At 43.1% G+C, this 144,179-nt stretch overlaps 3 protein-coding genes and 1 long non-coding RNA gene across 7 annotated transcripts in view; 3 read left to right on the top strand and 1 right to left on the bottom strand.

The window, feature by feature from the left end:
* Window positions 1-11,417, bottom strand: part of ACKR5 (atypical chemokine receptor 5) — a 12,604-nt gene extending 1,187 nt beyond the window's left edge. The window contains exons 1-2 of the mRNA XM_089681018.1: window positions 11,250-11,417; window positions 1-1,506 (exon numbers count right to left, since the gene is read on the bottom strand). The exon at window positions 1-1,506 is cut by the window's left edge and continues 1,187 nt beyond it. Of these exons, the coding sequence (XP_089537144.1) occupies window positions 361-1,485 (1,125 nt within the window). The 5' untranslated portion in view covers window positions 1,486-1,506; window positions 11,250-11,417 and the 3' untranslated portion in view covers window positions 1-360. The remainder of the gene's footprint in view (window positions 1,507-11,249) is intronic.
* Window positions 11,418-20,998: 9,581 nt separating this feature from the next.
* On the top strand, window positions 20,999-25,969 carry LOC149473379 (uncharacterized). The gene is made up of 2 exons (XR_016313360.1): window positions 20,999-21,142; window positions 22,798-25,969. It is a non-coding gene; the product is annotated as an uncharacterized LOC149473379 (long non-coding RNA).
* A 26,757-nt stretch (window positions 25,970-52,726) lies between these two features.
* On the top strand, window positions 52,727-85,614 carry LOC149473378 (retinol dehydrogenase 16-like). Its single transcript, XM_089681010.1, has 4 exons — window positions 52,727-53,146; window positions 56,246-56,504; window positions 71,805-71,968; window positions 84,963-85,614. The coding sequence occupies exons 1-4, from the start codon at window positions 52,831-52,833 to the stop codon at window positions 85,175-85,177; spliced, it is 954 nt and encodes a 317-aa protein (XP_089537136.1). The 5' UTR covers window positions 52,727-52,830; the 3' UTR covers window positions 85,178-85,614.
* A 1,467-nt stretch (window positions 85,615-87,081) lies between these two features.
* Window positions 87,082-143,304, top strand: LOC149473377 (retinol dehydrogenase 16-like). 4 transcript variants are annotated; one of them, XM_089680992.1, is made up of 6 exons: window positions 87,082-87,188; window positions 90,193-90,353; window positions 113,067-113,332; window positions 126,272-126,530; window positions 139,347-139,510; window positions 142,039-143,304. In XM_089680992.1, exons 2-6 carry the CDS (start codon window positions 90,313-90,315, stop codon window positions 142,272-142,274), a joined length of 966 nt encoding a protein of 321 aa, XP_089537118.1. In that variant the 5' UTR covers window positions 87,082-87,188; window positions 90,193-90,312; the 3' UTR covers window positions 142,275-143,304. The 4 variants fall into 4 exon arrangements, with proteins under 4 accessions (XP_089537118.1, XP_089537110.1, XP_089537106.1 ...); XM_089680984.1 differs by lacking the exon at window positions 87,082-87,188 and having other exon boundaries at window positions 89,850-90,353; XM_089680980.1 differs by lacking the exon at window positions 87,082-87,188 and having other exon boundaries at window positions 89,853-90,353; window positions 113,005-113,332.
* The last annotated feature ends 875 nt before the right edge of the window (window positions 143,305-144,179 follow it).

The raw sequence follows: 144,179 nt of genomic DNA, 5'->3' as shown, positions 1-144,179 counted from the left end.
GAAATACAGGCACTCTCTTAAAGGATGGATGGTGGACAGAACATAGCCTTGAAGTCAGGTACATTGAGCTTTTAGTATTTAAGTTACTTGTGATGCCTGCTCCTTGACTAATACCTTTAAAAGAACATCTACTGTAAAATGTAGGCTGGGAAATGCTAGTTACATGAATCATGGTCAAAAAGCTAGCAGCAAGCAAAATCAGAGTAATGGCAATATTGAAGCCACTGGAACAGTAAGGCTGGCAAGCAAAATAGGATTTTCAGGAGAGGTCAGCAAGGTTATCCTCCATATATTTCTCTCAATACAAGTTTCCATAGCAAGACTAAAATGGCTGGTGAGTTCACATTGAGTGAAAAAAAATTAAATTTTTAATTCTGGAATATTGTTGCAAGGAATGTCAGGCAGTGTTCCTGGTTCTTTTGTTATTATAACTGAATGATCAGTAACAGACGTGGAATGTTCTGGAGCATTGTCACCAGCCCTTTTCTCCTTTGGAATGTACTTAACAACGGCATTAATGAATTTGCCCTTGAAATCCTTGCTGAGGAAATTATAAAGAACTGGATTAGCCACACAGTGAAACAATGAAGTACAGTCAATTATTTCATAGAAAAAATAAAGAATATGTGCAAAGCGGCAGTTGACAAAGATGTAGGACCCGTGAAGTGTCAGTATTATTACGGTGGCATGATAAGGCAGCCAGCTAAGTAGGAACGTCAATATGTAGGCATAAATAAGCCGACAGTGTCTTTGGCTTTCTGGTCTTCCAGATTTCTTAATGTGATAGGCAGTCATCAGATTATAAATGAGGATTACAACAAAAGGGATCAGGAATCCAAGGACTGTGGTCATAAGAGTAACCGCAAGAGCCCATTCATCATAGGACTCAAAAGGTGCCATAAACATGCACACAGGGTCTGAAGTATCCACCAATTGCATGTGGATAACATCTGGTATGGGAAAAATGACAGAAATCACCCAGATACCAATACAAAGACCTTTTCTGATCTTTTGCTGGTTTTGACGCCAGAACACTGAAGACGATGTTAGAGTCAAGTAGCGGTCCACACTTAAAGCAGTAAGAAAGTATATACTGCTGAACATGTTGGCAAAATAGAAATAATGTGTAAATCGGCACAAAAATCCACCCCAGAGCCATGTGTATTCCAGAAGCGCCTCCAGCATCCAGAAGGGCAAGGAAAGAACCACTCCAAGGTCTGCCACTGCCATATTTAAAATATAGAGATTAATGGAGCTCTTGCTGCTTCTTGATTGCCAGTTTACCCATATCACTAGTAAGTTTCCAACCAGACCAAAAACAAATGTAAGTAGATACAAAATAAAGAGAAAGATCTGTTTGACACCTTCGTCTAAATCAACCTCGCAGAGAGAGAACGAATTGTTGAGATAGTACATAAGCTCTGTCCAGTTGTGGATATCTTCATAATGCTCATCTGACTCCAAACTTCCAATCTCTTCAGCCATTTCAAATTAAAGTAAGGACTTCTGAAATAGAAAGTAAAATAATTATGAAATCCTTGATAATTTAATAAGGTTATGCCCACAAGAGCATAGAATGCCAGAATGTGTGTTGTCTGTCTAGAGCGGATAGGACTTTTTTTTTTCATATTTATCTAAACTGCGTAAACAGCACAATAATTTGATGAAATACACTGTAGACTATCTCAGTGAATCAAAGCTTAACTCTAGCTAAAAGTTAAATAGAGAATTGAGATACAATTATGGAAGCTATTTTAACTACAAAATAATTTGTAAGAGCACAGCCAGATTTGTGACCCAATACTGCATTTAAGCAGTAAAGCCAAGTCAACTACCTGCCCCAATCCTGAAAGTGGAAAATGAACGGCAACAGCAGACTTAGAAGTCTCTCTGCTCTCTCCTGTTTGCGTGTTTCTTGATCAGCACAGGGTATTACATGGGGCTGATTTAAAGACATATTCAGGTACTTACACCACTCACATTTAAAGGTAAATTACATTGTTGTCTTTCAATAAATGCAAAACTTTTTTTTTTTTAATCAAGCTAGGATTTAGTTTTAATGGCTACAACATAATTATGCAAATGAACAAATAATAATCTACTATTACATACAGTATATGTTTTTCCATACTACATATATAACCATTAATATTTTCTGAAACTACAATATAAAGAATAAACCGTCACAAATTAGATTTACAGTAAAGAACAAAGTAGCACAAAATAAACTGACAGGGCCCAGGAGTCCTTTTTTTTTAATCTTAAAAAAAACTTTTGACTGTCCAGTTATTTAAAAATATAACTTCAGTGAAAGAAGTTTGTTACATTCCATATTTTTCAGCCACTTATACATGCAAGGGGTTATTGAGGCTAAAATCGCACATAGGATTATAAAAAAAAATGAAAGTGAAAAAAAGCTTCTATAGGTCACTGTAGTTACGCTCAGTCACTTTGACATCAGGGGACCAGGATTATTTGCTACCTCTGAAGCTATGGATGTTACTAAGAAGAAAAATGGAAAATACGATTGTAATCCATCAATATAAACTGTAGAATAAAGACTGAAACTAGTGTTGTACTCAACACTATAAATATTAAAATTACCCTACATTATACAAAATTTACAAAAAAAAACAGATCTCCCATTTTTAGTATGTGATTCAATGTATGTATTGTCCCTTTTTATTTCAAATTTATGTATGATAATGGAATTTCTGAATATATTTCTATAGCATTCAGGACTACAAGTTCCCCATAGTTTCAGTCTTTGTATTGATGAATTATGCATTTTCTTTAGAGGAATGCACCACATTTATAATTTAGAACATTAAATATTTGTAAGTGTGGCAAGAGTAATTTTTCCATTTTTTTACAATATGGCTTTAAGTAAAGTTTTGACTTCAAATGAATGTATTCTGTTTCAAGTGTGCAGCCATTCTTCTCATGTACTTGAAGAGTCGGAAGCAATATCTTGACAATACATTATAATGTAACTAAAGCTGTTATGTCAAAAAAACACACCTGGTAGGCTGCGCCTTTTGGCTTTTCTAGGTAATATAAAGAGGTAGATAAGCTAATTGATCAAACTTTTTCCAACCCATTTGATGTACACATGGCTTGTAAATATTTATTATTATTTTAATTATTACACAGTATGGCAACAGTGTGCACAACGCTTTACAATATAAATGGACATAGTACAATTACAATACAGTTCAATACAAAAGGATTAGGAGGGTCCTGATCATGGATTTTACAATCTAAAGGGATTATACTGTTTTTCAGGGGCCATACCCTGCCCAGTTGTGATATGAACAATATCCCTATTAGACAAAATAGAGAGGAGGCCTGATTGAGACTTGTGGGTGGCACATAAATTCATCTTTACTTACTAATTCAAACATTATCTTTCAAATGCTTAACATTGAAACAGGGGTGGACTGACAACTCATGGGGCCCCTGGGCAATAGGGGATCATGGGGCCCCTGTGTCCTTGCCCAAACTCAAAAAAGCCTATGAAAAAGGTACCAGGGGCATCTCATGGGGCCCCCTACTGACCCTGGGCCCTCGGGCAGTGTCCGAGTTTCCAAATGGTCAGTCCGCCCCTGCATTGAAACCTTCTATTCTAATTAATAAAACTGGGGATTACAGTTTACTGTGTTTATGATTCACCATTAAAGCTTATCTAAACCCAAGAAAACAATGTAATTTATATCAGCTTACTAGTCCTTAGATGTAGTGGCTGCATTTGGCTTTTTTCCTTAATTTTTATCTGGCGATCCTGTGAGTAACACATTTCCTGTCCTAGGTCAACAATGCTCACTTAACATTCTGTATCTGTAGCAGTGCATCATTTTCTCCTTAACCACTTGCTGTCCGCTGGCCATATATAAACAACCTGGACTTCAAGTGGTTAAAGCAAGCCTGAAACTGTGAGCTTGGCACCATTTTTTCAAGCAGTTCTTGGCTTTTCAGTAAAAGCTATTTAGAGGAGCCCGACAATTTTTACACTACTGAGGTCTTAGCACATCTTCTTTCTTCACCATGCCACCACCTGCCCACCCAGGACCATGTGAAACAATGAACTCTGGCAGTGCTCAGCTCTGAGCATTTTTGGGGTTCAGCGCTGTCAAACTCTGGGCTTCAAAGCTGCAGTGGAGGACAGGGGAGTCATAAATTTCCTGGTGCCTCCATAAAAAGAATCTGTCACTTGTCCATGCTATCTAGTAGGGGGTTAGTTAGCCCCTTTATGACAGCAAATAAAGTTATATAAAAAAAGTGTTTAAAAAAAAAAAATTGAAAGTAACCCCTTTGCCGGGCCCTACATACAAATGCACAATGTTCAACTGTAAATTGGTGACCTATCAAAGCTCTTAAAGGGTCTACCATGGGCGGTTTTTGTACTGGTAGGTTTTAAAGCATTTGATGCCCTTTCATGGTCTTTAAATATTGGCCAATTTTTGAAATCTCAGGACCGTTTGCAAAGGTTTGAAAATTTTGTTAGTCCAATAAATGTTTGATTTGCAAAATATTGGACATAAAATTTCCCTCAACAAATCCTAGACTTTGTTTTGCAATACACCCAGTCATCTTCAGAAAAAAGTACAGGGAATTTTTTGTTTTGTTTTTTTTCTTTTTTTACTCGGCAAATTACCTTCCTTGTTTGTGTATCCAATAAACAATACAGTTCCAGATATGTACAAATTACCCATAAAAAGGTGACCTGATTGATTTGCACCATCCAGATCTTGGATCGGCAGGGTATAGTCAATACAAAATGTACTTTTACCATGAATAGTATACTATTTTAGAACCCAATGAATCTCAATGAATTGGAAATCTAAAATGATCACGCAATTTCCAAAAACTTTGAATACCAGTGATTGGCAGGGGGTCCTCTACCCTAATCTCAATAAGAATTTCCATAATTTGCCTTGGTTAACTTGTTTTTAAAATCCCTTTTATGGGTAAATCTGGAATACTCTTTAATTGATCCACATGTCTTGAAGGTTCTCATGTAAAGCACCTGAAGATTACCTTTGTGCAGCTACTTCAATAATTTTCCACTCCCTATCTTCATGCCAATCATTATGCCTACCAGTGTAAACACAATCTAGCTCTAACGCCACAATAAATTTGAGAGCTTCTCGTCGATTGGAAGTATTTACATAACCTAATTAAGTTATATCTAAACTATAATGCTGGATACACACGTAGAATTTTATTATGTTCCACCCAGTTTGCTGAGCAAAAAAAACAGAGGTTGCGTACTAACTAAGCAATGTTAGTGTGGCGATCTTCCCCACTGAGCTATTTTGTTCTGACAGAAGGACTGCCCCCGCCAAAACACACTGATCAGCACTCACAGCCATTGGCTGCGAGCACTGATCGGATGTTTGTTTTTCAGCATGCTCATTTAACAGAAGCAAGTTGTGAAGCTGCATACAAGGGACAAAGGTCGGTCGCTTCCTGCTGAACCCACCACTTTTGGACTATTTATGGTCTATTTATTTTACCCAGCATAAGTGAGATGAGGGACATCGATCGATTTCAACCAGCCTGTCTTTTTTTTTTTTTTCTTTTTTTTTTTTTTCATCTGGTCACTGTCAGTGGCTATAACCACCAGCAATGAGCCTTCCCCACTGGCAGAACACAATAGCACTGTGTGAGGGATTCTCCCATCAATGTTTACTGTGTTGATGCTGGAATAAAGCAACTTTCTTTCCTTCAATCCATGTATTGCCTTACCATGTTATCCAACTATTACTAAAATGCACAACAAAGCAAATGGGGAACAAATGGGCAGAAACTGGAGTCAATGTCCATGACTGAATTGTAAGACATTGCCTAAAGGAAATGGGATTTACGTACAGAAAAGCCAAACGAAAACCATCATTAACACCTAAACAGAAAAAAACAAGGTTACAGTGGGCTAAAGAAATGCAATCATAGACTGTGGATGACTGGATGAAAGTGATATTCAGTGATGAATCACAAAGCTGCACTGGGCAGGGTGATGATGCTGGAACTTTTGTTTGGTGCCGTTCTAATGAAATGTATAAAGATGACTGCCAAAGAAAACATGCAAATTTCCGCAATCATTGATGATATGGGGTTGCATGTTAGGTAAAGGTACGGGGAGATGACAGTCATTAAATCTTCAGTAAATGCACAAGTATACATTGAGATTTTGGACACTTCTTATTCCATCAATTGAAAGGATGTTTGGTGATGATGACATAATTTTTCAGGATGATAATGCATCTTGCCATAGGGCAAAAGCTGTGAAAACTTTCCATCAAAGACATATGGGGGTTTATTTACTAAAGCTGGAGAGTCCAAAATCTGACTCCCTTCTGCATAGAAACCAATCAGCTTCTAACCTCAGCTTTTTCAATGAAGCTTTGGCAATGAAACCTGGAAGCTGATTGGTTTCTATGCTGAAGGGAGTCTGATTTTGGAGACTCCAGCTTTAGTACATAAACCCCATAATGTCAATGGCATGGCTTGCAAATAGTCCGAACCTAAATCCAATTGAAAATCTATGGTGGGAATAAAAGAAAATGGTCCATGACAAGGCTCCAACCTGCAAAGCTGATCTGGTAACTGCAATAAGAGAAAGTTGGAGCTGGATTGGTGAAGAATACTGTTTGTCGACAATTAAATCTATGCTCCAGAGCATTCAAGCTGTTATAAAAGCCAGAGGTGGTGCAACAAAGTACTAGTGGTGTACTGTAGTGTTTTTTGCATGATTCAATATTTTCCTCAGAATTGAGTGATTCCATATTTTTTTCCTCTGCTTGATCTGCAAAAACAGTTGCTTCTTAAAGCCAGAAGGTTGGAATGTTACATGAAAATAGTTTTGAGGCATGTCTGTGATTTAGTTTTTTTTCTACACAATTAAACAATTGAACATTTTCTAACAGTGGTGATTCCATACTTTTGCCAGGGGTTGTATAACACACATAACACATCCTTTTCTGTCAGTCTTTTGTCTCATACAGACAGACAGATATGGCAAAGAACAATACTTCACCTTTTATTTTTTTTTCCTCAGTAAGGTGTGTCGGGATTATTGAAGATCCAGTATCCAGGCATTTTAAAAAAAAAAAGAATTCTAAAATCCACGTGTGTACAAACTTCTTGTACAACAACCGTTGCACATTATTACATATTTAAACAGCAGTTTTCTGTGCCTCTAAAGGTGTTCATACATGTCACACAGATTAAAAATGACTGTGCTGCAATCAAGTGAGTCTCAGGTTATAGCTTTAAAGATCCTTGCAAGATGGACATGTTGGATTTAAGAGATTTTCTTTTTTAATATATGCATTTTCTCATTCATTGTATTTTGATACATATGTGATAACCATACTGTATTTTTTAAAAAGCAGCAATTGAAAAGTATTTTTACAGCTAACTTGACTTTTTGACCTAGACACTTCTAAATGATGGAAACTGACTGCTGGAAAACGTAGATTAAAAAAAGTCTGTTTAGCTGCGTTTGCATACCACGCTTATGCACGTTTATGAGCATTTGCATTTAGAAGCTTTTTTTAAGATAACCTCAGGAGACCTTCCAAAATGCCCAGAAAGCACTGAAAAACAGTAAAATATTAACTATTTCAGCCATTTTGAGAGAAATAGAGAGAGCAGAAGCAGAGAGAGCAGTATTTGTTGAGATTAGCTGTCTTTTTTTTTGTGGTGTTTGGATGTGCTATGTCATTTCTGTGCAGAAATGATTGCATCAGTGTCTAACATATTTTTTTTCATGCAAAACCTCAAAGTATGGTGCAACGGGTCCATTTGAGTACCTGGAAAACACTTTGCATGCATTTTTCATGATGAAAAAAGCTCTGGACAGCATCTGGAAATGGAAGAGTTAAAACAAATGTTCAAAAGCAAACTCCTATAAAGCGTTTGAAACGCTGATAAAATCTGTTGAACGCACGTTTTCTGCGTTCAAAAAAACGACTGTAAGCTCAACTGCCTGTAAAAGACTGTAAACGATGTGTACAGAAACACATAGGACAACATTAGGGTGAGTTCAGGGGCTGCTGAAAAAACCGCTGAACAGCTCCTAAACGTGAGTTTATCAGCTGCAGTGTACATGGAGCCTTACTCACAAAAACAATCTACAGATGTAATGCTAAAGTAAAAGGTCACAATATATTTAAATACTTGGTATGTAAATGTTCCTCTACAGAAAGCTTTCATCAACATATATGTTTCTAGCCTACTACAGTGCTTGAAGAGCAATTAATTAACTCAGCTGAGGATCGACATGTGTATAGTGTAATAAATGGTTTTGTGATTTATTATTATATCTCAGTCCGTGACCAACTCCACGCTAATGTCAGATTCACCATTCTTGATTATATGCACGTGTATTGGCACAGTTATTGGACTCAAAAGTAGATTTGGAACTTTCTGTGCTAACACAGAATGAAAGAAGCGGCTGTCAGAAGACAATTTGGTCTGATCATCTTCAATAATAGTATTTTTATAGAAACCTACACCAGTATTTCAGGACAAAGGTGAAAGTGGGTCTAGTGGGTTTGCGTTGTGTTTTTTATCTTAAAAATCCCAACTGGACTTTTAAAGTATAAGCCCCTATGGTAGATCAGCCTAGGTACTCCTCTTTATAATAGATTTGCTCAACTCCTTGCAAATTATTATAAACAGTATAAAAAGTGTAGGTTCACTCAAATTTGATAGTCCAGGTTTTTATGAAGCTTCTGATTTGAACCATCAGTAACTATTGAAAATGACTGGTGACCGTTTAAAATACATGGTGCTGACGCATAAACTGAAAAAGTCTGCTAGTATTGTCATCAGTATTCATGTGTAGCATTTAAGTCAGCCCCTCCTCTGTGTAAATACCATTACTATAGATAAAGGATGTAAAACATTCCATAGGTAGAAAAAAAAGTTACCCAAATTTCAAAAGGAAGATAAAAAACATTTCCTGTTGTTTGATATCTGTTCAGTACTTAGAGGGTTATTTTTACAAACATTCCACAGTGAGAGGTCAGACCCTCTAACTGAGCTTTATGGAGTGCAAGGGAAATGTTAGGAAGTATTTAACAAGAGAGAAGTGTAGACCCATTCTACAAAACACCAGTTATACAAAAACAATTGTTTTTATATACTGTAGTTGTAGCATTCATGGTAGTATATGTCATGCCTAACAGCTATGTAAGGTTTGTAGCTCTATCGACAAATGTTTTTGTTGTAATGAGTGAGTGCTGTATTCATTCAAGTCTGATACCCCAGGAGGATAATCTGTGGATTTCCAGCTGTTGTATAACAAATACTGTGACCCTCCAGAATGTAACAACTAAACTGATCAGTGTTAGTGCCTAGACTATCAAATAACTACCCATCCACCTACTTTGTCTTAAGAATTAAAGTGTAAGAACATTTATAATATGCAAGTACATGTTTGCATTGGGCAAAGTACATTTCAAAGCCTATTTAAGTAGAAACTGTATTACATATAGCCAATTACATACAGTATGTGGGTTATTTGATTTTTTTTCAATTCTGCCCTGTGTTTCTGTTCCTTTTTTTATCAGTGCAGATCTATTAGTCTACTCTGGCTAATCAAAAACATGGCTATATAGCAAACTGATTTATCTCTGTAGTTAAAGAATATCTAAACCGAAACACAAAGTTGTAATATATAGCAGCTTAGATGAGGTGGCTGCATGTTTTCCATTATTTCAGGGTTTTTTCCCTTCATTATCACCTGGTGACTCTGTAAGTAACACTCTTCCTGTCCTAGGGAGACAACGCTATCTTATCGCACAGTACCTGTTGAAGAGCAGTGTTGTCACCCTAGGCTGCAATACTCAATTTGGACTACACACACCTATACATAGAAGGTAGTTGATAACATTGCTGGACCTGTTGCATGCTTGTTCCATGCTAACCTGTTGCATGCTTGTTCTGGGTTAGTAACACAAAGTATGGACACTAGAGACTGCCAGGTAACCAGCATGTTTCACAAAAGGGTCAGCAATGGCAGCCTGTATGCCAACCAATTTTATTTCATGCAGGTATTTATATAGCTCTGAAAATTTGCAGATTATACAGCCCCCGTCCTCATGTAGCTTACATTCTAAGGTCCCTGTCTCACATGCATGCATACACACACTAAGGCCAAATTACACAGGATCCAATTAACCTACCAGCATGTTTTTGAAGTATGAGAAGCAACCTACACAAGCACAAGGAGAAGATGCAAACTCCAAGCCAATAGTGTCCTGACCAGAATTTGAACCCGGGGACCCAAGTGCTGCAAAGCACAAGAGCTGGCCACTCATGAATATTTTAGAATTCATTTGCATTTGTCTGACTTCATCACAGTAAATTCCAATTGGATGCTACGAATTGCTACACTTAATAGTAAGGACTTGATATTGCATAAGGTAAGTATATAAGTATAAAACATAAAGGTTTAAATTCATATAGTTCAGATCGTAGTAAGTAAAATGCATAATTGTTGATTGTTTGTACCTTTTGTTTGTTTTTTTGCTGTTTTTTTTTCTTTATATATATATATACATATATATATATATTATTTTTATTCCTATTTTCAATATCTTCTTTTCACAATAAAACAAAAGGAATACAGTATACAAGATCTCGATACATAGAAACCAGGCAAAAGACAAAAACCCGCAAATGAATGGCAGATCAATCAAATAACGAAAGGGAATGTTCTCAACAAGGCACATATGCAGAGAAGAGCTTGTCAATTACAAGTGAGACACATTATGTTCATACATATATAATGTTCAGACATATATACATATATGGGAGAGAGTCAAGTTCAAAACTGGAGAGCTTGGCTCCATCTTTTTCTTTAAATTAATCCTTAGAAACGTTTTTTCTAGAGATGCAAAGTGTTTAATTTACTATGTATGTTACAAAATATATAGATAGGTGGCTAGATTGTTACTTTTGCACATTTTGCAGTTTTCTGTAATTTATTAAAGGTATCCTTTAATAAATTATGACCCCAGCCAAAAACCCAGTGCTATTCTTGATACAGGTATACAGTTTAGTAACTTGAGCATTAAAACATGTGTACCACTTTCAACATGAAAAGTCCAATGTTATTTGTGCAGAAGCAGCATAACGTTCCACCAAGGAATATTCTATGTTAATAGCAGAGTCTGAATTTCAATTCTTGTAGTCTGTGCGCTGGGCACAGTTAGAATATCATAGAAAGGCTTTCTTACCTGCAGATATGCTGTTGGAATTGCCTGCAATCTAGTGGATTTCTTTCCCAGCTGTTAGTGGAGATTCTCTGCTGCAAGTGACATGAGCTATTTTACACTTGATAGTAGCCTTCGCTTTCAGGAAATGATCCTGTATATCCTGAAGCTGCAATCATTGCTGTGGCTCTTGCTGCCCAGGATATCCTCTTATGCAAACTCAAACACCTAAGATTCTGCAAGCTCCTAAGTGGATCGGTCCCTTTGTCCTGAGAGGCATGAATGCAGCAAAGAGGAATCTCTAAATAAATAAGTCTTTCTTTCTCCCATGGCGCACATAAAAATACAGGGGTTATTTTCATTCTTTCTATAGCTTACGCGTGTGATTAACACATTGGCTTGAGTTTTCATGCTGTGAGAATTACTGTATGGTGCAGTGCAAATATTTTACTAGATATTTCAAAGCACATTCAAATTGATCCACAAGACAGGGGTTAAGCAGAGTTTGCAGATCATAAACATTGTGTATTTTTTTGAGGGGTCATGCCTGAATTCTGAACTTCCCTTGCATTAAAGGTCTAAACACAAAGACTTATTTACATGACTACATGAATGAAAGCTGACATTATGGCACAAGGATGCAATCTATACTTTAATGGGAATAATCATTTTGGAATTCCCCTGTGGTGTACTGAATGCTGGATAGTGACAATAGCAATAGAATAAATAGATAATACCATAATAAATTCTAGTAGTCCTAAGGTAATATTGCTGACTATTAGGTGAGTGGGGAAACTAGTAGTAAACATGTTTATGCTATGAAGACCACAATGAGTGAGTGGGTTGACCATGTTGGATAGAGAGAATATGCATATTTTAGCATCTTTTTAATACCTGTCAGACAGCATAATCTGGCTAATCATATGGAACAGTGCTGAAATAAAGCCTAAAGTGGAACTTCACTCTGTCAGCCAACACTGACTATTTTGAATCCTTATGCTGATAGCATTAGTAAATAGATAGGAAATTATATCATATTTACTTGTTTGAACTTTTTTTTTTTTTTTACATATGTTTAGTTATCTTTAGTTTACCTAGGCAAATGATGTTATACATCTCAGGAGTCTTCAGGAGGGGAGGAAGAGTTGTATCTAAACATACCCTCCTTTGCCTGCATGCCTGAGGTAACAGCAGATGGATTCCAGGAAGTAAATGTTATGCAAATCATCTGCTCTTACTCAAGATGGCCACGGCCAGAAATACTAGGGGGTGTTTTTCAATGTGATTTTAAATATTAAAAAATGAATTAAATAGTGTTTTTGGTTTGTGGTGCTCAGGTACAGTGTAGTTCCATTTTAATAACAACCTACAAGAAACTAGGATCAGCTCTCCACTATTCTGTGTTTAAAACATCAGCCATGTAATATCCAGCCATCATAATTGTTAATCTTTGCTTGTAGTTGATTAAGTGTTGTTCATCTTCCTGTTGATTGTCATATTGTCATGTCGATAAATACCGTACATTGAACTTGATATTGGTTCTGATCCTCTATGTCCTGAAGATAGTTGGATGGTCATCTTTCAGGATAGTTGGGAATAGTCTTAAAGGCCTTTATTTAATACTGTGGAATATGTATCCTATAAATTTGATTTGGTTTAAACCCCCATTTGCCAGTCAGAGGTTAGTACATTATAGGGGTTGTTCTGACAAGTTCAAGGACTTCTAATTGTCTAAGTAAATTCAGATTGAAGGCTAAAGTTTTTGAAAATGGCAAATAACTTTCAAAGTGGGTCTAGAATTATTTTAGCTGTTTGAAATATAATGAATAAGGAACTGTTTATCAGATGCCAGAATTTTTTACTGCGGACCGTGGTCCTACCCAACAGTCACTACATTACTAGTGTGTATTAACCATCACTTTAACAGTGTTTTGTATTATGCAAAAGTCTGTACTTCAACAACATATGTTTTATGAATCTGAATACATTTTGCTTTTTCCTTTTATTTTAATAGATTATTTAGAAGTTTCTTGACCAAACCATGCTATTCTAGTGTGTATATTCACATTCTCCCATGGATTCATTTCATTTTTACTAAGCACAAGGTCACATTTTGTACCCAAATAGCCCCTAAGGGGCATTAGGGCAAATCCTCCAAAGTAATTGTGATAGGTGCGTGGTCTGACCATGCCATACTTTCTGCAGTAGAGGCTGAAATATTTTTAAGGGTCCACTTGTTTATGAGAAACATCAGTTCTGGAGTATGAAGTATGTAGTGCATAGTAAAACATGTAATCTCATTCTGTATTATAGTGACACCTCCAAATCTCAAACCATTCATTCTGGACAGTTGGGGATGGGTAGCATTTTCGCAGAGCCGTAGTAAATCCAGGAGCATTATTTGGGATTAAATTGAACTCCTCACCCCAACAAAGTACTTTTATTGATGTTACAAATTTTGATTACATTTTTGAAAAAATTGATCTATTTCACATTGGGCATGTACAGTGGGGATCGAAAGTTTGGGCACCCCAGCTAAAAATTTGTATTAATGTGCATAAAGAAGCCAAGGAAAGATGGAAAAATCTCCAAAAGGCATCAAATTACAGATTAGACATTCTTATAATATGTCAACAAAAGTTAGATTTTATTTCCATCATTTACACTTTCAAAATAACAGAAAACAAAAAAATGGCATCTGCAAAAGTTTGGGCACCCAGCAGAGTTAATATCTTGTACTGCCCCCTTTGGCAAGTATCACAGCTTGTAAACGCTTTTTGTAGCCAGCCAAGAGTCTTTCAATTCTTGTTTGAGGTATCTTTGCCTATTCTTCCTTACAAAAGTCTTCCAGTTCTTTGAGATTTCTGGGCTGTCTGTCACGCACTGCTCTTTTAAGGTCTATCCATAGATTTTCAATTATGTTGAGGTCAGGAGATTGTGAAGGCCATGGCAAAACCTTCAGTTTACGCCTCTTGATGTAATCCCCCGTGGATTTCGAGGTGTGTTTGGGATCATTATCCATTTGTAGAAGCCATCCTCTCTTTAACTTCAGCTTTTTCACAGATGGCATCAAGTTACCATCCAAAATTTGCTGAAATTTTATTGAATCCATTTTTCCTTCTACTCGTGAGATGTTCCCTGTGCCACTGGCTGCAACACAACCCCAAAGCATGATTGATCCAACCCCATGCTTAACAGTTGGATAGAGGTTCTTTTCATTAAATTCTGTGCCCCTTCTTCTCCAAACGTACCTTTGCTCATTCCGGCCAAAAAGTTCAATTTTAACCTCATCGGTCCACAGAACTTGTTTCCAAAATGCATCAGGCTTGTCTATATGTTCATTTGCAAACTTCAAACGATGATTTTTGTGGTGAGGATGTAGAAGAGGTTTTCTACTGATGACTCTTCCATGAAGACCATATTTGTACAAGTATCTCTTTATAGTGGAATAGTGTACCACAACTCCACTGTCTGCCAGATCTTTCTGGAGGGATTGTGCAGTCAAACGCGGGTTTTGAATTGTTTTTCTCACAATCCTGCGAGCTGTTCTGTCTGATATTTTTCTTGGTCTTCCAGATCTTGCTTTAACTTCCACTATTCCTGATGACTGCCATTTCTTAATTACATTCCGAACAGAGGATATTGACATCTGAAAACGCTTTGCTATCTTCTTATAGCCTTCTCCAGCTTTGTGAGCGTCAACTATTTTCAGTTTCAGTTTTCTAGACAACTGCTTAGAAGAACCCATGGTGCTGATTGTTGGGGCAAGGTCAGATGAGTCTGGGCATTTAAAACCTTTGAGATTGACATCATCTGGTCTTCCCAGACGATGATTGAGAACAATCCATGACACTGGCAGGTCTCAGCTTGGCAAAGGGGGCAGTGCATGCTATAAATTCTGCAGGGTGCCCAAACTTTTGCAGACGCCTTTTTTTGTTTTCTGTTATTTTGAAAGTGTAAATGATGGAAATAAAATCTAACTTTTGTTGATATATTATAAGAATGTCTAATCTGTAATTTGATGCCTTTTGGAGATTTTTCCATCTTTCCTTGGCTTCTTCATGCACATTAATACACATTTTTAGCTGGGGTGCCCAAACTTTCGATCCCCACTGTAAGTGTAAGAGGTACATTATTCATTTACAAAATAAGACTGTTTGAATCCTGTATAAAATCTAAATCTAAAGGCAGGGTGTCCTTCATGGATATCAGGGATTTTACATGTTTTCTTAGTGGACCTGGCAGCAAAGGTATATGGAATCTTTTTGTGTTGAAATGTTGGGTTTATGGCTGGCAAAATGTGTCTCTTGAGCAAATAAAATGTCACGCTTAAGGAAGTGTGGCCAACAACAAGCCAAGGTTCAGATCAGGAATTCAGCAGAGCGTAGTCAGGAGAAAGCTGGGTCAGCAAAAGGTAGTTTGGTAACAAGGAATCAGAAACACAGGAGCACATGTAACAGGGTAACTGAAGATCATCCAGCAATTTGTCAGTCACCAATCCTTCATTTAAATAGGATGCTTGGTGCCAGTTCCAAGATTGGGCATGCATCATGAGCCTGTGCGTGTATACATTTGCTTTATACACGTCCGTATGTAGATGAGCTGACGTATGGGCCCACACAGTTACTGGCAGGAATTTATTGTCTGCGCACTAGCGCATGTGCACTTCTGTTAGCATCCTGACACACTTACTACCCTGACCCCACACTGTCCTATATATACTGTACTTAAAAATTTAAATGGCATTCCCCTTGTAGAATCATTCTCATTTCAATGAATTCCCAAACGTTAATTAAAGTACGTTCTCGATCTACAATGGTTTGCTGGACACACAGTAGAAAAGGTGTTCAAGGAAAGATTTTTTAAATGTTGGCAACTATGCCTGTAAAATAAAACTAAAACATTTTGGCTGTCTTAATCTGAATTTTATATCACGTACTGCAGTCAGGTTCTGAAAGTTTCCTGTAGATGCTTCTGAAAAGAATGAAAGTGACTTTGAGGTAGGAAATGGCTTAAAGCTGACCTTCAGCCAAAAAAGAGAAATGCAGCTCATCTTCTTTCCCTCAGCCTTTAATACATTTGCAGCCTTTTTTGGGGCAGGTACTTTTTTTGACAGCTATCCGCTGCTACTAACTCAATTAACATCTAGGCAAGAATGACTTGGCCCGTTCCCCCTGGCCTTCTTCAGCCTCCTGGGACATGTCACACATCACTGCAGTGCTGTGCCTTCCTAAAAGGCAGCAGCTTCAGTATTTGTAACTGCTGACTTTTTACATTTTTTAGATCACAAGTAAAATGTATCTTTACCAACCCTATTCCCAAGTTTGTCTTCATTTAGTTCTCTTCCCCTCCCAGTTCTGTCTTTGTCTGCTGAGAGTGATACTGATATTATTCAATAGGATTGGATTTACAATTACAGCCCAGAGCTCCCATAGTCTATTTAATTTTCCAGAGACAAAGGGGAAACTTTTCAGATCTATCAGGCTGGGCACTAGGTCTAGGTGGTGTTTTGTACTTGTAATCTGACTCAGACATCACCATGAATAAATATCTAAAATAATGCACACAATATTGTCACGGATCGCAAGATCGCCGCCACCAGCATGCGACAATCTCACGATCGCAACGTCCAATATGTCCAGACCGCGGCGTCAGACCCCAGACCTTCTCACCAAACTCGTGACCGAAGGACTAGCCAATCTAACACCGCGATGTGATGTGTGTAACAATGCCACACCCAGCTGCACCCTGCACAACGATTTTCCAGCTAATGGACAACTGATCGATGTGCCATCAGCCTGAGCGATTGTTACTGGGTCGGGGTAATTACGCAACTAACCCCTTCACACTGCCACCACCTCCTTTTTGTACAGAGAAAAAGGAAACTCGCGTTATCAGTTATACCACTATAATGATTGAAATAATCGTCTGTATAAAACGGTCATAACACAGGTCTTTTATACAGAGGGTTAAACAAACCGTAGCGTCTCTTTAAAGGCAGGGATTCGTAAATTGCAATTAAAAGCTACAGAAACAGTTGAACACTTTCAGAAAAGAAGATTTATTACTAAAAGGTCAAACGGTGCAATAACAATATTTACAGAAAAAAGATGTAACTAAGATATATATATATATATATATATATATATATATATATACACACACACTAAGAACCAACCATAGCACAGCAAAGAGATATCAGAGAGAAAGTGAAGAGTTAAAGTACTTGCCAAAGCCCTGGGTCAGCAGATCCAAGTTGCAGAGCAGAAGCGGGATTTGATCTCCATATGTTACGATGGAAAGATAGGAGATGTCTTCAACTTACTCTTTAGGCCTGCTAGCCTGTTTTTTAAAGTCCCCCAGCAGGGGGGTGGCTCTGAGTAACTGACCAATACTCTGTTTAGGGAGGGGTTGGCAGGCGGAACCCAAAATTAGAACCAGCATCTCTCCTAATTCATATTCTGGCCTATAACTTCCCAGCTGCACAAGCGACAATCTCTCCGCAGGTATTTTATTATGCAGATAAGTCTAAGGATCATGTAGATATGAATTATGAAATTGTACGTTACACAGTGTACGAGTTCTATGTTTTGGCTCCCCTGATGATCTGAGGTGGACGGGTGACCCATCAAAATGGCGCATTGGCCATCTGACGAGGTGCCTGGTTTTTATGTAAGTCTTCCATATTTCAAGATATGAATCATAGGGGAAAAACTGATTTTACCAGAAGTTACCTGATCCTGCCACCTACGCTGAGCTAGGTTTTATGAGGTTAGAATTCTTTCAATTCCTGGGAGAGCTGCCTTACCTCCTTATGAGGCGTGAGATGTTACAGCTTCTGAGACAGTGAGTCTCCAATTCTCTTAGGACAGGGGAGTTACCCTGGCCTAGGTGAGAGAGGCTACACTTTCACAGACTGCTAGGCACCTAACTAGGTGCCTTGGCCTGTCAGTGACCCATAACCAGCCACATCTGTCACTGTGCCTCTCAGAAAGGGAGGGGGGAGGGAAGGAGAAGGATAAGGAGGAAGATGGAGATGCCTACAAAATGGTTGCACTGCATCCATCTCTGAGGCGCAAAGTTGCGACAAATATGATTTAAATTGGTATTTTGCACACAAGCATATATAAACAGCATTTATAGGGTTGCCAGAAGCATCCAAGATCTTTAAAGGCTAAGTTTAACATTTTACAAAAAATGAAAAGGTGAGCTAACTGCAAATATCCTCGCCACCCCTGTGGACCCTACTACATATAGCAGCTGTGAGCCCCTATGCTGCCAGTGTAGCATCTCAAACACTGCAATACAGGCAGTCGTGGATCTGGAGGACTGGAATGGGGCCTGGTTGCTTTTAGCTAAATGTTCATTTAATATGACCACACTGGAGGCCGCATACAAAAAATTGTTTCATTGGTATTGGGTTCCGGTTCGTTTGGCCCAGGCGAACCCTGCCTGCAGTGATCGATGCTTTTGGGGTTGTGGCCATCGTGGTGGTGCACATCTGATGGTCATGCCCGAGACTTCTTCGTTTTTGGTTTTGTGAGTGTGGCCTCCTTTTCACCTTGTTCCATCTCTTTGTACGCCGGGATGCTCAGTATGCTTTGCTTCATTGTCCCTTACCGAGCCTCTTGGCTCATCAGCAGAAGTTGGCTTCCTATTTGTTTTTGTTGTCTACTGGAACAATTGCTCAGGCCTGGAAGAGCCTGTTTGTCCCTCTTCAGGTGGTGCGGAACAATATGACCACTATGATGCTCAATGAACAGATGTCAAATATCTTCAACGACTCCCAATGTAAATTCTTGAAAATATGGGAGCCGTGGTTGCAATATGCCTTTCCCACGCTCCCCCCGGCTAGTGTGGGGATGTGGTGATGTTCGGTATTGGTGTTCTTGAATCCCTGCTCTTGGTTTGGTTATCTTTTTTTCTTTTGTACTCCTCCTTCCTTTTCTTTTTTTTGTTTGTTTTTGGTGTGGCAGTGGATAGCTGCCTTTAGTTTGAGTTACTATTGGTGTTATACTAATGTTTTGTTATTTAAGTGCCATTGATAGCCCCTGCGTGGACGCACCTTTTGCTCTGTTGGTGTTAGAGCACTGTTTTTTCTAATTTTCTAATTTTTTATGTGCAATTAATAGCCCCTGCGTTGGCGCACCTTTTGCTCTGTTGGTGTTAGAGCACTGTTTTTTCTAATTTTCTAATTTTTATGTGCAATTGATAGCCCCTGTGTGGGTGTGATTTGTTGATCCTGTGTTAAACTGTTAAAAAGTAATAAAAACCATTGAAATACAAACACTGCAATACACAGCCCTGGAGTCAGCACCCATAGAAATGCTTGCAAAGGCATGCATTGATTGTTCAGCACAGCCACATGACTGTGCTGACCAATCAGAAGCAAAGCTGAGATTTCTTCTTCTGGTAAGGTGTCACAGAAGAAAGAAGCACTTCCCAATGGTCAGCGTGGTCATGTGGTTGTGCATTTTTATGGATAAACACTCTGGGACTGTGCATTGTGGTGTATGGACAGCTAAACTGGCAGCACAGAGCATCAGGGTCATTATGTACAGTCTGGAGGAGTGGCCAGGAAATTTGCAATTTCATATTTTGTGAAAAGGTGAACCTACCATTGAACTAGAGCAGGGGTGCTCACTGTTTTGTAGAGCGAGGACCGCTTAAGTGATTTGGTAACCAATCGTGGGTCACAATGAACTATGGGGTTTTACCACCCCCCCCCCCCCCCACACACACACAGCAAATGTAAACCAGCCCTTACTGTCCTGAATCCCCTACAAGGCTGCTTTCACAATGATGCATTGTGATTTACCCACATTGTGGATGCAGTGCAGTGCAGTGCTGCTGCGGCTTTCCTGCAGGTTAGCTGCACTGAGCCGTAGACTTCTATTACATATTATGAGTGTGCTGCACTTTCTGAAAGCACACCAAAACTCCTGCATTCAGAAATTTTGGAGTGTTTTCAAAAAGCACGCCAAACCTGCAGGATATAATAGATGGCTATGGCTCAGTGCTGCTAACCTGCAGGAAAGCCTCAGGTGCATTGTGCTGCACTGCTAGAACGGTCCTAGGTGAAGTGCACTTTGTATCACCCTACTTAGGACAGGAGCTGGGGCTACAGAGGAAGCATCATCTTATGTAGCTCCTGCTCCCTCCACGGTTGCCTGATTAATATGCTGCCTGCTCCTTGCAATTTGATGCTCTGGGATTGCGGGTTTGCAACCAGTTGATCGCGTTCTGGGCTTGCCGACCTGCTGTCCCAGAGCATGGGCATGCGCTTCCCTGGTTTGAGGTCACAGGTCACATCAGAGGCTTCCGTGGGCTTTGGATTGAGTACCCCTGAGCTAGAGTTTAGCCTTCTTCATGAATAATGCCTTTATATGCTGATATCAGAGGCCTCTGTGTCCTTATCAACATTATAGTGTATTAGATAAACAACTATGTAAAAAGGTACTCGTTATTATATTTTAAAACTATTTTGTTCTTTTGTATTGTGTAGAATTTTTTTCATACTTGTTAGGCTAAAAAAAATGGCAGTTTCTAGCACATTTTAGTCTTTTATTTACAGTCAAGCTATCAATTGGGTTTTCTTTACCCTATTATTCATAAAAATAATTCAAATAAATTTGTTGGATAGATATACTTCTGTGTCTCGTGGTGGTTGATGTAATGTTAGCTGTTTACAGCACATACATTTTACAACTGTGGCTTAAATAAATCAGCTTGAAAGCAATTTTTCTTTTCAACGTTCACAGGTTATGTTGACAGAAAGTAATAGCAGAGGCTGAAATGATGAAAGAAGAAAATGTGATTCTGGAACACCAACACCATAACAAGGATGAAAGAAGGAAGCATTGATGTACAATACTATGTGGCATACCATGATATACCACAGGAAGGCGTGTCTGGGGGTAAGTGTGGAATGTTCCTTAGCAAAGTGGAATTGAAAGAGGTCAGAGAGCAGAAGTAAAACCATAAGAGTAGCAAACAATTCCTGGAAGCTTCACTTTTAAGAAATTGCTGGGAAGGAGGTACACAGGAAGAAGAAATATCAATGAGACAAGGAAACAGCCAGCAAAGATATAATACTTCCGGAAAGGATACCATTCAGCACTGACCCCAAAAAAGCACAAATCTGCTGAGTAAGGGAGATGAAGGATTTGTTAAGAGCTTATGACTAAAGAACATGTGGGGTCCACAGAAAGCCAGTAATTGTTCACAGGATTTCTTAGTCCTGCCTTTGAGTAAAACATTAAGAAGAATAAAAGAATGGGCACTGTGTAAAGTGAACCTCAATCTATCAATTTTTTCATTCCCTTTTGGAACCAAATAAAACCCATCAAAAAAAGTCCCCCCCCCCAAAAAAAAAAGGATGTCCTTTATGCTGGGCCGGTGGTCCTGAGTGCAGATATTCGCCCATTCAGACCTCAGAGTGGGGTCTGCAGTCAGTGGCACATGCTGGATGGTATGTATCTTTCAGTTCTCTGTTCTACCCTGAAATTGCAGTGCTTGGCAGAGGAAAATCCTCAACAATCATCAACTTTTGTGACTCCAGGATGTCAGTGTGACTGGATACAGAGAGCTGCAAAGGATGTTAATGGTAGTGATGAGCCGAATGTTTGTTCAAGCAGGGTTTGGCAAATATGACTGAAGTTAAGGTGCTGAATCTGGACCCCATTGAAGTCAATGAAAACAGAAGGTTCTGGCCATTTTCTAGTTTAATAGGTAAGGAATTGTTTTGGAGAACATGTACCAAAACAAAAAAAAAATTCAAAATGTATTTTGTCTAGGAGCATTGCTTTTTAACTCCTTCATGACGAAGATAAAACATCGTAAAGTTTGAACACTATTTTTTTTTTTATATACCTTGTTTTTTTCAGGATAAAGTGGGCTTTCCTTTGGCAGTAAATAGAAATAGAAATCTCTTGATTTCTTTTATTATCAAAGGAAAACTGACACAAAATAGTAAAACTAAACTTTTTTTTTAACTTTAGATGTTTAGTCTTGCTATTACCATTACCTACTGCTAAAAACAACCCAAAATAAATTCTTCTGATGATTGCAGCAGTACCGCAGTGTATGTTATCTGTTGTTTGTATCCATAGCAGGGCCCAGAAACAATAGTGTGCTTTTTGCTTTTCTAAAATTCACTGACGCACAATTTTGTTTAAATTTTTCTGCTAGCAAAAGATTACATTTTTTTTTCTCCATTCAAGAGGAGAATGTGCAGTGGCTGATCGTTGTGATACCCAATCGGAGGTTGTCACAATGATCAGGAGATTGGGAACCAGGCCTCCCAGGTCCTGAGCGTGTACATACAGTGAGTGTATGTGTGTGTGTATATATATATATATATATATATATATATATATATATATATTCAGTGCTCAGCGTGAATGAGAACACCCCTTTTGGAAAGTAAGATTTTATTCAATATCTCAACACAAGAACAATTTACAAAATTTTTACAAAACTGATTGTTGTAGAACATTTGTTTAGCTCATTACATGAAAGTAAGGTTAATAATATAACTTGGATTACAATATCTTCATTTTACTTAAATTAGGTGATGCAAAAATGAATACACCCCACAACAAAAACTACTACATCTAGTATTTTGTATGACCTCCATGATTTGTAAAGAAGTCTTCTAGGCATGGAATGAACAAGTTTGCGACATATTGCAACATCTATCTTTTTCCATTCTTCAAGAACGACCTCTTTTAGAGCCTGGATGCTGGATGGAGAGTGATGCTCAACTTGTCTCTTCAGAATTCCACATAGGTGTTAAATTGAGTTCATAACAGGAGACATAATTGGCCACTGAATCACTTTCACCTTGTTCTTCTTCAGAAATGCAACAGTGGCCTTAGATGTGTGTTTTGTATCATTGTCATGTTGGAAAAGTGCACGATGATCAAGGACACAGAGTGATGGTAGCATCTTTTCTTTCAATATAGAGCAGTGCATCTGTGAATTCATAATACCATCAATGAAATGCAGCTCCCCGACATCAGCAGCATTCATGTAGTCCCAAAGAAGGTCACTGCCACCACCATGTTTCACTGTAGGCACCATGCATTTTTCTTTTACACTTTTTACCTTTGCGACGCCATTTAGTTTTGAAGCCATCAGTTCCAAAAACATTTATCTTGGTCTCATCACTCCAGAGTACAGAGTCCCAGTAGTTGTCTTCTTTTCCAGCATGGACCCTGGCAGAATCTAGGTGGGCTTTTTTATGCATGGGCTTTAGAAGAGGCTTCCTTCGTGAATGACACCCATGCATGCCATTCCTCTGCAGTGTACGTCATATTGTGTCATGGGAAACAATCACCCCAGATTGGCTTTCTACTTCTTTAGCTAACTGCAGTGAACTTGCATGGCGATTTTCTTCAACCCTTCTCATCAGAAGATGCTCCTGCCAAGGTGTTAACTTCTCTGGATGGCCTGGATATCTCTCTGAGGTGGTGTAGTTCCATCTTTGTTAAATTTTTGTATCACTTTTTCTACAGTATTCTGACTGATAAGTTAAGCTTTGCTGATCTTCTTGTAGCTTTCATCTTTCTTGTGTAAATAAATAATTTTCTTTCTCAGGCCTTGTAACATTCCTCTTCCGTGTGGTGCCTTTGCTGACCGCATGGGAAGGGATTTTCTTCGAGTAATACCCTTTTATAAACAACTGTCTGCTGGACACCCGTTTAATGAATAATTAGACTCACCTGTAGTTGAATTCTTGTTAACCTCTTTCCTATCCTCGCCCTATAGCAGATATACTGCTACGGGGCAGCAAGGCTGCGCAAAGTCACGTATATGGATGTCCGATGTCAATCACCGGGTCCCGGCCGGCGATTCTCCACCGGCACCCAGTGATCACTGAGTAACACTGACAGGAGAGAGACCTGTGTGTAAATACTGGTCTCTCTACTGCCAGCAAGAACATGCTGCTGTGTATTTCTCTGCACAGCAGAGAAATACACAGCAGCATGTTTCCCAAGTAAAACACATACAGAACATGTTGTAAAACACAGCACATAGTTAACCCTTTTATCACCCCATATGTTTACCCCTTCCTTCCCACTGTCAGTACAGTGTCAGTACTTTTTAATAGCACTGATCACTGTATTCGTGTCATTGGGATGTTAGTGGCAGTTAGTCAGTTCCCATCCAGTGTTAGAATGCCCACCGCAGTCACGAAGTCCCACTATAAGTCGCTGATCACTGCCATTACTAGTATAAAAAAAAATTCCAGTATATATACCACCATTTGTAGACCTATAACTTTCACGTAAACCACTTAATTTACATGTATTTGGATTTTTTTTTAGCAAAGACATGTAGCAGAATAAATTTTTTCCTAAATTTATGAAAACATTAGATTTTTTTTTACTGGGTATGTTTGTGTATGTACGTATGTAGATATACACATACAGTTCCATGGATAGAAACCCACTTCCATGAGGTTGCATATTTGTGTACAATCAGTTGGAAGGGGTTAATAATGCTTTAAGTGAAACATTAAAAGTGCAAAACGTTTTAGAATAATATGCTTGTGGATGCCCTGATCCTGCCTGGGAAATGGTACATCTGTGCAATATGCACAACCTTCTACAGCAAAACTAGCATTTACAAAAAAAAACTTGAACAATTTAACTTGTTACTGGCAAAATGATAGCAGTTGGGGATTCCCTTTATCTATTCCTTAACCAAAAAGCCAACAACATGGCTTGAAGTCCCCCTCAAAATCTAGATCCTTATCTGAGCATGCAGTCTGGCAGGCCAGGAGAGGGGAGGGTCATGACCCCCGCATTCTTCTGAACCATACCAAGCCACATGTCCTCAACATGCAGGGGTACCAATACTGATGAGGGCAAGGGCCTCTTCCTCACACTCCTGGGGAGCGTGGGAAACTTATTGGAAGCTGGAAGCCCCCTTTAACAAAAGGAGGGCCCCCAGATATCTCCTAACCCACTTAAATAAATACTGCTACTCATTCACAAGGAATAGTAAACGGTAAAAAAAAATTTTTTTCAAGTCCTTTAGACAAAAAAGAAATTGTCCCACGATGTACATCCATAATTATTCACATCTCCCAGCAATGTAGATCCACGTCACTCATGGTGCCCTATGCCCACTGACAGGAGAAAATGCAGCCTGCTGACACAGGTCAAATCCTATGGTTTTACTCCCACTGAATGACAGGTCTGGTGGATGACAGCTGATATATAAAAAGGGTCGGGGTCTCCCAGGCATGTAAATGACCACATATGGACATGATCATATACTGTATCAATGATGTCATGGGCATCCCAGCGATGAGAGGAGCTGCATTTTTACAGAGGAGCAGTCATCTTCTTTATTTCATAAAGTAGTCCTTTATATACAATTTCTTGTTTTTAGCATATGTATGTAAAAGGGTACATTGCAATAAATCATGTTATCTAAGACCACATATACATTTTACTATGCCCACCAATCACAAACACATTTGTGTGGTTCACTTTCATGAGACCATGGGAAACTGTCCATAAACGTCTTGTTGGTTGTGCTTGCCTCTCAGTTTTTAGCCCTCTCCTGCGGTGAGAGTAATAAAAAAATTTGCAGAGGTGTTTTTTTAGCAGGCTTTATACCCGAAGTTGAGTCTGTCATTAAATAGTGCATTTTTAATTCATGACATATCCCTGATGATCCATTTGTTACAGTATGTGCATAGAATAACATAAATAAACCAATTGACTCCATGTTCGCACCAGCTTCAAGTTGTTTTATTTTCTTTTTCTCTCTCCCTCTCCCCCATTATTGACAGTTTCCCTCGAGAAGAAAGCTGTGTACCCCTTTCTTTTTTCCTCTCAGTTCTGTTACTATTTCCCTCCATTCCGGCATATCCCATCGGACACAATATGCTTGCCCTCTATCTGTATCTAAAAGTAAAGAAAAGATGGGTAGCACCATACTGTTGCACATTTCGCCACATTGTATACGACCCAATATTTTGCCCATTCAATTACTCTTTTTATATCCAATTACTTTTTATATAAACGCTGATTGTCATCTTCTTTCTTTCTTTGCACTTTGGCTTACGTTGTACATGATGGCTTTTGTCCTTAACCGTTTCAATACCGTGCAATTTTACACCTTCCTGCCCAGGCCATTTTTCAGGTTTCAGTGATCTCACACTTTGAATGACAATTGCGCGGTCATACAACACTGTACCCAAACTAAAATTTTATAATTTTCTTCACACAACTAGAGCTTTCTTTTGGTGGTATTTAATCACCGCTGGGGTTTTTATTTTTTGCTAAATTAACAAAAAAAGACCAAAAATTTTGAAAAAAAAACACATTTTTCTTTGTTTCTGTTATAAAAGTTTACAAATAAATAATTGTTCTTCATAAATTTAGGCCAAGATGTATTCTGCTACATGTCTTTGGTGAAAATAACCCAAATTAGGATGTATTATTTAGTTTGTAGGAAAGTTATAGAGTTCACAAACTATGGTATAGATCTGAATATTGATAAATCCTGAAGTACTGACGGCCAATCTAATTTCTTGAGGTCCAAGAATGTCAGAATAGTACAGATATCCCCAAATGACCCCTTTTTGCAGAGTAGACAGTCTGACGTACTTCATAAGAGGCATGACGAGTTTTTTGAAGTTGTATTTTTTTTGTCATAATTTTTCCGAAAATGAAAAAAATTATTTTCACTATTTTTTTTTTTACATACTGTCACCAGTGCAGTACAGCGTCATCATATAACTGGCATGGCGGTGAACAGGGACACTGACTGGTGACAGTATGAAAAAAAAATAATAATTTTTTAAAAAATTTTTATTATATTTAATTTTTTATTACATTTATTTTTATTTTTTTTAAGATTTTTTTTCATATTTTACTATGACCAAAATAGTACAATGTTACCATAGTAACATTGTACTACTTTGGGGAAGTGATCAGTATTTGTTTTTTTTTTTTTTACACAATTTGCTTATAGCAAAGAATTACTTTGCTATAAGCAAGCATTTACCTGAATGAAATCGACTCATTCAGCTTTTTTCTTTTTTTTTTTTTTTTGTGCTTAGCTGTGATTTGGTCACAGCTAATCACATGACATGTGCATGTGATTAGCTGTGACCATTCACAGCTAGGCACTAGTATACAATGGATGGCATCATGAATGAAGCCATCCATGTATACAACTGTCATGTGACCTGCTGTGATTGGTCACAGCAGGTCACATGGTACCAGCAACGGGAGCCGGTACTCGGATCTGTCATCGGCCGTGTCCGAGGTGCACGGCTGACGGCAGATCGCACTGCTGCGCCGCTCTGCACTAGCGCAAACGGCGCATTTGCGGGAGCACGCCAAATGGCATGTACCCGGAATGGAGGAGCACATCTGAAGCCGCCAAACGGCCATTGGCCGGGCGGCTAATGGTTAACAGATGTGAATTTAATGTGCTGGTTTGTTATTATGCAAACCCTTTAAAATAAAGAATTAAAAAAAAAAAGTCATTGTTGGAAACAGCACATTGGAGGCTAGGGTTTAAAAAAAGTTTTTTTGGTTTTTTTTTTTTGTTTGTTTTTTTATTTGTCTGTGACATTAACTCACAGTTGCACTTATACCTTATCAGGCAGGGTATGGGATTTCAATTGAAACCAAAGCAGTTTGCAGAGTGCAAGGCCCATGTGCTCAAAGAGTTGACAAGGCAGCAATCGGTCACACTTTGAGTGAGCTCCGACCCTGCCATTAGAGCTGAAGTGTTAAGGTCAAGGTACATACAGCTAAAAAGGCAAATACAAATTATTTTATAAGTAAGAATGCATAGCTAGAATATAATATACGAGTAAAATCCTCCCACTCTAGAATAACGTTTCTCAGCCTTTTTTTTTTTTCAGTTACAGAACCCTTTAAAAGTTTGAAAAATCTTGAGGCACCCAAGTCTAAAATGTAAAAAAAAAGCCAAAACATTACTTAGAAATGGGGAAACTATGGGAAACTATGCACACAACTGCCTAGATAAAATTTAGGTTCATATCAGAAGCCCCCCTTCACATTGGAAGCCCCCCTCACATCAAAGCCTTATCTTTTGGTACCATAAGCAGAGCAGAGGGCGGGTGGTGGATCAGGTCTGGAGGAGGTGGACTTCCTTCTTCTCTTGAATATTAGGGATGGCCTTACTTACCATTTGCCCTACATTCGTTTTATGTGTTGCCATGTTGAAAGTAGAATGACCGCCAACACCATAGCAACAAATAACACTTGGCCCTAGAGCATCACTGGTTGTTCAGGTGCTGGTGGACAGTCTACCAACACTATGACAACTCATGATGCTGATCCAGGGCAAACTGGGTTCTGTGCTTACAGCACCTGGTTAAACAACACTAGTCTAGAATATATGACTCAGAACCTAGTGGATCAAGTGACCATGGATTTAGGTCATTTTAAATGGGGTTTATATGATGTTTTTTAAAGTCACATAGTGATTAATTTTCTACTCTAATCCTACCTGTTGCTGCTACAATCAAGTACAATGACATGATTGCATAACATACAGTGACACACTTGACCCCCCACAGCTTAGGTCAAGACAAAGAACTTGTTAATTAACCTCTGACACATAGATTTATCACCTTTTCAAACTATACTTAAAACAAGATTGCATCTTATCAAACATACTAATGAGTAAAGAAAACGTAAGCAATCAGTGAAAGAAAAATATTATACAAACATAAATATAGTGCAAACCCTTGTTTAAGGCCTTGGGAAGATATACATTTTCCTTTCAATTTCAAGGAATGTACCCTATAACATTTTCCTGAAATATGGTTAATGACTGCTTTCCTGTTAAAGGCTCATAGACTATTGTAATATACTTTGCAAGTGTTCATCAGGATAACAAATAACTGTGCAGCCCATGGTCAAACTAAACAGACTTTCTCTTGTTTTTGAACTTTGCACATTAATTCTTTTTTTTTTTTTCCTCTAGTGTTTCTTGGCAGGGCAGGAGAGGTGGGGATTTCCAAGTTTTAAATCTCCATGCCAGATATTTAACCCATTCCACAGATGTATTTGTAAATACTTATTTTGCAGTTTTTTGCACTCTTGTAATTTAACTCTAGTATATAAAACAACTCATATGGCATGCATACCCCAGAGAGTTGGTGGTGGCATTTCTAAGTGACTGACACCAAGTGCACATTTGATAGGTGTCCCTCAGATCAGGAAGTGAAGGGAAATATCCCCAGTGAAGACAAAGGTAGCAACACAGAATTCACAATGCTATAGAAAAGATATCATTCTTTGTTAGCCATGTACCTTTAATTTTTTTAAATCTCATTGGATTACATTAAAAATAACTAGCGCTTTTTATGAAGATCCTTATCCTGATATGTTGGCTTCATGAACGGAACCTAAATACATATTTAATGTTGTTCTTGTGATGGGTGTCAGAAGAAAAATCTAAAATTTAACTTTGGCTTATCTGTGGCAAAAAAATCACAGCATAAATAAGTACGCTAAATGATTCCCATGACATCAAGAAAAGAGAGAAATATTCTATAGCTGTCAGGTGTTTTCATTTTTATAGATCAGAGGTATTGAATTAAAATCTACATAGGTCTGGTCAGTAATATCTTTCAGTAGATGTTCAAATCTCAGGTTTGCGCTATGACTCAGATCCTTCACATCACAGTCCCCCTTCACATAACAGTCCCCCACCTTTGCATCAAACCTCCATGCACATTACAGCACTTCTTCCCATCACAATCAACCCTACACATCATGGTCCTTCCTTCACATCAGTGTTTGTGTCCTCAGCCCCTTTACTTCACATCCCCCTCCCAATCCCCTCAACAATAGTGTCCTCTTTCCCCTTTACATCACATCTCCATCCCTTCACATTAGTGTCCTCAGACACCTTTACATCACATTCCCCTCCTCAACCCTTCACATTAGTGTCCTCAGACGCCTTTACATCACATCACCATCCCTTCACATCAGTGTCCTCAGACACCTTTACATCACATTCCCCTCCTCAACCCTTCACATCATTGTCCTCAGCCCCTTTACATCACATCCCTCTCCCCATCCCTTCACATCAGCGTCCTCAGCCCCTTTACATCACATCCTCCTCCCCATCCCTTCACATCAGCATCCTCAGCTCCTTTACATCACATCCCCCTCCCCATCCCTTCACATCAGCATCCTCAGCCCCTTTACATCACATTCCCCTCCCCATCCCTTCACATCAGCATCCTCAGCTCCTTTACATCACATCCCCCTCCCCATCCCTTCACATCAGCGTCCTAACCCCTCTTTACATCACATCCCCCTCCCCATCCCTTCACATCAGCTTCCTCTAGCCCCTTTATGACACATCCCCCTCCCCATCCCTTCACATCAGTGTCCTCAGCTGCCTTTACATCACATTCCCCTCCCCACCCCTTCACATCAGTGTCCTGAGCCACCTTTACATCACATTCCCCAACCCATCTCTTCACATCAGTGTCCTCACCACCTTTACATCACATCCCTCTCCCCATCCCTTCACATCAGTGTCCTCAGCCCCTTTACATCACATCCCTCTCCCCATCCCTTCACATCAGTGTCCTCAGACCCTTTTACATCACATCTCCCTCTCCATCACTTCTACACCAGTGTTCTCAGCCACCTTTAAATAACATCCCTCTCCCCATCCCTTCACATCAGTGTCCTCAGCCCCTTTACATCACGTCCCCCTCCTTATCCCTTCACATCAGTGTCCTCAGCCACCTTTACATCACATCTCATCCCTTCACATCAGTGTCCTCAGCCACCTTTACATCACATCTCATCCCTTCACATCAGTGTCCTCAGCCACCTTTACATCACATCTCATCTCATCCCTTCACATCAGTGTCCTCAGCCACCTTTACATCACATCTCATCCCTTCACATCAGTGTCCTCAGCCACCTTTACATCACATCTCATCCCTTCACATCAGTATTCCTCAGCCACCTTTACATCACATCCCCCTCCTCATCCCTTCACATCAGTGTCCTCAGCACCCTTTACATCACATCTCCCTCTCCATCCCTTTACACCAGTGTCCTGAGCCACCTTTACATCACATCTCCCCCCCCCATCCCTTCACATCAGTGTCCACAGCTGCCTTTACATCACATCCCCATCCCTTCACATCAGTGTCCTCAGCCCCCTTTACATCACATCTCCCTCTCCATCCCTTTTACACCAGTGTCCTTAGCCACCTTACATCACACCCCCCTCCACATCCCTTCACATCAGTGTTCTCAGCCCCCTTTACATCACATCCCCCTCCCCATCCCTTCACATCAGTATTCTCAGCCCCCTTTACATCACATCCCCCTCCCCATATCTTCACATCAGTGTCCTCAGGCCCCTTTACATCACATCCCCCTCCCCATCTCTTCACATCAGTGTTCTCAGCCCCCTTTACATCACATCCCTCTCCCCATCCCTTCACATCTGCGTCCTCAGCCACCTTTACATCACATCCCCCTCCCCATCCCTTCACATCAGTGTCCTCAGCCACCTTTACATCACATCCTGCTCCCCATCCCTTCACATCAGCGTCCTCAGCCCCCATTACATCACATCCCCCTCCCCATCCCTTCACAATAGTGTCCTCTACCCCTTTACATCACAGCCTCCTCCCCTCCGCTCGCCATCTCTTCACATCAGTGTCTTCTGCCCCCTTTACATCACATCCCTCTCACATCCCTTCACATCAGTGTACTCAGCCGCCTTTACATCAGCATACCTGCTTGTTAATGTAAAAAGTTAGATAACTCCCACCCTCCATCCAGACCAGCTGCCCCAGCAGCAGCTGGGGTGGGGGGTAGAAAACCCAGGCTGCTGAGTATTGATTTGTATAGGACTGTCGCTTCATTCAGACTGTGGTCTGCCATTTAGTGATGCCTGTAACTTTTAACAGACCATGGACTTACAAAGATGAAATTGATGATACCAATTTGTAGAAAATGTTTGAAACAACCAAAAAGTAGGCATGTGCAGTTCGTTTTCTTCTGAATTAAAATTCAGACAAATTTTTCATTTTTTCTCCAAATTTCCGAATTACAATGGTAACGAATCCAAAATAACGAAATTAAATTTGGACAAAATTTGAATCAAATACAAAAATAATAGAATAGAACATAAAATAATAGAATAGAAAATAATACTGTATAATAGGAAAACTGTAGAATACAATATAATAGGATAGTTTAGAATAGAAAAGAAAAAACAATAGAATAAAATAGAAAAAAATATAACGGTCTTCCAAAACCCAAATTTAGAATAGAATAAAAGAATAGAATAGTATTAAATATAACTGTGTTCCAAAATTCGAATTTCAAATAGAATAAATTTGAATTTGATTAGAAGAATAGAAAAAACCCTAAGAAAATAAAACAGAATATAACTGTCTTCCGAAATTCGAATTTTGAATGGAATAAATTTTAATAGAATAGATTGGAATAGAAAAGAGAATGGAATAGAAAAAAAACATAGACTAGAATTCAAAAGAATAGAATAAAATAGAATAAAATGTCATTATAATATAACTGTCTTCCAAAATATGAATTTTAAATAGAATAAATAAGAATAGAAAAGAATATAAAAAATAATAAAATCGAATCTAACTGTGTTCCGAAATTTGAAGTTCAAATAGAATTCTAATTTGAATAGGTTAAAATAGAAAAGAATAGAATAGAACATAAAAGAAAAGAATAGATTAGAATAGAAAGGAATAGAATTAAATAAAATCTAACAGTCTTCCAAAATTAAAATTTCGAACCAAATAAATTTGAAATTGAATATAATAGAAAAAAATACAAAAATAATAGAATAAAATAGAATATAATGGTCTTTGGAAATTTGAATTTCAAATGGAATTAATGTGCATAAAATAGATTAGATTAAAAAAGAATAGAATAGAATAAAAAAATTGAATAGAATTCAATAAAATATAACTGTCTTCCGAAATTCGAATTTCGAACAGAATAAATTCAAAATAGAATAGAAAATATGAGAATAGAGTATAAAGGAAACAATAGAATAAAATAGAACTGCCTTCTGACATTCAAATTTATAATGGAATAATTTTGAATAGAAAATAATAGAATAGAAATCAATAGAATAGAATATAACCGTCTTCCAAATTTTGAATAAAATAAATTTGAAATAAAATCGAATAAAAAAAAAAAAAATAGAATATAACCATCTCCCAAAATTCCAATTTTGAATAGACTAAATTAGAATTTGAATTCAGATGAATTGAATTCGAATAGAATCGAATTTGGAAATTAAATGAATTCCAAAAAGGAATTTAATGGTGCGTGCCCCCCACCCACGACTGCTGTGTCCGGCGGATACGGCGGAATGAAGATCCTGGTGAACGGGGCCTGGTGATCATGTGATTGCTATGCGATCACATGATCACAATGTTAGCAAAGCTGTTGTGAATCAATCTGATTCATAACAGCTCTTCTTCTCTTCCTAGTGAGCTGTGACTGGCTCACATCTGTGATCAGATGCTTTAAGGGCAGAGGAGAGATCTAGAGTCTAATAGACCCCAACTTTCTCAGAAAAGAATACCTGTCATTGTCTATTACTATTACTATTCCCTGTGATAACAATAAAAGTGATCAAAAAAAAAGAAAGGGACAGTGTCAAAATAAAAAAAATCACCTGCCCCTCCACCCTTCTCATGCTCGTGCGCAAAAGCAATCATTGATCTCATGTCGGTATGTAAACAGAGACTGCATCATGCATGTGAGGTATCACCGTGAACATCAGATCAAAGGCAACAATTCTAGTACTAGACCTTCTGTGTAAATATAAATAGGTGACCTGTAAAGGCTTTTAAAGCATCGCTTATTGATATTAAAAATTGATGTACTTTGTGACCATTGCATGGGCAATTTTAAAACATGTCATGTTTGGTATCCATTTATCCAGAATTAGTTTTTGAGGTTTTCCACATATATTCATGGCATGCATGAGCAATACATCATTTAAGTGACCTGTATATATACAGGTGAAACTCGAAAAATTAGACTATCGTGCAAAAGTTCATTTATTTCAGTAATGCAACTTAAAAGGTGAAACTAATATATGAGATAGACTTATTACATGCAAAGCAAGATAGTTCAAGCTGTGATTTGTCATAATTGTGATGATTATGGCTTAGAGCTCATGAAAACCCCAAATCCACAATCTCAGAAAATGAGAATATTGTGAAAAGGTGCAATATTCTAGGCTCAAAGTGTCCCACTCTAATCAGCTAATTAAGCCATAACACCTGCAAAGGGTTCCTGAGCCTTTAAATGGTCTCTCAGTCTGGTTCAGTAGGAATCACAATTATGGGAAAGACGGCTGACCTGACAGTTGTGCAGAAAACCATCATTGACACCCTCCATAAGGAGGGAAAGCCTCAAAAGGTAATTGCAAAAGAAGTTGGATGTTCACAAAGTGCTGTATCAAAGCACATTAATAGAAAGTTATGTGGAAGGGAAAAGTGTGGAAGAAAAAGGTGCACAAGCAGCAGGGATGACCGCAGCCTGGAGAGGAAAAGGTAATTCAAAGTGTTGGGGACTTTTACAAGGAGTGGACTGAGGCTAGAGTCAGTGCATCAAGAGCCACCACACACAGACGGATCCTGGACATGGGCTTCAAATGTCGTATTCCTCTTGTCAAGCCGCTCCAGAACAGCAAGCAACGTCAGAAGCGTCTTACCTGGGCTACAGAAAAACAGACCTGGTCTGTTGCTCAGTGGTCCAAAGTCCTCTTTTCTGATGAGAGCAACTTTTGCATCACATTTGGAAACCAAGGATCCAGAGTATGGAGGAAGAATGGAGGGGCACACACTGCAAGATGCTTGAAGTCCAGTGTGAAGTTTCCACAGTCTGTGTTGATTTGGGGAGGCATGTCAACTGCTGGTGTTGGTCCACTGTGCTTCATTAAGTCCAGGGTCAATGCAGCCGTGTACCAGGAGATTTTGGAGCACTTCATGCTTCCTTTCGCAGACGAGCTTTATGGGGATGCTGACTTCATTTTCCAGCAGGACTTGGCACCTGCCTACACTGCCAAAAGCACCAAAACCTGGTTCAATGACTGTGGAATCACTGTGCTTGATTGCCCAGCAAACTCGCCGGACCTGAACCCCATAGAGAATCTATGGGGCATTGCCAAGAGAAAGATGAGAGACATGAGACTGAACAATGCAGAAGAGCTGAAGGCCGCTATTGAAGCATCCTGGTCTTCCATAACACCTCAGCAGTGCCACAGGCTGATAGCTTCCATGCCACGCCGCATTGAGGCAGTAATTGCTGCAAAAGGGGCCCAAACCAAGTTCTGAGTACATATGCATGCTTATACTTTTAAGAGGTCCGATATTGTTCTATGTACAATCCTTGTTTTATTGATTGCATGTAATATTCTAATTTTCTGAGATTGTGGATTTGGGGTTTTCATGAGCTGTAAGCCATAATCATCACAATTATGACAAATCACGGCTTGAACTATCTTGCTTTACATGTAATGAGTCTATCTCATATATTAGTTTCACCTTTTAAGTTGCATTACTGAAATAAATGAACTTTTGCACGATATTAAAAATTTTCAAGTTTCACCTACAGTATTAATAATTTGTCATTTTCAAAAAAAATGTGTGGCAAAAAATAAAAAATTTCTATGGACTTAACATACCTCTCTGCAAAATTCTTGGGGTGTCTACTTTCCAAAAAGGGGTCATATGAGGGGGTTTTGTACTGCCTTGACATTTTAGCACCTCATGAAATAGGCAGTCAGAAAGTAAAAGCTGTGTAAATTCCAATATACAGTATATACCATAGTTTTGTAGAAGCTATAACTTTCACACAAAACAATTAATATACATGTGTTGGGATTTTTTTTTTTACCAAAGACTTGTAGCAATATACATTTTGGCCTAAATGTATAACTAACTTTGAGTTTATTGGATATTTTTTATAACCAAAATGAAAAATATAGTTTTTTTTTAAAAAAAAAGTTTGGTCTTTTTTTGTTTATAGTGCAAAAAATAAAAACTCCAGAAGCGATAAAATACCACCAAAAGAAAGCTATTTGTGTGAAAAAGGACATAAATTTAATTTGGATACATCATTGCACGACTGTGCAATTACCAGTTGAAATAATGCAGTGCTGAACAGCAAAAAATGGCCTGGTCATGAAGGGGGGTAAATCTTCCAGAGGGCAAGTAGTTAAATAACAAATTGAAATGAAACTAAACAAATTTTTTTGTTCTGCACACGTCTAATGAAAGGTGTCCTGTCCAAACAAGCTCAGTTTTTAAAAGGAGAAGGAATAGGGAAACAGGAGAATTGGCATTGGTAGTTGTGTTGTGGACAGTAGTTTGGGAGAAGTCCAGAATGATATGGTGAGACAGATGTTCTAAATTACAGCTATACTTTATAAAGTATGGATTAAGACAGTACATTTACAAACTTGTCTGATGGCATCAGGAAGAGGTTTGAAGAGAAAACCAGTATGGGGAACATTATTAGGATGAGAGTGAGTGAATGGGAGTTGAGAGAGAAATCTACAACGTTTGAAAATGAAAAGAAAATATTCTTTTTGGTATATACAGTATGATTAAACAGTGAGGGGTTGGGATAATTCAAATATGAGAGGAATTAAAGTAGTTCTAATCTCTAAAGGTTTTTTCTACATTAATGCATTCTTTGCATTCAGGTAAAACACCTTTTAATTCTAGTTACCCTCCCTCCCTAACGTTTACCTGATCAAGTACTGTGCCCGGCTGCAGTTCTTCTCTCCCTTCTTTCTCTTCTGACAAGAGGATCAGGTGCTGTCAATCAAATCCTGTGAAGAGGGAGCAGGGCCGCGCTACACTATGTGTGTTTATGGACACACACAGCCCTGCTCAGAAGCAAGCTCAGATGTGTGCCTCTATAGCAAGCAGCTTACTGTGGGAGCATGCACAGAAGAAGAGTGGAGAGCGCTATTAAGGGAGCCCAAAAGAGGAGATAAGTATAAACCTCTTTACTATTTTAATTTAGATAAAGACGTGACTTTACAGCCACTTATTGCTCATTTTATTAGTTTGATTCTTTGACACATTGGGTGTTATATACTATATAGAATACATCTTCACATTTTTTTATAGTTTGATGTAGGGGTAGAAGCTTATTTTCCTTATTTTTTTCTGTCCCTGCAGCAGCAAAAGACAATTGATAGAAGGTGTGAAGTACTGTATATGATAAGAACTATTAAAGTTGTGATATGCAGGTTTTTTTGGAGGTGGCTTCTTTATATTTTTTTTACTGATTAACTATACATAATAGCAGATGTTTTGCAGAATATTCTAAGTAGAAATGGCTTAATCTGAAATTAGCATGGTTAGATTAAGCAGAAATAGGACGTTTTCCTCATTTCCGGATGGTTTTAAATATTGTACTGGTTATATGGTCTGAAATACGGATGCCATAACATAACATGGAAACACATAAACAAAGTTTCTAGGCTGTTCCACTTTTTAAATTTATTATTTATTTATTTATTTTTTAATCAGGGTCTGTGTCATTGGGCTTTGACCTTGTTTTACACCAGTTAGAAACACTTGTGAGATCATACAGAATTGATTAACTTGTCTGACCTCCTAACCCATAGACGTACAGGATATGAGGATACAAAATCAGATGGAACATACAAAGCCCGTCAACACAGGCCCTAAAGAAAAATGACCTGTCATAAGGGCCCCATCTGAGTTTTCTTTGAAATGCCACAGGAATAGTTTCAGCAGTGATTGGTATAGCAAGGAAAAGGTAAATATTTCCATTTTATGAATGTTAGATATAAAAGCAAGCCTGACCCAAGGGAATCAAAAAGGCTGCTACTGCTGACCTCACCATCTCAAAATGCTAGTTGCCTGGCCTTCATGTTGATCCCTCTTTCCTTCATAATTTTTGTTACTGATCCATAATAAGTATGCAGAGAAGACTAATGACTTTCCTGCTTGGCATGCTTGTTCTAATCTAGAGAGTATTGAAAACCGTGAATGAGGAAAAATAGGCACTCAACCAGCATTTTCCATCGGAGTTCAGTAACAGCATTCCTTGTATTATTTAAAAGACATGTTTACCTTAACAATGCAAGGATATGAAAAAAAAACACCAAGACATGCAGGCATTTGTTCTGGAGAAGACTGTTCTGAAATGCAGATTTTATTATATTCTTTAGATGATATGGAAACCCAGAAGAGTTAGTAAACTAATCTTATGTATATTGAGAAGAAGATGGAGCCAAGGATTGAACCTTACAACAAAACAGAGAGGACAGGTGAGAACTTGGGAGTTCAATATAATAAATGTCTGATCAAAGATTAAAAGATTCAGGGCGTGTCCAAGATGGCAACCGGAGAGGCCACATACAGTAGAAAGGAGCTCTGCTGCCTTGAGCTTGTATCCAAAGCCATCCTGGGCACTTAATATTCACACCGGGAGCCCTGCTAACTGTGCCCGCTGCCTGGAGAGGGGAGCTGTGGCCATCTGACCCTCCCTCCGGAGCTCCGGACGCCCGTGAACTATTGCGGCCTACTGCGGCTTCCTTGCCAATGGAGTCTTAGCTCCCATCTCGGGTTCAGCGCTGCTCCTACCACACCAGGGGCCCTGCTGAGTGTGACCGCTGCCTGGGGGAGGAGAATCAAAGCCTTCTGACTGACCCCCCTCTGGAGCTCTGGATGCCCGCGGCCTACACATCGATGGAGCCTGCGCATCCATCCTGGGGGTAGTACTGCTCCTACCACACTGGGAGTCCTGCTGAGGGATACCGCTGCCTGGGGGAGGGGACTCAAGGCCATCTGACCCCCCCTCCAGAGCTCTGGACCTCTGAAGCCTACTGCAGCCTCTCCGCTTCCTCAGCTGGGGCTAAGCTTCTGTCCGGTACCTTCCCACCCTCAACAGCTGCAGCTCCTGCCGGGTTGGAACTGTGGAGGGAGAATACAAGTGTTCTGAACCCGGGCCTCTGTATATCTCCGGACCTGTGTGGTTTGAGGCCTTACAACCTCATTGAGAGGCGACAATTGTGTGACATCTGGGAGACAATTGCCCTACATACAATTACAGATACATTTATACTTATTCATTCACGTTTATGAGCTATGCAAGCTGGCTGGGTGTATTTAGCGGCACTCATTATAGTAATCACATTTCTCTGCCTGTGCGGATGATGCCTAGGGATGAGGCAAACCCTCGGCTGCTGGTAGACAATCTGAAACCACACAAACTGCTAAGACCAATAGGCCTGCAGGATCTAAAGGGGTAACAACAATGGCCGCATCTTCATCTCAGGAGCCCAATCCACCTGCTGTACTTGCAGACTTCAACTCTCTCATGACAGCTATTACCTATCGTCAGGCGGCACTCACCACAAAATTGAACATCTGCAGACTGACATTGGGCTGATCCGGCAAGACCTTGACGGTATTCTGGGGCCTCGTAATGGCGGTCAAGCAAAGGGTCAGTGACGCGGAAGACACCATTCGCAGTCACTCGGCTGAGATGCACACAATGTGGGTCAAGGTCAAATACCTCAAGACCAGAGCAGAGGATGCGGAGAACCGAAGTAGGTGCAATAATCTCCGTATAGTGGGTCTTCCTGAAGGGGCAGAGGGTGAGGATCCACCTTGTTTCACTGATGATCTTCTCTGCTCTTATTACCTCGAGCCACTTTCTCTGGCTTCTTTGTGGTTGAGAGGGCCCATCAGGTGCCGGTTGCCAGGGGCCCTCCTGGCTCACTGCCCTGCACCTTCATTTTTAAGCTGCTCAATTACCAGGATCGTAATCTGGCACTGCATGCAGCCAGGTCCCAGGGTGAACTCCAGTACGAAAATTATAAGCTGATACTGTTTCCAGACTACTCGGTGAATACTCAGCGGTAGCGGCGCTCCTTTGATGCTGTCAAGGCCCAACTGCGAGCAAAAGGCTTTACCTATGGCATGCTGTTTCCTGCGAAGCTCAGGGTTCAGGATGGAGAAACCACACACTTCTTTACTGTGCCTGAGGAGGCAGCTTCGTGGGTGGAAACCCTATGACCTGTGCGCTGATCTCCATTTCCCCATCGGAGATTGCTCCTGACAACTCTGCCTGCTGACTTGTGCCCGGCTGTACCCCCTGACAAGTGGCCAAAGTGGGAGGAACCCCCCCTCGGAGTCGGGGGGACATTACTGGGACTTGGGGTGGGAGGGTTGTTGGATGCTTCAATTTGATCCCTGCCCCTCCTCTGAGATGGGACTCTTAGTTTCTCCAATTATCCATTTGTAATTCAAACTAGCACCATCGGCAAACTTGGCTTGTTGCCTAGTTTTGTTCAGGGAAATGTGACTCGCCCAGTTTTGTCTGGGGGGGGGGGGGGGGTTGGTTATGTTTTCTGGGAGCTTTTATAGTTTTTTTTTTCCTACACTGAAAGGTACATTTACTATCTCAAGTGGTCCATTTTCTGTATTGTATCAAGCTAGTATACTGTTTTTTTATGATACATGACTTACATTTCTGTGCTTTCTTCTCAATATTCGGCCTGAAAGACTGTATATTTATTTTAGAACACCCATATAACGGCATCCCCTGATCTGAAATGTATTTCATGGAATGTGCAGTACCTCATCTCCCCTGTGAAACATTCCTTGGTCTTCCAATTGCTCAATAGTAGTTGGTATTTATCATCCTCCTCCTGCCTCCACGCACACATTGGCTGCTTTGGCCCCACTCTTGGCTTCATACTCCGCATCCCACATTCTCCTTGCTGGCAACTTTAATCTTACTCCCAATCCTAGTGTTGATAACCTATGTCCTGAAGCCAGCAGAGAGTCAGACCTGGCCAGATAGGCGGGGCTTTACCAGTTCACAGACATGTGGTGGTGGAAGAATCCTGGGACCAGGGCCTATACCTGTCACTCGGCCTCAGATAGAACAATGTCTAGAATTGGCCTTTTGCTATGTTACATCCCCACTTTTAGCAAGGGTCCAGGAGATTACAATCCTACCTAGAAGGATATCAGACCACACTCCACTTCTCCTCCGCTTGAGCATTTCTGATCCCTCTTCTGAAAAAAGTTGGATTACTGACCCGGAGGTTGAATCCCCCGTAGGGGAGGCCTTGGAACATTACTGGGCCTCTAATGCTGATACCGCTGCACCTCCGGTGACTTGGGAGGCTTGTAAGGCTACCCTTTGGGGCCAGTATCCTACCTTGATTAGGGGGCTGCAGGCCAAACAAAGGCCGGAGGTGGAGATGGTGGACAGACGGGTGCAATAATCTGAATCCAGATATGTGTCTAACCCTGACCCTATTACTCATCATAACTTGCAACTGGCCATTAGGGAAGCCCTATTTTTGTGCACGGAGGCCACCATAAAGGCGTTGCTCCAGCAGAAATGGCGCATTTTCAAACAAAGGGATAAATCTGGGCTTACATTGATCACCTGGCTCCCCGCTTCCACCTTTTTACTACCCTACATGAGACAAAAACCTTGCCTCTATGCTGCAAGTGGCGATAGTGGTAAATTTAAAGCCTGGAAAGGATCCATGAAAATGCTCCACTTACCACCCAATCTCTCTGTTGAATACTGACGTGAAAATCCTCACTATAGTGCTTGCTGGGAGGCTGTGCTTGGTTATTTCTAAGTTAGTACATAATGATAAGACGAGCTTCATGCCGGGTAAGGGCACTGACATTAACATATGTAGGTTATTCACTCCCATTTCTATTGCTAGTGCCAGAGACAGCCCAGGTGTCGCGCTATCCCTTGACGCTGAAAAGGCCTTTGATTCGGTCGAATGGGAATACCTGTGGGAGGCTCTTGAGCATTTTGGATTTGGCCCCAATTTCATCTCATGGGTCAAATGCCTATACAGTGCACCGTATGCGAGTTACTAATAATGCTCTCTCTCCCCCTTTTGCTCTCCACAGAGGCACTCAACAGGGTTGTCCACTTTCGCCGGGTATGTTTGCCCTGGTCATTGACCCTTTGGCTTGTCTGATCTGCTCCTCTAAGACCTTGCGAGGGCTTCCTGTGGGTGACTGGGAGGATTGGGTTCCTTGTACGCAGACGACACTCTTTTATACCTGAAGGACTGCGATCTTTCTCTTAAAGACGGTGCTTGACATTATCAACTGCTTTGGTCATTATTCTGGAGCATGCATAAACTGGGAAAAGTCAGTACTATTTCCTCTTGTATCGGGAACTTTACCTGTCATTTAATTTGCCCCTATTAAATCGGTCTCCAAATTTAAATACTTGGGTGTGGTGGTTCAGCAGGACCTAACTAAATATGTTTCAATCTTTTTCCTTTTTTGCAACAGCTGCAGACTAAATGTAATGCCTGGTTTTCCCTTCCTATTAGTACCATTTTCCGAGTAAACCTATTTAAAATGATTTTTTTAACCTAAATTTCTGTTTTTTTTACCAAACACCTATACAGATTCCACTATCCTTTTTCCGTTGTGTGGATGCCATTGTCTCTGTGTTTCTCTGGGCTAGGGGAGCCCATAAACTTTTCCAGTCTACCTTACATTTACCAATTAATCATAGCGGCTTGGCACTGCCTAGGCTCCTACTGTACTACTGGGCGGCTGTCTTGGTTACAGTGGTGGTTCTCCCAGCCTAAGGATAATGCAACAGTGGTCCTGAAAGTGGCTATACTGGACTCTTATGCAGAACTCAGAAACCTTGTTTATAGGGGCCCAAAGTCCAACTGGCCATCACCACTCCTATGAATACGACCCTGATGGGATGGAGGCAGGCTAGGGTTCAATATGGCATAAATACCACCTACTCCCCTTACACGCCACTCTGGGGCAACCCTACACTTCCCCATCTGCACACGGTACCAGATCCTGTTGTGTGGGCTCGATATGGCATTAAATTATTGCGACACATCATGCTTAGAGGTGTCTTTCTCTCTTTCGACGAACTCAAACACGCGTATGGTTTGCCTCACTGGATGTTTTTCCGGTTTCTACAATTGTGCCATGAGATTGCCACTCAATTGCCATCTTCTCCTGCTATACAGACTGACCCTCTGGAAAGTTTGTTGATAGAGGAAGACTTGTCTAAACCCTTGTCGTCTATCCACTCCCTGCTATCTCCTCTGACTACCCCTAGAATGCAGTCACTTTATAGTAAATGGCACGCAAACCATCCGTCCCTGACAGAGGATGACTGGGAGGATTGCCTTTTGCAATGTCTCCCTACTATGATCTCTGCCATTAATATAATAGAAATTTATCCATAGAGTATTTTACACCCCTCAGCAACTGACTTTGATATATCCTGGCAGATCAGCCACATGTCCTCGCTGCTATATGGCTGAGGGTACGTTTAACCATATGTTTTGGGAATGTGCGAAACTGTGTCCTTTTTGGACCGGGGTATTAGAAACTATCAACGCAGTTGGCAACCTGTCGGTTCCCATGGATCCACTGATAATGCTGTTGGGACTTACTAATCTTGTAGAAGCACCTAAACATAGTAAATTGTTCGTCTTTTCTTCGTATTATGCTAGAAGAGAAATTTTGTTGAGATGGAAGCTGTAAACCCCACCCACGATCTCTGGTTGGAAGGCAGCAATTAATGATGCGCTTCCTCTATATAAGATTACATATATAAGCCGCAACTGTCCAGCAAAATTTGATAAAATCTGGGCTGGGTGGGTGGAGGCACAAGGATTCATAATATAGGTTGTAATGTCTCCAGTTAGTTATCAAATGTTTTCAATACCTGAAAAATATGCTGCTACTTGTACTGCCTACTCTCCTCTCTTGCCCTTTCTCTTTTCCCTTCTTCCTTCTCTCCCACCCCCTTCCTTACCCTTCCCACCTTATTCTCCTCACTCTCCTTGATTCCTATCTCACTCCCTTTCCCTGGCAGGGCATGAGCATTTAGGCCACACTAAGTGCTTGCTTATTGATGTTTGCTCAGGCTGTCAGGACGCTATTGTAAGATTCTTCTGTTTTGGAATACTAGTGTATACTGTTTACTTTACTGTATAATACATGTTTGTTTTGGTTTCATGTACCTTTGTCTGTAACACTGTACAATTTCAATGAACGCAACTATTTAAAAAAAAAAAATTCAAGATAGATCGTAGAGCTTTTATTCTAAAGGTAGAGAGTATTTGGAGGAACAGAATGTGATCAATTATATCACAGGCTGCGTAGAAATTTTATTGTATTAATATGTTATTTTTTTTCCCCTTAGCAAGGCCCTTTCAGTCAAGTAATTAACATTTGGTTCTATTCTGTATTCCTCAAGCCTCTGTTACTCCATGTAACCTATTCATGATTTTAATCAATTTAAGTCAAAACTTGCGGTCACTAAAGTAAATTTATGGCATCAATAGATTCATTTTATGGCTTCTAAAATTAGTCTTCAGATTAACAGTGTTAAGTGATTTAAGGGCATGTCAAAAACTTTGAGTGTATCAGGGTAGACCAATTGTGTAATTTCTATCAGCAGGATGTATGTTGATTAAAGCATGGAATAGTTTGATCATGATTTCCAATTAACCTCGATTCAACGGCTGTCTGATTTCTGATGGGGTGCACCAGTGTTGCTTTAATCTAATACACATTTCTGCTTCCTTATTGACCCATTTTGACTGGTTAAAAGCTACCTTTTTATGGTGTGTGTGTCCAAAATGATTTCTGCAATTTCCACCCTCTTCCACGAGTTATCTGTAATGTGCATGGAAATATTAGACAAGACACATTCAATTATTTGGGTTATGAGTCAGGGTGTATTGCTATACATCTATTAGCCTGTTTAGGATTTGTCCTCAGTGCCTGCTTACCTAAAATGTATGGCAGACAAGAAAGCGTGTCTGTCAGGGTCCAGTTCTGAACCTGGGACCTCTGCGGTATATGACTGTAACTATTCTTGTTGTGCCATTTAAGATATCTGATCCTGATTCCTGCCTGATTTTTTGGACAACCTTTCCTTGTATGGTGAACCTTGAACTCTTTGCTCCTTCCTGAAGTTCCTGATTTAAGCCATGCTTCTGCACTTCCTGTTTGCCAGATTATTGTGCTCTCTCCATCTTGCTCCTTTGCATACCTGCAGCTGTCCTTATCTTCTCTACCATTTATTACCAACGTTAGCTTGTTCATCGACTACACGTCCATCTAATCCCATCCAGCTACTACTTGTTACTGACCCTTAGCTTGTTCATCGACTATGCTTCTGTCTAGTTAATGGTGGTTTGCAGATAAGGCTTGGGTGTAGATATGGAGCAGCATACTTGTGCAGTTGTTTAGGCTGTTTGTTCAGGGTGAACATAATCATTTCAGCTAAAATTAGGTAAATATCCCTATAGCTTTAGTTACATCGCTTACCTGTGATGAAGTATGTCCCACGTTGCAAAGGCAGCTGGATCCTGAAGACATCTTCTCTGCAGGGATGCCTGCCTCCCTCTTATTTATGAACTTTCGGTGCTGTGATGGTTAACCACTTTGGGTCTTCAGGCAGAACAGCAGTACAGATGGTCCAACAGGGACACATCCCCTCCTTCCTCATCCTTCATTGGAAAAAGCACTTACATTTATTAGACTGCCTGTAACATGATCTGTGAATGGGGAAGAGAATCCTGTGACTTACTAGATTCCTCACCTGATCATATGCACCTTGGCTACCTCTTTGTAATCCTAAAAAGAGTGCCTGGTGCTTCCAGGTATGGGGAGCATTTGATCTCTTTATCTTCCTCCTCAGGTGCAGTGCTCAAGCCTCAGACCTGCATTTTGAGAAGAAGCAGCAAAGCACAAACATAATACAAACAATGTATTGTGAGAATGACCAACCTTATTTAGAAGCAAAGTTTGGTTTAATACATTAACACATATTGATCATTAAAAAAAAAAAAATATATATATATATATATATATATATATACACACAGTGAAGGAAATAAGTATTTGATCCCCTGCTGATTGTGAATATTTGCCGACTCACAAAGAAATGATCAGTCTAAAAATCGAATGGTAGGTGTATTGTAACACTGAGAGACAGAATAGCAACAAAAAATTCAAAAGAAATGCATGTCTAACAAATTATTCACTGATTTGCATGTTCATGAGGGAAATAAGTATTTGATCCCCTTCACAAAACATGACTTAGTACTTGGTGGCAAATCCCTTGTTGGCAATCACAGAGGTCAGATGTTTCCTGTAGTTGGCCACCAGATTTGCACACATCTCAGGAGGGATTTTGGCCCACTCCTCTTGGCAGATCCTCTCCAAGTCATTAAGGTTTGGTGGCTGAGTTTGGCAACTCGAACTTTCAGCTCCCTCCACAGATTTTCAATCGGATTAAGGTCTGGACCTTAATGTGCTTCTTCTTGAGCCACTCCTTTGTTGCCTTGGCCGTGTGTTTTGGGTCATTGTCATGCTGGAACACCCATCCACGACCCATTTTCAATGCCCTGACTGAGGGAAGAAGGTTCTCACCCAAGATTTGATGGTACATTGCCCCGTCCATCGTCCCTTTGATGTGGTGCAGTTGTCCTGTCCCCTTAGCAGAAAAACACCCCCAAAGGAGAATGTTTCCACCACCATGTTTGACAGTTGGGATGGTGCTCTTGGGGTCATAGGCAGCATTCCTCCTCCTCCAAACATGGTGAGTTGAGTTAATGCCAAAGAGCTTGATTTTGGTCTCATCTGACCACAACATTTTCAACGAGTCCTCCTCTGTATCATTCAGATGTTCAGTGGCAAACGTCAGACGGGCCTGGACATGTGCTTTCTTGAGCAGAGGGACCTTGCGAGCACTGCAGGATTTCAATCCATGTCAGCGTAGTGTGTTACCAATTGTTTTCTTGGTGACTGTAGTCTCAGCTGCCTAGAGATCATTGACTAGATCCTCACGTGTAGTTCTGGGATGATTCCTCACTGTTCTCATGATCATTGACACTCCATGAGGGGAGATCTTGCATGGTGCACCAGACCTAGGGAGAATGACAGTTGTTTTGTGTTTCTCCCATTTGCGAATGATTGCACCAACTGTTGTCACCTTCTCACCAAGCTGCTTGGCGATAGTTTGGTAGTCCAGTCCAGCCTTGTGTAGGTCTACAATCTTGTCCGTGACATCCTTGGACAGCTCGTTGGTCTTTGCCATGGTGGAGAGTTTGGAATCTGATTGTTTGATTGCTCCTGTGGACAGGTGTCTTTTATACAGGTAACAAAATGACATTAGCAGCACTCCCTTTCAGAGACTGCTTCTAATCTCAGCTTGTTACCTGTGTGAAAGACACCTGGTAGCCAGAAATCCTGCTGAATGATAGGGGATCAAATACTTATTTCCTTCATACAATACACCTACCATTCGATTTTTAGACTGATCATTTCTTTGTGAGTAGGCAAACATTCAAAATCAGCAGGGGATCAAATACTTATTTCCTTCACTGTATATATATACACGTGGGGCGTTCAAGTCAAACCATGACTTTTCATTTTACAGATATAAAAAGGAATGCTAGCGTGGCAGTACTACACGCAGTAGTAAGTGGCAAGTGTGTCCTATTACTGATAGGCAGCGCACATATTGCGGGCCAGTCTAGAGACCTTTAACCAAGATGGAAGACAACAGTGTTAGTGCGTGCATGGTGTGGTGATGAAGTTTCTTTTGAACAAAGGTGTAGAACCCACGGATAGCTACAGAAGATTTCAAGCACAGTACCATGATGTGACGCTCAGCCACAGTAAGACACTGCGTCTGCAGGTAAAGTGATGGCAAGTGTTTTCTGGGATGAACGTGACATTATTATGTGGAATTTCTACCACGTTGTCACTAAGGACGTCCTGTTTCTCCAGGACAACGCACAAGCTCATACTGCTCATTGCACGCCATGCACGTTACAGAAACTCAGCTGGGAGGTTTTGCCACATCCCCCTTACAACCCTGGAACTTGCTTCAAGCGATTTCCACCTGTTTGGACTCCTAAAGGAGTTCCTCTGAGGTCAGCATTTCAGCACTGATGACAAAGTGAAGCAGGCTCTCCTAGGATGGTTCAGGCATACTGACAAATCTTTTCATGCCGAAGCTTTCCAGGCATTCGTTAAATGCTGGGCTAAGTGTATAAATGCAGCAGGGTAGTATGTCAAAAACTAAATGCCGTTTCCACAGCTTGAAATTTTTTTATTTTTTTATATAAACTCAAAAGTCCCAGTTTGACTTGGGTGCCCCTTGTATTTTCCCTTTAACATATTAGCTTGTTTGGTGCCATGCCAATGCAAGACCTGTAAACCAGCATAGTTAATGATCTGCAGACTGAATCCAGGACATGAAAAGATGAATATATGTGAAGGTTTGTTTAATGGGACGTCTATCTGTTGAGAGCTGACATAAACCAAGGTAAGGCTTACACTGTTCATTCACCACCCACTAACATAGTACTATCTATTTATTTAAGGGAAATCATGCTTCTGAAAATACTATAGTATCATATGTGACTTTAGATTTTCTGCATAAAAGGCTATAAGCCTATGAGTATAAATTTGTTTTCTAATTTGGGATAAGAAGTAGGAAATTTTATGTGGCAGAGCAGGACCTAAGGCCCCATGAACACGGGACACTTTTGAACAATGGAAACTGACTGCTGGAAAACATAAGTTTAAAAAATGTCTGTTTAGCCACGTTTGCATAACACGTTTATGTACGTTTATGTGCGTTTTGCGTTTAGAAGTGTTTTTTACAGATAAGCGCAGGAGATCCTCCCAAATGCCCAGAATGCACTGAAAAGTGGTAAATTATTAACTATTTCAGACTGTTTCAGAGAAATACAAAGGGTAGAAGCAGAGACAGCAGTAGGTGTTGAGATTAACTTAGGTGTGAGTTGCTCATTAACATTTCTTTTGTTTCCAAGGGTGGGAAAGGTGTCTGGTAGAGTAAGTCATTAAGGCCACCTGGCAGGGGGTGTTCATGAGGAATTTGAGGTGTGAATGGTCATTAACATATCTTTTGTACCAAGGGTGGGAGAGGTGTGAATTGGTCATTACAATGTGTGACAAGCTTGGTAGGAACATCCTGTTCTCAGTGTTTTGTTCATCTGAATACCTTGAAAACGCTTTGCATGCATTTTTCATGATGAACAAGGTTCTGGACGAGTTAAAAAAAAATGTTCAAACGCTTATAAACGCGATTTTCCGCGTTTAGCCACATTTACAAGCATTTTGCATTTGAAACGCTGATAAAATCAACTGCAGAACGCAAGCTTTCTGTGTTCAAAAAAACGACTGTAAACTCAAATGCTTGTAAACGACTGTAAACGAAGATGTGTACATGGACACATAGGAAAGCATTAGGGTAAGTTCAGGGGCTGCTGAAAAACACTGAACAGCTCCTAAACATGAGTTTATCATCTGCAGTGTATATTAGCCCTAAGACAGAGTGGAAGACCAAACCTGCCCATTAACATTTGGAGGAAGCACAGCAAAATAAAAAAAGATGTTCAGTGAGGGGTAGCATACTGGTCTGTGTATCCCAATGATAGGAAAGTGGTGCTATTGATTTTACAAATACTTAGGTTTAATGTATATATTAACACTGGCATAGTAAGTAATTATAACTATCAAATAAGAAGTCGTTAATGAACATCACTCACACACTTTGTGTGGACAAGGAAGGATTTTATTAGGAGGGGATTTAACCCTATTCAATACTTTGTACCATTACTGTGTTCTAGTCTAAAGGTCTGTATTCACTAATCTCACTCTAAACCTTCTAAGACTAGCAGTCTGCGGCAGCAGTGCCTGAGATCTTACATAGGAGATATACAGTTATGAGGCTGTAGAAACAGGAGTGCCTAGGCACACCCACATATTAGTAATACTGCTATTTTTTTGGAGGATTTCCAGACAAAAGATACATTTCAGCATACTACTTACAACTAACCTTTCCCCGCCAACTAATTGATGCTTGGCATACAAAAGAACTACTTAATTGCCCCTTGTACTAACCCTAGTCACAGTCTGATGACATTCTGGGCATGAGTCTTCTCTCTTCCGTGTAAAAAAGGACAGGTCCTTCTTCAAGTGTACCTGTTACTGGCTGCATGACATGGACACATCCTATTGGCTGTCTAGCAGTGGTGTTCTCTCAGGATCCAGAAGAGGAGTCTCTGTGGTGATCTCAGCATAAAGGAGCTGTTTGGAATAAGGCAATGAGGATAAATCTGTAGCTCTGGATTACTATTCCCATAAAATGGTGTCAGTGAGGGACATGGATGGAGAATGTTGGTAAGTAAAACTTGCTTTTCAAGGTTAGAAAAAAACCTTTACTATAACGGCTGTCATCTGTTCACTTTATCATTTGGCAGAGGGAAGAGAATGGACTAGGCATGTACAGAGCCAGTGCTAGACTATTTTGCACCCTTGCAAGACTAGCTACTTATGCCCCCACCAAAAAAAAAAAAACATTTTTAAAAACAGAAAATATTAAATCAGCAAAACATGAAACTGCTACATTTCTTTTAATTTACAAAAATAAATGCCATAAGATGCCACCAGCACCAATATTAAAGACAAAATCAGTGTGACGGACAGTATTTGTGGCTGGCAGTGGCAGGGTGACAGTTGCAGTGAGTGGAGGATGATGGATTCACACTCTGACAGATCCCAGGCTGGAATTCCCCAGGTAAAGGGGGGAGATAAAATGCTGTGACATCTCCGCCTCTGCTGATGAATGGGCTAGAACTCCACAGTGATCAGCAGCGGCCAGCCAGTTTGCAGTAAGAGACTGAGTCTGAGAGGAATCCTGGAAGGAGTAGCAGCTCAGCTACTACACTGGCCCCAGACACCCAGCATCTTCCTCTGTGCTTTCTTCTTCCCCTCTGCTGCCCCTCCCCTCAGCTGAAGGATCATTCATGACGTGGCGGCATCCCACTGTGCTGTTCCCAGGCGCCCCTAGGTAACAGTGCGCCCTAGGTGGCAGCCTAGTTTGCCTAGTGGAAGCACCACCACAGTCCTGGGCATGTATCTGCAGGTGTTTTTTTCCCTCTTTTGGGGGGTTAGTGGACCTCAGGCTTTGATTCACATGGATCTACATCACTGGACATGATTTACAGTGGGCATACTTTGTGGTACCTCTTACTCATTCACATGGGTGGGGAGCGTAGTATCTGGGAGCCACCATACTGTTAAAAAGGATTTTGATAACGTCCCCTGCCTGTAGACCCCCATGACCACTGGGCCATGATTATGGGGAAGAGAATCTTGTTCTCTTCACCCCCTGACAAAGTATCCCCCCATGTTGAGGGCACATGGCCTGGTATGATTCAGGAGAGGAGGTGTGTGTTTTTTGGTGGGGTCCTCCTTAAAATGTATACCAAACCTGAAGGATCCAGGTATGAGTTGTAGGTAAACCCCTATTAAACTACCCCTCAGCTTCTATATTTAGTAAATATACCAGACCTTATCATAGATGAGTGTCTGATATAGATGTAAATGGCCCCCCCCTCACACACACACAAACAAGTTGGGGGTTCCCCCATAATTCAGAGACCCTTCATGTCTGGCATAGAATTTAAGTGAGATGCCACCAAAAACGAAAAGTGTGAGGTCCCCCACAAACTGTATACCGGACCCCTCTAGTCTGCTGTGGACTATAAAGGAGAATCCCATGCAAAAGTGTGTGGTTTCCTCTCTCCTGAACCATGCCAAGCCATATGCCTTCAACATGGGGGGGCACCTTGCCGGGGCAAGCATCTTGTCCTAGTGTTGATGAGGACGAGGGCTGTTTCACCACAACACTAGCCCAGTGGTTGTAGGCATTTTCAGATTAAGGGGTGTATTGAAATTTGGAAAACAAAATCCCACAATGTACATCCACAATGCCAGATGCTCACCTGAAAAAAAAACCAGACTGTCATCAGAAATTTAAGGGACGGGGATAGTGGTGTTACAATTGCCCAGATATGGCCATATTTAGGCAATGATGTAACCCCTCTGATCCCAAACCATTTGCTTACGTGTCCAGGGATACCTAGCCATATACATTGATAAGCCTGGGTGATATCAGTGATTGGTAAGGATGTGGCAGGTGCAAGCTCCCTGCTGCTTCCTTAGCAACCATTGACAACCGGAAGCTGCCACACTTGTCCAAGCTGAACGCCCTAAACCAAGCCGAATAGCCACTGTTGGGTCCAAACACAACGTTTTTTGGTATGACTGGATATGAAAAAAATAATAAATGGGTTTATCTCTGAAAACAAGCCATGGAGATGAATTTAAGTAAAATTACAGGCTCACCCCTTTGAAACTGTCATTTCATGTAGCTTTTTATACACATTAATCTATGCTTGAGGAAAGCTACAGATCCAAGCTTTGATTTCATAATTCTAAATACAGCCGTTTTATAATTGTCAGTTCATAAACTATGCATACAAGTCAGTATAACAAGTTGACAAAATAAGAATGTGGGGCTGATAGAGTTCCCAGTGCTGTGTATATATTAATGTACTTAGATACAAAAATCCAAAATTGTCCTATGCTTTGTGTGTGCCTTTCACTTCTCTTGTATTGCAGACTCCTTCAGAAATCATGTTGCTCCCTCTGGTGGCTTTATTGGTGATGATCATTATCCTGTACAGATTGCACAGACTGGGCTTGATTCTGGACAATCTTTCAGATAAATTTGTACTCATAACTGGATGTGATTCTGGTTTTGGGAAACAGCTAGCAAGCCAGCTGGACAGACGGGGAATGAGAGTTTTGGCCACTTGTCTAACTCAGAAAGGAGCTGAAGATCTGAAGAAGGAGACATCTAGCCGACTGCAAACAGTTATCCTGGATATTTCTAACGCTCGGTGTGTCAGCTCTGTTGCTACATGGGTTTCTGATGTTGTTGGCGACAATGGTCAGTTTGTTATCACTTTAAAGAGAGGTTTAGGAATACAAAAAACCAAACACACATACTCACATTGGTGGGTGCAGAACTGGTCATTTGCGTCTGTCCCTACAACCTCTAACACCAGGAAAGGAGCCATCAAAGACTACCGATCGCTCAGTTCTTGGTCTTCAGTGAGCAGACAGTTTTCAGAATGCCTAGGTGTGAATACAGCCTTATTTATTGAAAGGCAGGATAGTGGGAGACTACTTTGTAACTAGTGTTTGTGACCTTCTTCTCCCGCTGTATATCATGTGCCATGTTCTAACAACAAGCACTCAAAGTTTACTGTTAGCTTTGTTGTCTGTATACAGGGGTGTGACCAGTTGTAAATTATAGCTTTGGTCCAAGCTTTTATTATTCATTGACCTTTTACAAGTTTATTCGGATCATACATAAAGGTCAATGTAGACCGGCATTTCCTGATTCAAGACACAGGAAGTGTGAATACCTATTGTGTATGATTTCTAAATTATTTTAAAGCAGAAATGTAAATCCTAACTAAATTATATTTTGTTTGCTAAAGAATTATGTATCAAACAATTGCTTTTTTTTCAGATACTTGTTTTAATTTTCTTTTCATACTTTGTTGCTATCTAAGGGGCTGCTGATTTCCTGAAGCATCTTTGCAGACATTTCCTGTCTATGCGCATGCACGCCAGTGATGACTACATAAATCTATATTGGACCATCCACTTGTCTCCATTATAATTAATAGGGTTGTCCACAGAAAGTGCCTGAATAAGAACCTTCATGGCAGAGTCGCCAAGTATTACTGATATGAAAGCTGCAGATTTAAAAGTATTGGAAATTACTTTTGAATGTAGATCAGTATGTTAAAGCTTGTGTGACATAATGTTTGAGTCGCTAACCCAATCTACCAATACAACCTTTGTACTTCAAAGGGAGCATTAACTAAGAGGAATACAAAGGCTTCCTTTGCTTTCCACCTGATCAAAATAATCAAAAGACTTGAAAAGGTAAAATTCACCTAAGTTGGCCATATATGTGTAGATTTCTCTTGTTCAGCTCCCTTCGAAATGAATGAGATAAATCTATCCATTCCTCCATCCATGTGATTATTTGGAGTCGGGGACCACACTGGCCTGGTTGAGTTATTTAGAATTTTTTTTTTCATGATTCCGTGGGTAAATGGTGGTATTTAAAAAAAAAAAGGTTATGACCTCCTGCGCTTAAATGGGGAAAAAACACTAACAAGAAGCTGCTGTCACCTAACCTGACTTCACTAGGTACAATGCAATAGCTCAAAAAAATGGTGAAGCGCTAGCAGTATATCACAGATAAACATAAACATAAAATGAACATAAACACAGCAAAATCGTAAAATACATAAAAATGAATAAAGTGACAATTCAATGTGCTGATCCAATCGGATCTAATAAAGTGCTGTTGATAGTGAACAGGTAAAACCTGTACTCATACAAGTGAACCCTTTTCCGAAATGGAAAAAATCAACAAACCAGCCACCCCTTGTCCACATGGGGGACTGATGGTATATAATCAAGTGACCCCTCTGGGGTGAAAACACAGCAAAAGTGACCAAAAATAGTAGAAAATTTAATCACTCCCAAAGATTAATAATAAATGAACATGCAAACATAAAAATGTCCAGAAAGCACTATATATCAAATCGCACAAGTGCTGGTAATAAATGTGGATATCCAAAATGCAGAATGGCTGCAGATCAACAACTATGTGCTTGTGATAGGTGATCTTCAAACCGGGTGACAGGAATCCTAAATGGCAGAAATGCCCCCTCACCTCCAAGCAGCGACCACAAGGGCCAGCTCACCTTATGAATCTCACCACAAAGCCTCATCCAGACCAAGATGTTGAATGGGGTCCTTTGTCACTAGCAATCTCAGGTCACACTCCCCACAGAGCCATACCGTCAACGACATAAGCACAGAACATCCTCCATTGTGTAAAACCGTTTATTAATCATCAAATAGTAAGCTAAAATTGCCCACTCACATGCAGAAATAGATAAAAATGCATTGCCACCACTTAATATAGGTGTACTGCATGGATCCTATAATAGAGCCCAAAATGGCGTCCAACCGGAAGTGCTTCTCCGGAACTGACGTACCGACGCTTTGCATCATGACCACGTGACTTCCTCAGGGTATTGACATCTTGGTCTGGACGTGGCTTCGTGGTGAGATTCACTTGTATAGTACAGGTTTTACCTGTTCACTATCAACAGAACTTTATTAGATCCGATTGGATCAGCACATTGAATTGTCACTTTATTCATTTTTATGTATTTTACGATTTTGCTGTGTTTATGCTCATTTTATGTTTATCTTTATCCGTGATATACTGCTAGCGCTTCACCATTATTTTTAAATGGTGGTATTTGCCTCCTATTAGAGGTATGTGTTTACTGGCACGACTGTAATGTTGGTTTAGTGATAGAAGTATTCAGATGGAGAGAGAGGAGTTTCCAGTGTCCAGAATAATGCCACATTTGAAGGTTACAATCTTTTATTAAAGATAATGGATATACAAGTTGACTGCCCCTTCTTCAGGGATTTAGGTGCAAGTGAATGGAAGTGGGTAGACTCTGCAGAAGTGCCTGAGTTTCTTGTGGGAACAAATGTTGACATTGACTGGTACAATGAAAGTGAGTCCTTCATCCATGTGAAACAGCAGAAGAATCCCTGCTACCAGCTATTGTATTCAGCAGCGACTACTCCAGCCACTACTGAATACCCAGACAGTGCTTGCATCTGATTGGATGGTCAGCTGAAAATTTTACAACCAGCTCCTTTGACCAAAGTTAATTGCAAGACTAACTTTTGTCAAATGTAGAGGTGCCAAAGGGCCACCCACAGCTCAAATTTCAGTTGATTCCTGCTGAATTCGAGCCATGGCCACCTTTACTGTAATCCTCATATATATACCCCTGGACTCTGGGGAGCTGGGTTATTATAACCCACCACTAGATCTTACATATATCCCCTTTTGCCTGATGTACAGATGTACAATATTTTAAGTGATTTTACTACATTCCTAATATTTATGCCTTTTTTTTTTCCTTTTCAGGTCTGTGGGGGTTAGTGAATAATGCAGGAACAGGGATGCCTGGTGCACCTAATGAATGGTTGACAAAAGGAGACTTTGAAAGAGTTCTTAATGTGAATCTGGTGGGCCCTATCGATGTAACCCTTAGGCTCTTGCCATTAATCAGGAAATCCAAAGGGCGCATTGTTAACATGTCCAGTATAGTGGGAAGGGTGACTATCTGTGGAGGAGGATATTGCATTTCTAAATTTGGAGTTGAAGCATTTTCAGACAGTCTGAGGTGAGAGAGATTATTATTACAATAAACCTTAGCCCAAGGGTCTTTCCTGTAACATGTGTGGCGTGTTTAAAATATTTATGTCTTAGGTCTTTTCATTTACTTGTGAAATACATTCCAATCCCAATGCGGAGAATAACACGCTTATACTTGACTTACCTAATATGGAACATTTTTTTCTATCTTCATGTATGTATCTCTCTTTTTCTGTAAGTGCTGTGGTTTCCAGTTATCAGATGAGTGAAAGATTGTTTCACATTGGGTTCTGTGGCTTACTGCACTTTTTGAATCTCTTTTTACGGAGTCAGAAATACTGTACATGTCTGTCCAATATATATTGAATAACAGACAAATCTGATGTATAAAATATAAGTGCAGAATAAGTTAATAGTGGATGTCCACATTTCTTGATAACCGAAATTAGGGTTTTACTACATATCAGCATGTATAATCTCCTGCATCTATTATCCCAACAGTGACCTTTAAAGGTAACTCCACTTTCATGGGAAAAAAAATTATATAGCTTATACAATTGCTACACAAGCCATATTGTAATTAAATATTATTAAAAATTACCTTTTCTTTTCAATCAGCAGTGTTGTAATTTTCTTTAAAATGTAATGAAATATGGTAACCCGTAGGCATTCTGTACACGTTTGGTGTACGGAATGCCCCCAGAAATGTAATTTCCTGCTTTTGTGATTGGCTCATTGATTTTCCCAGAAGTCTGCACTAAGATACAAGTCAGATTTTAGGCAACCTCTGCAACAACAAGAAAATATTTTGATGAGATATTCCCAAAGGAATAATAGCTTCTAAGGGGGTGCTGACATGTCAACTCTCCTTCTTAGAACACTGTAAGTACATCAATTAATTAATAATTAAAAAGTCGCTTCCATTCACATTCACTCTGCACATAAACAAACAAAAAGCTTTTTCTTCAGAGCAGAAACAAGTAGAAATATGCAGCAAAGTTTGTTAAAATCCATGCAATGTACATAGGTCACCCAGAGGGGAGTTGATCTTTAAGCTAATCTCTTGCTACTGACCCATTTGTTGTGCAGTCATCTAGTTTTAAGTTTGTTTGCAGGCTAGCTGGTAAGTATGATGGAAAAGGTTTGTGTCTTTGTGATGTGTGTTGTCCTTCAATTTGCACCTTACTGCAAAGGCTGGGGTGGGTGCCATTTTTTTGTATAGCTTGTTCGTTGATTTGGTGTGGGGACACATTTGATGTCTTCAGCTGCTGTGCTCTTGCTGGGTGTCCAATGTGTCCTGTGCCTTTAAGGATAAGTGGGCTCCCTCCAGGCAAACCTGCCCTTAATTTATCCACTGCTATACAGTATATGCTACAACTGAGAGACTCTCAAAACTATAGCATTAGGACCGCAGTATGTAGAGGAACCTTGACTGCTGCTTCCACAGATATTGTATTTGCAAATGCGTACAATGGAACCTTCTGTTTTACTGTGATTTGTTGGACAGGGTCAATTTGTTTCTTTTGCAGGCTAGCTGATAAATGTGCTGGGAAATTCACCTTGAATCATCTTGTTTTAAGTGGGGCTATGGAGATTGTCAACAAGTGGTTAAGTCATTCAATAACAAGTCATTCAATTACTTGCTGGTCTTGGCTCAGTCTAAGAGCAATATCACATGAGCAATTCTTTTACTGGCAAACACTTACCATCAACAAGACCAATTGCCATCTCTTATGGCATCACTCCCTCACTGGTTAGACCAGCAAGGTGTCATTCCATCATTTCTTCTTGTCTAGTTGGATGAGCAGAGTGTCATTCCATCATTTCTTCTTGTCTAGTTGGGTGAGCAGAGTGTCATTCCATCATTTCTCCTTGTCTAGTTGGACCAGCAAGGTGTCGTTCCATCATTTCTCCTTGTTTAGTTGGACCAGCAAGGTGTCATTCCATCACTGGCCATCCCAGCAAGTTGTCTTCTCCCTCACTGCCCAGACCAAAAAGGTGTCATTATATTATTGCTTCATCACTAGTGAACAGGTGATGAAGCCAGCAAGAGAGTGACTTGAATTAGGGAATGTGACTGCTGCACCTTGGTAATCTTTTTTGCTGATAATGTGTCGCCAGTTTGGCATCAACCATATATTTGTCTACCACTGATTAGCTATGACTATGAGTAGTACTATCTGAGATATAAAAGACTTGCTAATATCAATAAGATAATAGTCAACTATAAATGCAGAGTTTTTGTTTTTACATTTTAATTATAGATGAGCGAATCGAACTTGGCGAAGTGGAATTCGTTTTGAATATTAGGAAAATTTCGCGCCGAATCCGAAAAATATCATACTTCGGATGCGCGAATCGAAATTTTTCCTAAAATGGCGGCAACATGTGCGGCAACGGAGCGGGGATCTCTGGGAAGGCGCGCAGACAAGGCGCGCTGACCCATTATGCATTCATTCATGACATGTGATCGCATTAGCCAATCAGCAGCCAGCCAGCCAGCACTGTGTAATGGTCGAGCTATAAATTGCAGCCATTTTAGAATTCTGCATTAGCCTCCAGCCATTCAAGAGAGGCAGAGCTGTCTGTATTCAGGGAGAGAGTTAGGGCCACAGAATCGTTACTTAGGGACACAGAATCGTTACATAGGGACACAGAACCGTTACTTAGGGCCACAGAACCGTTACTTAGGGCCACAGAAACGTTACTTAGGGACACAGAACCATTACTTAGGGCCACAGAATCGTTAATTAGGGACACAGAACCGTTACTTAGGGACACAGAATCGTTACTTAGGGCCACAGAACCGTTACTTAGGGCCACAAAAACGATACTTAGGGACACAGAACCATTACTTAGGGCCACAGAACCGTTACTTAGAGCCACAGAACCGTTACTTAGGGCCACAGAACCGTTACTTAGGGACACAGAACCGTTACTTAGGGACACAGAATTGTTACTTAGGGACACAGAACCGTTACTTAGGGCCACAGAACCGTTACTTAGGGACACAGAACCGTTACTTAGGGACACAGAATTGTTACTTAGGGACACAGAATTGTTACTTAGGGACACAGAATTGTTACTTAGGGCCACAGAACCGTTACTTAGGGCCACAGAACCGTTACTTAGGGACACAGAATTGTTACTTAGGGACACAGAATTGTTACTCAGGGACAGACACAGAATTGTTACTGAGGGACACAGAATTGTTACTCAGGGACACAGAATTGTTACTCAGGGACACAGAATTGTTACTGAGGGACACAGAATTGTTACTGAGGGACAGACACAGAATTGTTACTGAGGGACACAGAATTGTTATTGAGGGACACAGAATTGTTACTGAGGGACACAGAATTGTTACTCAGGGACACAGAATTGTTACTCAGGGACACAGAATTGTTACTGAGGGACAGACACAGAATTGTTACTGAGGGACACAGAATTGTTACTGAGGGACACAGAATTGTTATTGAGGGACACAGAATTGTTACTCAGGGACACAGAATTGTTACTCAGGGACACAGAATTGTTACTCAGGGACAGACACAGAATTGTTACTGAGGGACACAGAATTGTTACTGAGGGACACAGAATTGTTACTCAGGGACGGACACAGAATTGTTACTCAGGGACAGACACAGAATTCTTACTGAGGGACAGACACATAATTGTTACTGAGGGACACAGAATTGTTACTGAGGGAAACAGAATTGTTACTGAGGGACACAGAATTGTTACTGAGGGACACAGAATTGTTACTCAGGGACAGACACAGAATTGTTACTGAGGGACACAGAATTGTTACTGAGGGACACAGAATTGTTACTCAGGGACAGACACAGAATTGTTACTCAGGGACAGACACAGAATTGTTACTCAGGGACAGACACAGAATTGTTACTGAGGGACACAGAATTGTTACTGAGGGACACAGAATTGTTACTGAGGGACACAGAATTGTTACTGAGGGACACAGAATTGTTACTCAGGGACACAGAATTGTTACTCAGGGACAGACACAGAATTGTTACTCAGGGACACAGAATTGTTACTGAGGGACAGACACAGAATTGTTACTGAGGGACACAGAATTGTTACTGAGGGACACAGAATTGTTACTCAGGGACACAGAATTGTTACTCAGGGACACAGAATTGTTACTGAGGGACACAGAATTGTTACTGAGGGACAGACACAGAATTGTTACTGAGGGACACAGAATTGTTACTGAGGGACACAGAATTGTTATTGAGGGACACAGAATTGTTACTCAGGGACACAGAATTGTTACTCAGGGACAGACACAGAATTGTTACTGAGGGACACAGAATTGTTACTGAGGGACACAGAATTGTTACTCAGGGACAGACACAGAATTGTTACTGAGGGACAGACACAGAATTGTTACTGAGGGACAGACACAGAATTGTTACTGAGGGACACAGAATTGTTACTGAGGGACACAGAATTGTTACTCAGGGACAGACACAGAATTGTTACTCAGGGACAGACACAGAATTGTTACTCAGGGACAGACACAGAATTGTTACTGAGGGACACAGAATTGTTACTGAGGGACACAGAATTGTTACTCAGGGACAGACACAGAATTGTTACTCAGGGACAGACACAGAATTGTTACTCAGGGACAGACACAGAATTGTTACTCAGGGACAGACACAGAATTGTTACTGAGGGACACAGAATTGTTACTCAGGGTCACAGAATTGTTACTCAGGGACACAGAATTGTTACTCAGGGACAGACACAGAATTGTTACTCAGGGACACAGAATTGTTACTGAGGGACACAGAATTGTTACTCAGGGACACAGAATTGTTACTCAGGGACACAGAATTGTTACTCAGGGACACTGAATTGTTACTCAGGGACACAGAATTGTTACTCAGGGAGAGACACAGAATTGTTACTGAGGGACACAGAATTGTTACTCAGGGACACAGAATTGTTACTCAGGGACAGACACAGAATTGTTACTCAGGGACAGACACAGAATTGTTACTGAGGGACACAGAATTGTTACTCAGGGACACAGAATTGTTACTCAGGGACAGACACAGAATTGTTACTGAGGGACACAGAATTGTTACTGAGGGACACAGAATTGTTACTCAGGGACACAGAATTGTTACTGAGGGACACAGAATTGTTACTCAGGGACACAGAATTGTTACTCAGCGACAGACACAGAATTGTTACTGAGGGACACAGAATTGTTACTGAGGGACACAGAATTGTTACTCAGGGACAGACACAGAATTGTTACTCAGGGACAGACACAGAATTGTTACTGAGGGACACAGAATTGTTACTGAGGGACACAGAATTGTTACTGAGGGACACAGAATTGTTACTCAGGGACACAGAATTTTTACTCAGGGAAAGACACAGAATTGTTACTGAGGGACACAGAATTGTTACTGAGGGACACAGAATTGTTACTCAGGGACACAGAATTGTTACTCAGGGACAGACACAGAATTGTTACTGAGGGACACAGAATTGTTACTCAGGGACACAGAATTGTTACTCAGGGACACAGAATCGTTTAATTAAAGAGTATGTCAGACAACACGCAGAGGAGTGGCAGAGGAGGCAATGTTTTAGGAGCGAGCAGACGTGGCAGCAGAGGAAGGGGTGGAGGCAGCACTAGTCGCAGCCAGAGGCCAGTGCTCCCGGTGTCATCCAGCGGTCGTGTCTCCACCGACAACCCTGCCGTCATCGATTGGTTGGCTCGGTCGTCTTCCTCTTCCCAGGTCACCTCTGACACCTACAGCCAACGGTCGGTGGGTACGTCAGACACAACCGTTAGTTGGCATGGCCCGGGAGCAAGCCCACTGAAATCACGTGTCCTCTACCTGCCCCTGTCCTTTGGTGTTCCCTCACCAAGCGAAGTATCGCATGCTGTGGGCTCAGCCCCACTGTACAGTGAGGAAGAGCTAACAGAGGGCGGTCAGGAACGGGGGGAGACATCCGCCTCTTCAGCAGCCAGGCGAAGAAGTACTGGCGAGGAGAGTGGCTCAGTAGCCGGTCTAGAGACAGGTCTGTCTCCTGACCCACACGCAGCCGAGGGGGCTAGTAGTGAGGCGGAGACCCTAATTGATGATGATGAGGCTGATCGCACTTGGCAGCCTCGTCGTCATCAGGCTATTGCTTCCGCATCATCAGGAGAAGAGGGTGGCAGCTTGGCAGCGAGCAAAACAGTCGGTGGGTTGCCCAGGAGGCAGCAGGGTCGCAGCAGTGTCAGTGGAGGCAAACGGCCATGGAGTAGAGCACCAGCTCCACTGCAGCCTACCACCACGGCCAGTAGTGGTGCCGGTGTGCACGGAGGAAGTAGCAGTCAGCCAGTGAGGAGTATCGGGGGCAAAGTTTCCTACTCGGCGGTGTGGCAATTTTTCGTCAAGCCGCCCGAGGAAGTATACGTAGCCGTATGTCGACTATGTGGCCAGAAAGTCAAGCGTGGCCAGGGGGCCCATGTTGGGACTACAGCGTTGCAGCAGCATATGCAGCGTCGCCATTTGGTGGCCTGGGAAAACCGTGATAAAGATACGGCGGTTCTGCCTGCCCCAGCCCCCGCTCCATCACCCGCTCCGTTACTTGCTCCGTCACCCGACGTCAATCGCCCTCTATCAGCCAGTCAAGGCTCCAACACCTCTGCTGAGGGGAGTTGTCGCTCGTTGGCATCTTCCGCTCGTTCAGATGCTCCTTCTCCTGCTACTCCTCTTCACGGATTCCGTCAGCAGTCTTTCTTGGAATCCGTTTCCAAGAGACAACAGTTTGCGAGCACACACCCGACGGTGCAAAAGCTGAACGTCCTCCTGTCCAAGTTGCTGGTGCTGCAGTCCCTCCCTTTCCAAGTGGTGGACTCAGCACCTTTCCGAGAAATGATGGCTTGTGCAGCGCCGCGGTGGAGAGTGCCAAGCCGGCATTTCTTCACCAAAAAGGCAGTGCCAGCCCTGCATTCACATGTAGAAGAGATGGTGGGCCAGTCTTTGAGCATGTCGGTCTCTGCCAAAGTGCACGGCAGCGCCGACGTGTGGAGCTGTAACTACGGTCAGGGACAGTACATGTCATTTACGGCCCACTGGGTGAACGTGGTGCCGGCACAGCCGCACCAGCAACTTGGACAGGTCACGCCGCTTTTGCCTCCACGTTTGCACATCCTTGGTCCACAAAAGATGTCCGCCTCTACCACCTCTTCTTCCGCCGTGTCCTCAGCCGCCACCCCCGTGCCAAGTCCCATTACCCGACCGGCATATCACATGTGCAGGGCGCAACGGTGTTACGCTGTGCTGCACCTGGTATGCCTTGGTGAACGTAGTCACACAGGGGAGGAACTTCTGAGTGTAATGAACAGAGAAATCGACAGATGGCTGTCTCCGCGCAAACTGAAAATCGGAACCATGTTGACCGACAACGGAAAGAACATGGTGTCTGCTCTGCGTCAAGGAAGGTTGTGCCATGCGCCATGCATGGCTCACGTATTCAATCTGGTTGTCAAGCGGTTCCTAAAATCCACCATCCCACTGCAAGACATCCTTAAAATGTCATGTAAACTTTGCATGCATTTCAGCCATTCCTACACCGCAAAGCACACCCTCCTTGAGCTGCAGAACGGAATTGCACAGCATCGCCTGATCTGCGACGTTGCAACAAGGTGGAATTCAACCCTACACATGTTAGACCGCCTTTACGAACAGCGAAAGGCCATCACCGATTTCCTGATGTTACAAGCGGATAAAGGTACTCCCCTGTGTAACTTTGATGTCAGCCATTGGCAGCTCATGCGTGACACCTGCCGCTTGCTGAGGCCCTTTGAGGAGGCCACGCTATTCGTGAGTCGGCAGGACTATGGGATGAACGACCTCATTCCTCTGTTGCACGTCCTGGAACAAATGCTGTTAAAAATGGCTGGTCAGGGTGCGGTAGACGTGGCGCACAGATCTCAATGCCACATGACCCCTGTGGGGGCAGGACAGGAAGAAGAGGAGGAGGTAGAGGAGGACATTTGTGCCCAGGAATTATTGAGTGAAATGGGTAGTTTTTCCACTCAGCGGACAGGAGTGGAGGAGCAGGAGCATCTGGTAGAGGAGGAGGAGGAGGAGGAGACAGAGGACCCAGACGCACCGTGGCAGTATGCTGTGGAGATGGAGGCAGGGAGTCCCTCGCATTCCTTGGCACAAATGGCCCATAGCATGCTCGGTTGCTTGCGTAGCGACAGCCGAATAATAACCATCAGACAGAGGGATGACTTTTGGCTGTCCACATTGTTGGACCCTCGCTACCGTTCAAAAATGGTGGCCTTTTTCACACCTGCTGAGAGGGAGGCCAAAATAACGTACTATAAAAACCACCTATGTAGTCAGTTGGTCTCTGCCTTTCTGCGCCAACGTCCATCCTCAGACACTGTGGGCCCTGTGCGCTCGCGTTCCGCTGCCATGGCAGCAGGGGAGGGGTGGGGTGGTAGGAGCAGTGGCAGCTCCACCAGCAGCGGCTGCCTCAGTCTGCAGTCGATGATGAGTAGCTTTCTTCACCAGCGCAGTGAGGAAACTACTAACCAGCCGCAGCAGCAGCAGCATCAGGTGGACCTGGAGCAGGACCTCAAACAACAGGCTTGGGCCTACTTGGACAGCACCCTGCCAACCGAGGTAGACAATCCCCTTGACTACTGGGCAACGAAACTTGACCTTTGGCCCCAACTAGCTGAATTTGCCCTTGAAAGGCTGTCATGCCCGGCCAGTAGCGTGGCATTGGAGCGCGTGTTTAGTGCGGCAGGAGGTATTGTAACTCCGCGGAGGACACGACTGTCCACCCAAAGTGTGGAGAGACTCACGTTTGTGAAAATGAATCAGGCGTGGATTAGTCTGGATTTCAAACCACCAGTTCCTGACACAACTGACTAAATCCGCCATGAATCATGCCCCAAACATGTGCCACTTTCAGGTCTCCTCACACTGCTGGTGCTGTCCATTTTGTCATAGGGTGCTGGCAGATTACGGGCCTCCCATTGCTGCTGCCAGGCCCGTAATCTGCCATGGGCCCCTGTACCGCCTCCTCATGCTGCTGCCAGGTCCAGAGTGTGTCATGGGTCCCTGTACGGCCTCCCATTGCTGCTGTCTCCATCGCCACACTCTGCCATGTGCCACTTTCAGGTCTCCTCACACTGCTGGTGTGTTCCATTTTGTCATAGGGTGCTGGCAGATTACGGGCCTCCCATTGCTGCTGCCAGGCCTGTAATCTGATATGGGCCCCTGTACCGCCTCCTCATGCTGCTGCCAGGTCCACAGTGTCTCATGGGTCCCTGTACGGCCTCCCATTGCTGCTGTCTCCATCGCCACACTCTGCCATGTGCCACTTTCAGGTCTCCTCACACTGCTGGTGTGTTCCATTTTGTCATAGGGTGCTGGCAGATTACGGGCCTCCCATTGCTGCTGCCAGGCCCGTAATCTGCCATGGGCCCCTGTACCGCCTCCTCATGCTGCTGCCAGGTCCAGAGTGTCTCATGGGTCCCTGTACGGCCTCCCATTGCTGCTGTCTCCATCGCCACACTCTGCCATGTGCCACTTTCAGGTCTCCTCACACTGCTGGTGTGTTCCATTTTGTCATAGGGTGCTGGCAGATTACGGGCCTCCCATTGCTGCTGCCAGGCCTGTAATCTGCCATGGGCCCCCGTACCGCCTCCTCATGCTGCTGCCAGGTCCAGAGTCTCTCATGGGTCCCTGTACGGCCTCCCATTGCTGCTGTCTCCATCGCCACACTCTGCCATGTGCCACTTTCAGGTCTCACACTGCTGGTGTGTTCCATTTTGTCATAGGGTGCTGGCAGATTACGGGCCTCCCATTGCTGCTGCCAGGCCCGTAATCTGCCATGGGCCCCTGTACCGCCTCCTCATGCTGCTGCCAGGTCCAGAGTCTCTCATGGGTCCCTGTACGGCCTCCCATTGCTGCTGTCTCCATCGCCACACTCTGCCATGTGCCACTTTCAGGTCTCCTCACACTGCTGGTGTGTTCCATTTTGTCATAGGGTGCTGGCAGATTACGGGCCTCCCATTGCTGCTGCCAGGCCTGTAATCTGCCATGGGCCCCTGTACCGCCTCCTCATGCTGCTGCCAGGTCCACAGTGTCTCATGGGTCCCTGTACGGCCTCCCATTGCTGCTGTCTCCATCGCCACACTCTGCCATGTGCCACTTTCAGGTCTCCTCACACTGCTGGTGTGTTCCATTTTGTCATAGGGTGCTGGCAGATTACGGGCCTCCTATTGCTGCTGCCAGGCCCGTAATCTGCCATGGGCCCCCGTACCGCCTCCTCATGCTGCTGCCAGGTCCAGAGTCTCTCATGGGTCCCTGTACGGCCTCCCATTGCTGCTGTCTCCATCGCCACACTCTGCCATGTGCCACTTTCAGGTCTCCTCACACTGCTGGTGTGTTCCATTTTGTCATAGGGTGCTGGCAGATTACGGGCCTCCCATTGCTGCTGCCAGGCCTGTAATCTGCCATGGGCCCCTGTACCGCCTCCTCATGCTGCTGCCAGGTCCACAGTGTCTCATGGGTCCCTGTACGGCCTCCCATTGCTGCTGTCTCCATCGCCACACTCTGCCATGTGCCACTTTCAGGTCTCCTCACACTGCTGGTGTGTTCCATTTTGTCATAGGGTGCTGGCAGATTACGGGCCTCCTATTGCTGCTGCCAGGCCCGTAATCTGCCATGGGCCCCCGTACCGCCTCCTCATGCTGCTGCCAGGTCCAGAGTCTCTCATGGGTCCCTGTACGGCCTCCCATTGCTGCTGTCTCCATCGCCACACTCTGCCATGTGCCACTTTCAGGTCTCCTCACACTGCTGGTGTGTTCCATTTTGTCATAGGGTGCTGGCAGATTACGGGCCTCCCATTGCTGCTGCCAGGCCTGTAATCTGCCATGGGCCCCCGTACCGCCTCCTCATGCTGCTGCCAGGTCCAGAGTCTCTCATGGGTCCCTGTACGGCCTCCCATTGCTGCTGTCTCCATCGCCACACTCTGCCATGTGCCACTTTCAGGTCTCCTCACACTGCTGGTGTGTTCCATTTTGTCATAGGGTGCTGGCAGATTACGGGCCTCCCATTGCTGCTGCCAGGCCTTTAATCTGCCATGGGCCCCTGTACCGCCTCCTCATGCTGCTGCCAGGTCCAGAGTGTCTCATGGGTCCCTGTACGGCCTCCCATTGCTGCTGTCTCCATCTCCACACTCTGCCATGTGCCACTTTCAGGTCTCCTCACACTGCTGGTGTGTTCCATTTTGTCATAGGGTGCTGGCAGATTACGGGCCTCCCATTGCTGCTGCCAGGCCCGTAATCTGCCATGGGCCCCTGTACCGCCTCCTCATGCTGCTGCCAGGTCCACAGTGTCTCATGGGTCCCTGTACGGCCTCCCATTGCTGCTGTCTCCATCGCCACACTCTGCCATGTGCCACTTTCAGGTCTCCTCACACTGCTGGTGTGTTCCATTTTGTCATAGGGTGCTGGCAGATTACGGGCCTCCCATTGCTGCTGCCAGGCCTGTAATCTGCCATGGGCCCCTGTACCGCCTCCTCATGCTGCTGCCAGGTCCACAGTGTCTCATGGGTCCCTGTACGGCCTCCCATTGCTGCTGTCTCCATCGCCACACTCTGCCATGTGCCACTTTCAGGTCTCCTCACACTGCTGGTGTGTTCCATTTTGTCATAGGGTGCTGGCAGATTACGAGCCTCCCATTGCTGCTGCCAGGCCCGTAATCTGCCATGGGCCCCAGTACCGCCTCCTCATGCTGCTGCCAGGTCCAGAGTCTCTCATGGGTCCCTGTACGGCCTCCCATTGCTGCTGTCTCCATCGCCACACTCTGCCATGTGCCACTTTCAGGTCTCCTCACACTGCTGGTGTGTTCCATTTTGTCATAGGGTGCTGGCAGATTACGGGCCTCCCATTGCTGCTGCCAGGCCTGTAATCTGCCATGGGCCCCTGTACCGCCTCCTCATGCTGCTGCCAGGTCCACAGTGTCTCATGGGTCCCTGTACGGTCTCCCATTGCTGCTGTCTCCATCGCCACACTCTGCCATGTGCCACTTTCAGGTCTCCTCACACTGCTGGTGTGTTCCATTTTTTCATAGGGTGCTGGCAGATTACGGGCCTCCCATTGCTGCTGCCAGGCCCGTAATCTGCCATGGGCCCCCGTACCGACTCCTCATGCTGTGACGTTGCAACAAGGTGGAATTCAACCCTACATATGTTAGACCGCCTTTACGAACAGCGAAAGGCCATCACAGATTTCCTGATGTTACAAGCGGATAAAGGTACTCCCCTGTGTAACTTCGATGTCAGCCATTGGCAGCTCATGCGTGACACCTGCCGCTTGCTGAGGCCCTTTGAGGAGGCCACGCTATTCGTGAGTCGGCAGGACTATGGGATGAACGACGTCATTCCTCTGTTGCACGTCCTGGAACAAATGCTGTTAACAATGGCTGGTCAGGGTGCGGTAGACGTGGCGCACAGATCTCAACGCCACATGACCCCTGTGGGGGCAGGACAGGAAGAAGAGGAGGAGGTAGAGGAGGACATTGGTGCTCAGGAATTATTGAGTGAAATGGGTGGTTTTTCCACTCAGCGGACAAGAGTGGAGGAGCAGGAGCATCTGGTAGAGGAGGAGGAGACAGAGGACCCAGACGCACCGTGGCAGTATGCTGTGGAGATGGAGGCAGGGTGTCCCTCGCATTCCTTGGCACAAATGACCCATAGCATGCTCGGTTGCTTGCGTAGCGACAGCCGAATAATAACCATCAGACAGGGGGATGACTTTTGGCTGTCCACCTTGTTGGACCCTCGCTACCGTTCAAAAATGGTGGCCTTTTTCACACCTGCTGAGAGGGAGGCCAAAATAACGTACTATAAAAACCACCTATGTAGTCAGTTGGTCTCTGCCTTTCTGCGCCAACGTCCATCCTCAGACACTGTGGGCCCTGTGCGCTCGCATTCCGCTGCCATGGCAGCAGGGGAGGGGTGGGGTGGTAGGAGCAGTGGCAGCTCCACCAGCAGCGGCTGCCTCAGTCTGCAGTCGATGATGAGTAGCTTTCTTCACCAGCGCAGTGAGGAAACTACTAACCAGCCGCAGCAGCAGCAGCATCAGGTGGACCTGGAGCAGGACCTCAAACAACAGGCTTGGGCCTACTTGGACAGCACCCTGCCAACCGAGGTAGACAATCCCCTTGACTACTGGGCAACGAAACTTGACCTTTGGCCCCAACTAGCTGAATTTGCCCTTGAAAGGCTGTCATGCCCGGCCAGTAGCGTGGCATCGGAGCGCGTGTTTAGTGCGGCAGGAGGTATTGTAACTCCGCGGAGGACACGACTGTCCACCCAAAGTGTGGAGAGACTCACGTTTGTGAAAATGAATCAGGCGTGGATTAGTCTGGATTTCAAACCACCAGTTCCTGACTCAACTGACTAAATCCGCCATGAATCATGCCCCAAACATGTGCCACTTTCAGGTCTCCTCACACTGCTGGTGTGTTCCATTTTTTGTCATAGGGTGCTGGCAGATTACGGACCTCCCATTGCTGCTGCCAGGCCCGTAATCTGCCATGGGCCCCTGTACCGCCTCCTCATGCTGCTGCCAGGTCCAGAGTCTCTCATGGGTCCCTGTACGGCCTCCCATTGCTGCTGTCTCCATCGCTACACTCTGCCATGTGCCACTTTCAGGTCTCCTCACACTGCTGGTGGGTTCCATTTTTGTCATAGGGTGCTGTATGGCCTCCCATTGCTGCTGCCTCCACCGCCACACTGTGGCTCCACACTCTGGTTTTGGCCCCGTGACTGCCCAAATGAGTGAAGTGTGCGGTGATTCTAAGATCGGCGGCACTCATCTGCATGTCATACTGACTGACAGTATTATTTCTCTTCCCCAGCAGACTCCAAGGGCATTTAAATTAAAGGTACAGTGTTCTGCACTAATATAAAGGCTCTCTGAAGCCTAGAAACACCCTTTTATAAGTTAAATTCGCAGCGAATATATTCGTATCGAATCGAATTTATTCCTCGAATTCGCCGAATTAGCCAAATCGAATTTTTGAATACTTCGCTCATCTCTAATTTTAATATGAATAAGGAAAAAATGAAATAATTCAATAAACCGTTCACTGACCCCAAAAAAGTTACTTATAATCTAATTTTAATAAAACTTCTCATAATTTTGCGTAATCCCCAGCGGATAAATTGAACAAGGCTTTTAACCGCTTACCCACTGCTGTATAGCAGATATATTGCTACAGGGCGGCATGGGTGCGCAAAATCACGTAAAAATACATGATTTTGCATTTCCGTGTAGGGGGCACGTGCAAACCCTACCTGCGCCACCATTCGCAGCAACAGATGTCAATCACCGGGTCCCGGCCGGTGATTACCCGCCGACGCCTGGTGTTTACCGACAATCACCGATGGGGAGGAAGACTGTTTTGTTTACAAACAGTCTTCCTCCCTATCAGCTTAGGCACACTGCTCTAGATAGCTGTGCACAGCACAGCCATCCAGATCAGTGTGCTTACAGTGAAGCACACATCCCCCACCCCCTAGTGTCAGTGCTGTTTTTTTAGCACTGATCACTGTATTGGTGTCACTGGGGATGTCAGTGACACCAAGTTAGTCCCCCCCCCCGTGTCAGAATGCCTGCCGCAGTCCTGCTAAAAGTTGTTGATCGCCGCCATTACTAGTAGGAAGAAAAAATCTCTATACCGCCATTTGTAAATGCTATAATTTTCACATAAACCAATTAATTTACACGTATTCTGATTTTTTTTTAGCAAAGACATGTAGCACAATACATTTTGGCCTAAATTTATGACGACATTTGTTTTTCTACATTATTTTACTGGACATGTTTAATAGCAAAAAGTATAATATATTGTTTTTTTTTTCTCAAAATTGTCATTTTTTTTTGCTTATAGCGCAAAAAATAAATCAAATATGACCAAAAGCAAGCTCAATTTGTGGAAAAAAAGGACGTAAATTTCATCTGGGTGCGGCATTGCATGACTGCGCAATTGTCAGTTAAAGTAACGCAGAACCGTAATGAAAAAAATGGCCTGGTCAGGAAGGGGGGTAAATGCTATGGAGGGCAAGTGGTTAAAGTGCTTCTTGCTGGACCTGTACATTCTTGTCCCTCCAATATACAATCTATAAATATGCTAGGAAATGTGAATAGAATAGAGATTAAGGACCACAGTGCGGGTGTTATACCGGTAATCTTGTTATGTCATTCATATTTATGATTGAGCCATGTTTCTTTTATCTTTGTATATACTGACAGGCGTGAGATAAAACCCTTTGGAGTAAAAGTTTCCATTATAGAACCTGGCTATTTTAAGACTGGACTGAATGATATGCAGTACATGAAAAACATTCTGAGCAATATTTGGAAAAACCTCCAACCAGAAGTCCGTTATAGCTATGGAGAGAAATATTTCAAACGTTGTAAGTTATATAGCTTTATATTCAAAGCGCTCACCATCCTGTCAATTTAGAATTCAATTTATCGACAGACATTGGTCATGATGGAAAAATGATAGCTGTCATTACTGACAGCTGAAAATGATAGTTGTCTGGTTTTAATACTGACATTCTTCAACTCTCAGAGTGATTTACTGAGCCAGAATGTGTTTGCAGAGAAGGCTTGTCTGTGACTCTTGATCAGTATAGTTGTTCCATATCTTTAATTTAGAAGTTAAAAAAAGCCAAGGTTCAGTATAGAAGCTAGATAACTAGCATTTTCAGAAAAAGATCAGGACTGGCAGCTGTCTTGTATCACTCAGTACAGCTTTAAATTTACAATCTGCAACTAAATGTGAACAATTTTGGTAGACTTGCACAGTAACTGGCACTAGTAGATACAGCTTTTTGGGTAGAGTCAGGACAACTGATACCACCATCTGCTGCAGCTGGTGTTAAGGCTGACAGCTCTTTACAGTGCAGTGCAGGGGCGGACTGATAACTCATGGGGCAATAGAGGATCATGGGGCCCCTGTGTCCTTGCCCAAACTCAAAAAAACCAATGAAAAAGGTACCAGGAGCATCTCATGGGGCCCCCTACTGACCCCGGGCCCTCGGGCAGTGCCCGAGTTTCCAAATGGTCAGTCGGCCCCTGGTGCAGTGTAATGTACTGGTCTGCTGAGTATGGTGTACCTACCTACCTAACATTACTTACCTGTTGAATAAACTTACCTTCCTAATGTGTACCTACAGTATATGATCATTACTGTGCGCCTACTGTCAAATCTTTTTAACGCAAACTGGGCCATGTTTTAAAAGAATTATTACCTTCAGGTTTGTATTTTTTCTTTGGATGAACTCCTTGTATCTAAAATCAAACAAAAAGAAAACAGCACTAAATGAATGTGCATAATAACCATACAGTGCTAGTTAACTGTGGCACCTTTCTAGATAGGTGCTAGGTTAGATATAATTAGTTGTGTCTTTGATAGGTAAATTCAGTTGTCACTCTGTGGTTGGAGTGGCTGTTAGAGATGAGCGAATTTCTCAAAAATTCGATTCGGCTGATTCGGCGAATTCCAGTGTGAAATTCGATTCGATGCGAATTTCTTCGCTACGAAGATGACTTATAAAAAGGGTTTCTAGGCTTCAGAGAGCCTTTAAATTAGTGCAGAACACTGTACCTTTAATTTAAATGCCCTTGGAGATGAGGAAAGAGAAGGAGAAGGAGAAGGAGAAGGATGAGAAGAAGGAGAAGGATGAGAAGAAGGAGAAGGAGAAGGATGAGAAGAAGGAGAAGGAGAAGGATGAGAAGAAGGAAAAGGAGAAGGATGAGAAGAAGGAGAAGGATGAGGAGAAGGAGAAGGATGAGAAGAAGGAGAAGGATGAGAAGAAGGAGAAGGAGAAGGATGAGAAGAAGGAGAAGGATGAGAAGAAGGAGAAGGAGAAGGATGAGAAGATGGAGAAGGAGAAGGATGAGAAGAAGGAGAAGGAGAAGGATGAGAAGAAGGAGAAGGAGAAGGATGAGAAGAAGGAGAAGGATGCGGAGAAGGAGAAGGATGAGAAGAAGGAGAAGGATGAGAAGAAGGAGAAGGATGAGAAGAAGGAGAAGGATGAGAAGAAGGAGAAGGAGAAGGATGAGAAGAAGGAGAAGGATGAGAAGAAGGAGAAGGATGAGAAGAAGGAGAAGGAGAAGCAGAAGGAGAAGGATGAGAAGAAGGAAAAGGAGAAGGATGAGAAGATGGAGAAGGAGAAGGATGAGAAGAAGGAGAAGGATGAGAAGAAGGAGAAGGAGAAGGATGAGAAGATGGAGAAGGAGAAGGATGAGAAGAAGGAGAAGGATGAGAAGAAGGAGAAGGATGAGAAGAAGGAGAAGGAGAAGGATGAGAAGAAGGAGAAGGAGAAGGATGAGAAGAAGGAGAAGGATGAGAAGAAGGAGAAGGAGAAGGATGAGAAGAAGGAGAAGGATGAGAAGAAGGAGAAAGAGAAGGATGAGAAGAAGGAGAAGGAGAAGGATGAGAAGAAGGAGAAGGATGAGAAGAAGGAGAAGGATGAGAAGAAGGATGAGAAGAAGGATGAGAAGAAGAAGGATGAGAAGAAGGACAGTTCTGTGACAGTTTCTGTCTATTTCTGACAGTTCTGGGACATTCACTCCATACAGCTGTTTCAACCGCTGTATGGAGGGAATGTCATGGAACTGTCAGAAATAGACTATTAATGACAGTTCTGGGACTGTCCTTCCATGCAGCGGTTGAAACATTGTATGTATTTGTTTCCATAAATGGATCCATTTATGGAAACAAATAGATACAATGTTTCAACCGCTGTATGGAAGGACAGTCCCAGAACTGTCATTAATAGTCTATTTCTGACAGTTCTATGACATTCCCTCCATACAGCGGTTGAAACAGCTGTATGGAGTGAATGTCCCAGAACTGTCAGAAATAGACTATTTATGACAGTTCTGGGACTGTCCTTCCATACAGCGGTTGAAACATTGTATCTATTTTTTTCCATAAATGACATTCTGCAAATACACTTAGAGGAGCGCTGCAGATACACTTTTTGCCGGCTTGGAATTAATCTTATTTTCATCCTACTTCTTCTTCTTCATCCTCATCCTCATAAGAAGAAAAAGAAGAAGTAGGATGAAAATAAGAATAATTCCAAGCCGGCAAAAAGTGTATCTGCAGCGCTCCTCTAAGTGTATCTGCAGAATGTCATTTATGGAAAAAAATAGATACAATGTTTCAACCGCTGTATGGAGTGAATGTCCCAGAACTGTCATAAATAGTCTATTTCTGACAGTTCTGGGACATTCACTCCATACAGCTGTTTCAACCGCTGTATGGAGGGAATGTCATAGAACTGTCAGAAATAGACTATTAATGACAGTTCTGGGACTGTCCTTCCATACAGCGGTTGAAACATTGTATGTATTTGTTTCCATAAATGGATCCATTTATGGAAACAAATACATACAATGTTTCAACCGCTGTATGGAAGGACAGTCCCAGAACTGTCATAAATAGTCTATTTCTGACAGTTCTATGACATTCCCTCCATACAGCGGTTGAAACAGCTGTATGGAGTGAATGTCCCAGAACTGTCAGAAATAGACTATTTATGACAGTTCTGGGACATTCACTCCATACAGCGGTTGAAACATTGTATCTATTTTTTTCCATAAATGACATTCTGCAGATACACTTAGAGGAGCGCTGCAGATACACTTTTTGCCGGCTTGGAATTATTCTTATTTTCATCCTACTTCTTCTTTTTCTTCTTATGAGGATGAGGATGAAGAAGAAGAAGTAGGATGAAAATAAGATTAATTCCAAGCCGGCAAAAAGTGTATCTGCAGCGCTCCTCTAAGTGTATTTGCAGAATGTCATTTATGGAAAAAAATAGATACAATGTTTCAACCGCTGTATGGAAGGACAGTCCCAGAACTGTCATAAATAGTCTATTTCCGACAGTTCTGGGACATTCACTCCATACAGCTGTTTCAACCGCTGTATGGAGGGAATGTCATAGAACTGTCAGAAATAGACTATTAATGACAGTTCTGGGACTGTCCTTCCATACAGCGGTTGAAACATTGTATGTATTTGTTTCCATAAATGGATCCATTTATGGAAACAAATACATACAATGTTTCAACCGCTGTATGGAAGGACAGTCCCAGAACTGTCATTAATAGTCTATTTCTGACAGTTCCATGACATTCCCTCCATACAGCGGTTGAAACAGCTGTATGGAGTGAATGTCCCAGAACTGTCAGAAATAGACTATTTCTGACAGTTCTGGGACAATCACTCCATACAGCTGTTTCAACCGCTGTATGGAGGGAATGTCATGGAACTGTCAGAAATAGACTATTAATGACAGTTCTGGGACTGTCCTTCCATACAGCGGTTGAAACATTGTATGTATTTGTTTCCATAAATGGATCCATTTATGGAAACAAATACATACAATGTTTCAACCGCTGTATGGAAGGACAGTCCCAGAACTGTCAGAAATAGTCTATTTCTGACAGTTCTGGGACATTCACTCCATACAGCTGTTTCAACCGCTGTATGGAGGGAATGTCATAGAACTTATGAGGATGAGGATTTGTTTCCATAAATGGATCCATTTATGGAAACAAATACATACAATGTTTCAACCGCTGTATGGAAGGACAGTCCCAGAACTGTCATAAATAGTCTATTTCTGACAGTTCTATGACATTCCCTCCATACAGCGGTTGAAACAGCTGTATGGAGTGAATGTCCCAGAACTGTCAGAAATAGACTATTTATGACAGTTCTGGGACATTCACTCCATACAGCGGTTGAAACATTGTATCTATTTTTTTCCATAAATGACATTCTGCAGATACACTTAGAGGAGCGCTGCAGATACACTTTTTGCCGGCTTGGAATTATTCTTATTTTCATCCTACTTCTTCTTTTTCTTCTTATGAGGATGAGGATGAAGAAGAAGAAGTAGGATGAAAATAAGATTAATTCCAAGCCGGCAAAAAGTGTATCTGCAGCGCTCCTCTAAGTGTATTTGCAGAATGTCATTTATGGAAAAAAATAGATACAATGTTTCAACCGCTGTATGGAAGGACAGTCCCAGAACTGTCATAAATAGTCTATTTCCGACAGTTCTGGGACATTCACTCCATACAGCTGTTTCAACCGCTGTATGGAGGGAATGTCATAGAACTGTCAGAAATAGACTATTAATGACAGTTCTGGGACTGTCCTTCCATACAGCGGTTGAAACATTGTATGTATTTGTTTCCATAAATGGATCCATTTATGGAAACAAATACATACAATGTTTCAACCGCTGTATGGAAGGACAGTCCCAGAACTGTCATTAATAGTCTATTTCTGACAGTTCCATGACATTCCCTCCATACAGCGGTTGAAACAGCTGTATGGAGTGAATGTCCCAGAACTGTCAGAAATAGACTATTTCTGACAGTTCTGGGACAATCACTCCATACAGCTGTTTCAACCGCTGTATGGAGGGAATGTCATGGAACTGTCAGAAATAGACTATTAATGACAGTTCTGGGACTGTCCTTCCATGCAGCGGTTGAAACATTGTATGTATTTGTTTCCATAAATGGATCCATTTATGGAAACAAATACATACAATGTTTCAACCGCTGTATGGAAGGACAGTCCCAGAACTGTCAGAAATAGTCTATTTCTGACAGTTCTGGGACATTCACTCCATACAGCTGTTTCAACCGCTGTATGGAGGGAATGTCATAGAACTTATGAGGATGAGGATTTGTTTCCATAAATGGATCCATTTATGGAAACAAATACATACAATGTTTCAACCGCTGTATGGAAGGACAGTCCCAGAACTGTCATAAATAGTCTATTTCTGACAGTTCTATGACATTCCCTCCATACAGCGGTTGAAACAGCTGTATGGAGTGAATGTCCCAGAACTGTCAGAAATAGACTATTTATGACAGTTCTGGGACATTCACTCCATACAGCGGTTGAAACATTGTATCTATTTTTTTCCATAAATGACATTCTGCAGATACACTTAGAGGAGCGCTGCAGATACACTTTTTGCCGGCTTGGAATTATTCTTATTTTCATCCTACTTCTTCTTTTTCTTCTTATGAGGATGAGGATGAAGAAGAAGAAGTAGGATGAAAATAAGATTAATTCCAAGCCGGCAAAAAGTGTATCTGCAGCGCTCCTCTAAGTGTATTTGCAGAATGTCATTTATGGAAAAAAATAGATACAATGTTTCAACCGCTGTATGGAAGGACAGTCCCAGAACTGTCATAAATAGTCTATTTCCGACAGTTCTGGGACATTCACTCCATACAGCTGTTTCAACCGCTGTATGGAGGGAATGTCATAGAACTGTCAGAAATAGACTATTAATGACAGTTCTGGGACTGTCCTTCCATACAGCGGTTGAAACATTGTATGTATTTGTTTCCATAAATGGATCCATTTATGGAAACAAATACATACAATGTTTCAACCGCTGTATGGAAGGACAGTCCCAGAACTGTCATTAATAGTCTATTTCTGACAGTTCCATGACATTCCCTCCATACAGCGGTTGAAACAGCTGTATGGAGTGAATGTCCCAGAACTGTCAGAAATAGACTATTTCTGACAGTTCTGGGACAATCACTCCATACAGCTGTTTCAACCGCTGTATGGAGGGAATGTCATGGAACTGTCAGAAATAGACTATTAATGACAGTTCTGGGACTGTCCTTCCATGCAGCGGTTGAAACATTGTATGTATTTGTTTCCATAAATGGATCCATTTATGGAAACAAATACATACAATGTTTCAACCGCTGTATGGAAGGACAGTCCCAGAACTGTCATTAATAGTCTATTTCTGACAGTTCTATGACATTCCCTCCATACAGCGGTTGAAACAGCTGTATGGAGTGAATGTCCCAGAACTGTCGGAAATAGACTATTTATGACAGTTCTGGGACTGTCCTTCCATACAGCGGTTGAAACATTGTATCTATTTTTTTCCATAAATGACATTCTGCAAATACACTTAGAGGAGCGCTGCAGATACACTTTTTGCCGGCTTGGAATTAATCTTATTTTCATCCTACTTCTTCTTCTTCATCCTCATCCTCATAAGAAGAAAAAGAAGAAGTAGGATGAAAATAAGAATAATTCCAAGCCGGCAAAAAGTGTATCTGCAGCGCTCCTCTAAGTGTATCTGCAGAATGTCATTTATGGAAAAAAATAGATACAATGTTTCAACCGCTGTATGGAGTGAATGTCCCAGAACTGTCATAAATAGTCTATTTCTGACAGTTCTGGGACATTCACTCCATACAGCTGTTTCAACCGCTGTATGGAGGGAATGTCATAGAACTGTCAGAAATAGACTATTTCTGACAGTTCTGGGACTGTCCTTCCATACAGCGGTTGAAACATTGTATGTATTTGTTTCCATAAATGGATCCATTTATGGAAACAAATACATACAATGTTTCAACCGCTGTATGGAAGGACAGTCCCAGAACTGTCATTAATAGTCTATTTCTGACAGTTCCATGACATTCCCTCCATACAGCGGTTGAAACAGCTGTATGGAGTGATTGTCCCAGAACTGTCAGAAATAGTCTATTTCTGACAGTTCTGGGACATTCACTCCATACAGCTGTTTCAACCGCTGTATGGAGGGAATGTCATGGAACTGTCAGAAATAGACTATTAATGACAGTTCTGGGACTGTCCTTCCATACAGCGGTTGAAACATTGTATGTATTTGTTTCCATAAATGGATCCATTTATGGAAACAAATACATACAATGTTTCAACCGCTGTATGGAAGGACAGTCCCAGAACTGTCATTAATAGTCTATTTCTGACAGTTCCATGACATTCCCTCCATACAGCGGTTTCCGGCAAAAAGTGTATGTGCAGAGTTCCTCTATTCTGCAGATACACTTAGAGGAGCTCTGCAGATACACTTAGAGGAGCTCTGCACATACACTTTTTGCCGGCTTGGAATTATTCTTATTTTCATCCTACTTCTTCTTCTTCTTCTTCTTCATCCTCATCCTCATCCTCTTCTTCTTCTTCTGAGGATGAGGATGAAGAAGAAGAAGAAGAAGAAGAAGTAGGATGAAAATAAGATTAATTCCAAGCCGGCAAAAAGTGTATGTGCAGAGCTCCTCTAAGTGTATCTGCAGAATAGAGGAACTCTGCACATACACTTTTTGCCGGCTTGCAATTATTCTTATTTTCATCCTACTTCTTCTTCCTCTTCTTCATCCTCTTCTTCTTCTTCTGAGGATGAGGATAAAGAAGAAGAAGAAGAAGAAGAAGTAGGATGAAAATAAGATTAATTCCAAACAGGCAAAAAGTGTATGTGCAGAGCTCCTCTAAGTGTATCTGCAGAATAGAGGAACTCTGCACATACACTTTTTGCCGGCTTGGAATTATTCTTATTTTCATCCTACTGCTTCTTCTTCTTCTTCTTCATCCTCATCCTCAGAAGAAGAGGATGAGGATGAGGATGAAGAAGAAGAAGAAGAAGAAGAAGAAGTAGGATGAAAAGAAGAATAATTCCAAGCCGGCAAAAAGTGTATGTGCAGAGTTCCTCTATTTCTGACAGTTCTCTCACAGCTTCTTCACATGTACAGCGGTTGAAACATCTGTATCCTAAATGGAAACTAATAGATACAAATTGTATCTATTAGTTTCCATTTAGGATACAGATGTTTCAACCGCTGTACATGTGAAGAAGCTGTGAGAGAACTGTCAGAAATAGAGGAACTCTGCACATACACTTTTTGCCGGCTTGGAATTATTCTTCTTTTCATCCTACTTCTTCTTCTTCTTCTTCATCCTCATCCTCATCCTCTTCTTCTGAGGATGAAGATGAAGAAGAAGAAGAAGTAGGATGAAAAGAAGAATAATTCCAAGCCGGCAAAAAGTGTATGTGCAGAGTTCCTCTATTTCTGACAGTTCTCTCACAGCTTCTTCACATGAACAGTGGTTGAAACATCTGTATCCTAAATGTAAACTAATAGATACAATGTTTCAACCGCTAAACATGTGTTCCTTCTGTCAGAGAACTGTCAGAAATAGCGGAGCTCACTGCAGGGACACTTTTGCCGGCTGATCGGGAAATGTTCGATTCGCGCACCCGAAGTAGGCAAAATTTCGGTTTCGCCGCGAATCGAATATTTCCTGAAATTCGACTCGAATTCCGGTTCGCCTGGTTCGATTCGCTCATCTCTAGTGGCTGTATTTCTTTTGTTTACTAAAAGCATAGTTAGCTCACTGTACTTGGTGAGCTGTGATCATTTAGTGAGGTCTGCTCTGTGTGCTCCACTGCTACAAGTCTGCCTATAGCTTCCTCTGTATCCAGGAAATGTGAAAAGTTTCTGGATAATAGGTGTAGAGTTATGCAGATGGCAGCATGAATATTGTGAGAACCTTAGCCTATCCCAGAGAGATTGGCTATGAAGGAATGCTATGTAATTGTGTATATTCAATAAGCACATGGGGCTCTGGGTCTTTCCTGTATAGGATTGTTCTAGCTCAGGAGAGTGCATGTTGCCCTTCCAGGAAACTAATTATGTGCGGCCTCAGGTGGGCCACCTGACGGCCTGAATGCTGAGACACAGATTGAGGGCCTGTCTATTGAAGATCTGGTCTGGTATCACAGAGGAAGGCATCCAGCTGCTCTTGGGCCTTGTGAGTACAGATATCCCTAAAGGATCTTAGAGACCGTTTGCTATTTAACTCCCTCTGGTGCTAGGAGATCAGCTGCGAGTCTAGCGAAGGGAACACCTGCTGGTGATCTGAGGAGCTTTGTCCATCTGACCTACTTCTGAAAGGGACACTGCTCTGGGGCTCTAAAGAAGTTACTACTAACTACTGCTACGGCCTTAAGCTGAAATCCACTGTTTGATTCAAGCAAGGACTCCAACATAGCTTATGCTGAAGATTAGATAAAGTCCTCACATGTATATTGTTCCTATTTTTGAAGTATCCCACTCACCTCTCTCAACCCTATCCAAGTTATCAAAAAAATAACAAAAACACCCCCCCTTGACTGGTTATTGGAGAAATGTGTGAATGAACCCATGTGACTGGCTGTACGGCAAAGTATTTGGGGAAGACCTAGACCGCGTTCTTGCTCCTACAGGAATAGTGCTACATAATATACGTAAAAATATACGCTCAAATATATAATTATATAACTTTAAACCATGTCCTGTTACTGTATGTGGTGACAGGACATGGTTTAAGTGAATACAGTCCAAGACCTCATTGAAGTGGTGGGATACTGGAAAACCTGAGCTTGGCATAGTAAAAGGCGCATATTGACAACCTTATTTTTTATAAGGGATCGACTGCAGCTGGTGGGCACTCTGGACCATGGAACATGCATGAACGGTAGATTAGAGTTGTACATCATTAATGTGGAGCACTATCAAAGACTTTGGAGCACTGTTATTGGATCACATGCATACTTTTTTGGCGTGATTCACTTGCATGGACATTTATTGTCAGTTTTCAGTGGATTATGATTTTTCTCATGTGTGGCATATAACAACAGCTTGCACTTTGCGTACAAATATCATAATACATTTGCACATGATATATACAAGCAGTTTTTACATATGTTAAATGACACTTTATGGTTATTTTGTACATTTAGTTAGCACTGCTATCTGTTTATTTGATGATCGTTACTACGGTGCTAATTGGGGAGCAAATAAAAGCAGCTGATGGAAGTATAGGGGTAAGCATATCAAAACAAAAAAGTTCTGGTGCCATCAGATAATTTCCTTGAAATCCATGTATAACTACACCTTTTTAACCTATTTACAAAACTAGAGCATGAAAAGGTAGATGTGCTGTTCATAGCAGATTCTACCTGACTTCACTTCTAAAACAATCACTATGAGCAGCCACCTCCATTTAATATTTAATGAAATGATTTGATGAAACTTATTATTATTATTAGCACAGTGGCTAAATGATTAGCACTTCCGCCTGGCAGTACTAGGGTCGTTGGTTCAAATCCCAACCACGGCACCACCTGCCTGGAGTTTGCACGTTCTCCCTGTGCCTGCAAGGGTTTTCTCCAGGTATTCCTGTTTCCTCCCACACTCCAAAGACATGCTGGTAGGTTAATTGGATCCTCTCTAAATTGTCCCTAGTATGTGTATGTATGAATGTGAGTTAGGGACCTTAGATTGTACACCCCTTGAGGGTTAGGGACAGATGCGAATGTACAATATATATATATATATATTGTAAAGCGCTGCATAAATTGACAGCGTCATATAAGTACCTGTAATAAATAAAATCAGTTTAGACAGAATTTATATAGTTCCAACAGTTTGCCCAGCGCTTTACAACATGAGGGCAGACAGTACAGTTACAATACAATTTAATACAGGAGGATTCAAAGGGCCCTGCTTGTTAGGAGGGAGGGTCAAGTGATACAAAAGGAAATAACTGTGGGGGATGAGCTGATGGAGAAAATAAAACTCTTCTTGTTAGGTGGGGCAGAATAGGCTTTTCTGAAGAGGAGGGTTTTCAGGGATCGTCTAAAAGCAAACAGAGTAGGAGATAGTTGGACAGATTGGGTAATGAGTTCCATAGGATAGGAGAGGCTCGGGAAAAGTCCTGGAGGCGAGAATGGGAGGAGGTGATGAGGGAGCTAGAGAGCAGGAGGTCATAGGAGGAATGAAGAGAACGATTGGGTCGGTATTTGAGACTAGATTAGTGATGTAGCTGGGGGCTGAGTTGTGCATAGTTTTGTAAGTAGTTGTTAGTATGTTGAATTTCATTTCTTGGGTGAGCAGAAGCCAGTGGAGGGATTGGCAGAGAGGAGCAGCAGACACTGAACAGTTGGTAAGGTGGATGAATCTGGAAGCAGCATTTATGACTGACTGAAGGGGGGGGGAATCGCCTATGTAAAGGTAATCCCATGAGGAGAGAGTTGCAGTAGTCGAGGCCGTAGATGACCAGGGAGTGAACTAGAAGGTTTGTAGTGTCCTTTGTTAGGAAGGGGTATATTTTGGAGATGTTGCGGAGGTTGAAGTGGCAAGATTTGGACAATGATTGGACATGGGGCCAAAAGGATAGTTCAGAGTCCAGGATTACACCTGTAACCTTGGCATGCATGGACAGGCAGATAGCTGTCCCATTAATCTTAACAGAGAAATCAAGGGAAGAGGCATGTGGGGGAGGAAATGTTATGACCTCAGTTTTGGACAGATTGAGTTTGAGGAAGTGGTGTTACATCCAGTCTAATAAGTCTGTTAGTAAATTAGTGAAAGCTAGCGAGCTGATGGGTAGAGAGGTAAATTTGGGTGTCGTCAGCGTAGAGATGGTATTGGAAGTCAAGGGAAGCTATCAGCTGACCCAGGGAAGCAGTGTAAATTGAGAATAGGAGAGGTCCAAGGACAGAACCTTGGAGAACCCCGACAAAGAAAGGAAGAGGAGAGGAGGAAGTAGAATTGTAAGAAACGCTAAAGGTGCAGTTGGATAAGTAAGATGAGAACCAACGATGAGTACAGTCACGGGGACCAAAGGCGAGGAGTTTTTTTTTTGAGGAGGGGGTGGTGAGGGCTTTTTAAGTATGGGAGTGACTAGTGCATGTTTTAGAGAGTTGGGGAAGATGTCAGAAGAAAGGGAAAGATTGAAGATGTGAGTTAGCGAGTGTAGGACAGAGCCAGAAGGTGAACATAGCTTTTGCAGGGGAACAGGTTCTAGGGTCTAGGGGGCAGGTGGTTAGGTGGATATTAGAAAAAAAAGTTTTGCAACCTTGTCTATAGTGGCGAGGTTGAATGAGGGAAGTAATGATTGTACCTGTGGACATGGAGTGTTTAGTGGAGAAGGTATCTGTACAGCAGAGATCTCCTCACAAATTATATCAATCTTATGTTTGAAGTGATTGCCAATCTCCTGGCCACTGAGTGAGTTAGCATAAAATAGAACTTTACCCATAACAATTTGATAAAAAATAATGTTCTTTAGTAAGAAACATACACTCCACATTAATAATTATGCAACCAAAATTAGTGTGTGCTGTAAATTGCCTCCTGTCTCTTCTTGCTGGAGGCTGCCATTTTACTGAAGCCCAGAGAGCATGAGCAGCATTAAATCTTTAGGCTGTAAGCAGATTGGCCTCTACATTTTTGGCAGTGCCAAAAATAGAGAGCAACTGAGCATGTGCAGAGCAGGGAGAGACAGTGTATTCTTGCATTTTTAATATTATTATTTTATTATATTATTTTAAATGCTTTACACAGCTATACCTGCAAAAGGGGCCAACCTGAAGTGATCTAGCAGGACTTAATTTTCTGGATAACATTTCACTTTAATAGTAAACATTTTTTTGACAGTATAACTTTAATAAGAGTAAAATAAATAATTTATAGCCTGACTACAGTAATGGCATCTTTCAATTTTATTTTCTACAGACGTGTCTGATATGGAGAAGACCTTCTCATCCCTCTGCAATACAGACCTAACTCCTGTCACAAACTGCATGGAGCATGCACTGACTGCTGTCCACCCCAAAACACGCTACTCAGCAGGCTGGGATGCCAAACTCTTCTTTATACCACTCTCCTATGTCCCAACTGTAATCTCTGACTACCTGCTTACTCGAACAGCTCCCACACCAGCTCATTAAAGCAGAACTTCACTCTCTTGACTACTTTTAATTCTTATGCTGCTAGCCTTAGTAAATAGATAGGATGTACGTATGTCATATTTACTTGTTTTAAAGTTTTTTTTGTACATTTTTTTAGTTACTTCCTGGTTTCCATGCCCAGGCAAATAATGCTATACATCCCAGGAATCTTCAAGGGGGAGGAGGGATTTTCTCAGCTAAGTACACCCTCCTGGCTGCATGCCTGAGCGAAGGGCAGATGGATTCCTGGAAGTAAATGCTACATAAATTACCTGCCCTTACTCAATATGACTACAGTCAGAAATGCTAGAGTGGTGTTTTTCAAAGTGATTTCTCAACAAGTTAAAGCATGGAGATATGGATGGGGAAGTTTGTTTTTGGTGTTCAGATGAAGTGTAGTTCCACTTTAACGTGTTAAAATAAAGTATGGAAACACACTTTAGTTTGTTTGTTTACAGACCTTGCAAAACAAGTTTATGATTGAGTCCTCTTTCTTTTGTATTAACGATGAGAATCATGAGGAATGACTGATGAATATGATGATGTATATTGCCTATATACAAACATATTTATAGCCTAGAGCAGGGGTAGGCAACCTTTGAGAGGTAAAGATCTACCTGGAAAACATCAAAGAGATCATAGATAACCAGAGTAAACTTTTTTTATTTTTTAGGAAATGTAACTAGCAAGCCCCCGATAAAGAGTAAGGATTGCATGAAAAAAACAGAAAAACATTTAAAAAACCGAATGCAACTCTAAAATATAAACTTAGTCTACCTTTAAAAGTGAGAAACTAGTGTTCACTTTCATTCACAATTCCTTTCATGTTTGGAAAGTGATTGGTCACCTCCACAAGTTTGATGCAGGAGTCCATCATGAAAGCAGTACTACTGGTACTGAAGGCTGATTTGCTTGACTATTTTCAGGCCTGGCTGGTCTCAGTGGTAGCCTGGCTGTCTGCTTTGAGTTCTGGCCAGTGTAGTATGTCGGGCAGTGTAAAGAGGTCAGTAGTAGGTAGGGTGGTGCACAGAGGTCAGTAGTATGTAGATCAGTGTACAGGGGTCAGGAGTAAGTAGGGCAGTGTAAAGGGGTCAGGACTTGGAAGGGCAATGTACAGAGGTCAGTAGGATGTATTGCAGTGTACAGAGATTGATGGTATGTAGGGCAATGTACAGGGGTCATTAGCATGTAGGGCAGAGGACAGGGGATCAGCAGGGTGAACTACAGGGGGTCAGGAGGGCCTGGTACTAAGATTCTGTCACACCATCCCTGGTCTTCATAGTACTGACCCCTCTCGCTCTGCCAAGAACTACTAATTTTCTAAGACCTTGCAGTTTCAGTGGCTTCTGCTGCTGTCTGCTATCTCTTCTTATAAATAATGATGATTTAGCATCTGAAAATTATAAATCTAATGACTTTTTATATTATTTTGTAGTGCCTTGTAATCGTCTCTATAAAACCTTTATTGAAATTAAAAAAAGTAATTTTCATACTGCTCGTTTATAATTGATTAGGTACTGGTGCCCAAACAACCATAAAGGTCAAAAATTAGTCAATAAAATTGACTTGATTGGCTTCCAGAAATGACTTGTTAAATTCAGAAGCATATAGGCTTGTCGGTCATAAGCATAATGAATCATTATGTCTTTTGGTTCACTTTGCCATTGTTCTACTATAGAAACAACTTTTGAACTCCCTCAGAACCCCCTTTTATCACAAATGTTACTATGGTATTCCGTGAATACAACACCCTTTCCGCGAAGAACTACTTCCTCGTATTTCCCTGGAGCTATATTCCCAAACAGTTTCAAAGCATGACCTCTTGTTTTAGCACTTCCCCTTGAAAGCATGTTTCCTTTCATTGCCTCAGTTATAGACCTAAGTAATTTTCAGCACTTTATATACAAACTATATAGCATCACACATAAGGCAACATTCCATAAAATTATCAAGGGTACAGTAAGTGATATATTCAAGACCGAAGACGAGGAGAGTACTGTGTGTACTTAAGGTGTGTACTCGGTTTTATCATTGAAACTGTTTTTATACAGGCCTGTTCAATAAGGCTATATGACAAGCATTCAACCATAGAATCCAACCAGAATTCCTGTTTCACTGATTACAGGGAATTAAACTCTGATTGGCTGTAATGGTCTTATTGAACAGTCCAGATTATGTTTGTAGTTTCAGTCCAAAATATGATTTGTTTATAGAACAAAGCACTGCACAATTACTTTTCTAGTATTTACTTAGAGGATGCTTTATGTAATACAGCAAAATTGTTCAGATAATTTAATGACTTTTAGTCTTTAACCAATTATTGAAATCTGCATGATACAATTGTAGTTGGTATACACACAAGCTGGGATATATGTATACATTGGCAAATGTGACATTCACAAAATATTCACAGCAGATGTGTCTTCCTGGTACATGTGTTTCAAATTACTGTGATAGGTTCACCTGCAGGGAATGTTTGAATGTCACATTCGCTGCTTTATAAATATGCCCTGGGTTCTGAAAGAAAAAGTAAGTGAAACTATAGTATGATAAGTAAAAACAAATAACCACCGGGCCTTTAAAAGTGTATATAGATAAAAAGGTTGTCTTAGTCTATTGACAGGTATGTAAGTACCCCTACACACTTCATAGACTTCCTGTACTCAACATACATCATTACCTGGAACATCACATTGTGGCTACAGTATGCAGTCTAATACCTTGATGCTATCATAAATAGTTTCCTAATGATGCCTTATATCTAAACTTAAGGCTCATTGAGTGCTGTCTTGCCATCACTTTTGTGCTCTGGCATCTCCAGAGTTCTCCATGATGCTAGATTTTCTGTGATATGTTGCCTCTGAGCACTATCCCTGTTGCCCCATGGCTTCTATAGTGGAAACGAATACCCAACATTAACATTTCATAAACATGTATAAACTGCAGTGCTAAGCTCCATCCCTTGATCACCTCTTTTCTTTCTCGTTCCCTGGAGCATATTAAGCTCTAGATTTGCTTCCTCTCTCCCCAGTTCATGATCACCTCCTCTGCCTCTTTTCTCTCTACCCCCTGGTCCATTACTAGCTCCTGCTTTGTACTGTCTACCAGTGGAACACAATCAGCCAACACAATCAGCCTCTCTTATCACATAACTCATTAACACAACATAATCAGGACACATCTTAAATCGGTTCCAAGTTTTATTTTTTTAACATTGTTATAAAATCTTTGCTTACATTAAAGTGGTTGTAAACCTCAGACATGAAATATGAACAAAGGATATCCTTCTATAGTGTGTACTTGTCTCTATTAAGAGCACTAAATGTACTTTATGTCTGCTGCTTTGTTCCTCTACTATCAGCATGAATCACATCTGACAAGTTTTTCTGACACCAAGAAAAAAAAAAGTGACAGGGGAGGGAACTCCAGCAGATTGACAGCCTCAGCACTGTTCCTGTGAACTGTGTGAAAGGGGGTGTGTCTCTTCCCTCCAATTAGCTGTCAAAGCTCTCCTCACTGAGCTCTGTGGTGTGTTTTTTAGCTCTCTACCACCTGTTTTCTGAACTCTCAGATAAGCTGTATAAATTCAGCACTTTTAACGGACGTAGAGAAGAGAAGACAGCAGATAGACAGCTACAACTTATGAAAGAGGATTTGTTTCCTCTTTGTGTCGCCTGAGGCCAGTCACTTTACTTGCTCGGGTTTACAACCAGGGCCAGATCTAGCCTGTCTGATGTAGGGGTGCAGTAAAAAAATGGCAGAGGACAGGGGTCACTGCTGGCAGGGCATAGGACAGGGGCACAGCTCCTTCTTACATCTCTGCACTGCATCCTGGGCACAGGCAGCAGAGCTTCTCCTCCCCACACAAGTCTCATCAGTATAGTGTCAAACTAGGGTGGTAAACTATCAAATTAGGGCAGCATAGTGGCAGGTTAGGGTTGGCTCTGGGGGGAGGGCACAACTAAAATCTGGGGGGCATAGCCCACCCCAGCACCCCCCTTGATCCAGCCATGTTTACAACCACTTTAACAACAAAATACTATGAAACCAAAAAATGACTCAAATGCTTCAAGATGTGATGGCTCAATAAAAGAACAAAGCTATCGCCCAAAGAATAACAACCTTTCATTAGCCACACAAGAAATTAATGAAGTTCCTTCCTGAGTCTGTAATGAAATGTGTTCACTGATCAGTAATGGTTCACAATTTGATACCGTTCTACTTCAGCCATTGTCTTCCCACACAATCTGCCATTACAATATACGTGTTTTGCTAATAAATTCCATGGCGTATGTTCTTTAATGAAAAAATAATCAGCTAGTCAAAGTTGAGCTTACTGAAGATAAGCAAATGCATATTGTAGCTTGACCCTTCCTGAATATGCAAATATGTGGATAATTGTGTTTTAGCACACGTTTTCCATATTATTTGCTGCTTTCATGACAAACTATTATTCGCATGCTCCTCACGAGAGAATTGGATACAGACATCTCCTTTTTTAGAAATCCAAACATGCTTCCAGCTTTCCATGGGATAAAATTTCCTTACACTCAATAAAAAGAGAAGATTACGCACAGCGGCATAGGGAAACAATCAGTGTGGGAGTATGGGTTATTTTGTTTTTGCTACAACATAAGGATATCATTTCTTACACAGGGATGACTATATGGCTCTGTTTTTATATGTTCATCCCTTTGTATTCTTGGATTAATTTGAAATAAAATTGGCATTCTGGGCAAAATGTTCCCTTGTTTCCCTTTCTGAGGCATTTCCTGCTGACACAAAAGATCTTTGTCTTCATATAAACAGTTATGCACCTTTGCCAACCAGTCTGTGATCAGCATTACAATTCTATTCATCCCGGACATCTTAGACACATCTGGAGGCTCCAAGCCCAGGCTGACTCCGTATTAGTTACAGTACATCCACTTAGAGGAATGGGTGATATATTTATTCTGACTTTTTGTACTCAGGCAGATGCTGGAAATCTCAGAACGGCTTTTTACTACTTACAGGTACAAGGAACAAATATACAACATATTGGCACGCGGCATATATGGTATATATGACCGGTATTAGGAAAACAAGAACTATGAAAGCAGCAGGGAAATCTTTTGTATAGAAGTACTTTGAATATGTACAGAAATACCTTTCTTAAGGGTACAAACGTCTGGAGGTAAGAGTTGGCTTTATTTTTACATTTGTTTCTCATACTCCTGTAAATGTCATGTTTGCTGTACTGTTTTTATCCTCGCTTACTATGTAACTTTGATGATTTTTGCTTAGCAGTGAGTTGCAACAGTAACCGCAGCAATACTTTTTTGTATGGGATTTACTAAAGACGTATAACATTTTTACTTTTACAGTGAATTTTCACTTATCTTGGTGAACAAGATGAAATGAAGTAAAAGTTCACTTTGCAAAGAATACTCAATCACGTGCAAGGAAATGTAAAAAAAAAAAAGCAGGATTTTTGCTTTTACATGATTGGATAATTAAAGTCCACTTCACCTCATTCATCTAAGACAAATGAAAATTCACATTTCAAACATTAACTTAACCTAGTGAATGAGGTGAAGTTGAACCTTATTTGCTAAGAAATTGCTAATGTACTTTGCAGAGGGAAAATTCACTTTAAAGTGAACATACGCTACTCCTTTAGTAAATTTACCCTATTGCATCATTGAACATATACAATTCAGCTTTTTAAACAATGCAGTAAAAGCTTAATGTTGTAGTCACATGAGAACAAAAATGATTGATGACTGGTTTCTATGTATTACCGAACTTTGCAGTAAAATGGGTAGAATATGGTAACAGGATTCTCCCCACAAATCTTTTGTGCAGTAATGTATTTGTGTGTACCTTTTTGTATATAGTTTGTAGTAAAATCTGTACCTGATGGTCATATTTGTAAATTACATATGTGGGCTCTGTGTCTTGCTTCACAGTGTTAGTCAAGGGTTAATTAATTTTTTTTTAACATTTAACCGCTTCCCGTACACCCTATAGCAGTAATACTGCTACAGGGCGGCATGTGTGCGTAAAATTATGTGTGTATATATACATGTTTTTGCATTTCTGGGTAGGGGACACACGCACGCTGTGCGCGCCCTACCTGCGGCCTTGGCTGTCAATTACCAGGTCCCGGCCGGTGATTATTCACCAGCACCTGGTGATCGAGCATTACCGATGGAGGGAGAGAACTGTAAGTAAACAATACAGTTACTGTATCTCCCCTGTCAACTCCTGCACACTGCTATGCATGGCTTTGCATATCAGAGCCATACAAAGCAGTGTGCTTACAGTGAATACACAGTAAAACCGCACACAGTTAACCCTTTGATTGCCCCACATGTTAGCCCCTTCCTGCACAGTACCATTAGTATAGTGTCAATGCTTTTTATTAGCACTGATCACTGTATTGGTGTCACTGGGAATGTCAGTGACACCAAGTCAGTTCCTCCCAGTGTCAGAATGCCTGTTGAAGTCTCGCAGTCCCGCTATAAGTCGCTGATCACTGCCATTACTAGTAAAAAATTTAAAAAAATCCCAGTTTATATACCGCCATTTGTAAAAGCTAGAACTTTCATGTAAACCAATTAATTTAAAGGTATTTCGATTTTTTTAGCAAAGACATGTAACAGAATATATTTTGGCCTAAATTTATGATGAAATATGATTTTTTTAGATTTTTTTACATGCTTAATAGCAAAAAGTCAAAAATATTGTTTTTTTTCAAATATGTTGGTCTTTTTTTTTTTTTATAGTGCAAAAAATAAAAACAGCACAGCGATCAAATAACACCAAAGGAAAGCTCTATTTGTGGGAAAAAAAAGGATGTAAATTTCATTTGGGTGCAGCGTTGCAATTGTCAGTTAAAGTAATGCATGTAATGCAAAAAATGGCCTGGTCTAGAAGGGGGTAAATGCTCTGGAGGGGAAGTGGTTAATATCCATGATTGAGTGCACCCACTAAAAACAATGTACTCCAAATGTGGCATATGTCTCTAGGTTTAAAACTAAGTTTACTTTTTTTGTTAAAAAAATCAGCACAAGGGACATAGCTTGCGTTTAATCTGAAGGTTACCTTATGCTCATATTGGCTGTCATAGTTGAAATCCTCTGTCTTCTCCCCACCCACATGTCCTGCAGCCTTAATCTTCTAGTGCTGTGGGGGTTAACAGAAGCAATGTACCTGTCACAAAGACTCATAAAGAGTGCCAGCTATGCCCACCCCTTCCACTCCCTCCATTCATAGGAGCTGTACTATAGCTTGCACGAATGAAAAGGTATCCATAACTGGAGGATGGGCAGATTAATGAAAGGTCTGCCTCCTCCATTGGTAAAGTACAGCACTTTTCATTCATGGAAACTATAGTACAGCTCTTGTGATTGGAGGGGGGGGGGGGGGCTAAAGGGCAGGCAGAGTCAGCAGTATTGATGAGTACCTGGGTCAGATCCTCAGCTCTATTAACCCCCGCAGCACCTGAAGATTACTACTGCAGGGTATGACAGGGAAGAAGAGAGAGGATTCAGCTATAAGATCTGGCACCATCACAGGGGACACTTCAGATTAAATGTATGTACCATCCTGTGTGCTGATGAAAAAAGCTTTACCCAAGGTTCAGCTTGTGGAAAGGCAACCAGCCATACTTCACCCATTCAGAACAAAGGGAAACATTCCCTGCACTGCTTCAGTTTCACATATTTACACTATATTGCCAAATTGTATTGGGTCAGCCCTCCAAATCATTGGATTCAGGTGTTCCAATCACCTCCATGGCCACAGGTGTATAAAATCAAGCACCTAGGCATGCAGACCACAAACATTTGTAAAAGAATGGGTCGTTCTCAGGAGCTCCGTGAATTCAAGCGTGGTACCGTGATAGGTTGCCACTAGAGATGAGCGAAGAAATGAAAAATTCGATTCGACTGATTCGGCGAATTCGTGGACAATATTCGATTCGAGTCGAATAAATTCGCTGTGAATTTTACTTAAAAAAGGGTGTTTCTAGGCTTCAGAGAGACTTAATATTAGTGCAGAACACTGTACCTTTAATTTAAATGCCCTTGGAGTCTGCTGGGGAAGAGAAATAATACTGTCAGTCAGTATGACATGCAGATGAGTGCCGTCGATCTTAGAATCACCGCACACTTCACTCATTTGGGCAGTCACGGGGCCAAAACCAGAGTGTGGAGCCACAGTGTGGCGGTGGAGGCAGCAGCAATGGGAGGCCATACAGCACCCTATGACAAAAATGGAAACCACCAGCAGTGTGAGGAGACCTGAAAGTGGCACATGGCAGAGTGTGGCGATAGAGACAGCAGCAATGGGAGGCCGTACAGGGACCCATGACACACTCTGGACCTGGCAGCAGCATGAGGAGGCGGTACAGGGGCCCATGACAGATTACGGGCCTGGCAGCAGCATGAGGAGTCGGTACAGGGGCCCATGGCAGATTACGGGCCTGGCAGCAGCAATGGGAGGCCGTACAGGGACCCATGACACACTCTGGACCTGGCAGCAGCATGGGGAGGCGGTACAGGGGCCCATGACAGATTACGGGCCTGGCAGCAGCATGAGGAGTCGGTACGGGGGCCCATGACACACTCTGGACCTGGCAGCAGCATGAGGAGGCGGTACAGGGGCGCATGACAGATTACGAGCCTGGCAGCAGCAACTTGGACAGGAGGACGTTCAGCTTCTGCACCGTCGGGTGCGTGCTCGCAAACTGTTGTCTCTTGGAAACGGATTCCAAGAAAGACTGCTGACGGAATCCGTGAAGAGGAGTAGCAGGAGAAGGAGCATCTGAACGAGCAGAATATGCCAACAAGCGACAACAGTGGCCCATGACAGATTACGGGCCTGGCAGCAGCATGAGGAGTCGGTACGGGGGCCCATGGCAGATTACGGGCCTGGCAGCAGCTATGGGAGGCCCGTAATCTGCCAGCACCCTATGACAAAAAATGGAACCCACCAGCAGTGTGAGGAGACCTGAAAGTGGCACATGGCAGAGTGTGGCGATGGAGACAGCAGCAATGGGAGGCCGTACAGGGACCCATGAGAGACTCTGGACCTGGCAGCAGCATGAGGAGGCGGTATAGGGGCCCATGGCAGATTAGGGGCCTGGCAGCAGCTATGGGAGGCCCGTAATCTGCCAGCACCCTATGACAAAAAATGGAACACACCAGCAGTGTGAGGAGACCTGAAAGTGGCACATGGCAGAGTGTGGCGATGGAGGCAGCAGCAATGGGAGGCCGTACAGGGACCCATGAGAGACTCTGGACTTGGCAGCAGCATGAGGAGGCGGTATAGGGGCCCATGGCAGATTAGGGGCCTGGCAGCAGCTATGGGAGGCCCGTAATCTGCCAGCACCCTATGACAAAAAATGGAACACACCAGCAGTGTGAGGAGACCTGAAAGTGGCACATGTTTGGGGCATGATTCATGGCGGATTTAGTCAGTTGTGTCAGGAACTGGTGGTTTGAAATCCAGACTAATCCACGCCTGATTCATTTTCACAAACGTGAGTCTCTCCACACTTTGGGTGGACAGTCGTGTCCTCCGCGGAGTTGCAATACCTCCTGCCGCACTAAACACGCGCTCCGATGCCACGCTACTGGCCGGGCATGACAGCCTTTCAAGGGCAAATTCAGCTAGTTGGGGCCAAAGGTCAAGTTTCGTTGCCCAGTAGTCAAGGGGATTGTCTACCTCGGTTGGCAGGGTGCTGTCCAAGTAGGCCTAAGCCTGTTGTTTGAGGTCCTGCTCCAGGTCCACCTGATGCTGCTGCTGCTGCTGCGGCTGGTTAGTAGTTTCCTCACTGCGCTGGTGAAGAAAGCTACTCATCATCGACTGCAGACTGAGGCAGCCGCTGCTGGTGGAGCTGCCACTGCTCCTACCACCCCACCCCTCCCCTGCTGCCATGGCAGCGGAACACGAGCGCACAGGGCCCACAGTGTCTGAGGATGGACGTTGGCGCAGACAGGCAGAGACCAGCTGACTACATAGGTGTTTTTTATAGTACGTTATTTTGGCCTCCCTCTCAGCAGGTGTGAAAAAGGCCACCATTTTTGAACGGTAGCGAGGGTCCAACAAGGTGGACAGCCAAAAGTCATCCCTCTGTCTGATGGTTATTATTCGGCTGTCGCTACGCAAGCAACCGAGCATGCTATGGGCCATTTGTGCCAAGGAATGCGAGGGACTCCCTGCCTCCATCTCCACAGCATACTGCCACGGTGCGTCTAGGTCCTCTGTCTCCTCTTCCTCCTCCTCTACCAGATGCTCCTGCTCCTCCACTCCTGTCCGCTGAGTGGAAAAACCACCCATTTCACTCAATAATTCCTGAGCACCAATGTCCTCCTCTACCTCCTCCTCTTCTTCCAGTCCTGCCCCCACAGGGGCCATGTGGCGTTGAGATCTGTGCGCCACGTCTACCGCACCCTGACCAGCCATTGTTAACAGCATTTGTTCCAGGACGTGCAACAGAGGAATGACGTCGTTCATCCCATAGTCCTGCCGACTCACGAATAGCGTGGCCTCCTCAAAGGGCCTGAGCAAGCGCAGGTGTCACGCATGAGCTGCCAATGGCTGACATCTAAGTTACACAGGGAGTACCTTTATCTGCTTTTAACATCAGGAAATCTGTGATGGCCTTTTGCTGTTCGTAAAGGCGGTCTAACATATGTAGGGTTGAATTCCACCTTGTTGCAACGTCACAGCATGAGGAGTCGGTATAGGGGCCCATGGCAGATTAGGGGCCTGGCAGCAGTTATGGGAGGCCCATAATCTGCCAGCACCCTATGACAAAAAATGGAACACACCAGCAGTGTGAGGAGACCTGAAAGTGGCACATGGCAGAGTGTGGTGATGGAGACAGCAGCAATGGGAGGCCGTACAGGGACCCATGAGAGACTCTGGACCTGGCAGCAGCATGAGGAGGCGGTATATAGGGGCCTACGGCAGATTAGGGGCCTGGCAGCAGCTATAGGAGGCCCGTAATCTGCCAGCACCCTATGTCAAAAAATTCAACACACCAGCAGTGTGTGAGGAGACCTGAAAGTGGCACATGGCAGAGTGTGGCGATGGAGACAGCAGCAATGGGAGGCCGTACAGGGACCCATGACAGACTCTGGACTTGGCAGCAGCATGAGGAGGCGGTATATAGGGGCTTATGGCAGATTAGGGGCCTGGCAGCAGCTATAGGAGGCCCGTAATCTGCCAGCACCCTATGTCAAAAAATTCAACACACCAGCAGTGTGAGGAGACCTGAAAGTGGCACATGGCAGAGTGTGGCGATGGAGACAGCAGCAATGGGAGGCCGTACAGGGACCCATGACAGACTCTGAACTTGGCAGCAGCATGAGGAGGCGGTATATAGGGGCCCATGGCAGATTAGGGGCCTGGCAGCAGCTATAGGAGGCCCGTAATCTGCCAGCACCCTATGTCAAAAAATTCAACACACCAGCAGTGTGAGGAGACCTGAAAGTGGCACATGGCAGAGTGTGGCGATGGAGACAGCAGCAATGGGAGGCCGTACAGGGACCCATGACAGACTCTGGACTTGGCAGCAGCATGAGGAGGCGGTATATAGGGGCCCATGGCAGATTAGGGGCCTGGCAGCAGCTATGGGAGGCCCGTAATCTGCCAGCACCCTATGTCAAAAAATTCTACACACCAGCAGTGTGTGAGGAGACCTGAAAGTGGCACATGGCAGAGTGTGGCGATGGAGACAGCAGCAATGGGAGGCCGTACAGGGACCCATGACAGACTCTGGACTTGGCAGCAGCATGAGGAGGCGGTATATAGGGGCCCATGGCAGATTAGGGGCCTGGCAGCAGCTATGGGAGGCCCGTAATCTGCCAGCACCCTATGTCAAAAAATTCAACACACCAGCAGTGTGTGAGGAGACCTGAAAGTGGCACATGGCAGAGTGTGGCGATGGAGAAAGCAGCAATGGGAGGCCGTACAGGGACCCATGAGAGACTCTGGACCTGGCAGCAGCATGAGGAGGCGGTATATAGGGGCCTATGGCAGATTAGGGGCCTGGCAGCAGCTATGTGAGGCCCGTAATCTGCCTGCACCCTATGTCAAAAAATTAAACACACCAGCAGTGTGAAGAGACCTGAAAGTGGCACATGGCAGAGTGTGGCGATGGAGACAGCAGCAATGGGAGGCCGTACAGGGACCATGACAGACTCTGGACTTGGCAGCAGCATGAGGAGGCGGTATATAGGGGCCCATGGCAGATTAGGGGCCTGGCAGCAGCTATGTGAGGCCCGTAATCTGCCTGCACCCTATGTCAAAAAATTTAACACACCAGCAGTGTGAAGAGACCTGAAAGTGGCACATGGCAGCAGAGTGTGGCGATGGAGACAGCAGCAATGGGAGGCCGTACAGGGACCCATGAGAGACTCTAGACTTGGCAGCAGCATGAGGAGGCGGTATATAGGGGCCCATGGCAGATTAGGGGCCTGGCAGCAGCTATGTGAGGCCCGTAATCTGCCTGCACCCTATGTCAAAAAATTAAACACACCAGCAGTGTGAAGAGACCTGAAAGTGGCACATGGCAGCAGAGTGTGGCGATGGAGACAGCAGCAATGGGAGGCCGTACAGGGACCCATGAGAGACTCTAGACTTGGCAGCAGCATGAGGAGGCGGTATATAGGGGCCCATGGCAGATTAGGGGCCTGGCAGCAGCTATGTGAGGCCCGTAATCTGCCTGCACCCTATGTCAAAAAATTAAACACACCAGCAGTGTGAAGAGACCTGAAAGTGGCACATGGCAGCAGAGTGTGGCGATGGAGACAGCAGCAATGGGAGGCCGTACAGGGACCATGACAGACTCTGGACTTGGCAGCAGCATGAGGAGGCGGTATATAGGGGCCCATGGCAGATTAGGGGCCTGGCAGCAGCTATGTGAGGCCCGTAATCTGCCTGCACCCTATGTCAAAAAATTTAACACACCAGCAGTGTGAAGAGACCTGAAAGTGGCACATGGCAGCAGAGTGTGGCGATGGAGACAGCAGCAATGGGAGGCCGTACAGGGACCATGACAGACTCTGGACTTGGCAGCAGCATGAGGAGGCGGTATATAGGGGCCCATGGCAGATTAGGGGCCTGGCAGCAGCTATGTGAGGCCCGTAATCTGCCTGCAACCTATGTCAAAAAATTAAACACACCAGCAGTGTGAAGAGACCTGAAAGTGGCACATGGCAGCAGAGTGTGGCGATGGAGACAGCAGCAATGGGAGGCCGTACAGGGACCATGACAGACTCTGGACTTGGCAGCAGCATGAGGAGGCGGTATATAGGGGCCCATGGCAGATTAGGGGCCTGGCAGCAGCTATGTGAGGCCCGTAATCTGCCTGCACCCTATGTCAAAAAATTTAACACACCAGCAGTGTGAAGAGACCTGAAAGTGGCACATGGCAGCAGAGTGTGGCGATGGAGACAGCAGCAATGGGAGGCCGTACAGGGACCCATGAGAGACTCTAGACTTGGCAGCAGCATGAGGAGGCGGTATATAGGGGCCCATGGCAGATTAGGGGCCTGGCAGCAGCTATGTGAGGCCCGTAATCTGCCTGCACCCTATGTCAAAAAATTAAACACACCAGCAGTGTGAAGAGACCTGAAAGTGGCACATGGCAGCAGAGTGTGGCGATGGAGACAGCAGCAATGGGAGGCCGTACAGGGACCCATGAGAGACTCTAGACTTGGCAGCAGCATGAGGAGGCGGTATATAGGGGCCCATGGCAGATTAGGGGCCTGGCAGCAGCTATGTGAGGCCCGTAATCTGCCTGCACCCTATGTCAAAAAATTAAACACACCAGCAGTGTGAAGAGACCTGAAAGTGGCACATGGCAGCAGAGTGTGGCGATGGAGACAGCAGCAATGGGAGGCCGTACAGGGACCATGACAGACTCTGGACTTGGCAGCAGCATGAGGAGGCGGTATATAGGGGCCCATGGCAGATTAGGGGCCTGGCAGCAGCTATGTGAGGCCCGTAATCTGCCTGCACCCTATGTCAAAAAATTTAACACACCAGCAGTGTGAAGAGACCTGAAAGTGGCACATGGCAGCAGAGTGTGGCGATGGAGACAGCAGCAATGGGAGGCCGTACAGGGACCATGACAGACTCTGGACTTGGCAGCAGCATGAGGAGGCGGTATATAGGGGCCCATGGCAGATTAGGGGCCTGGCAGCAGCTATGTGAGGCCCGTAATCTGCCTGCACCCTATGTCAAAAAATTTAACACACCAGCAGTGTGAAGAGACCTGAAAGTGGCACATGGCAGCAGAGTGTGGCGATGGAGACAGCAGCAATGGGAGGCCGTACAGGGACCATGACAGACTCTGGACTTGGCAGCAGCATGAGGAGGCGGTATATAGGGGCCCATGGCAGATTAGGGGCCTGGCAGCAGCTATGTGAGGCCCGTAATCTGCCTGCACCCTATGTCAAAAAATTTAACACACCAGCAGTGTGAAGAGACCTGAAAGTGGCACATGGCAGCAGAGTGTGGCGATGGAGACAGCAGCAATGGGAGGCCGTACAGGGACCATGACAGACTCTGGACTTGGCAGCAGCATGAGGAGGCGGTATATAGGGGCCCATGGCAGATTAGGGGCCTGGCAGCAGCTATGTGAGGCCCGTAATCTGCCTGCACCCTATGTCAAAAAATTTAACACACCAGCAGTGTGAAGAGACCTGAAAGTGGCACATGGCAGCAGAGTGTGGCGATGGAGACAGCAGCAATGGGAGGCCGTACAGGGACCCATGAGAGACTCTAGACTTGGCAGCAGCATGAGGAGGCGGTATATAGGGGCCCATGGCAGATTAGGGGCCTGGCAGCAGCTATGTGAGGCCCGTAATCTGCCTGCACCCTATGTCAAAAAATTAAACACACCAGCAGTGTGAAGAGACCTGAAAGTGGCACATGGCAGCAGAGTGTGGCGATGGAGACAGCAGCAATGGGAGGCCGTACAGGGACCATGACAGACTCTGGACTTGGCAGCAGCATGAGGAGGCGGTATATAGGGGCCCATGGCAGATTAGGGGCCTGGCAGCAGCTATGTGAGGCCCGTAATCTGCCTGCACCCTATGTCAAAAAATTTAACACACCAGCAGTGTGAAGAGACCTGAAAGTGGCACATGGCAGCAGAGTGTGGCGATGGAGACAGCAGCAATGGGAGGCCGTACAGGGACCATGACAGACTCTGGACTTGGCAGCAGCATGAGGAGGCGGTATATAGGGGCCCATGGCAGATTAGGGGCCTGGCAGCAGCTATGTGAGGCCCGTAATCTGCCTGCACCCTATGTCAAAAAATTTAACACACCAGCAGTGTGAAGAGACCTGAAAGTGGCACATGGCAGCAGAGTGTGGCGATGGAGACAGCAGCAATGGGAGGCCGTACAGGGACCATGACAGACTCTGGACTTGGCAGCAGCATGAGGAGGCGGTATATAGGGGCCCATGGCAGATTAGGGGCCTGGCAGCAGCTATGTGAGGCCCGTAATCTGCCTGCACCCTATGTCAAAAAATTTAACACACCAGCAGTGTGAAGAGACCTGAAAGTGGCACATGGCAGCAGAGTGTGGCGATGGAGACAGCAGCAATGGGAGGCCGTACAGGGACCCATGAGAGACTCTAGACTTGGCAGCAGCATGAGGAGGCGGTATATAGGGGCCCATGGCAGATTAGGGGCCTGGCAGCAGCTATGTGAGGCCCGTAATCTGCCTGCACCCTATGTCAAAAAATTAAACACACCAGCAGTGTGAAGAGACCTGAAAGTGGCACATGGCAGCAGAGTGTGGCGATGGAGACAGCAGCAATGGGAGGCCGTACAGGGACCATGACAGACTCTGGACTTGGCAGCAGCATGAGGAGGCGGTATATAGGGGCCCATGGCAGATTAGGGGCCTGGCAGCAGCTATGTGAGGCCCGTAATCTGCCTGCACCCTATGTCAAAAAATTAAACACACCAGCAGTGTGAAGAGACCTGAAAGTGGCACATGGCAGAGTGTGGCGATGGAGACAGCAGCAATGGGAGGCCGTACAGGGACCATGACAGACTCTGGACTTGGCAGCAGCATGAGGAGGCGGTATATAGGGGCCCATGGCAGATTAGGGGCCTGGCAGCAGCTATGTGAGGCCCGTAATCTGCCTGCACCCTATGTCAAAAAATTTAACACACCAGCAGTGTGAAGAGACCTGAAAGTGGCACATGGCAGCAGAGTGTGGCGATGGAGACAGCAGCAATGGGAGGCCGTACAGGGACCCATGAGAGACTCTAGACTTGGCAGCAGCATGAGGAGGCGGTATATAGGGGCCCATGGCAGATTAGGGGCCTGGCAGCAGCTATGTGAGGCCCGTAATCTGCCTGCACCCTATGTCAAAAAATTAAACACACCAGCAGTGTGAAGAGACCTGAAAGTGGCACATGGCAGCAGAGTGTGGCGATGGAGACAGCAGCAATGGGAGGCCGTACAGGGACCATGACAGACTCTGGACTTGGCAGCAGCATGAGGAGGCGGTATATAGGGGCCCATGGCAGATTAGGGGCCTGGCAGCAGCTATGTGAGGCCCGTAATCTGCCTGCACCCTATGTCAAAAAATTTAACACACCAGCAGTGTGAAGAGACCTGAAAGTGGCACATGGCAGCAGAGTGTGGCGATGGAGACAGCAGCAATGGGAGGCCGTACAGGGACCCATGAGAGACTCTAGACTTGGCAGCAGCATGAGGAGGCGGTATATAGGGGCCCATGGCAGATTAGGGGCCTGGCAGCAGCTATGTGAGGCCCGTAATCTGCCTGCACCCTATGTCAAAAAATTAAACACACCAGCAGTGTGAAGAGACCTGAAAGTGGCACATGGCAGCAGAGTGTGGCGATGGAGACAGCAGCAATGGGAGGCCGTACAGGGACCATGACAGACTCTGGACTTGGCAGCAGCATGAGGAGGCGGTATATAGGGGCCCATGGCAGATTAGGGGCCTGGCAGCAGCTATGTGAGGCCCGTAATCTGCCTGCACCCTATGTCAAAAAATTTAACACACCAGCAGTGTGAAGAGACCTGAAAGTGGCACATGGCAGCAGAGTGTGGCGATGGAGACAGCAGCAATGGGAGGCCGTACAGGGACCCATGAGAGACTCTAGACTTGGCAGCAGCATGAGGAGGCGGTATATAGGGGCCCATGGCAGATTAGGGGCCTGGCAGCAGCTATGTGAGGCCCGTAATCTGCCAGCACCCTATGTCAAAAAATTTAACACACCAGCAGTGTGAAGAGACCTGAAAGTGGCACATGGCATGAGAGACTCTGGACCTGGCAGCAGCAGGAGGAGGCGGTATAGGGGCCCATGGCTGATTAGGGGCCTGGCAGCAGCTATGTGAGGCCCGTTATCTTGCAGCACCCTATGTCAAAAAATTTAACACACCAGCAGTGTGAAGAGACCTGAAAGTGGCACATGGCAGCAGAGTGTGGCGATGGAGACAGCAGCAATGGGAGGCCGTACAGGGACCCATGAGAGACTCTGGACCTGGCAGCAGCAGGAGGAGGTGGTATATAGGGGCCCATGGCAGATTAGGGGCCTGGCAGCAGCTATGTGAGGCCCGTAATCTGCCTGCACCCTATGTCAAAAAATTTAACACACCAGCAGTGTGAAGAGACCTGAAAGTGGCACATGGCAGCAGAGTGTGGCGATGGAGACAGCAGCAATGGGAGGCCGTACAGGGACCCATGAGAGACTCTGGACCTGGCAGCAGCAGGAGGAGGTGGTATATAGGGGCCTATGGCAGATTAGGGGCCTGGCAGCAGCTATAGGAGGCCCGTAATCTGCCAGCACCCTATGTCAAAAAATTCAACACACCAGCAGTGTGAGGAGACCTGAAAGTGGCACATGTTTGAGGCATGATTCATGGCGGATTTAGTCAGTTGTGTCAGGAACTGGTGGTTTGAAATCCAGACTAATCCACGCCTGATTCATTTTCACAAACGTGAGTCTCTCCACACTTTGGGTGGACAGTCGTGTCCTCCGCGGAGTTACAATACCTCCTGCCGCACTAAACACGCGCTCCGATGCCACGCTACTGGCCGGGCATGACAGCCTTTCAAGGGCAAATTCAGCTAGTTGGGGCCAAAGGTCAAGTTTCGTTGCCCAGTAGTCAAGGGGATTGTCTACCTCGGTTGGCAGGGTGCTGTCCAAGTAGGCCCAAGCCTGTTGTTTGAGCTCCTGCTCCAGGTCCACCTGATGCTGCTGCTGCTGCTGCGGCTGGTTAGTAGTTTCCTCACTGCGCTGGTGAAGAAAGCTACTCATCATCGACTGCAGACTGAGGCAGCCGCTGCTGGTGGAGCTGCCACTGCTCCTACCACCCCACCCCTCCCCTGCTGCCATGCCAGCGGAACGCGAGCGCACAGGGCCCACAGTGTCTGAGGATGGACGATGGCGCACAAAGGCAGAGACCAACTGACTACATAGGTGGTTTTTATAGTACGTAATTTTGGCCTCCCTCTCAGCAGGTGTGAAAAAGGCCACCATTTTGGACCGGTAGCGAGGGTCCAACAAGGTGGACAGCCAAAAGTCATCCCTCTGTCTGATGGTTATTATTCGGCTGTCGCTACGCAAGCAACCGAGCATGCTATGGGCCATTTGTGCCAAGGAATGCGAGGGACTCCCTGCCTCCATCTCCACAGCATACTGCCACGGTGCGTCTGGGTCCTCTGTCTCCTCCTCCTCCTCCTCTACCAGATGCTCCTGCTCCTCCACTCCTGTCCGCTGAGTGGAAAAACCACCCATTTCACTCAATAATTCCTGAGCACAAATGTCCTCCTCTACCTCCTCCTCTTCTTCCTGTCCTGCCCCCACAGGGGTCATGTGGCGTTGAGATCTGTGCGCCACGTCTACCGCACCCTGACCAGCCATTGTTAACAGCATTTGTTCCAGGACGTGCAACAGAGGAATGACGTCGTTCATCCCATAGTCCTGCCGACTCACGAATAGCGTGGCCTCCTCAAAGGGCCTGAGCAAGCGGCAGGTGTCACGCATGAGCTGCCAATGGCTGACATCTAAGTTACACAGGGGAGTACCTTTATCCGCTTGTAACATCAGGAAATCGGTGATGGCCTTTCGCTGCTCGTAAAGGCGGTCTAACATGTGTAGGGTTGAATTCCACCTTGTTGCAACGTCGCAGATCAGGCGATGCTGTGGAATTCCGTTCTGCCGCTGCAGCTCAATGAGGGTGTTCTTTGCGGTGTAGGAATGGCTGAAATGCATGCACAGTTTACGTGACATTTTAAGGATGTCTTGCAGTGGGATGGTGGATTTTAGGAACCGCTTGACAACCAGATTGAACACGTGAGCCATGCATGGCGCATGGCACAACCTTCCTTGACGCAGAGCAGACACCATGTTCTTTCCGTTGTCAGTCAACATGGTTCCGATTTTTAGTTTGCGCGGAGACAGCCATCTGTCGATTTCTCTGTTCATTACACTCAGCAGTTCCTCCCCTGTGTGACTACGTTCGCCAAGGCATACCAGGTGCAGCACAGCGTGACACCGTTGCGCCCTGCACATGTGATATGCCGGTCGGGTAATGGGACTTGGCACGGGGGTGGCGGCTGAGGACACGGCGGAAAAAGAGGTGGTAGAGGCGGACATGCTTGCTGGACCAAGGACGTGCAAACGTGGAGGCAAAAGCGTCGTGACCTGTCCAAGTTGCTGGTTTGGCTGTGCCGGCACCACGTTCACCCAGTGGGCCGTAAATGACATGTACTGTCCCTGACCGTAGTTACAGCTCCACACGTCGGCGCTGCCGTGCACTTTGGCAGAGACCGACATGCTCAAAGACTGGCCCACCATCTCTTCTACATGTGAATGCAGGGCTGGCACTGCCTTTTGGGCAAAGAAATGACGGCTTGGCACTCTCCACCGCGGCGCGGCACAAGCCATCATTTCTCGGAAAGGTGCTGAGTCCACCAGTTGGAAAGGGAGGGACTGCAGCACCAGCAACTTGGACAGGAGGACGTTCAGCTTTTGCACCGTCGGGTGCGTGCTCGCAAACTGTTGTCTCTTGGATACGGATTCCAAGAAAGACTGTTGACGGAATCCGAGAAGAGGAGTAGCAGGAGAAGGAGCATCTGAACGAGCGGAAGATGCCAATGAGCGACAACTCCCCTCAGCAGAGGTGTTGGAGCCTTGACTGGCTGATAGAGGGCGATTGACGACGTCGGGTGACGGAGCAAGTAACGGAGCGGGTGATGGAGCGGGGGCTGGGGCAGGCAGAACCGCCGTATGTTTATCACGGTTTTCCCAGGCCACCGAATGGTGACGCTGCATATGCTGACGCAACGCTGTAGTCCCAACATGGGCCCCCTGGCCACGCTTGCATTTCTGGCCACATAGTCGACATACGGCTACGTTTACTTCCTCGGGCGGCTTGAGGAAAAATTGCCACACCACCGAGTAGGAAACTTTGCCCCCGCTACTCTTCACTGGCTGACTGCTACTTCCTCCGTGCGCACCGGCACCACTACTGGCCGTGGTGGTAGGCTGCAGTGGAGCTGGTGCTCTACTCCGTGGACGTTTGGCTCCACTGACACTGATGCGACCCTGCTGCTGTCTCCTGGGCAACCCACCGACTGTTTTGCTCGCTGCCAAGCTGCCACCCTCTTCTCCTGATGATGCGGAAGAAATTGCCTGATGACGACGAGGCTGCCAAGTGCGATCAACCTCCTCATCATCAAGTAGGGTCTCCGCCTCACTACTAGCCCCCTCGGCTGCGTCTGGGTCAGGAGACAGACCTGTCTCTAGACCGGCTACCGAGCCACTCTCCTCGCCAGTACTTGTTCGCTTGGCTGCTGAAAAGGCCGATGTCTCCCCCCGTTCCTGACCGCCCTCTGTTAGCTCTTCCTCACTGTACAGTGGGGCTGAGCCCACAGCATGCGATACTTCGCTTGGTGAGGGAACAGCAAAGGACAGGGGCAGGTAGAGGACACGTGATTTCAGTGGGCTTGGTCCCGGGCCATGCCAACTAACGGTTGTGTCTGACGTACCCACCGACCGTTGGCTGTAGGTGTCAGAGGTAACCTGGGAAGAGGAAGACGACCGAGCCAACCAATCAATGACGGCAGGGTTGTCGGTGGAGACACGACCGCTGGATGACACCGGGAGCACTGGCCTCTGGCTGCGAATACTGCTGCCTCGACCCCTTCCTCTGCTGCCACGTCTGCTCGCTCCTAAAACATTGCCTCCTCTGCCACTCCTCTGCATGTTGTCTGACATACTATTTAATTCAACGATTAGGTGTCCCTGAGTAACAATTCTCTGGCACTCAGTAACAATTCTGTCTGTCCCTGAGTATGAATTCTGTGGCCCTGAGTAACAATTCTGTGTCTGTGCGAGTAACAATTCTGTGTCTGTGCGAGTAACAATTCTGTGTCTGTGCAAGTAACAATTTTGTGTCTGTGCGAGTAACAATTCTCTGGCACTCAGTAACAATTCTGTCTGTCCCTGAGTAACAATTCTCTGGCACTCAGTAACAATTCTGTCTGTCCCTGAGTAACAATTCTCTGGCACTCAGTAACAATTCTGTCTGTCCCTGAGTAACAATTCTCTGGCACTCAGTAACAATTCTGTCTGTCCCTGAGTAACAATTCTCTGGCACTCAGTAACAATTCTGTCTGTCCCTGAGTAACAATTCTCTGGCACTCAGTAACAATTCTGTCTGTCCCTGAGTAACAATTCTCTGGCACTCAGTAACAATTCTGTCTGTCCCTGAGTATGAATTCTGTGGCCCTGAGTAACAATTCTGTGTCTGCGCGAGTAACAATTCTGTGTCTGTGCAAGTAACAATTTTGTGTCTGTGCGAGTAACAATTCTCTGGCACTCAGTAACAATTCTGTCTGTCCCTGAGTATGAATTCTGTGGCCCTGAGTAACAATTCTGTCTCTGTGCGAGTAACAATTCTGTGTCTGTGCAAGTAACAATTTTGTGTCTGTGAGAGTAACAATTCTCTGGCACTCAGTAACAATTCTGTCTGTCCCTGAGTAACAATTCTCTGGCACTCAGTAACAATTCTGTCTGTCCCTGAGTATGAATTCTGTGGCCCTGAGTAACAATTGTGTGTCTGTGCAAGTAACAATTCTGTGTCTGTGCAAGTAACAATTTTGTGTCTGTGAGAGTAACAATTCTCTGGCACTCAGTAACAATTCTGTCTGTCCCTGAGTAACAATTCTCTGGCACTCAGTAACAATTCTGTCTGTCCCTGAGTAACAATTCTGTCTGTCCCTGAGTATGAATTCTGTGGCCCTGAGTAAGAATTCTCTGGCACTCAGTAACAATTCTGTCTGTCCCTGAGTATGAATTCTGTGGCCCTGAGTAACAATTGTGTGTCTGTGCAAGTAACAATTCTGTGTCTGTGCAAGTAACAATTTTGTGTCTGTGAGAGTAACAATTCTCTGGCACTCAGTAACAATTCTGTCTGTCCCTGAGTAACAATTCTCTGGCACTCAGTAACAATTCTGTCTGTCCCTGAGTATGAATTCTGTGGCCCTGAGTAACAATTCTGTCTCTGTGCGAGTAACAATTCTGTGTCTGTGCAAGTAACAATTTTGTGTCTGTGAGAGTAACAATTCTCTGGCACTCAGTAACAATTCTGTCTGTCCCTGAGTAAGAATTCTCTGGCACTCAGTAACAATTCTGTCTGTCCCTGAGTAACAATTCTCTGGCACTCAGTAACAATTCTGTCTGTCCCTGAGTAACAATTCTGTCTGTCCCTGAGTATGAATTCTGTGGCCCTGAGTAAGAATTCTCTGGCACTCAGTAACAATTCTGTCTGTCCCTGAGTATGAATTCTGTGGCCCTGAGTAACAATTGTGTGTCTGTGCAAGTAACAATTCTGTGTCTGTGCAAGTAACAATTTTGTGTCTGTGAGAGTAACAATTCTCTGGCACTCAGTAACAATTCTGTCTGTCCCTGAGTAACAATTCTCTGGCACTCAGTAACAATTCTGTCTGTCCCTGAGTATGAATTCTGTGGCCCTGAGTAACAATTCTGTCTCTGTGCGAGTAACAATTCTGTGTCTGTGCAAGTAACAATTTTGTGTCTGTGAGAGTAACAATTCTCTGGCACTCAGTAACAATTCTGTCTGTCCCTGAGTAAGAATTCTCTGGCACTCAGTAACAATTCTGTCTGTCCCTGAGTAACAATTCTCTGGCACTCAGTAACAATTCTGTCTGTCCCTGAGTAACAATTCTGTCTGTCCCTGAGTATGAATTCTGTGGCCCTGAGTAAGAATTCTCTGGCACTCAGTAACAATTCTGTCTGTCCCTGAGTATGAATTCTGTGGCCCTGAGTAACAATTGTGTGTCTGTGCAAGTAACAATTCTGTGTCTGTGCAAGTAACAATTTTGTGTCTGTGAGAGTAACAATTCTCTGGCACTCAGTAACAATTCTGTCTGTCCCTGAGTAACAATTCTCTGGCACTCAGTAACAATTCTGTCTGTCCCTGAGTATGAATTCTGTGGCCCTGAGTAACAATTCTGTCTCTGTGCGAGTAACAATTCTGTGTCTGTGCAAGTAACAATTTTGTGTCTGTGAGAGTAACAATTCTCTGGCACTCAGTAACAATTCTGTCTGTCCCTGAGTAAGAATTCTCTGGCACTCAGTAACAATTCTGTCTGTCCCTGAGTAACAATTCTCTGGCACTCAGTAACAATTCTGTCTGTCCCTGAGTATGAATTCTGTGGCCCTGAGTAACAATTCTGTGTCTGTGCGAGTAACAATTCTGTGTCTGTGCAAGTAACAATTTTGTGTCTGTGCGAGTAACAATTCTCTGGCACTCAGTAACAATTCTGTCTGTCCCTGAGTAACAATTCTCTGGCACTCAGTAACAATTCTGTCTGTCCCTGAGTATGAATTCTGTGGCCCTGAGTAACAATTCTGTGTCTGTGCGAGTAACAATTCTGTGTCTGTGCAAGTAACAATTTTGTGTCTGTGCGAGTAACAATTCTCTGGCACTCAGTAACAATTCTGTCTGTCCCTGAGTAACAATTCTCTGGCACTCAGTAACAATTCTGTCTGTCCCTGAGTAACAATTCTCTGGCACTCAGTAACAATTCTGTCTGTCCCTGAGTAACAATTCTCTGGCGCTCAGTAACAATTCTGTCTGTCCCTGAGTATGAATTCTGTGGCCCTGAGTAACAATTCTGTGTCTGTGCGAGTAACAATTCTGTGTCTGTGCAAGTAACAATTTTGTGTCTGTGCGAGTAACAATTCTCTGGCACTCAGTAACAATTCTGTCTGTCCCTGAGTAACAATTCTCTGGCACTCAGTAACAATTCTGTCTGTCCCTGAGTAACAATTCTCTGGCACTCAGTAACAATTCTGTCTGTCCCTGAGTATGAATTCTGTGGCCCTGAGTAACAATTCTGTGTCTGCGCGAGTAACAATTCTGTGTCTGTGCAAGTAACAATTTTGTGTCTGTGCGAGTAACAATTCTCTGGCACTCAGTAACAATTCTGTCTGTCCCTGAGTAACAATTCTCTGGCACTCAGTAACAATTCTGTCTGTCCCTGAGTAACAATTCTCTGGCACTCAGTAACAATTCTGTCTGTCCCTGAGTAACAATTCTCTGGCACTCAGTAACAATTCTGTCTGTCCCTGAGTAACAATTCTCTGGCACTCAGTAACAATTCTGTCTGTCCCTGAGTAACAATTCTCTGGCACTCAGTAACAATTCTGTCTGTCCCTGAGTAACAATTCTCTGGCACTCAGTAACAATTCTGTCTGTCCCTGAGTAACAATTCTGTCTGTCCCTGAGAATGAATTCTGTGGCCCTGAGTAAGAATTCTCTGGCACTCAGTAACAATTCTGTCTGTCCCTGAGTAACAATTCTCTGGCACTCAGTAACAATTCTGTCTGTCCCTGAGTAAAAATTCTGTGGCCCTAATAACGTTTCTGTGGCCCTAAGTAACAATTCTCTGGCACTGAGTAACAATTCTGTCTGTCCCTGAGTATGAATTCTGTGGCCCTAACTAGCGTTTCTTTGTCCCTAAATAACGATTCTGTGGCCCTCATTAACAAGTCTGTGTCCCTGAGTAATGGTTCTCTGTCCCTAAGTAACTTCTCTCTGTCCCCAATTCTCGTTTCTGTGGCCCTAACTCTGTCCCTGTCCCTAGTACAGAGCGGTCTGCCTCTGTTCAATGACTGCAGGCAAATGAAGATTTCCAAAATGGCCGCTATATATACCTCGACCATTACACAGTGCTGGCTGGCTGGCTGCTGATTGGCTGATGCGATCACATGTCGTTGAGGAATGCATTATGGGGCAGCGCGCCTTGTCTGCGCGCCTTCCCCGACATCCCCGCTCCGTCGCCGCACATGTCAGCCGCCATTTTCTGAAAAATTTCGATTCGCGCGTCCGAATTAGGCTGTTTTTCGGATTCGGCACGAATCGAAATTTTTCCGATATTCGACTCGAATTCCACTTCGGATACTTCGATTCGCTCATCTCTAGTTGCCACCTGTGCAATAAGTCCATCCGTGAAATTTCCTTGCTACTAAATATTTCAAGGTCAACTGTTAGTGGTATTATAACTAAGTAGAAGCAACTGGGAACAACAGCAACTCAGTCACAAAGTGGTAGGCCACGTAAAATGACAGAGTGGGGTCAACGCATACTGAAGCACACAGTGCACAGAAGTCACCAACTGTCTGCAGAGTCAATAGCTAAAGACCTCCAAACTTTGTGTAGCCTTCAAATTAGCACAACAGCAGTGCGTAGAGAGCTTCATGGAATGGGTTTCCACGGTTGAGCAGCTGCATACAAGCCAAGTTGCAACATCCTGATTTCACTCCCAACGGCTCCATGAACACATGAAAGTGCCGTCATTTTTATCCTAAAGAGAAATGAGGCTTCAAGCGTTTTACAAATGTTAATCCCAGTCCAAGATATCAACAGCACACCATGTTCACACAAAAATATACAACCTAAGTAGACAACCTTTATTGTCACCAAAAAAGTAATGTTTTGATACCAATAAGGACCTTTTCTTCAAGTAGCAGTGCTGGTGATATCTTCGATTGGGACGTATGTTTTGTAGGTGCCATGTGCCATATAACCCCAGCTTCCATTTATAATTGGGTTGCCAATCACACTATGAATGTTTTGTATTCATTCACTAATATTATTATTGCCTATTGTATGTAGGTTGTTGGGTATTTTGGCAAACCCCTATGAAAAGTGATTCATGAAAGACTATGGGAGTGATTTACTGTAGGAGTTCAGAAGGAATCTTTAAGGTGTAAACTGTGTAAATATTCACTTAAATTATTCAACCATGTGAAAAGCAAATTCCTATTCACTTTGAAAACCCAATCATTTGCAGATGAAAGAAGTATATAGGATTTGCTTTTCACATGATTGGATAATTAAGTTCACATTTATTTGGTGATGATCCTCAATTGAGGCCATACATGTTTACAGTTACGCATGAGAACCCTTCCACAAGACCTGTATAAACCATATAATTTTTTTAATACACAACTCCAGTCAAGTTTAGGGCTCGTTCACACTTGGCTGTTTTACCAACGCTTGCCAAACGCTATAGGTCCGTTGGTCCGGCGTTTGCGGAGTGTTTTTTAATGCTCGGCAAACGCCACATGCGCGGTTTAGCGGCGGTTCCTAGGCATTTGCCGAGCGTTAAAAAGGCCACACAAACACCTAGAATGAAGTTTGTATGGTGTTACTGCTCCGCAAACACCCCGCAACCGCATCGCAACCGCGCCGCAAACGCCAGCTGGGCATTTGCGGAGTGGCACCATAGACAAGAATAGGAGGCTTCAACTCCTCCTGACTCATCCAGAGGCGTCCGTTTTGCCACGACACGCCGCAACGCTACTGCTCCTGTTAGAACAGCACCATGTGCTGCAATGTGCAGAATTGGCAGAGGCATTTGGGAAGTGGTAAAAATGCTTCCCAAATGCCTCTCTGCCGCCTGCACACAACGCTAGTGTGAACGTAGCCTTAGTATTGGACTGAGTGGAGAATGAACAGAACCTTGTGCTAAACTTTCATTTGTGTCCTGTGCATCCATTTTGAAGATTTTCCATCCCTCACTTCCTGTCTGGACAGGAAGTGATGGGAAATCTCTCCAGTGGGGGACTGACACTCCAACAAAACCCTCCTTTTTTGTATAATAAGGACATCAAGACACAAACAGTAATAATCACTCTCTGGTGATTATAACTGTGTCTTTGCAGGACATGGAGGGAACCACTACCCTCATTTCGTCACCTGTGTCATACAGACACAGTGGTTGATTTACTAAAACTGGAGAGTGCAAAATCTGGTGCAACTCTGAATAGAAACCAATCAGCTTCCAGGTTTTGTTGTCAAAGCTTAATTGAACAAGCTGAAGTTAGAAGCTGATTGGTTACCATGCACAGCTGCACCAGATTTTGCACTCTCCAGTTTTAGTAAATCTACCCCTAAAATTAGGTGACTCTCCCCAATGGGGTGGGGAAGGGGGGCAACTCACAGACACAAAATTTTTTTCACAACAATTGAGCTTTGTATTAACTCTTTCAACCTCTGGAGTGAAGTATTAACTCATTTTGAAACCTATGCCAACCTGAAGAAAAAAAATTAGGCCAGATTGGGGTTTAATATGGACATGTTGGTGTTGTGCTATATCCTGAATACTATATGTATTGTGTTACTTTACTATTTAGCTCCATACATTGTTGGATTTATTTGTATATACTGTATTGTCATCTAATTACATCATTTGGATGCACTCTAACAACAGTCTTGGGTTATTTTGTATATTCAGTGAAATACCATAATCATGTGGCTCCTTCTGATGCTGGTGTTGGCTCTGATCCTCCTGTATAGATGGTACAGACAAATTCGGTTGCTGGAGAATCTTACAGATAAATATGTTTTCGTTACTGGATGTGATACAGGATTTGGGAACCTACTTGCGAAACAGCTGGACAAACGTGGAATGAGGGTTCTGGCTGCATGTCTGACAGAGACAGGGTCTGAGAAGCTGAAGAACGAGACCTCCAGCAGACTGCAAACAACAATCCTTGACATCGCTAACACTCAAAGTGTGAGCTCTGCTGCTTTGTGGGTTGAGGAGAATGTCAGAAATAAAGGTAAGATAATATGGTTGTTCTGTCCTCCTTATGTGTGAAGGTACATAGCTTGACAGACAGCTAAACCTTTCTCGGCAATGAGTTGACAAAGAAGCAACGTCCAACTTTGTCTTTATTGCAAAGATATAAGAGGTGAAACTGAGGAACAGAAAATAAGGCGCTTAGTAACACTGTCTGCCATGTGACAAAGCATATTATACATTACAGTAAGGCAATGCACATATAAACACATGTAAGACATGTAGGTTACATAAAACACAGATGCATAAGATATAGACATGTGTGTAGACGTACCGACGATGCTATTGTGAACCTGAATGTGAGGGCTGGATCCTACCAGCATACCACAGGAATGGAGTCTGTGATGAGGAAATGGCTGCTATGAGCATGGCTGATGATGTAATCAGAGTTCATAGGCTTCAAGCCATGGAAGCTGAAATGGGTCAAACTTCTACTGTGAAAAGATGCAGTGTATACAAATAGCCACTAGATGGAGCAGTTACACAATGAACAGAGAATTACAAACTGATAAGGCATACTAATAATACCTAATTAACAAAGAACAAATTGCTGAAGGCATGACACTCCCCGTCTGGTATCTAAAGGATACCACATTAAATCACCCCTGGAGAGAGCAACAAAACCAGTTCAGTAACGGGTCTGAGAAAGAGTTTGGGCTCCTGTTGTCTGCAGACCTTAACCTCCCCTTTTCTGACTTTCCCATCTTCACTTGGGAACACCTTGGTTATCAGTCCCAAAGGCCAGTCATTTCTTCTTGACTGAGAGTCTTTGACAAGAACAACATTACCAACCTCCATGTTAGGTTTGCTGGTTTGCCATTTATTCCGGACATGTAGAGTAGAGATGTATTGTTTTCTCCATTTATCCCAGAAGGTATCTGCTAGAGTTTGCACTCGTCTCCACTGACACTTGTACAAGTCTTAAGCACTAAATTCGCCAGGAGGAGCCGATGCTGTACCGACTTTTTGGGTGAGAAGAGTGGAAGGGGTGAGCAAGAAGGGATCTTCTGGATCACTGGAAATTGAAGTCAAAGGTCTGGCGTTCATGATCGCCACTACTTCGGCCATGAAGGTTGAGAGGGTTTCATGGGTGAGCCTCGAAGTTCCCAGCTGTAGAAAAACAGAATCAAGGATCCGGCGAGCTATGCCAATCATACGCTCCCAAGAGCCTCCCATGTGAGACGCATGTGGGGGGTTGAATGTCCATTTACAGTCTTGGGCGGCAAGATATCTCTCTACATGGTCACTGTCAATGTTTGAGGGGATATGCAGTTCTTTGCAGGCCCCAACGAAGTTGGTACCTCTATCAGAGCGGATTAGTTTAACTGGGCCTCTGGTGGAGATGAAACGTCTGAGAGCATTTATAAAGCTGGATGTGTCTAAAGACTCGATAACTTCTATATGCACAGCCCTGATACTCATGCATGTAAATATAACTGCCCAGCGTTTGCTGTTTGCCTGGCCTCCTCTAGTGTGCCGTGTGGTGACAGACCAGGGACCAAACACGTCAAGACCAACATTAGTAAAGGGAGGTTCTATACTGAGTCGGTCCGCAGGGAGGTTAGCCATCTTCTGTGACTGAAACATACCACGTAGTTTTTTGCAAGTGACACATTTGAAAATAAGACAACTCACAAGTCTTTTCGCTCCCACTACCCAAAATCCAGCTGTACGTAAAGCTCCTTCAGTGAACAAACGTCCCTGATGTTTAGTCTTCTCATGGTAGTGTTGCACAAGTAAAGATGCAATGTGATTGCTTGGAAGTATTATGGGATTACATTCTTTACTCTCGAACTTTGCATTTGAAATACGTCCCCCAACTCTCAACAGTCCATTAGCATCTATGAAGGGGTCAAGCCTCTTGAGGGAACTGTCTTTAGGAACACTCTTTTGATTTTGGATGAGTTCAAATTCTTGAGTATAAACCTCTTGTTGGATACAACGGATGATAACGTCTCTGGCCTGTGCGAGCTCATCCACTGTATGGGCCTTGTGACAGTAATGCCAATCTTTGCAGTGATCTGATCCTGTAGGTGTGGCTCTAAAGGATCTGGCTATGTGGATCAAGCCGGCTATAGCTCTGTTCAGTGATTTCCACATAGAAAACTTGTTGAATCGTTTGGATCCAAGCTCTTTGTGAGAAACTCTTGTGGTGAGTACAGAAATATGAGGACGAATCTCTGCATCAGCATTTGGTTCTAATAGCTGAAATGAGTATTTCTCCAGGGTGTCAAGTACAGGTTTGTAGAGGAATGGTGGCCCTGTGAACCACGTAGTATCTTTAAGGTGAGCTGCTGGAACAGCTCTTGTAGCATGGTCTGCTGGGTTGAGGTCAGTTGGTACATAGCACCACTGGGTAGGCTGTGTTGACCTCCTAATTCTTTGAACTCTGTTATGAACATAGACATAGAATCTCCTAGTCTCATTGTAAATGTAGCCCAATACTACTTTGCTGTCTGTATGAAACATTGTACTGACAAGTTTTATATCTATTTCTGACACAATGAGATTTGCCAGCTCTACTGCCAGAACAGCGGCACAAAGTTCAAGTCTTGGTATGGTAATCTCAGGGCTTGGTGCCAGTTTTGCCTTGCCCATTACAAAGCCAATTTGGACTTGACCTTTAATGTTTATAGTTTTAAGGTAAGCGACTGCAGCGATTGCTTTTACCGAAGCATCACAAAATATGCACAGCTGCCTAGACTGAACTTCTGCAGGGGAGAAGTGGGCATATGGCCTATAGATATGTAAGTTAGATAATGCCTGTAGAGAGTTTCTCCATGCTATCCATAGTGCTTCTTTCTCTGAGGGAAGTGGCGAATCCCAATCACACGTATCTGTGGTTAACTCTCTGAGCAGAGTCTTACCTTGGATGATCACAGGAGCTGCAAATCCAAGTGGATCATATAGACTGTTAATGGTAGATAACACTCCACGTCGTGTGAAAGGCTTTTGCTCTTGGTCGACCTGAAAGGTAAAGGTGTCAGATTTGAGGTCCCAGCTGAGCCCTAGGCTGCGCTGCATGGGTATCGGGTCTGTCGCTAAGTCTAGATCTTTCAAATCACTGGCATGATCTTGAGTAGAGAAGGCTTCCATAACAACTTTGCTGTTTGAAGCTATCTTATGAAGTCTGAGGTTTGAACAGGAAAGCATACTCTGGGTCCTTTTGAGTAGACTGATTGCAGCCTCTGGTGAGGGAAGCGACTTTAAGCCATCATCTACATAGAAGTCTCTTTCAACAAACTTCTTAACGTCTTTCCCATAGTCTTTTTCACCTTCTTGAGCAGAGAGTCTGAGTCCATAAATAGCGACAGCTGGAGATGGGCTGTTGCCAAAAACATGGACCTTCATGCGATATTCTATGATGTCTTGAGTAGGGTCATTGTCCTTGAACCAAAGAAATCTCAAGAAGTTCCTGTGCTCTTCTTTTACTAGGAAACAATAGAACATTTGTTGTATGTCGGCAACTATAGCGATGGGTTCTTTACGGAATCTGATGAGGACACCGAGAAGTGTGTTATTGAGGTCTGGTCCTGTCAAAAGGACATCATTGAGAGAGACTCCCTCATACTGTGAACTGGAGTCAAATACCACTCGGATTCGTCCTGGCTTCTTAGGGTGGTAAACGCCGAAGATTGGTAGATACCAGCATTCTTCTTTTTCTTTTAGGGGTGGAGCTACTTCTGCATGATTGTTCTCAAACATCTTTTTCATGAATAAGAAGAAATGTTCCATCATCTCTGGTCTTTTCTGAAAGTTGCGTCTAAGTGAACAGAAGCGTTTTAAGGCCTGATACCTGTTGTTGGGAAGATGACGTCTCTGTGTTTTGAAAGGTAGTGGTGCAACCCAGGTGTTTGTTTTATCCTTGAAGAATCCTTGTTCCATTATGCCCAAGAAGGCCTCATCTTCAATAGAGGGAGCTATCTTGTGGTCTTCCTTTGTCCTCTGGAACACCGTGCACCCCAAGTGATCTTGGTCTTCACTGCAAGAGTGGTTCTCGGTTTCTGTAAAGTCAGGATATAGCACACTTGCCGGCTTCTCTCTTAGAAGGAATCTGTTAGGACAAGGCTGAAAGAGGGATGGACGTCCATTCTCCAAGGTATTTGTGTAAAGAGAATTCACTGTGGTTGGCTTGTGAACATTTCCTAGGCAAACATCACCTATGATGACCCACCCCAGGTCAAGCTTCTGAGCATATGGAGAACTATGAGGACCATTTATTTGTTTTCTTACCTTGTGGACTCTTATGATATCTCTCCCAAGGAGAAGTACTATTTGGGCCTTTGGGTCGAGTGCAGGTATGAGATGCGCTATGGTCTTTAAATGTTCATGATGTAATGCTGCCTCAGGTGTAGGAATCTCTTCTCTATTGTTTGGGATCTGATTGCATTCAATCAAGGTAGGTAGTTGCAGGGATGCTTCACTATTTATGGATTCGACTTGGAAACCAGTAGCTCTTCTGCCTTTTTCTTCACTCACACCAGCGCAAGTTTTAAGTGAATATGAAGAGCAGTGTCCTTTAATACTGAAGATATCAAAGAAGGCTGAGTTTGCAAGAGATCTATTGCTTTGGTCATCAAGGATGGCATACAACCTTACCGCTTTCTCTTTATGACCGATGGGGTAAACTGTAACAAGACAAATCTTGGAGCAAGATTTGTTACTAAGACCTTCTCCACAGACTTGGGTGCACTGGGGTGTCACTTCAGGAGGTACTGTGTCTCCCTCCTCCCCGCCGTGCTCTACAGCCTGGTCTGGGGGTGTGAGAGTCCATGGGGCTGGCCCAGGGTGTAAAGCTGTATTGTGCGCTTCACTGTTGCATTCCGAGCATTTGATGTTCGCTGTGCAGTCCTTTGCAAGATGAGAGGTTGAGGCACAACACCTGTAGCAAATGTGGTTTTCCTTGAGGAAAGTTCTGCGATCCCTGAGAAGTTTTCCTCTAAATCCTCTGCATTTCAACAATGAGTGTGGTTTCTTATGTAGAGGACATTCTCTGCATGGGTCCTTTGTGGAGATCGTCTCAGACTCTGTAGTACTGTAGGTTTTGTTTGAGGAGTCTTTAAGAGACACACTGGTTTTGTGTACTGCAACCGGTGTACCTTTCATGTTACGAAGTGAGATAGGTTTACCTGATTTGGGGTAAGCGGTGTCAAACATCGAGAAGTTAAAGCTGGGATCATTCCTAGTTTTTGCTTGTTGGTGCACGAAGTCCATAAAGAAAGAGAATGGAGGGAACGAGACATCATACTGTTGCTTGTGCCTGGAGCCTTGAGCAATCCACTTCTCTTGCAGGTTGTACGGTAATTTTTGTACTATGGGGTTTACACCACGTGCAGTATCTAAGAATGCCAGACCTTGTAAGTCTCCTTCAGTTTTGGCAACTTGTAGCTCTGTTAACAGATCACTCAGTTCTCTTAGCTTCTGGGAATCTTTGTTTTGGATCTTAGGGAAATCCTCAATTCTTTTGAAAAGTGCGTTCTCTATCACTTCTGGTGAGCCGTAACACTCCTCAAGTCTCTCCCATATCATGTTTAACCCTCTGATTGGGTAGTTAATATTAATGTCTCTAATCCGCCTTGCATGCTCTGTCGACTCATTTCCTAGCCACTTGACAAGAAGATCTACTTCTTCACATGCAGACAGATCCAGATCTCTGATATTATTCCTGAATGATGATCGCCATGACCTATAGCTTTCAGGTCTGTCATTAAACTTGGAGAGTCCCTTGGTTATTAACTCACGTCGGGCAAAGAATTTTAGAAAATCTGACATACCTGTATCTCTGTTTGACAGATTGTTGCTGTAATAGGCACCATCTACTTGTTCTTCCTTAAAGGGTTTGACCATACTGCGATCATTTGTGGGTTTGAATGCAGGTTGCATTGAGGGTTGATGTTCTATGGAACCGTCGACTTGTTCCATGCAGGGTCTTTGGTTAACTGAGGTCGCTTGTTGTATGACTGGAGTCTGTTGGAGCTCCTTAGCAGGGGTTGATGTCGCTCTTGGACCTGGATTTAGGCCGTCTTCTGACTTAGCATGTTGCAGTACGTAATCTGAAGTGCGTTGCGAGTTATTGTGAAGACTGGGTTCGGGCCTACTTATGTAGCTGAGTCTATCGCTTGTGAAGTTTGCTGCTTCCTCTAAAGCCTCTGCTTCTGCTACAGCAGCTGCAGCTTCTTTTTCCACAGTTAGCTTTTCTAGAGCTGCTTCCGTGCATGCTTTCTCTATTTTTAATTGTCTTTCTTGTTCGGCAAATGTCACGCGGGTTTTGGCGGCCTCGGCCTTCGCGCGGGCAATGGCGACGGTGGAGCTGCTCAAAGATCTCCCTGAGCCTCTGGAGTTAACTGAGATGCGAGACCTTGTCTCGAACTGTCCGGATTCCCTTGCTGACATGATGATGCTGTGAACGGGTTAGCACACTTGCAACCGCTGCGGGTGGCGATGCTGCGTAGTTCCTCTTATCCAGCTTGTGAGAAGCCACCGTTTCGCTGCAGTCAGGACTTCAGGAGTCGCAGTCCTCGTATCCAGCTTGTAAGAAGCCGTCGTTTCACTGCAGTCAGGACTTCAGGAGTCGCAGTCCTCGTATCCAGCTTGTAAGAAGCCGTCGTTTCACTGCAGTCAGGACTTCAGGAGTCGCAGTCCTCGTATCCAGCTTGTAAGAAGCCGTCGTTTCACTGTTCTGTCCTCCTTATGTGTGAAGGTACATAGCTTGACAGACAGCTAAACCTTTCTCGGCAATGAGTTGACAAAGAAGCAACGTCCAACTTTGTCTTTATTGCAAAGATATAAGAGGTGAAACTGAGGAACAGAAAATAAGGCGCTTAGTAACACTGTCTGCCATGTGACAAAGCATATTATACATTACAGTAAGGCAATGCACATATAAACACATGTAAGACATGTAGGTTACATAAAACACAGATGCATAAGATATAGACATGTGTGTAGACGTACCGACGATGCTATTGTGAACCTGAATGTGAGGGCTGGATCCTACCAGCATACCACAGGAATGGAGTCTGTGATGAGGAAATGGCTGCTATGAGCATGGCTGATGATGTAATCAGAGTTCATAGGCTTCAAGCCATGGAAGCTGAAATGGGTCAAACTTCTACTGTGAAAAGATGCAGTGTATACAAATAGCCACTAGATGGAGCAGTTACACAATGAACAGAGAATTACAAACTGATAAGGCATACTAATAATACCTAATTAACAAAGAACAAATTGCTGAAGGCATGACAATGGTACAATGAATCTGAAACAACTTGGAGGACAAGCTTTCCATGTACAAAAAGCAGAAAATTCAATCAGCACACAGTCTTTTCTATGAACACTAAGTCCCCTTAAATGAACCTTTTCAGACCCCAGATGAAAATCTCCTCATCCACCTGGCTGTCGTGAGAGTATCCATGGGCAAGGGATTCTGAGACTCATAAGAATGTTGTCGCAGGGAGAACTAGTTGTGTATGGCACCTGACTGCCCTCTCCCTTGTAGTCTCAGGTTATGTAGAGGTACTCACACTGTCCTGTTCCTGCAGGACTTACACTGGGCTGGCTTCTTCTCCGCTGACAGGCTGTCCTTCCCTGTAGACTGTGAAACATTGGGGCCCCCTCCCAGGCTCCACACCAGCAGCACTTCCTCACTCTATCTTCCACCCGACTCCCCTGTTGGCCAGGTTCTCTCATATTTATGGGCTGATCTCCCACACTGCCAGGCCTCCTACCTGGGATTGGTCAAACTCCAATAAATATGCAGATCAGCCCCTCCTCACCCCATCCACTGGCTTCAAGAACTTTACCAAGTCTCTAGGGCAGGGGAAGGTATCAGAGAACTGACCTGTAGAGCCCTCCAGCTCTAGCCTAAAGTAACCTTGCTGACTTCCTCCCAGGCTGATTCACACCCAGGCTTCTAGCAAGCCCCTACAAACATGGTGGAGGTTCACTGATGTTTTGGGGTTGCTTTGCTGCTTCAGGCACTGGATGTCTTGACTGTGTGCATGGCAAAATCTGAAGACTACTAAAGAATTCTGGTGTGCAATGTAGGGCCAGGGTCAGAAAGTTGGGTCTATGTCAGAGGTCATAGTCTTACAGCAGGACAATGACCCAAAGCACATGTCAAAAAGCACCCAGAAATGGTTTCAGACAATGCACTGGAAAGTACTGAACTGGCCAGCAATGAGTCCAGATCTCATTCCCATAGAGCACCTGTGGAGAGATCTCAAAAGAGCAGTTGGGAAAAGGAACCCTTCCAATCTGAGAGACCTGGACCAGTTGGTGAAAGAAGAGTGGTCCAAAATTCCAGTAGAGAGGTGTAAGAAATTAATTGATGCTTACAGAAAGTGATGGCTTTTTCCAAGGGGTGTGCTACCAAAAATTAAATTGAGAGTGCTAATAATTTTGTCCAGTCCATTTTGGGGGTTTTGCATGGAATGTGTCAGATTTGGCTTCTTGTTTCTCCACAATTTTACCAATACAAACAAAAGAAATAAACATGAGAATGCCTATACATTTGTAATTGCAACAATTTTCCGGGCAAAGCGGTACATTATCTGACAGAAATGCAGGGGTGCCAAAATACAGCCTATATATATATATAGAGAGAGAGAGAGAGAGCTGTGTTTTAGACAGGTGTGAAGAAATGCTGTAAAGAACACTTTCAAAAATATATATTTATTTTAAGGCAGAGTGAGCAAACAGAAGGAAAATCTAAATTAAATCAATATTTGGTGCAACTACGCTTTGACTTTAAACTAGCATCAATTCTTTCACTTGCGCACTTTGTACACTTGCACAAAGTTGGGCAACACTTATGGCTGTAGACGTTGTGGTCGGACAAGGAAAACGTAATGCACTTCAGAAGATGTCCAGAAGTGACATCAGCACAGAAATGTCAGAAATCAGTGGGACCCTGGTACATCCATTTACTGTCCTGAAAAGTCTGGCGAGAAAGCCATACCTCCAATGAAAGCATAGGAACTGGGGTGCAGAAAAATGGCAGCAAGCGCTCTGGACTGATGAGTCAAAATTTGAATATTTGGCAGTAGCAGGAGGCAGTTTGTTTGCTGAAGGGCTGGAGAGCGGTGCAATAATGAGTGTCTGCAGACAACAGTGAAGCATGGTGGAGGTTCCTCGCAAATTTGGGGCTACATTTCTGCAAATGGTTTTGGAGATTTGGTCAGGATCAATGGTGTCCTCAATGCTGAGAAATACAGGCAGATAGTTATCCATCATGTCATAGCATTAGGGAGGCATGGGATTGGCCCCAAATGTATTATCCAGCCGGACAATGACCACAAACATACAGCCAATGTCATTAAGAACTATCCTTAGTGTAAAGAAGAAGGAGTCCTGGAAGTGATGGCTTGGCTCCCAGAGAGTGCGGATCTCAACATCATCGAGTCTTGGATTACATGAAGAGACAGAAGGATCTGAGGCAACCTACATCCACAGAAGATCTGTGGTTAGTTCTCCAAGATGTTTGGAACAACCTACCTTCCGAATTCCTTCAAAAACTGTGTGCAAGTGTATCTAGAAAAATTAATGCTGTTTTGAAGGCAAAGGGTGGTCACACCAAATGTTGGGTTTTGATTTCTCTTCTGTTCATTTACTTTCCATTTTGTTAATTATTGCTCTAGTATGCATATTTCTGTTGTAACAAATAAGTGCTGGCAGAAACCTTTAGAAATGGACATTAATGGGGGAAAACAATAATGACTGGCCAGGTATGACACAGACAACTTTTAGAGCAGGGCAGTCACTTCAAGAGACTCGGGCATGCAATGCAGGATAACGTGTATACAGGGCAGGTGTTGGTATAAGGACTTGGTTTAGGGCACATGTGCTCTTCTGTTAGTTTTTGACCCTCTCACCTTTCCATATATCCCAATTTCTGAAATAATAAAGAGGGATACCTTTTCGCACACAGTATGTAAGCAAAGAACACATCCCTGCCCTGGCCCCGATTACATGGATCACAAAGATCTAATATGCAAAACATTATGGGCTAAAGTGTGTTTTTTACTTCTATTTTCCTTTTTATTGGCTTTTTAAAATAGCAAATACAATAATACAGAGGTTGGATAAAATGTTTAGTGCAACATAACACTTTTGGTAGTAAAATAGTACATTTTGTGTAGAGATGTAGACATTAAGATCAAAAAGAGGGAAACTGAGGCTGTACGAGGGACAGAGAGATTTGGTCCAAAATAGGGACAGTCTTTCCAAAAGAGGTACAGTTATGACCTTTTAAAGTGGAGGAGGCCCCAGACTGGTCCCCAAAGGCTTTATGTTTTTGGTACCTGAATTTATTTTTAAATGTTTTTGGACCGATTCAAAGAGATAACCTATTGGAAACTGTAGTTATAAGTATAATGTTAGTAATAATAGGTGCATGGCGCTGTCATATTTTTCTAGGATTACATAGGTGTGCATATTTATTCCACTTAATTCAGTCCACTGCTTCAGTTTAGGTTGACATACCTGGTGTAGGAAGGTTAGAATGGGGGCCAAGTCATGTTGGTGATTAATCACTGCTACAAATCTCTAACGCCAGCAATTATCAACAATTTGTAGCTAGCAAGATAGTTGCTACAGTGGCTGGCAATTATTTGCAGATACAGGTCAAGTTTGCACTACATCATTATGCTAGAGCTACTTTACATGAGCGGTACTCTATACTGATCCACTGAAAAGCCGTCCACAAAGGAATCCTTTTCATAGGGTGATAAAGCAGTATCTGCAAGACATTCAGGATGCGCCTCCTGAATGCCCTTTTTTTCAGCTGAAGGGAAAATTTCTATTGAAATATCACACCTCAACTGCAAGTAAAGCACCTGGCTTGTGGTTGCGTCGTGACACCATTTACTTAAATGTATGGCAGCAGTACTGCCTTGCAAATGTTACCTATTGTAAGGATTTTGCTACACTCTAAAAAATAATGTTTTGGCTCAACAAAAAAAATTAACGCAACAGTTTGCATCAAGCTTTTTAAGTTATGACAATGTCTGGTGAAATTAAGTTGAAGCAACAAACTACATTGCATTGAGGTAATTAGCTTTTCTGATAGAAATGAATGCATTTTTATTTACCGCCAACTTAATTACTGGCATTATAAACACATGTTTTTAAGTTGAGTACTTAAACATATTAAGTTAATTCAAATAGTTTTTCCAGTTTTTATAAGAAACCTTCAAGTCACGTGTACTTAATTGCTACAATTATGAGCAAGTTTTTTAAAGTTAAAAAGCAGTTAAAAATCAAGTTGATCCAAATTGATTTTCTGTATTAGTTTTTAGCTTTGTTTTTTTTATACTAGTTTTCAAAAATGAATTAATCAGTTTAGGCTTACACTAGAATGTGTTGCAGAAACCCTGCAATCTGTGTGCATTTCGCGCACCACAATCAAATCGCACTACCCTTGCAGTCTGCAGTGGATGTCAGTGTTGCAAACACAGTGCATTTGCCGGCACCAGATTGCATGGTACAAAGCAAAACATGCAATCTGGTTGCACTGTGGTTCAAAAATTGGTGCAGGCATGTCTTTGGTGCGATGTGGTGTGATTTGAGCTCATTCAAAATGAATGGGCTCAAATTGCATTACACTAAACCACATGTGAATTGCACAGGAATGTGTTGCAGTTCCTTTGTGATTCACATGCACTTCATTGTGTGAACCAAGGCCCAACAATCCAATTGTTAAACAATTGACATTTTTTGCACACCAAAATCAAATCCTTAAAGTTGTACTGATGAATGAGTAAGCACTTTGCATTAAGATTTTTTTAATATTGTCTGTCTGGTGCAGAAACTGTTTCTCTACAAGACCTTTGCTATATTGTGCAACAAATTGTGGCAATATAGTGAAGCTATTGGAGGATATTGAAAGTTGATATTTTGTGAGCTTTCTTACAATTTGCTATATTCTTTCCGCATTACCCTGCGACAACCATTTTGTGAACTGAAATAAAAGTGAAAAATGTCATATGAGTATGACTGTGCTATGGAACACATACGTTCTTCAGAGAATACTGTACTTGAGACCCACTACTTTAGCACTGGCTTTCAGTCCATCAAGTTCAAGGAACAGTTTTGGAAACAACTGAGACTTGATTTGTGTTAAGTGAATGGGGGTGGAGACTTGCAATGCAGCTCTCAATGTAGAGCAAAATGAAGTTACCAAGTCAAATTTATTAAGGTACCTTAACTTAAATTTCATTGTACAACAATGAATGCAGAAATGTAACTGTTCATGACACACAATATTAAGTTGATGTAATTTCCAACATTATCATTTCAACAACTCATGAAAGTAGGTTTTTAAATGAAAAAGTTTATTTAAACCAATAAATTAGGATTTTTATCTTGGAAATACACATTTAATTAAGTGGTGGTAACAGGTCGCTTGAGTTATTTTTTAGAGTGTATGCTGCAAACCTTGCAGTGAGTACTAACATAGCCAATGGCCATATTAGCTTATGGCTTGGTAGTCAGGGGTGGTAATACTGAGGCTCAACTGCCTATTTTTACTGTCTAAATCCACCTCTGTAAACATTACTTTAGTGTTTGCTGCTACACATTGCACTTCTTCAGCAATTTATAGCTCAGCCATAGTGATTGCCTCTGGTGAGTTAGTCCTTGATATGAAAAGCTGAACAACTCAATTGCTGGGTTACTGAGATACCAATTGCTGTAAAATTAGGGATTAGATAAAAATAAAAATGGGAAAGTGGGGTTGCTGCTTCAAAATTACCAATATGGCATGACCCTTAGGCTCAGGCATTAGGAGTAAAGGTTTACGGTTGCAATTAAGTTTCAAAGCTGATATCAATTTTGCAGCCATTATTTAGATATTACATAATATGCAACTGTTCATACATTTTACATGATATTTCCTTATTAATGTATTTTTCTTTTGCAGGTTTATGGGGACTCGTGAATAATGCTGGCATTGGGCTACCTACAGCTCCCAACAGCTGGCTGAGAAGGGAAGATTTTGTAAAGGTGCTGAATGTGAATTTATTGGGCATGATTGATGTGACGCTTTGTCTGCTGCCCCTTATTAGAAGAGCCAGGGGACGTATTATCAACATGTCTAGTGTGATGGGCAGGCTAGCCTTTGTAGGAGGAGGATATAGCATATCCAGATTTGGAGTGGAAGCATTCTCAGACTCTCTCAGGTAAAAATGGAAAGCATTATCATCCGTAACCATCTGCAGCATTGAGCTACTTAGTAACTATAAGCCTGCATTCACACCTGAGCATAGTGTATTTCTAGTGATTTTTGAAGGTTTTTTTTTCAGGCATTATTGACTTTGTGCAAGTGTTTTTGTATGTGAATCAAGCTTTGGTTGTTTCATATGCTGGGCAAGCATATGAGAGCAGTTCTAGAGGAGGAGTATAGTCTCTTAGGCACAAAATTGTCTGCAAATGAGTATGTCCTGTTTTTACAGGCACATCCATTAAAGTCTATGGGGGCAAAAAGTACTGAATGTGCTCAAGAAAAAATTTTACTTTTTGGGATTAAGACGACTGAGTGTGAGCAGTGACAATTGGAAACAATTGGATTCTTCATGCTGAACATAGTCTGTTCTGTTTCAAATGCCATTTTATGCATTGACATACTTCCTTAGACCCAGTCCATTCGGACAGTATGGTCAGTTGCTGATTTTGGCACTATCCACAGGCAGTTTGTCTTCTATGGGACACAGAAGTTGAAATCAACAAAATTTGCTATAGACAGTTGCAGTACAGAGGATGTTTTTCCAATCTTTTGATGTGTAAGAAGACAATGACATTCCTAAGCCCCCACTTTCCTTTTGCCCTGTAAATAACTAACACTGGCTGAGTGAACATGGAAGAAATTGCAAGGATCTAGCTAGGACTAAACTATTTGGCACTAAATAGGAGGGGAAGACAAAGGGAGAGTCCAAAAACATAGAAAACAAGTTGCAGTGGCCCAAAAATGCCACTAGATATCAGCATACTACAGGAAAAAATGCACTTCAATACCAGAAATAGGGATTATTTACTAAAACCAGAGAGTGCAAAATCTGGTGCAGCTCTGTATAGAAACCAATCAAGATCCAGGTTTTATTGTCAAAGCTTATTTGAACAAGCTGATTGGCTACCATGCAGAGCTGCAGCAGTTTTAGTAAATCTCCATCCTAAAACCTCATGCACACTAAGCGTTTGGCCAGCTCTTCTAAACAGCTTTCTCCTGGCAGGAGAAAAGCAGTGTCAAACAAGCACCTATACCGCATTTTTGTAAACGCTTTTAAGAATGTTTAGACATGTCAAGCACTTGGGTGTTAAATCATTTATTTGGCAAGAATAATAGCTTATTCTGGCAATAGAAATGAATTAACGATCCAACACTAAATGAGCCTAGCGTTAACGCATGTTTAGACACATTTACATGCATTTAGGTGTGTCAAGCATTTTTTCTGCCAAAATGCTGCTGCTCATGAATGTACTGGCTGTGGGTGTTTTTATGCTTCTAAACGTCTGTACGTCTAGGTTCACACCGATGCGTTTTCCATTGCATTTTGCATTGTGCAGAAACGCACAGCAGTCCATTTACCTTGATTTCCTCACGTTCACATCTCCGCGTTTCCACCCGGTGTGTTTTTTGGAAAGGGTCAGGGACTTTTTTTAAATGCAAAAGGTTGCGTTTTTGGTTCAATAGACTTCAATGGAAATTCTGCAGAAATGCATGTAGTGCATTATTGATGTGTTTTGATGCATTTTAATCTGCCCAGCAACAAGTTGGAAAAAAAACAAATGAAAAACGCGTAAACAATGCGTTAAAAATGCAAATTGCACTGCAGAAACAGATCAAATGTAAACTGCATAGGTGTTAACCTAGCCTAAGGGCCAATTCACACTGACTTGCGCTACAATGTAAGGAAAATAGATTTACAGTTCCATCAATTTTAGTTGCACGCTGATGTCCGTTGACATACATTTTGATATCAGTTGACATGCATCTTAGCACATGTTACAACGTACTGCATTTTCACAGGATATCCTATGCATTGCACTGACATCCGCTTACATCCATTGCAAGGCACTAAAATGCATACATGTTGCATTTAGCACAACACAGGTGAACGCAGGGTTATGGTGTGAATAGGATGCATTGGAAAATATTGTTTTTCAGATCAGTATTGGTGCAGTGTAGGCTAGTATCATCATCCCCAAACTATAGAACAAAAAGCTAATCCTCTATTTTGCAAACTTTCAAGGTTTTTGGTTGCAAATAAACACAAATTATAAAATTGTACAATTAATTTTATTATACAGAAGATGATAAAGTCACACAACAAAAAGGCAGTCAAATGTTTTTACATCAGTGATAGCTCACATTCAGTACAGTTTTAGAAACAGAGTTCAGGTCATCAGTAATTGGGCCATTGACGCGTTTCGAGACAACCCTAGAATCTCTTTGCAGAGGTGCCTAGATACAGAACATAAGTGTACAATCCAAACGCACACGTTCCTGCGTTAAAATGGCTGTGTGTATAAGTGGGTGCTGCAGTGACCGTCGGCTGGAACCGAACAAAATCAGCAAGAAAAAAATGTCACCAGCACACCGAGGATCACCAATATGGGTCCAAAGGTTTTAATAAACCATCACATAGTTACAGAAAGGCAACGTTTCGGAGTCTTGCAGGACCCCTTCATCAGGCATGTGACGGATAGATACAGAACATGATACCTGCAGTGAAAACACATCTGTAAGTAAATAAGTAATACAAACACTACCAGGGACTATATTATTATTATACAGGATTTATATAGCGCCAACATATGCAGATGCTATAGTGACCCTGTATGGAGTGACTGATGAAAGCTTGCAAATGAAAGGTTTTTGGTTGCAAACAAATATTTCCAAATCCAACATATGGAAGCTTTTTGAAATTTATTTGGATCCTAGTCCGGTCTTTGTCCTGTACATCCATTCTTTGCTAAGTAAGTGCACAGCAATGATCATGTTTGAGTGTCAGCAGGGGTAGTATTGTTTTATTGTCACAGATATACATACATATGTATATATATCATTTTTTGTGTGTAGGAACTATTATAGGATATAATATTTTCCTCTGCCAAGCCTCCATCGTGCCCCCTCTTGCTTGAAGCAGTAAAAAATTCCTCTGTTGTCCCATCCGGGTGATCTTTGGAGATGGTGACAGAAAATATGTTTTGATTTTCAACTTTGGTGGTTTCCTTTCATCAGTCACTCCATACAGGGTTAGTATAGCATCTGCATATAGTCCCTGACAGTGTTGTATTTATGAAATAATGTACTTACAGATATGTTTTCACTGCAGGTATCTTTTTCTGTATCTAGACGCCTCTGAAGAAGAGAGTCTATGTTTGTCTCGAAACGCGTCAACTGCCCAATTACTGATGACTTGAACTCTGTTTCTAAAACGGTACTGAATGTGAGCTATGACTGATGTAAAAACATTTGACGCCCTATTTTTTATTGTGTGATTTTATCTTCTGTATAATAAAATTAGTCTTACTGCTTAATCATTTGTGTTTTATATGTGCCTTGAAGATCACAAAAAAAGGTTAGCTTTTTATTTTATTGTTTTTCAGATATCCTTCCATTGATGTGTGTTTTACAACTGTGCTAAAATGCACTGGTGTGAATTGGTCCTTAATGCCTATGTGTGCATAGTCACATAGGCTAACATTGAGGGGCATTTAGGGGCAGGAAAAACCATCAAAAGTGTGCATGAGCCCTTAAAGTGGTTGTAAAAAAGTGTGTTGTTATCTTCATGCACTCTCTGCATGAAGGTAAAAAACCTTCTGTGTGCAGCAGTGCCCCCAGCCTCCCCAAAACTTCATCAAGATCCAGAGATGTTCACGACAGCCTCAGCTGTCCTGGGTCTCTGCCTCCGCATTGGCAGAGACAGCAAGCGGAGGCCATTAGCTCCCACTTCTGTCAATTACAGCCAGTCAGCCAATGAGGGGAGGGGGGGGGGGCAAGCAGAGGTTCTATGTGTGAATAGACACATGGAGCAGCAGGTTCCCCCATAGCAAGCTGCTTGCTGTGGGGGTACCCGACAGAAAGGAGCAGTCAGGAGAGCCTGTGGGGGACCCAAGTAGAGGAGTATCCAGGCTGCTCTGTGCAAAATCACTGCACACAGCAGGTAAGTATAAACATATTTGTTATTTTACAAAAAAAACCTTTAGTATCGTTTTAAAATTACATAAAAATGGGGCAGAACATAGTCAGGCAAAGGTAAAACAGTCTGAAAAGCACTCAAGTGTGAACAGGGGCTTGGTCCCAGCACGATTATTTCTGACCTACCTAGCTTATAGAAATAGAATGTGTATAATTCTTATTTTAATGTACTTTCCTTGTTAATGTCTTTTATTTTATTTCACATTAACTTTTCAATGTTGTGTGAGCTGCAGCCACTAGGTGGCACAAGTTCATGCTGAGAAATTCAAAGTCCATTACACTGACTTACACAGTAGGTGCATATTTATGAGGTATTGAAGCTGATATTTACTAGTTACATTTTAAAGGTGCATGTGTTTTAAATAACAGTGATTGAGTCACTAGTAGTGAATGCTTGTTGTAAGTCACTTTCACTGCTTATAAACCTGCCTCTAAGTAAAATTATTATAATACAGTATTTATATAGAGCCAACAGTTTCCTCAACGCTTTACAAAATGAAAAATAATGGTAAGGGACCTGTACTAGGTACCCTGACGATTGCATTCTGTACAGTTTGCAATAGGTGTAATCCTTTCTCAGGTAGACCTTTTCCATGGGGCATTGGAGCAGCCAAGCTCTAAGAATACAAGAACATGGATCAGATGGGGGGACAGTCACAGATGGTGTGCTGCTTTTGCGTGAGTGCTGCGTTGATGGAGTGCTAAGACGCTGTTAAACACAGCAGTCCGAGATACATGGCCGGTGACAGATCGCGCTGCTGCGCGGCTCTGCAAGCGTGAAAACTGTGCATGCCCGGGAGGATGCCATATGGTGCCCACCAGGAAATCTACAACATTTTGCCGGCCGCCAAATGGCTATTGGCCGGGCGGCTATTGGTTAACCTACTAGCAACTACAGAAACCAGGCTTCAAGGAGCAGATTTTGCTTCTCCCGCAGCACTTTCCTATGGAGGCCTCCTCTGGACCCACTCACCCAGACCCAGTGGTCGGAAAGAAGGTGGAGTTGGTTTGCTTCTGTCCCCACTCAGCACCTTTCAAGTCCTCCATAACCCTCCCTCTCTAAACTTCTCTTCTTTCGAGACTCGCTGCATCCGGCTGTTTTCTCCCATTTCTCTGAGGATTGCAGTGATCTATCGGCCTCCTGGACCGATGTACCGCTTTCTTGATGATTTCTCCGCCTGTCTACCCTACTTCTCTCCTCTGAACTACCCACAATCATTCTCGGAGATTTTAACATCCCTATTAATGTCAACAACCAGGCTACATCCCAACTCTTCAACTTAACCTCATCTTTTGCATTAGCACAATGTATACAGTCCTCCACTCACTCTGATGGGAATACATTAGACTTAGTTTTCTCCCGTCATTGCACTCCCTACAACCTCACAAACACCCCCTTTCCTCTCTCTGATCACAATCTCATCACCTTCATAGTGTCCTCATCTTCAAACACCTATCCCTCCAAGCAGCAAACAATTACCCGCAGAAACCTTCACAACTTGAACCCTGCTCTGTTCCACTCTGCAACTGACCAACTCTATGACAGAATCTCTCTTCTGTCCTGCCCTGACCTGGTCACTGCTGTCTATAACAGTTCGCTTTCATCCGCATTAGACTCGCTTGGTCCTCTAACAACACGAAGCATCAGGCCACGACCATTACAATCTTGGCAGACTGACGACACCAGAAGTCTTAAACGACATAGTCGTGCGTTGGAACGATTGTGGCGTAAAACCATATCCCAACAAGCATTCACCCGATATAAATCTGCTCTCTTAACATACAAGTCCTCCCTTCATGCTGCCAAACAATCCTACTTTGTCACTCTTATTAATACCTTGTCATCCAGTCCTCGTCGTCTCTTATCTACTTTTAACTCTCTACTTTCTCCACCTCCACCCCCACCAGTACCTCACTCACTGCTCACGAGATTGCAAATCATTTCAAAAACAAGATTGATGCAATTCGTAGGGGCATTGCCACTGCACAGACATCCATTCCACTTAGCATACCTTATATTAAACCTCCCTCAACACTTTCCTTTTTTGACCTTGCCACTACCGAAGAGGTCACTAAGGTTTTCTCAGAAGCCCGTCTCACTACCTGCCCCCTGGATCCTGTCCCCTCACAACTACTACGGTCACCCTCTTCTTCCATCCTATGCTCCATCACTTCAATCTTTCCCTCTCTACTGGTGCCTTCCCCTCCCCTCTAAAGCATGCGCACATCACTCCCATACTTAAAAAGCCCTCCCTGGAACCCACCAATCTGAACAACTTAAGACCCATCTCCCTGCTGCCATTTACCTCTAAACTCCTAGAACGCTTAGTCTACAATCGCCTGAGCTCCCACCTCACCGACAACAACCTTCTTGACCCTTTACAGTCTGGCTTTCGCTCACTACACTCCACTGAAACTGCCCTACTAAAACTCACTAATGATCTACTAACTGCTAAAACCAATGGCCACTACTCCGTACGCTTACTACATGACCTCTCTGCGGCTTTTGATACGGTTGACCATCCCCTCCTCCTCAAAAAACTCCACTTTCTTGGCCTCAGAGACTCTGCTCTCTCCTGGTTCTTCTCCTACCTATCGCAGCGCTCCTTCAGTGTTACCTATAACGCTGCCTCCTCCTCTTCATTCCCTCTTTCTGTAGGGGTCCCTCAAAGTTCTGTACTTGGACCCCTTCTCTTCTCCATCTACACCTCCTCCCTTGGTCACTTGATAAACTCCCATGGCTTTAAGTACCATTTCTATGCTAATGACACACAAATCTATCTTTCTACCCCTCACCTCACCCCTTCAGTCTCCTCTCGCATCACTAACCTACTAAGTGACATATTGGCATGGATGTCACTCCATTTCCTCAAACTCAGTCTTTCTAAAACTGAGCTCTTAGTATTCCCCCCATCCCGTGCCCCCTCCCCTGACTTCTCCATCAAGATCAATAACATAATCATCAGTCCCTCCCCTCATGCCAGGGTACTAGGTGTAATCCTAGACTCCCATCTGTCCTTTCAGCCCCAAATCCAATCACTGTCCAAATCTTGTAGACTTCACCTCTCCAAGATACGCCTGTTCCTAACCTCGGAAACCACTAAGCAGCTTATTCACTCCCTTGTTATATCTCGCCTTGACTATTGTAACTCCCTCCTCATTGGCCTACCTCATCGCAGGCTATCCCCTCTTCAGTCTATCATGAATGCTGCTGCCAGACTCATCCACCTTACTAACCATTCTGTATCTGCCACCCCTCTCTGCCAATCCCTCCACTGGCTTCCCTTTGCCCAATGAATAAAATTAAAAACACTAACAATAACGTAAGAAGCCATTTATAACTTACATCACCGATCTTGTCTCTAAATACCACCCAAACCGTACTCTCCGCTCCTCGCAAGACCTCCTACTCTCTAGCTCCCTTGTCTCCTCCTCCCATGCTCGTCTCCAGAACTTCTCCAGAGCTTCCTCCATCCTCTGGAACTCTCTACCCCAAGTTATCAGACTATCACCTACTCACGTTTAGGCGTAGACTTCACCTCCGCAACATCTCCAAGATACGCCCGTTCCTAACCTCGGAAGCCACTAAGCAACCTATTCACTCCCTTGTTATATCTCGCCTTGACTATTGTAACTCCCTCCTCCTTGGCCTACCTCATCGCAGGCTATCCCCTCTTCAGTCTATCATGAATACTGCTGCCAGAATCATCCACCTTACTAACCGTTCTGTATCTGCCACCCCTCTCTGACAATCCCTCCACTGGCTTCCTGTTGCCCAACGGATAAAATTAAAAACACTAACAATAACCTATAAAGCCATTTATAACTCACATCACTGATCTTGTCTCTAAATATCATGCAAACCATACTCTCCGCTCCTCGCAAGACCTCCTACTCTCTAGCTCCCTTGTCTCCTCCTCCCATGCTCATCTCCAGAACTTCTCCAGAGCTTCCTCCATCCTCTGGAACTCTCTACCCCAAGTTATCAGACTATCACCTACTCACGTTTAGGCGATCTCTGAAAACCTATCTCTTCAGGGAAGCCTATCCTATTAGCTAATACTGGAATCTTCTACTTTTCCAACCAGTCCATCCCCCACAGTTACTACCTTTTGTACCACTAGCCCCTCCCTCTTAGATTGTAAGCTCCAAGGAACAGGGTCCCCAAATCCCTCTTGTATTGAACTGTATTTTTGCTCTAATATCTCCCGTTATATTGTAAAGCGCTGAGCAAACTGTTGGCGCTATATAAATCCTGTATAATAATAATAATGGATAGGCTTAAGCGTGGTACACATGTACCGAAAGTCGGCAGGTTCCGTTGATGGTTGCTGATAACAGGTTTCATTTTAAAACAGATCTGTACCAAAGGCCATACCTCGGTTGTGCACATACTTTAACCTCTTGCCCTCCAGAGGATTTACTCCCCCCTTCATGACCAGGCCATTTTTTGTGATACGGCACTGCATTACTTTAACTGACAATGTCATGCAACACTGCACCCAATTTAAATTTATGTCCTTTTTTTCCCCACAAATAGAGCTTTCTTTAGGTGGTATTTGATCATCTTTGCGGTTTTTATTTTTTGTGCTATAGAAAAAAAGGCCGACAATTTTGAGACAAAACTATATTTTTGTTTTTTTGCTATTAAACATGTCCAGTAAAAAAATTTAATAAATCAAATTTTGTCGTAACTTTAGGCCAAAATGTATTCTGCTACATGTCTTTGCTAAAAGAAAATCCCAATAAGTGTAAATTAATTGGTTTACATGAAAGTTACAGCGTCTACAAATGGTGGTATAGATACTGGAATTTTTACATGTTTTTTAACACTAGTAATGGCAACGATCAGCAACTTATAGTGGGACTGCGGCGGGCATTCTGACACTGGGGGGAACTGACTAACTGTCACTGGCATCCCCAATGACACCAATACAGTGATCAGTTCTAATAAAAAGCACTGACACTGTACGAATGACACTGGGCAGGAAGGGGTTAACATCTGGGGGGATCAAAGGGTTAACTGTGTGTGTGTGCTTTACACTGTAAGCATGCTGCTTTGTATGGCTTTGCTATGCAGAGCCATACAAAGCAGTGTGCAGGAGCTGACAGGCGAGAAATCTGTATTGTATACATACAAGTCTCTCCCCTTGTCAGTGATACATGGCTGTCAGCTAGGAATCACTGGCCGGGACCCGGTGATCGACAGGTGAGGCCGCCAATGGTGGCATGGGTAATGCAAAATCACATATATATACATGATTTTGCACCCCCTTGTTGCCCTGTAGCAGTATTTCTGCTATAGGGTGGCTGGAAAGCGGTTAATATCCTTGAATTTACCCCCCAATGTTCATATCATAGGAACACTAGCTAAAGTTTTGTCAGATTTTGGAAGGTTGGAAGGTTAGGTCATCATCGTCGTTAAAGAGAAACTGAACTGTGGAAGCTGCACTCATTACCATCTTACCGTGCCTTGCTGTGCATTGTCCAAACTCAAGACCAAATGGAGGCACTGGATTCAGATTTTCTAAGGGTCACTGAATTTGTTAATGGGCACACTGGCTCTGAGAGTACTACACAAAACGAGGACTACCCACAGGAACAGGGAAAGAACCCAAAGTTGAGAATCCACATACCAGAAATCCAATGAGAGTGCCAAACAAACAATCAGGAGTCCAAGGTAATTTAATGATAATGCTGATTCATAGAAGAATAAGAATATAAGAAAAAAAGCATCCATAGCATTCTAATATAAATCAGTTTTATCATTAATTACCTTTGACCCTCGGACATTTGTTTGGCACTCTCATTTGATTGTATGTTTGTTCTGTACTGTGTCTCTTTAATAGAGGCAGCCATCTTGGTAAAGGCAGGGCTTTGCTTTCTCATGCCCGAACCTCCAGGACGGAGAACAGGAAGCAACACAGTAGTCATACCACCATATTTCTTGACTCTAGCAGTCATAGGCAGAATACTGTAGATCTCACACTGCAGATGTACAGCTGTAAGATGTAGGCACAGAATTGCCTATGCAACCAAACAATGCACTGCTGTTTTCAGGAGGAATTCCAGATAAAAGGGTATTTCTTAGGCAGAATTAAAATTTCCAAATGTTCCCTATAATATAGCAAATCTTCATCTTTTGACTTCAGGTCTGTTTTAGGGCTCTAGTCACACTTATATGTGCGAGAACTGAGCAGTATATTTGCTTTGTGGAGCATTAGCATTCATCCTGATTGGCACCCTCAACCCAAAATATACATGAAACACAGTCTGCGCACTGACATGTTAAAGTGGAATTAAAGCTTTATAGCCAAGGGTGGGGGTGGTGCTCTGGCCATAATTCGCAAGTATGCACAGCGTATTTGTACATTATAGCATACGCTAACCTTCCAAAACACTCTTGAAGACCAGACCTGGGAGAAGATGTCCGCAGTGAGAATGGAGGGGACAAGGAAGAATGGAAGAGTGCAGACATTGCCTCCTTGGAGGCAATGTCCATGCTCTCCCTTGTGCCTGTATTGCCACTTCTGACATCTTTTCCCAGATTTGGAGTCTTCAGTAATCTTTGCTGGATGACCCAGGATGATAGAACCCCAACACATTCACACGGGAAATTATTTATGGTGAGATGTGCATGTGGGGCTCAGTGAACGATTACAAGAACATTTCTTTCAGGTTGAATAAGGTTTTATTGCAGATGATTTGCCACAGTCTCTTAGCAAAAAAAACTGATATTCTGCTTTAAAGTGTATATAAAGGCAAACCTTTTGTTTTTGTATGAAAAAGAGTAGAGAAGGGTTATTTTTTGCTGTCTGTGCCCACTGAGGAGATTTGCCTTCACTTCCCATTCTGGGGACACAACAGGAAATGTTAAAAAAAATTCTTACCTTAAAGAACTGTCACGGGAACAGGTGTCTCCACTGGAGAATTCTCTCCAACCGTTTGATCTGTGACAATGAGATTTTGAATCTCCCTCACTTTCTGTCTCTGTGACAATGCTCAACAGTACAGACAGTGACCTTGACAAAGGCTCTCACCATTTCCTACTTTATCCAAAACTAAAAAAGCCTTAACTTTAACATACATAGATGTAACTGGAGCTAATGGGTTTATATTTCTCATGGGGACTCCAGATCTTTGCACTTCAGCACCAGCAGAATGGCTTGTTGGCAGGCTTTATTACACTGGTGTAGAAAACTATGTATTTCAAAACTTGAAAACCATACAACTGACCCAGGGAGAGGTTATCCCATCTGGGGCACTTACAACAGTTTCAAGAGTTAGTGGGTAGTGTGTAGGCCTGAGCTGAAGACAGCGACTGTCGTAAGTGGAATGTGGCCTGGCCCGTCAAGCCCCAAGGGGCAGCCTACTGAAGATCAGACGTAGGCCCTATACTTTCCTTGCTCCTCCAAAAGCACCACTAGTTCCACTTGCAAGAATGCACACCAAAACCTGGGGGCAGAGACTTAAAGAGACTCTGGGTGACCCAAGATGGCCACCAGGGTCACCTGGATCCAGGGTAGACAACCAAATCGCTGCTCCAGGGAACCGAGGAATCATAAAGAAGCCTAGTTTCTGTTGATTTCCTCCCCCAACTGCATTGTCATTACGGATGAGCACCATCTGCAAAGGAAACCCTAGACTGCACCTGCCTACAGATAGACCTAATTTAATTCAGGAAATCCTGAATTACAATATTTAGACTGAATAAGCAGGCCCTACTCATAGTGGTAAGTGTGGTATTTTATAGTGAGTGTGAACAAAGGAGTTCCACTTGCCCTACTACTGGGTTTTTAATGTGAACAATGGGGGCAGCTAGGAACATTGATTTTGCAGGAGTGGGGAGGGGGTATAAAACTGGAATAATGAGCCATTTCTGCTGTAGACACCAAGAGTTATAATAGTTTAACTGTTGTGAAATCCTTACTCACATCACTATAACTGAAATCACTTTTGAGATGATTTTTGACCCTTTAAACTAATGCTGCAATTACCAAAAAATCCAAAGTGGAAAACCACCAGTCTTGGCACTATTCAAAATTTGGATTCTGCTGGAAATATTCAGAATAGGTAATCTAATACTGAATCTAAGTTTTCATTTGAAGCTCAATCTGGATACTGACAGTTAATGAGTAAACGCTAGTACACATGGGCCGAATGTTGGGTGGCATTTACTGATTCAATAGAAACCAGCCAACATTTGGCCCGTGTGTGTGCCAGCCATTTGGCCGGCTTCTGTTGATGGGGAATGACTGAAAAATGTATGCAATCAGATTCCGATCAGCACTCCCAGACAATGGCCCCTGTTAGTAAAGAGATCTACCCCAGTGTGCTATTGTGTTCTAACACTGGATAGTTAGTACAGCGGCTCCTCCTGAGAAAAAAAACTAGTAGTGCATGTTAGGCTTTATAGAAACCATCTTACTTTATCTACATAGGGAATTGCTGCTTATCCAATGCTCTTTACTTGGTGCCATTTTTAAATATTAAAAAGTTTTGTATTTGTATTTAATCAAAATGTTACTACAAAAGACATTCAAATAAGGTAGCAACAGAGTTGATGTACTGTATGGGGTGAAAGATCTGTTTAGTCCTTGGATACTAAACATTCTTGTATACAATAATTTTATTAGGATTTCAAAATACAGAGTTTTTTGTACTGCAAACCCCAGCAATAGCACATTTTAAATCCAAGTTTAAGTCGCATATAAATCCCAGTTACTCATTATTAATAGACTGTTTAAAAATGCAGTTACATGCAATAACATGTAATCTATTTTCCTACATTGTTTAGGCGTGAACTTCAACCATTTGGGGTAAAAGTTTCTATCATTGAGCCCAGCTCCTTCAAGACCCCAGCTACAGATATAAAGACCACATTACAAAGCCTCAATGATGTCTGGAAACAGGCTCCACTGTGGGCCAAGGATAGTTATGGTCAACAGTATTTCCAGGATTGTGAGTAATATTGTTCTAGTGCACCCTCTTTGTGATTAAGCTATGACCCTTCCTGCATCCTGTATCTGTATGAACAGCACATTCTGGCATCAAAACATATTCCATGAAGACTGTAACCTGTACTTCCAAGTTTAACCACTAGCCTACCGGGCACTTATACCCCCTTCCTGCCCAGGCCAATTTCCAGCTTTCAGCACTGTCGCACTTTGAATGACAATTGCGCGGTCATGCAACACTGTACCCATATGAAATTTTTATCATTTTTTTGTGACAGAGCTTTATTTTGGTGGTATTTAATCACCTCTGGGTTTTTTATTTTCTTAAACAAACCAAAAACCACTGAGAATTTTGAAAAAAAAAAATTTTTGTCTTAGTTTTTGTTACAAAATTTTGTAAATAAGTGATTTTTCTCCTTCACTGATGTGCGCTAATGAGGCTGCACTGATGGGCAATGATAGGCTGATAGGCTACACTGATGGACACTGATAGGCTGCACTGATGGACACTGATGAGGAGGGACTGGTAGGTGGCACTGATGGGCATTGACAGGCATCACTGATGGGCACTGAAAGGCAGCACTCATATATGGCACTGTTAGGCGGCACTGACTGGCACTGTTAGGCGGCACTGACTGGCACTGTTAGGCGGCACTGACTGGCACTGTTAGGCGGCACTGACGGGCACTGATAGGCGGCACTGATGCACACTGATAGGTGGTACTGACTGGCACTGATAGGTGGCACTGATTGTCAGCACTGATAGGTGGCACTGACTGGCACTGATGGTTGACACTGAAAGGCAGCTCAGATGGGCACTGATATGTGGCATTGATGGGCACTGATGTGGCACTGATGGGCACTGGCAGGTGGCATGGATGAGCACTGAGAGCTGACACTGATGGACACTGACAGGTGGCGCTGCTGGAGCTACACAGATTATCAGGGCACACTGATCATCAGTGCTCTGATGATCAGTGTACATGTCCCCTCCGCGGAATGCTGATTGCCGGCTCTCCTCTCCTCACGAGTTGTCAGCGTGACAGCTCATGAGGACAGAAATGCTGATAACTGGCATTTCCCTGTTTACATGTGATCAGCTGTGATTGGACACAGCTGATCACATGACCGAGCTGACATCTTCGGCTCTTTCCGTGGATCAGTGATCCGCTGTGTCCCTCGCACTGCACGCTCCGGGAGCTGCACATGCACGGTTATAATGGGAGGACATCATATGACGTCCTCCCAGAACGAGAGAACTACCTTGCGTCCGTCATATTACAATATGGCGGCCGGGAGGTGGTTAAAGGACAAATTCCAGAACCTAGCTGCTGATTTATGCCAGGAATGTAACAAAGTGATCTCCTGCACGATGGTGCTTGCATAGTTTGGTGTTGACTTAATTTGTCACTGAGCAGCAATGTAAAAGACAAAGTTGCCACTGATCACCAAATGTGAGGGGAAAAAGCTCCCTCTGAACACCAATTTAGGTGCCCACTGAACACTAGTATAAAGGAAAGAGTTTGCACTGAACAACAATGTTGGCATCTGAGCTACCACCAATATATAGGGTCTGAGCTCCTATGGACACCACTGTTGAGGGTATTTTTATTTATGCCACTAATACTGCTTCTAGGAAAATGACTATATATTCCATTGACACCACTACTGTTTTTTTAAATTCCACTGACAATTTGCCATTTTTTTCTTCCCCATGCCCACCAACACTAGGATATTGTTTCTTACATTGACCACTGATGCTGTAGCATTCTTCCTTTCACTGACAAGCAACAATAGAGCATTTGTCCTCCAGTGTTTGTGCTTTTCTTTCCTCCCACTGAACACTGTTGCCATGTTTTTTTTTTCCTCACCCATGCTGGGGCTACCTTACACTGACCACTGATGCCCTGGCATTTTTCCTCCTACTGACCAGCACTGCAAGGGTTACTATGTTACATACTCCTGACCACTGCAGTCTGTAAGCTGTGCTGTATGTTGCATACCCTTTTCACCTGCATTATATTTTGTACATCATATACTTCTGACCACTGAACTCTATAAGTTGTGCAGTAAATAGTACTTACTAATGTTTTGATGTCTCAAGAGTTGCTGGTTGTTGCATAGTCCCCAACTGTTTTAATGATCTTTTTTGAAGTAAGCTCAAAATATTAGCACTTTTTTATGATTCTTCATTCAGAAAAGCATATGGTAGAGTTTCCTTTCCTTTTTTATGTGTGTCTGTGACCCCTCGCTTGTGGCATAGTCATTATGGAGTATTTTGAGGATACAAGAACTGCAGCATGTGGGTGTTGAACAGCAAGTAGGCTTAGACTATGTTTAACAATGTCCAAATCAAGCTACATCCAATATCCAACATAATGTAGCCATCCTGTTATCCGAATAACATCCCTGCTGTGGGATCCTCATGTATAGTATTGTACTGTGATGTCATATAAATGACTTTGATGAAAAAAAATATAAGTCAACAATCATTATTTCTAACTGGGCTGATATCTTTTTTTTCTGTTCCAGATTGCAGATTCATTGAGTACAGGCTGTCTAAGTGTGATCCTCATATAAATCAAGTTACAGATTCCATAGAGCATGCGTTGACTGCTGTACATCCCTGGACTCGCTATTCTGTAGGCTGGATTACAAAACTCTACTTCATGCCAGTATCATATCTTCCCACTTTCATATCTGACTACCTGCTAGCTCATCCATTGAAAACACCATCCAGGCTGTGCTCTTCACAGGATTGCAACTGAACTGCCAGGGCAGCTGGTTTGATTAAAGTTTTATATTTTTCCTTGTTTTTTTTATTGTTTGCTCACAGTTATGGGTGTGAATCTCCTAAGAATGAGAAGGTTTTTTTTTTTTAATCTTAGATTGTAAGCTCCAAACAGCAGGGTCCTCTTAACCCTCTTGTATTCTGTATTCTTGCTGTATTGTCCCTCTTTATATTGTAAACTGCTGAGCAAACTGTTGACACTATATAAATCCTATATAATAATAATAGTCCTTGTTGCCAGGTCTTTTATTTCAAAAAAACTTCCCATAGGATTATATGAGCATGTAGCATATTTTATGCATGTTATTTAACTATAAAAACTTCCATTATGTAGACATTCAAAAGCCCTGAGATTGCTGCTAGAAGCCATCATCTTGGATGTGATGTTAACAGCTCCAGTAAACATAGAGCTGTCACTCAAGTAACATGCTATAGAGACATTCTCAACCAGGGTTCTGTGTAACTCTAGGGTTCCTCCAGAGGCTGCTAGGGGTTCTTTGAGCTGTGGCTCTATGGTCTCCTATCTGGCGGTTCCTGTATTAGCCTGGTTGATCCTACTAGCTGACTGTAAGAGCGGCATTCTGATCACCCCTGTAAGGGGGGCATTCTTCCCACTGACCCTTGATAAAATAATTTTATCAAGGGTTCGCTGGGAATATGGGTGAGCTTACAGTTTGGTCCAAACATAGGATCAGACTGAACCTTGGCTGTTTGAGAGTTTGCCCCCATCCCCTCCCACTCCATTCAGTGGGAGCCAATATCATATATATAGAAGCAGTATCCCTACTAATTCTATATATGACAGTTTTCTGCTGTCAATGGTTGCTAAGGCACACTGTTCCTGATTATGTCTAGTGATGAAATGTGTTGAGCAGAGTCTAAATCAGGTAGCATTGTTCACTAGAGGCCTCTCATGTGATCTGAATAGGAAGGGGAGTGTTCCTCTCTAGTTTCTAGAATGTAAGTGCATTTTTTATATGCTTTTAATAAACATGTCGCACTATAAATCTCTTGCATTCTTCTCTTTCCTATAATGGTTGATGAAGAGTGATAAATGGAGTCTGTGACTGCTCTGGGGATTCAAGGCATAGCAACTGGTTACAACACAATGTGCTGTTTGACCATCTTATTCAATTAAGAGGTCACATTCAGAAGGTGAGTGGATCACTGAGTGTCTGAGAAAGGATCAAGTGAATAGTATGGAGAAGGGTGTCCCCCATATTCTATTGTGCAGTGAACTCAATCACACGGAGTGTGTCTTCATTTTTCTTTCATTACGGAGTAGATAGTTTCACACTTAGAAGTGTGGTAGACTTTATTAACACATTTTTTATTGTGTTTCTTTATATATAGAGAACTTGGACTTTTTTGGACTTTTGCACTATTGTTAAGGATTTGTGATACAGAGTGTTTCACAGAATGAAATATGTATTTATTACTTTTTGGAGATTTTATGTACTTGATTGCACCAATTGTTTCCACTTTATAGGTAATATTCATTATATTGATCATGCAGGATTTGTTTACATACAGTCATGGTCGAAATTGTTGGCACCCTTGATATTTTTCCTGAAAATCAAGTATTTCACACAAAAAAGGTATTGCATTAACACATGTTTTGCTATACACATGTTTATTCCCTTTGTATGTATTGGAACAAATATAAAACAGAGGCAGAAAAGCAAATATGACATAATGTCACACAAAACCCCAAAAATGGGCTGGACAAAAGTATTGGCACCCTTAACTTAATATTTGGTTGCACACCCTTTGGAAAACATAACTGAAATCAGTCGCTTCCTATAACCATCAATAAGCTTCTGACACCTCTCACCCGGAATTTTGGACCACTCTTCCTTTGCAAACAGCTCCAGGTCTCTCT

Source organism: Staurois parvus, unplaced genomic scaffold (genome assembly GCF_062004578.1).
Source record: "Staurois parvus isolate SC_StPar_1 unplaced genomic scaffold, SC_StPar_1.0 ptg000017l, whole genome shotgun sequence".
NCBI lineage: Eukaryota > Metazoa > Chordata > Amphibia > Anura > Ranidae > Staurois > Staurois parvus.
Note: the sequence above shows the minus strand (reverse complement) of the source record. Positions and strands in the feature narration are given on the sequence as shown.

What these genes read in the sequence shown, in the direction of transcription:
- LOC149473378 (XM_089681010.1), top strand. Translation starts at nt 52,831, where the DNA reads ATGTTGCTCCCTCTGGTGGCTTTATTGGTGATGATCATTATCCTGTAC. An exon ending in TGATGTTGTTGGCGACAATG is followed by an intron (nt 53,147 to 56,245) that starts GTCAGTTTGTTA and finishes TTTCCTTTTCAG; the next exon opens with GTCTGTGGGGGTTAGTGAAT. An exon ending in AGAGAAATATTTCAAACGTT is followed by an intron (nt 71,969 to 84,962) that starts GTAAGTTATATA and finishes TATTTTCTACAG; the next exon opens with ACGTGTCTGATATGGAGAAG.
- LOC149473377 (XM_089680980.1), top strand. Translation starts at nt 113,020, where the DNA reads ATGTGGCTCCTTCTGATGCTGGTGTTGGCTCTGATCCTCCTGTATAGA. An exon ending in GGAGAATGTCAGAAATAAAG is followed by an intron (nt 113,333 to 126,271) that starts GTAAGATAATAT and finishes TTTCTTTTGCAG; the next exon opens with GTTTATGGGGACTCGTGAAT. An exon ending in GCATTCTCAGACTCTCTCAG is followed by an intron (nt 126,531 to 139,346) that starts GTAAAAATGGAA and finishes TACATTGTTTAG; the next exon opens with GCGTGAACTTCAACCATTTG.